At 39.2% G+C, this 144,179-nt stretch overlaps 2 protein-coding genes across 5 annotated transcripts in view; one reads left to right on the top strand and one right to left on the bottom strand.

The window, feature by feature from the left end:
- Positions 1 to 33,969, top strand: part of PLBD1 (phospholipase B domain containing 1) — a 37,373-nt gene extending 3,404 nt beyond the window's left edge. The window contains exons 2-11 of the mRNA XM_027680069.1: positions 2,430 to 2,649; positions 9,370 to 9,453; positions 11,324 to 11,462; positions 17,782 to 17,946; positions 19,104 to 19,248; positions 25,838 to 26,038; positions 26,150 to 26,290; positions 30,199 to 30,384; positions 32,055 to 32,161; positions 33,719 to 33,969. Of these exons, the coding sequence (XP_027535870.1) occupies positions 2,430 to 2,649; positions 9,370 to 9,453; positions 11,324 to 11,462; positions 17,782 to 17,946; positions 19,104 to 19,248; positions 25,838 to 26,038; positions 26,150 to 26,290; positions 30,199 to 30,384; positions 32,055 to 32,161; positions 33,719 to 33,886 (1,556 nt within the window). The 3' untranslated portion in view covers positions 33,887 to 33,969. The remainder of the gene's footprint in view (positions 1 to 2,429; positions 2,650 to 9,369; positions 9,454 to 11,323; positions 11,463 to 17,781; positions 17,947 to 19,103; positions 19,249 to 25,837; positions 26,039 to 26,149; positions 26,291 to 30,198; positions 30,385 to 32,054; positions 32,162 to 33,718) is intronic.
- A 6,326-nt stretch (positions 33,970 to 40,295) lies between these two features.
- ATF7IP (activating transcription factor 7 interacting protein) lies at positions 40,296 to 129,794 on the bottom strand. 4 transcript variants are annotated; one of them, XM_027680067.1, is made up of 15 exons: positions 129,672 to 129,794; positions 90,708 to 91,759; positions 81,363 to 81,452; positions 78,675 to 78,820; positions 77,381 to 77,518; positions 76,256 to 76,321; positions 75,640 to 75,713; positions 75,049 to 75,137; positions 73,097 to 73,735; positions 71,520 to 71,587; positions 56,039 to 56,117; positions 50,277 to 50,453; positions 49,136 to 49,321; positions 45,284 to 45,393; positions 40,296 to 43,853 (listed from the first exon to the last, which is right to left on the bottom strand). In XM_027680067.1, exons 2-15 carry the CDS (start codon positions 91,750 to 91,752, stop codon positions 43,437 to 43,439), a joined length of 3,324 nt encoding a protein of 1,107 aa, XP_027535868.1. In that variant the 5' UTR covers positions 91,753 to 91,759; positions 129,672 to 129,794; the 3' UTR covers positions 40,296 to 43,436. The 4 variants fall into 4 exon arrangements, with proteins under 4 accessions (XP_027535868.1, XP_027535866.1, XP_027535869.1 ...); XM_027680065.1 differs by lacking the exon at positions 129,672 to 129,794 and adding an exon at positions 128,941 to 129,339; XM_027680068.1 differs by lacking the exon at positions 129,672 to 129,794 and adding an exon at positions 114,425 to 114,750.
- Between the last annotated feature and the right edge of the window lie 14,385 nt (positions 129,795 to 144,179).

The following is a 144,179-nucleotide window of genomic DNA, read 5'->3' as shown; positions in this document are numbered from 1 at the left end:
TGGCAAAGGTAGCCCTGCTCGTTTAGATGAACACAACAAAATTGTAACAGACTAGGTGATAGCAAATGCTTTGATTACATTGAGGGGTAAGTGTATTTGAAGTGTACACCAATTTATAAGCTTGTTGTTTTAATTCCAACTGCATCAAGGTGAGATGAGATGATGAGTGACTGAAAAAAAGAGTCAGTAATGGGAAATAGTGTTTTCCAGCATTATCGTTAAACTATGTCTATGACAGCTACCTTGATGCTATTCCTTTAAGGGCCTCTCAAGGTTTGTTGGAAATTATCCTGTAATTTAATGTTTCCCCTTCTCTCCCATCCTCTTTGAGTCCTGGTTTTCTTCAGTTTAAATTTGTCATGTAGTGAATTTGGGGCAGGGCAAACTCCAAGGGTAATTGAAAAGTTTGTTCTGACTTTTGAAAATAGCTCTGCATGTTCATGCTCTGGCAGAGCATAAAACAAAGAAACCCAGCCTGCCGTGTTAGAGTACCTGTGTCAGATAGGTCTGTCTGGCATTGGCATCAACTTTCTTTTACAAAAGAAAGGAACAGCTGTTTTGCTTTAGGCAGAAGAAAGTTTCTCTGACATACCTATTTAGTTTGTGGACACTAATAACAATACCCAGCTGCCCTGGTTCCTGTTGACTTCCTGCCACCTTTCTACAACCTCCTGAAGAGATGGGAAGATGATCATGCTTTGCCTTGCTTTGTTCTTGCTCTTTCTACCCATTCCTCAACACGTTTGTGTACTGGGCACATGGCCTTTCTCTCCTCTGCCCTGTAATGGGCCTCTTGGTTGGAATCAGCCTTCCCATTTGCTGCTGGACAGGCAAGTTGTGTTCTGCACTGACCCCTTGCACCACTTCTTCTCAGGACCTCCCTTTCCCTGACTTTTTTGCTGTGTAAGGTTTAGCCTTGTAAGGTGACCTTCGGCTCTCTCCAGTGATGGACCGTATCAGCCTGTTCTTCTGCTTACAGATTTTTCAGTCTGCGTGATTCCCATGTTTACTCTTAACCTAAAGTAGAAATTACTGCATGTATTACTAGAAGATAGTTAAGGAGACAACAGAAAACTAAGCACCTAGCTGCTTGAAGAGTTACCCAAAGTCTGTCATGTTTCAGTCCTTTAAATAGCCTCAGTACCTGGCAGATGAAAAACATGTTTTTAAACACTGTGTTCCAAGTCCCTGAAATGACTTAATCTCTAAATATTCATGTAACAACTTCTTTTCATAGAATGGGGGAAACTCCAAAGTTTTTTCACTACTAAAATTCTTGTTCTGCTAATGTGTCTTCTGTTCCTATGAGAAGTGTCTCTAGTATATCATGAAGACTGACCTAGTGTGCAGTGGTACAAAGTCTGGCTGGAGACTGGTAACAAGTGGTATATGCCAGTGGTTGATACTGTTCAGCATCTTCCTTAATGACCTCAGCAACGGTGCAGAGTGTACCCTCAGCAAGTTTGCTGATGATACACCAGAGGGCTGTACAGCCATTCAGAGGGACTGTTTCTGAGTTTATCCCTTAAAACTTTTCAAATAATTCTAGGAACTCTGACTCATAATTTTTAAACTCTTTTCACTTAAAATACTGTATTAGTGATTTGATCACTCTTGAATAAAGAGCTGATGTAATAATGTTCCATTTTAGGGAAGATTCAGTTAAAATTGTAGGGTGTGGGGTTTTGGTTTTTTTTTCTGTTTGTTGATTTGGAAAGCAGTGTACCTTTCTCTTTGTTCTTCAGCTCAGCAGGATTAAAACATCAGTATGTGGAACTCTGAGCAGTCTAGTGCCCTTACTTCCTGTTCATTTTACACTTGGGATTGATTCTGTTCCAGATGGGTGATGGGCATTGCGTGTCTTAAAAAGGATTGCATATGTGTGGTGCTTTTGTCTTTAAGCGTGTGATCCACTAAGTCTTAGTGCTTCTGTTATGCCATCTCCAGGATTAGTTGCCCAGAAAGTCAGTTTTGAAAACTTCTGCAATTTTTTGAATCTTTAGGTGGAAAAGAAAGTCAACAGTAGCTTATAATCCTTTGCAGTTCCTAGGGCATGCTGTCTTCTAAAGTTGTTTTCAGTAAGGTTTGTATAGATTGTTTTCTGGACCAGGTAAGGAGATTCTTTTCTGAATTTTATGTCAACACTCAGCTATGCTGGAGCTCTGCACTGAAAGAGTTGTAGATAATGTCCAGAAGAATAATGTGAGAATATTTAGTTGTAAGGTTTTGTAAAGCTCCAGTTGGTTCTCATGCCTTTCTTCAGTACATTAACATTAGTGTTGATCTCCATAGTAGAACTAAACGTGACGGAGAGCTATAAAATTAACTTTTTTAAATTGCCAAAATATTGCCTTGACATTTCAGTATTGGATAGGAAATACCTACTTATATTTGTTTGTTTCCCTTGCCCCCTTTCTTCTCCACCATAGAAATCCGCTATGCAACTGTGTACTGGAATAAAGCTGAAAAAACACTTCAGGTCAGGAATACACTGGACAGGAGTGGAGATGCTTATGGTTTCTACAACAACAGTATACAGACAACAGGTTGGGGCGTCCTGGAGATCAGAGCAGGCTATGGCAGTCAGACCTTAAGCAATGAAGATATCATGTATGCTGCTGGCTTCTTGGAAGGCTATCTCACAGCTCCGTAAGTATCTCAGGAAGCAACTCAGTTTATGACACTTCAAGTGGATTTCTGTACTTGTGAGGTTTTTTTTGTTTGCTTTAATTTCCCTAAATACCCATCCATTTAAACTAACCATACATTTTGCAGTTGTATGCTGTTCTTTTAATTAGTAGTAGGCATGAGGTATAGCTTCTTCATTATGGGATCAAATATGCCTTCTGCTTCTCATTCTCTCTCTCCAACACCTTGGTGAGATAGATGAGTACTGCATCTATGTTACTGACTAATGTAATCACAAAATAGTGTATGTGTAAGGAAGTGCATAAGCCTTGTGTTGTAAATAATTGCAAAAGGGGTAGCAAAAAAAGTAGTTATTTCCCCAGCGTGTAGTTAGGTGACTGACCAACAGCAGATGAGACAGTTGAGAGCAGATCAGTCATGGAGAAATGTTGCTAGCAAGGTCTGCAGGGCTTCCTTAAGGACCTTTTTCCACAAACACTGTCAAGAAACTGCTGGGGAGCAGATACCAAAACTTCACAGCATGGGAAGTTGTTTTGGCCAAACTTAAAAAAAAAATAATATACTGATAAGCCTGAAGGCAGTCTGGTGTATGTCCAGAAGGGTCAGTGTTCTCCTGAAAGCCCTGAGGGACTGAATTTCTCCCACTATGAAAACTGACTGAATTTTGTACTTTTTATGATTCCAGAGCAGGGTTTTTTTTCCAAAGATAAACCAAAATTAAATAAAAAATCCCTCCCAACCCACAATACATAACCCCAAACAACAGCCAACCAAAAAAAATAATCCCCAAACCATACCTTGTTCTTTCCTTGACTCAGTTGGAAGACAGAATGACACTATGAAATACTCACTGGTAGTAGATGACAGTGCTAGGTTGGACTTAATGATCTTAAAGGTCTTTTTCAGCCTAAATGATTCTGTATAGCTGGTGATGTAGCTAAGAACATCACACATGGCTTGTTGTTCAAGCAGCTCCATCTTTTCCTATGACTAAGTTGACAGAGGAAAAGAAAAATTCCAAAATTCTGATGCATGGCTGGGGAATAGTTGGGAGAGGTTTGCGATGGCTGCAGTGACATGAATTTGGCTTTGTCAGCTTTACTTTCAGAACACTGAAATAAATACCCACAGACTGTGTTGAACAGGTCAGCAAGGGAAGGTTGTCTGAATGTTTGTCAGATATGGCTTCTGGATAAGATAATATTAATTTAATCAAGAAGATAATTTAAGATCAGTTAATACTTATGGATAGTTCTCTGATCACATGATAATGTCACTCTAGTAGTCTCTGCTGGCAAGGCAGCTAAGTCCCTGGAAGCATGCTAGGGAAATTTAATAAAGTAATACTTGTCGAAAACAAAACACTTCTGAGAGGAAGAGTAAAGGAATCCTAGAGTTTTGAGCACACAACCTGTACTCCAGGCAGGAAACAAAATTAAATACATGAGAGATCTGAATGTATATTGTTGGATTATTTGGCTTGAGAGGTTCCTGTTTTGTGCTATTCAATCGGTTTACGTAAACTATGTCTGGATCTGGGCGATGCTAGCGTAACATTTAGAATATTGTTAAAATTGGATATTGCTCAACAGATTTTTTCATTAGGGCTTTACGTAGGTGTATTAATCTCTTAAGTGATTAAGCTTAAGCTTTGTCATACTATAGGTAGCTCAGGCCATGCTAAGCCCGATTAGATGTCAGATAGTGTTCTAGTAGCAACAACTCATACCCTGTTGCTCTTCTGCCTCCACAGTAGATTTATGTGTCTTCCTGGCTTTTAAACAAACATAAATATATGCCTGTTCCTTTAAATGTGATTTGAATGTGAAACAGTGTCTGCAGAGGCTTATTTGCTGTCTTAGTCTATGCTGAGTTTTAGAGGAAGGAGATTTTCCCCCTTGGGTTTTTTTTTCCCCATGGGTGTTAAATGAAGATTCACAGAAGTGAAGTTATGCAAATTATTCTGCTCAAGGCTTTCACCTTCTCCAGGTCAGGTGCTTACGGAGGTTGGTTCCTAGCCCTGGCTGTTGTTGCTGTAGGGCTACCAGCACTGGGTGGCCTTTTGTAGAGAAGTGAATATAGCAGAAATAGTAATGAACAGAGATCTTAAAATCTGTGGAAGTGAAGCTGAGGGTTTGTAGCAATGTGGAAAAGTAGGGCTTGAGACTTCGGCTTTTAAACAAAATGGGAAATTCAACTGTTTTAAAGGAGATTAAGTGTGAGAGTGGGTTAAGATGCAAAACCGGAAGTAGCTAAAGCCTTTCTTTTCTGGGGAAACTTTTTGAGAAAATCCACAGAGAAATCCTCTGACAAGTGCAAGACCCGAAAATGCTTACCATCACTAAAATGACTGTCAAATATTATACATACCATTTGAATTTGGGTTTTTTGCTATGTCTTTGCCCCATTGTACGTCTGTAAATGCAGTGGAAGCATATTTCTCGCTGGGGATGATGAACATAAGCTTTTTCTGTCAGGTCATTTAAAGCTATTTTGGATAAAGAAGGTTTTTCTGTAAACTAAGAATACCTTTTGAAAATGCTTCAACTACGGAGCAGAGATGAGTTAGTGATGTACTCTCTTGACCTTTGAGAAGACAGAGAACCTTATTACTTCAGGTAATAAGGCACGACCTTGGTAGATTTTTATTTGGCAAACTGCAACTAATGAATCCTTTTATATGCTGTGTTTGCAATTTCCTGAATCGCAGGAGAAGTGAGAACTCTCTAAGTCTGCAGATGTTAAGATTGCTCTCAGAGCTCCATTTCTCTTTCATCTTGCCTAGAAATTCACAGGATCCTAATTAATATGCAGGCAGAAGTTCTATCTTTGGGACAGTTAAGTCTTCTGAAGTAACACCAGGAAACAGCCTTTCTCAATCTGTAACTCTATTCCCATCAGACTTCTTGGCCCATTCAGCCTCTCTTCAGGGAAACTCTCCAGCACCATCACAACTTCCCTTATGAGAAGATGTCTCTAAACACTCTCATTCCACTTTTGCATGCATTGGTGCCCACAGTAGCTGCACTCAGCTCAACCTTCCTTTTGAAGGACTTGGTAACAACAAGGGAGACTGTAAATAGGTGTTTAGCTTTAGGGAAGGCTCTATTTGCATTGACAGCCACTTAGCTGCTAGAGTGAAGACTCCTGTGTCAAATGCCTGTACAAGCACCTCAGGTGGCTCAGGCACAGCCCTCCAATGTGAAAACATTGGGTATGCTTGGTAATTGAAGAGCCCTTTAGCACATGGCTACCTGTTGTCTTAACTCCAAGGTGTCCAGCTGTCTTGCATCCATATGTGGTAATGACTCACCCTGAAATCCTACTAGGAAGAGCTCTGATGTGATGCATTAATAGGAAGGAAAGGTTGTGAGCTTGATCCCAGGTTGAAGCACAGGTTCCTGCAGAAGCTGTTGGGTGAGCAGGAGCTGCGGCTTGACAGTGCCTGCAATTTGGAGACCTTCAGGAATTCTCAGCTAGCTCAGTTCTCATGTTACACTTAAGGCATGAAGGAGAGTTTTAAGACACAGCTAGGCCTCATCATGTAAGCAAAAGAGTGACCAAGTACCTCTCTTAAAAACATATGCTTTGCCCTTAGTAGGAACCTAAGCAGACTGTAAAACAACCACACTAAAAAAAAAAAAGAATATGCAGAATATGAAGTATGCTACAACTGGTTTATGTCAGATTACTTGGGAAAAATTAATCTCATCTCTAGCTGTATAGGTCTGTTGTAGAAAAAGTGATAGTTCATCTAGTCAGACCAGTTTACCAGTGATGGTAGAAACATAAGCCTTTTCTAGAGCATGCTTCATTTTTCCGGTGTTGGCACCTGATTCAGATAGTAGCTATCTGTTTTGAAAATACATAGTTAGGGATTGGATTAATTGAATCCTAGTGTCTGTAGTGTCTGGGGATCCAGACACTTGTTTTTATCCCCGGTCTCTCACCCCTCTGTAAGGTCCAGTCCTATCATCCAGCCAAAGATACTTGCTCTGGTGTTCTTAGGTATGAATTCTCTTTCTCCATTGCAAGCTGAGAAGTGTTAATGAGGCCTTACTTAGTGGCAGAGCACATCCAAATCTGTGACGTTATTTTAAATAGCTCCAGTGGGGGTCTGCCAGGGGCCTAAGAGCAGTATTTTAAATTTGAAGCGACATTAATTTTACTCTTTTCTGATACAGCTTCAGCTGACCTGAATCCTGTCATCTTCCTCAGTAATTTGAAGAAGCAGGGCTCTGCTTTTCTGTTTTTAGGCTTTGAATTCTTGTCTCAGATTTGTAATTACCTTGCATTTGGCTTTAGATGTAGTTGCAAAGCCTTACCTTACTAAAATGATCCAGTTTACTTCAGAGAATAATACCCTTACAAAACATGCCAGCCATGCACACAGAAGCTCTGTTAAAGCAAAAATATTAAAGAGAGAAACTAGGGGAAAAATTCGTGATAACATTGGTTATTAAAAAACCCCCAGTCAATACCAGGAATTGTCTGTCCCCTATTAAAATATACAAGACTGAAAGCCATTAAAGAAGCTGTTTTCAGTCCCCTGATTCTGAACTAACCCAACCTCTACATCAGTCATTACAGCTTAAAGATACTGCTACTGTAAAATCTGCCTGTGTTGCATAACCTTTGAGTGCAAAATAGAGAGTAGAGCTGATGGTTGAGTCTGGAAGCCTGATCATTTGTCCTGGCCTAGGACAATACTTAGAGCAGTATCCTAGCTGTGTATCCTCCTCAACTGCTTCTAATCACTAAATGACCATCTGCCAGGTGAACCAACTCCTGCTGTTTGCTCCACATTAGTGACATGAGTGCTCTGATTTGTAGCATGGAGTAGGCTAAGCTCTAATTTCCTTCCTAAAATTGCTTGGGATTTTTGTTGGCTGAATTCTCTGTGAATTTGCAGGGGGGGAGAATATTCATCTGTCTCTTCAACTTTCTTATCCTCTTCTAGAAGTAGGTTATGATTATGTCATGTAGTCTTGTGTTATGTGGAAGATAGGAAACTCTAGAACTAAAATTAATGCTGTAGCTGCAGTTTCATGAAAGGTATAATGGTGTAAAGCTGCTGAATGCTCCTCTCTCTTGCCCCAGCACCTCCCTCCACAGATCCCCTCAACTTGTGTCTGCCCTTTCATGCATCAGTTAATCTACTAACACAGTATAGAGCTGTCTTTTTGCACCAGCTCTGTTGCTCATCTGTTGGCATAACAACCTAATTCAAACTACCAGAAAAATAATTCACATTTTTGCTGGGTTAATGTTTTGTCTGAATGTGTGCAAACAATTACATTTGGTAGTCAGAATGGTACCAGAGCTAAGATAAGAAGCAGCAGGGTCATGCAATCAGGTTCATGCAATCATCTGGGAATGGGGCAAAGGAAATAAATAGTGGAGAAGATCAGTGGATGATTCTCTAATCATCAGCAAACCATTCAGTCATCTGTCTGTATTCTCTAATTATCCCCTGAGGGGAAACTGGGAAGAGCTCCTGTCTGCATCCCTCCCAGAGAAAGCTGTTCTCATGATTTTTACTATCGGAATTCTGTCCTGCTGGCATGTGCTTACCTTGAGGCTGGTATCTCTTTCTCAGTGCTGTTTTCTTTCTCTCAGAATTGGTAGGAGATAAATTTACTGATGATTGATGTAGTTCTATCTCTATCAACTCCAGACCTCAGCGAAATAATTCTCTGCTGATTTCACCCTTTTTATTTTTAAATTTAATCAGTGACTGAAGAAAAAGAATTAGTTAAGTTTGACCCAAAATTAAGAAATGTTGAATTTCTGTTTTGGTTTGAATCAATTACATTTCACCTAAAATGGAAGGATGACTTTAATATCTGGATTCCTGAGCATTTTTGGTAGTTGATTTCATCTTGAAGGACCTCAACAAAACAACCAAAAAAGCCCTAACCAACAAAACCTTTCAACTTTTGTTTCTATTAGCTAATGGGGATGAAATGGCTACCCAAATAAAAAAAACATCACAAGAATTTTAATCTCCATAAAGCTGAATCTGTTTAGGGCTGGCATGAGTGGGAGTTTCTGTGGGAACATATAGGATCAACTTATAGTGCTAATAATGCCAAGATTGTGAGTTTGATCCCTTGGGCCCATTCATTTAAGAGTTGGACTTGATCCTTGGACTCAGAATATTCTGTGATTCTATACACACTTTAAAATGGGTATATTTAGCTTAATCAGGAAGGAAGGCACATGGTTAATGGCAAGTAAAACCTGCTAGGTATCATGCTGAAATTATCTCTCCAAATAATGAAATTACTGAATTGGCAAATTATATTATCTTTACTCTTGTGGGTTTTTTGGTTCCAAATAGAATAGCTTTCCAGAAAACTATTTTTGTTGTGCTTTGAATTAATGTGCTAATGCTTTCAAGATGCTTCTGGCCTACAGTATTCCCTGAATGTGCAGTTTTGCTATGAAGTAGTTCAATCTCATTCTTGCTTATTTTTGCATTATGCAGCAGTTCGAGCAGGCATTGACAAGGTCATTTATTTTAAGTTAAATTTCAGCAATCCATTTGTGTTACCTTTGCTGTTTGTCATACACTGGAGTAATTTCTGCGAGTAGGAAAAGCTTACTTTGTGGACTGTGTTGCTTGTCTGTCAATGCTGTCATTGTTGATCAATGGGTTGGTAAATTGAAGGAAGGAAAGATGCAAAAGAATAACTCCTGCTACTCTTATTCTTTCAGGCACATGTATGACCATGCTGCAAATATGTACCCACAGTTAATTAAGAATCCCACCATCCGAAGTGGAGTTCAGAATTTTATGGCGTATGTATTTAGTTACTAAAAGTAAATTATTCAAGACTTGGGGTTGGAGGGTGACAGAATTTTCAAGGTGTTTTTATTCTCTTCCTATTGGGATAAAAAAAAATATATGCTTCCTTTCCTTCTGAATGAATGTCATTATTATTAAAAGAAGTTCTAAGTATACATGAAGAGGGGCATACACTCTTCTTAATGCTGATTCTTTCAAAGAAATGTTTAAAACCATTGCTACAAAAGGGTGTGGATAATGTCAATGAGATCTGAAGGTCATTCTAGTAAAAATCCTTTTCTAAAAACCTGGTATTTTGAATGTTACTGAACAGTGATCTCTTGGCACCTTAATCTTTTTAGCATTGTGTATCCTTTCCTTCCTCTGTTAGGTTAGTCTCTTATTTTACCACTGATGTAAATTCTGTTCTAATCAGAAAAGTCCTGACTCACTTTTCTCTTAAGCTGTATAAATCAAAAGTAATTCTGCTTGAATAATGCAGCTACACTGGTGGGAAACCACAAGTGGGAGAAGAACCAAGCCAGGTACTGGAAAACTTAGCTGTGATTAACAATTATTTTATCTCCTTAGACTTATGTTTTTTTCCATTACAAATACTTCTGTGAAACTGTCAGTTCTGGGGACTATTTTTTTCCATCTTACCCTTGTTTTGTGCTTTCTGCAAGGGGTGATATATCTGACTAATTCTGTTATTGGTGCACATATATAAAGTTGATTGGTTTTAGCTTATCCAAAAGGCAGGCAAAAAAATCTTAGCGCTCCCTTGCTATTATTCTTCAGCACTGCTGTGCTCCTCCTTGTGAGAAAAATCTGACTATGTGTATGGGGTTTTTTTCCCAGAATGACTCAACTTAGCAGTTTTATTCCCTAAAATGCATTGTTGGATGGAGGGGGGCAATACTAGGTGGCCTTGCATTGTTTTTCTATTGCATATATCCTCAAAAAAAGTAAAGCATCACTGCTTTATAGTAATTTTGCAATATGAGTTGCTGCACTGTCTTGGAAGTCTTTAGCCCTGAATACTCTGACCATATCACTGTTTCCTCCAACATACTTCTTGCATCTTGATGCTTCTAGAAAGGTAAGTCTGGTTGGCTTTATCATCCATATACCGCTGGAAGAGTTTGCTTCCTTGACAGGTTTGTTCTCTCTATTTTGCTACTTTACATAGTGCTGGATGGATAGATACAGGAGGATAGAAGAGGCCAGAATCTGGTCCCGATTTCCAAGGGTTCTTTTCTGGCTTCTTGTGCATAGCAAAAGAGGGAACTCTGAGAGATCCTTGTAATATTGGCTGCTCCTGCCCCTAGAGTCTGTTGAGCTTGTGTTGCCTCATGCTCTAAACCTGGGTTATTTGGCTCTTGACTGAATTTGCTTGGCCTCCCACCTTTTACTAAGAGGAGCATAACAGTGGTTCTTAGACAGTGTCTGAGCACCATCAGCAAAGCCTTCATTGCACTTGTAAATAAGGGAGAGAGCTAGGCTCTTCAATTGTCAATCTGTTTCTGTTCTTAAATAGACACTTAAAAGGGAATGGTTCATCTGACCTATCAAATGCTTGTTTCCCTTTACTGACTCTATGGGAACGCTAGACCTCCTATAGGAAAGTCCGCCACAAAGGTGGAGTCCAACTCATTCTTTGATACTAAAGACTGGTAGAAGCATGTGAATGTAGGGTATGTTGCATGTACATTTACACATGGAGGATGTAATGTTTATATCTGCAGGATTTCCAAAGCATGATTTGCCTCAAAACACTAGTAAGGTTGGATCATCTGAGTCATAATATATTTGTCCCTTCCCTGCATTATCAATTACACTCTAAAAACCCAAGAAAACCCCAACCTGTTTGTTCCTCTGCAGGAAGCAAGATCAATGGACAAGACAGCAAATCAGAAATAATAAGGATGACCCATTTTGGAGGCATGCTGGCTATATTATTGCACAGTTGGATGGTCTGTACATGGGAGCCTTCGAGTGGGCTAAACTACATAAACAAACAGTAAGACTATGCATCTCTTTTTCGGTAGCTGGGGATGGGATGTCAGTGGACAAACATGGGAGAAGGGAATCTGCTGTCTAAAAATGAAAAGTAGATACTTAGTGACAAGCACTCATTCTGCATGCCAGTCTACAAAATCTTTAGTGGCTGTTCAATATAGATAATGTGACTGAGCACTTGGGTCACATAACCACAGATCCTTTGCAGTGGACTTGGAACCCTGGACTTATTAGGTTGGGGGTGGCTTTTGTATCCATGTGTGAATGTTGGGAGGACAGACACTTTTAAAGTGCTTGTTGCCGTCAATTTACAGTTGTTATTGAGCAAATGACCCTCTGGGTATATGGAGTACCTACAACAGCATGAATCAGCATGTAGGGAGTATATTAAACCTTTTGTTTGTATTTCCAAACATCAGATTTGAAATTCTAAAAGCCTCTATATTTTTTATGTTGCTAAATGTCGTCTCCTTTTCTGTCTCTTAAGTCTCCAAAACATATGGTTACAAAATACATGGTCAGTGCTGTGACAGGCCGAGTGGGATTGGTTTGGGGGTTTTGTTTAGTGGTGGTTTGTTGTTTGGTTGGTTTTTTTGTTCCCCTTTTTTTTACATTCAATTAAAATTGTTTTCCAGATCATCAGATTGTATGTAATTGCAGAGCTCCTTTAACTCCTGTAGAGCATATGCTGTCCTAAAGTCTAATGTCTAACAGATTTTTCAATGTGAGAGGGAGGACTTGAGTAATTGTAGTTGACCCTTTTTGCCTAGGTTTAACTATACCAAGAATTTTGAGGAGCTGGGAGTCCTGAATTGTAAACAATTGCATTTTAGTAAAGTGTACATCTTTCTTGCATAGAATTTACTCCGGGACTTTTGTGAATGGGGACTCAGCTCAAACTGGAAAAAAAAGGTGTTCACAGCAATGATCCATCCTGAGGGATCTGAGTTTATGGGGGAAAATACTAGAAACCTTGACTTTCTAGGAGAAGAACTCATTAATTCCCTTTCGTAACACCTGTATCTGAAGAGCCCTGCAAGGCTCATCAGTTTTTTTTTTTTTGGCTGCTTCAGAATCCTTTAGATTCAGGTGGGGGGAGGGGAAAGTGCTAGGTTGTGTCTGAGTTATTTCTTTGTAATAGGCATGTCCTACCTCCAAGATGTGTTCCCTGATGCTTGCTTATTTAACTGTGTATTTGATACTAAAAAGCACTGACCTCTGGAGTGTCTGAGTAATTTTATCCTCTTTTTAGAGGCCTTATCAGCATGCCTATATAAAAACAGTGCACTTAGTGAAAGTTCAGATAGTGTTCAGGCTGAAATATTTGTGTGTTCCACTCTTGAACTATATGCAGGGGATATATTTTTTTTTCTTTTACCAAATGTGCCTGCAGCAGTTGATGAGATTTATTTTGACTCTTTTCTATGCCAGTCACAATTTTAGTTTTGGACATTATCACTTACATTGAGATCTATATCTTTTTATTCAAAGCAAAAATGTTCCCTGTGTATGTATTTCTCATCTGAGATGTGCTGCTGTTTCCTCTGTGTGCCAGAGCCAATAAGTTAGCATCAGTCTCTTACCTTTGAGTACATTTTGGACAGCTGCTCTTGCACCTAGGTGCTGGTTTTCCTTGGCATCAAAGTAATACCTGACAGCTCTGCAAAAGTACAAGCAGTTCATTTTGTTGAATACCATGCTACTTTTCAAATAATTTTGGGAGATTAGGCTACACCAGTGCTGTGTGTGTACATATTTACTGCTGTTAGCATCTTCTTCAGGAAAAAGAAGACTGCTTGAAGACTGCTGTTCCAGTCTTACATGGGCAAGGAAAACAGGTGCAGATGCTAAGTTGCTGACCAATATTCTAGCTTCCACACAAACATTTGTCTGAGCATCAACCCAGCTTCTGTAAACTGTTGGCACTTAAAAGCCCTAACTAAACAAACAAACAAAACAAACAAGAAGACCAACAGTATCTTATTTCTTGTGATTAAAGAAGTCTGCCATCCAAAGAGGCTGTTGTCAACTTTCCTTTTCCAGTACATATTATAAGAATGTTTAAAAGGTTCTTTTATTTAAATCCTTTAAATTGTTAGTAAGTAGAATGTTTGGCAAATAAATTCACCTAATAGATGATTTTTTCTTATTCTTAAGAATTGTACTTTGGTTCAATTAATCCAATCGTTTTGATATTTTGTTGGGTGGCAACTGCAGTAACAACTATGAGCTATTTACATTACTCAGTTCTCACCTTAAAAAACCCCAAATTCTACATGCTTTTAAAAGCAAATCTCATTCCCATTGCATGTTTTCCTCAGTGCTTTGAAAGTCTCTTCTTATATCTATCCTTTGGTAGATACTACTTTTGTTTAATTAAAAAAGAATCCTTTCCATGTGTTTATTCTTTTAGGATTATCATCATCAGGAACAAGTTTCTTTTGATATCTAGTAGTGCGGTAGTTTAGATTCATGGTTGTAATGAACATTAGAAATATTCAAAATACCTTGTGTGTGAATTGTGGTGTTTTCCTTTTTTACCCACACCCAAACAAAATGAAAGAACCCACAAAAAACCCAACTAAAACTCAATATGTGACAGTTTGTATTTTGTTGCCAGATGTTCTACCTGCTATTGGGAAAAACTGTGTACTTCTAAATCCAACTAATTGCTCGGTATGTACAGAGGGCTATTGCTCCCATTACCCATGGCCTAAAATAAGAATAAATGCTGTAGAAAAAAGGCTGGGAAGCTTTTTCCCGTGACTCCCAAAATACCAGAGACAGGAGAAAGAGAAGGGGAGGAGGAGATGGATTTCTAAGTTCTTATGTTTCTCCCCTGCCCATGAATGATCATACATGGACAAAGTGCTCTCCTGAACACTGAGAAGTTGGTTGGTTGACAAGGATAGACTAAAAGAGATAAAGGGGATGAAGTAAAGGAACTGTGTTTACAAGGCCTGTGGATTTCAACACTGAGCACAGTTGTATAAAATTGTTTCCTTTTCAGGAGCATAGAAACAAGCTGTTTCAATAGCTAATCTACTTTTAATTCTACACATTTCATGCTTTCAGTTTTCTCATCAGCATTACACATAACCTTTTCAAACTTGTAAGAAGTTGAGTTTTACATTTGGTGTAAATTTGGTGATTAGTTGATGTGCACTTACTGAGGAAGACAATTGAAAGGTCTGACTTTCTGTTGTCTGGTATAATGCATGGTAGTTTGAAAGTATGCCAAATCCACAGTGCTTAAATGAGAGTTGGATTATGTGCACAAGTCACTCTGAAATGTTCAATTTTTCTGCTGTCCCCTAAACTTCAGGTTTACTTCACTTGAATATTGTAGAGCCATTGTGTCTGCCACATATAAGTGAGCCTTACTGCAAAAAGAACATTTGATTTGGACTCTGAACAGTTTGATAGTAGTACTAGTACATAATTTTTTTATTATTATTTATGAAGCAAATGTTTTGTAGCGTACAGTTCTAAACTTTGTTTTGAATTGCGTGAAGTCTGTTTTCCTGCTGGGCTGTTTTAGGTAAGTGCTTCCATTAAGACCTGCAGGAAGAAAATGTATATTGTAAACTTCTGTATTTTGAATTTGATACTTGCAGGTATCATTAAGAGTGATGTCAAAATCTGAATATATTTTCATGTTAAAATGTGACATTATTCTAGCTGGTTTAGCAACATTTTATATCCAGTAAACAAACCCAGCCCTTTTGTTAAGACAATTTCTGAAGGAGGGGCACTCAAAGAACATTACACCTTTTCATCTGCCTAATGCTTTACCAACGCTGTGATTAATCTTGGGCTTGTCTATGCAGGGATATTACTCTTGAATAAGGAGGTGTCAGAGTTTTAAATACTACAATGACTCCAGGACAGCTCTCTATTTGCACTTCTTTATTTTGTATTGAGGGTGCTCATGCTTGGAGAAGTTACTGGAAAATAATGGTTACAGGTGTCTATTTTAATGTCTCATATAGACAAGCCTTTAAGGCTGGTTCTGTCCTGTCTGCCCCTTATATGTTTATTTCTCCCTGCTGCTTATGTAACTGGAACTCAAATTGATTTTTTTTTTTTGTTTGTCTGTTTTGCCATTCAGGACATTACCTAGAGGAGCCACACATTCTAGCAAAGGGACTCTCTCTTGTGGCTGTACCACCTCTCCATGTCAATTTAGCTCATTCATTCCCTGTTCTTCAGGATGTAAACCATGTATACAAGGAGTTTTCCTGATATTGCTGTGTGAGACAGGAGAAGGTGATTACAAAAGATTGTAATATGTCATCTATTATGCACTTGTTATGATGCAAAGGTTTTTAGGTCTAATTATTGCTAATGGACACTGATTAACTCCTCATAGAGAATTCTTCTTATATCCTGGAAATCAGCTGTAATTTTTCCAAAACTGGGGCTCTTGGCCTTAAGGCAGAAGCCTCAGACCACTCCTGACATTCCTAGATTTGGCCTGCATTGCAGATGCCCGTGTCTTCTGTTTCAATGCATTGTTTTACTGAGACTCCAGAGAAGCTCTGTGCTTGTGTGATTTTGCTGAGCATCAGACAGTCTTAGACACAAAGTCTGGTTTATTCAAGGAGAGTGATGAATTCTTGGAAATAAACTGTAACAAAATTTGCTTGCCCCTCAAAAGGGAAATGAAACCAACCCCAGTGGGTGCTTAACAACCTAGATCCTCATTTGCTTCTCTGATATTTTGGCTGGCTTTGGCAGCTGGCAGCCTAATCTCACCCAGTGGAGCCCTAGGAATTTGCATAACCTGTACTTTGTTTGAGCGGGTCCTTCCTCCTGTTTTCTGACTACTTTTCTGTGCTTGTTGCTATGAAAGCATTCTTACTTGGCACTTTTGTTCTAAGTTGAATGGACTTCCTGATAGTTTAAAAAATTTTGACTTGAAGTGACTGTAAGAAAGTGCAGAAATGTGAAACTTAAGACATATACAGGCAATTCTGACTGATGCTGCAGCAGGATCAATGTAGCTACTTGTAGATGTTGCAATGAAGGCAGGTTTTATGAAGGAGAATATGGAGTTGGTAGCAAATGGATGTCAAGTATAATTAAAATGTCTTGGGGCTGGCTGAGCATTCTCATATGTAATCCTGTTTACTCCCTTCCTGGTATTGTACAGTAATGCCTATGTGAATCAGAGATTGGAAAGCAGCTTCTCCTTATTGTGTGGTGGGCTCACAGAGCTTTCAGTGCAGCTGGATGGGGAAAAATTGTGCTGAAACGCTGCCAAGTCTCTCTGTATGGATTCCAATGAGATAAAGTTGTTGGGACTGATTTGTAAATGATTCATACTTCTGAGTTGCTTAAAACTATGTAAAGATGTCTCTTGATGTTGCTTCCTGTTTAGATCCTTACAGCAAAAACATGATGAACTAAAGCAATGTAACATAGATGAAAATTTGCTTTGGATTTCTTCCTCAAACTATAGCTGCTGTTGGGGTCTTCTGCCATTAATGATTTTACTTGTGAGAATGGCGTATTTCTCTCACTTGTCTTGGTAAGCACTGTGGGAAGTTTTAATTCCTTCCCCTGGGATATATGGACTGACATTATTTCTGGTTTTCCTGTTGGTTATTCTGTCTGCCAAAACAGCAGATGAATAACACAGAATTCAGCCCTCTGAATAAAAAGTAAATGGATTTAGTACTGTTTATTTTTTGTGTCCTTGTCTCCCCTTTTTGGGGTTTGTAGAGAGGTCAGCTATGTGGTCTAATAACACTGATTTATATTCCAAGCAATGTGTTTCTTTGCTATATGATTATGTGCCATTCTTAAATAACTATTCACAGCTCTATAGTGATGTGTGTTCTGACTTCTTTTCCTTAAGCTTTGCTTAAACTAAAAGCATGGTGGGAGCAAGAACAGGAAAGATTTAGAAAATGGTATTTGAAGGCTGAGGCTAAACCACTGTTAAGCTCTTTTTTTTAAGGGGCGAACTAAGAGGAGGTTCTGAAGAGCATGTTACATAACCAGCTGTGTGTGGTTAACCCTGTTAACTCTGGCTAGCTCCAACCATAAGGAGTTTTCAAAAGCTCATAGCCTTTTGCGTGACTTTCCTTCTTCAGCTACTTCTGACTTGATTGGTATTGCTAACGGGTCTTGTTTCCCTCATTTGCTTCTTCCTCCTCAGTCCTAAGGATGTCTTAAATTGCAGTGTTTATAAAAATCTGAGAATTCCCAGGAGTGTTTGTTAGTGTAAGAAAAGTTCTAACAAGGGAGACTGTCTTGATGCTTCTCTGTCTCAAGGTGTTTTTTGTGGTCTCTCCTTTTCTCCTTTTCCTCAGCCACTGAGCAACTTTGATGTCCAGTTTCTGAATGCAGTTGGAGACCTGTTGGACCTTATTCCTGCATTATTTGAGTATTCTGCACGGGATGGACAATGCAATGTGGAGCCAGGAGGCCATGGGAGATACCAGTGGGATATGGGGCACTGCTCTGCACTGATCAAGGTGAACACCCAGAACTTTATCTCCAGTGACTGTGTTGATTTGCAGTGTCACGAGTCTACGTTTCTGGAGTCTTTCCTGTTTATGTTGCATGTGCATAAAGCTACTTCTGTTGATGATTAAGGTGTATTTATGCAGTTACAACTTGTGCCTCCATAGGATTTTGAGTCCAGTTTTTTTCACTTGTGTTCAAGGATAGGGAAAAGACCAAACCAAACCGAAACCACAGAGATGGACAGTGAAAAGCTACTAGAATTACTAGGGAATGAGGAACTACCACAAAGAGGAGACTGGAAGACAGTAACTTGTTTCACCTAGCCAAGTGAAGTCTGAAAGAAGGGGTATTGTGAATGACTACAAATACATTGGGCAAAGAAGCAGGGAGAAAGGGAAAAGGATTGCATAAACTAAAGGACAGCGCTAACATAAAAATAAATGTGTGAAAGTGGCTGCTGTTTTCTGTTGATAGAGATACTCTGGAATGGCTTTCCAATGCGAGTAATGATAGAAACCCCCCCACATTTTTAAGATAAGTGTCTGCTACATCATGGTGGCAATTACATTTTTCAGTTAAAATTATCAAGGATTTAATTAGCATATGGAGACTCCATGTATTGCAGAGCAACAATATTCACCTTAAATTGTAAAACATTCATTCAAGCATTTGCCTGCAGCAAGAGGTTTCTGACCTAACAACAAATCTTAGAACCAGGGAAATATTTTGAAAAGACGTATTATAAATATATATATTTACCTTTTCAAATTGAATTTACTTGCATTTGCTTCTGTACTTTAAGGCAAATCAGAGTTATTCTCACAGAAACAGCATGTTTTAAGTTAGCGCTGGATATGCTTGCAAAGATCCAATCTGAATGTGCAAATACAAGTATTCAAAATGAAACTGGGGAAAAAAAACATTCCATGTGATGCAGGTGTCCCAAGTAACTCTAAACTATTTTATTTTGAGAACAACACACAGGCAAGAATTGTTTCTGGGCTTTTCAGAAATTCGTTAACTACACAGTTAAAAGCACAGGAATCTGCTCTTTCTTCAATAATGCAATTAATCTAACTACTTAAAACAAGTTGTTCTCCCAGTTTCTATCAAGTGAAAAAAAGGCAGAATATAGTGGGGTCATCCTTCTGCTTATGTTTTTCAGGTTCTACCTGGATATGAGAATATATATTTTGCCCATTCCAGCTGGTTTACGTATGCGGCCACACTGAGAATATATAAGCACTGGAACTTCAATATAGTTGATCCATACACTAGCACCAGCCGTGTCTCATTCAGCAGTTACCCAGGTAAAGTCAAGAAAACCAAAGCAATGTAGCTATTCAGTATGGCATGGACCACCTTGCTGTCTTGTCTGTGAAAAGAATGATACCTCAACAAGCACTGGCTTCAATCTACCTTAAAACCTCTAGCCACCTAGAGGACAAAATGCCATCTTCAGTTTTCTGGCTTGAATGTGATGTTGTCGTTGGCTTTTGTTGTTGATTAATCACTTGCAGTGCTCTAAATAGTACTAGTTAAATATTTTACCTCTGGCACAAACATGCTGCTTTGGATTCTGCTTGTGTAGTCTGCAGTCATCTCAACTGTTGAACTCCTCACCTTGCCTGTAGCATTCACATGTTTGGTATTAACAGTTTTGAACACTTCTGTTTACCACTGTGACACGACTCGTGCTGTAATGGGATTATTAGCGAGTATCAAACACTAGCTGTTTGAAATTGTATTGCCTTCTTTGATGTTGGGTTAACAAACCTTCAGTTGTTTTGTTGTTGGCTTGGTTTTTTTTTCTTTTCCACCCACATCTTCCTCTTCCAGCTCCTCTAGAAGCTGTTGCAGAGGGCAGTATTTTTTTATGCTTTTTTCATGTGTTACTAATATAGTCACCATAATATTTAAAATCTCCTTTGGTAAGATTAGGCCAAATGTTAGAAATTGCCAGCATTTAATGTTTCAGTGGTAAAATACGTACTCTTGCTAGAATAGCACGAGAAATGTGAACGTGAAAAACCAAAGTGTGTCTATGACTCCCTCTTAGAGTTAGCATTGCTTAAGTTTTTCAAAGTGAAATTTCAAATTAAAAAATACCCAAGCACTCGAGAGTCTTCATAAACCTTTTTAAGTGACATGTGTGCCACAGGAGACTATCTCATTCTGAGGAAATTTTGTTGGTTGATAATTTCAAAACGTTGAAATTACTTTGCCTTACTGCAAAGGGAAGGGTCTTTTGTGGGAGGGACTCCTGAGACTGTGACTGGGAAACTGTTTTGAAAAGCAATTGCGTTCATTTCACATTGAAAACAAGCCTTTTTCTGTGGGTTTCCGACCCTCCTCAGTGACCCTCAGGAATGCAATGTTTTCTGACAACTGAAATTTTTTTTCTTTGAGGAAGTAGTAGAGAGATTCTGGCAAATATCTAAGTGTGCAGCCTTCAAGAGCCTGGGTTATCTCTGATTGCCTTGGAGGAATTTCGCTTGCTCGTTGAAAAACATTTTGTAGAAAGCAAAGGTTTCTGTCTGAGCTTTGTTCATTACCTCAATGTTCATAAAGTTATTCTGGCTCTCAACAGAAGTACTGAGGATAGTACTGTCCCTGAGGAGAATGTGGCTCTCTTCAGCAACTGTTGGGTGCTGCATTGTGCTGCAGATTCAAAACCAGGAATCAGGATCAGCCATGCAGAGCATTTATTATTTTATTGTAGTGGATATCTGTGGTGATGTCTTTGGGTTGCTCCCTCTGTGGATTCTTTGTATAAAGTGAAATACAAATATCCGGTTTTCATGAGACCGAGAAAGCACACTGTATGGGAAAACCATACAAAGCTACTACTTCACTGAAATGATTGAGGTCTGTTCACTAGTGTACAAAATCCCAGTGTGCTTCCCTGAGACTGTTGAGATCTGCAAAGATGGCTTATTTTAAAGCTTGTTTTTGTAGACTCTGGCATAGCGATGTGGAAAGGTGTACTTCTACCAACAAAATTGACTGAGAATGATTGCAAGGTACAGTTCCCATGAAGTTTGAGAGACCTGTGGTATGCCAAGTGTGCTCCCTGGCCGCCTGATTACAGGGTGCTATCACTAGCACTGGACAAGCACGGTCCATTGACTGCAGCAAATTGCATTAGCTATGGGTGTATTCACAGACTTGCAGTTTGCCAGGGGATGAGTAAGCTCTAAAGCACTGGCCTAGTAATGCTCAAGGGACATCACGTAGGAAGGAGGGAACTGCCAAATTCCTCTGCTCCACGTTGAGATGATGTTTTCAGGACATCTGACTGTGGAATCTGCAGGTCCTGGCCATGGTTCAACTTGACAATTGTAACCTCCCTGCATGCAGGTTCCCACTCTTATTCTTTGTCCTTATAGACACTAAGGACCAGTAAGAAAGGCCAACCTAGGAATCTCTCCTGAATAGTAACCTAATCCTAATGAACACAGAAGTATTGAGTTTTGGAAGAAACAGCATTAAAAGACAGATGTCCTTCCTGGCTTCCAGTGACACTTAACTGAGTAATTTAAAGATTCCTGTAATCCAGTAGACTGTATATAGTCAGAGTCTTCTGCTGTCCCAAAGCTGTGTCAGAAAAACTTCAAGGAGTCATTTGGTTTTTAAGAAGGAATGTGCCAAATTCCTGATTTCTCCTGGGGTCATCGAGTAAAATTGTCCATGTTATTTGGCATTTTTTTTACTGAATTTCAAAAGACAGGCTACTAATCTGCAAAACTTAATATTTGTTGTGACTCAGTTTAGCGCTTCTGACACTACTGAGTAACCATGATGTGTGTCAGCATGTGCATTGTACAGCTAGAAGGCCTTGGGCTTCTTTGCTCCTGCTGTGACCAAGCAGGTAGGAGGACAGGCAGGGATTGCAGAGTCTTTCCCAGCTTCCCCAGCAGTTATCCACATTCCTGTCAGGATGTTCAAGTGTCCACTGTTAACTGCTTTCTCCCCTTCAGAGCAGCAGTAGTGCTGTAGAGGCACAGTTGAGTGGAATTTAACGGGAGTTGTAATCTGTTTTTGCAGAATTATTTCTTCACTTGCTGCTCATTTCCACACTAACCCACCCCAATCCTCACTTGAACTCTGCTCATAGTCTTAGCTTCTTCTTCTCTTGAAAGTATCTCTGTGCAGAGCTGCATGTATGACAGTTCTGTGAACCTTTGGAAAGGAGAAATGTTTCTGAGCTGAATGCTTGAGCACGCTTGACTTCAGTGTGTTCTTCAAGCTCTGGACATAAATGCTTCATGTGGCTGGTGAATCTATGCATAGCAGAGAGAACTTAAATTGTACATATTACTGTGGCTCACAAATGTTGAGGGAAGTTGTGCTCATTTGGGGGAGTAAGAAATGTGAGGATAGAGACAAGGTAGGTGCTAAATTTTGCACTACATATCTAGTAAAGATCAGAGAGAAAGCTGCATCTCTCTTCCTTCTGCCCCTCTCCTTTCCTCCCCCGTCACTTCTCTACACTGCCCCATTGAGGCATTCAAAGAAATGAGCCCAATTAACTGATAAAATTTAGAGTTTTCCTTAGATAGCTGGGAGGTTGCAGCTCCCAAAATTGCCATCCGTTTGAATAGAGCTCTTCTTGAACAGTAAGTTTTGAACTCCATTTAAGAAAGGGAATCTACCATTTGGACCCAAGCACTCTTTTTTGGGTAGTGCACTACCTTCTCTGGGCTAAACCACAGTCTTTTAAAGCATGTTACTCTGATTTTATCCATTTAAGCAAATCAATTGAGAAGAACTCTACTGCTACCTTTGCTTCTCTGGTCTGCTGTTGGGATCTTGCTTAGTTGAGGCAGGCTATGACGTGGGAATATGATGGCACAAGTTGTCTTATGAGTGGCTATACATGTGATGCTAAAAGAAGTAGTAGGTGTCCCTTGCTTTGAAGTAATCTGGTGTTAATGCAGGATCAGAAAGTGCAGCATTATCCTTCCTGCCAGCTGAAGCAAGACCTAGGAGGAACAGACCCCGGGAAGGCCAGTAGACATTGTTCTTAGGGGACCTGCTTGCTCATGAGATACCGCCAGACCATTTCTTGCTTCCTTGCTTCCTCCGACATCTGTTTAAAACCTGGACGGAAGCAAAGGATGTGTCTGAACTTAGGAGATGAGAGACCAGAGCTGTGGTACGGAATGTTCTGTTTCTTAGTGCCTGGGAGAGGTCTGCAAGGGAAGGAAGGCAGCTGATGGGTGTTCAGTCTTGAGAAGCAGCTGCAGATGGGATCAGGAAAGATAATCCAGAGAATATCTCTGCTTTTCTGTAGTCTGTTTATAGAGCATTGAGCATCTCAGTTGGGAGCTACTCCCATCCCTGTGAGATAGGCTTTGGCTTCCAGCCTGTAATGCTGGCCCTTTCTGTACTTGAATGAGCACAGTGACCTTCTAAAACACCAAAAAAGCTGATGCTGTCTGTTTCGGAAAGCAACAGCCTACCTCTTTAGGAGTAGTAGCTGCCAGAAATGTGTTACCACCCACATGTTCTTCAATGTGCTGCCTTTCTGGAGAACACTGTCACTCAGACTGCAAAAAATTACTTTGCTTGGCTGATTAATATTGACATGATGAATGAAACTCCAGACTCTGAAACCTTCAGTTTTCCAGTGATTGGAAACTGAATCTAAATGGTTCAGACCCAGAAGATGCAATCAGAAGTGTTTTTGCTTGTTTCTATGTAGGAAGAGTCAGGTTCATCAGAGGGAGGGGTAAAAAAAGAAAATAAATGCTTTGAGTGTTACTGACCAAAATGGGTATGGGTTTACAGAGATGGTTTTACAGAAAAGAAGAGATGAACTGCGCAGAGAGATAACACTTTCAATTACAACAGATTATCGTACATACTTAAAAATAGAAGAATTACACAAGAGGACATCAAATATGTCTATCTCTAGACTTCTCTGCCCAGGTTTTATTTTTGTGAATGTCTTTACTCTGGGTAAATCTGTTGTTGGTGTTTTAGCTTCCTTTGTTTCAAAGGTACCTAAATCAAAATGGTATATGCCATCTTGAAATAATTAGGCTAGCAATGGTGTATCATGGAGGGCATGTTGCGTTATAAAACATTGCAGGATAAAACTTGGTAAATACTAAGGCTCAGAAAGAAATCCCCTTGTTTTCAGCTTAGCTGAGCTTTGCAATTTATTTGAATTACAGAGTTCAACCTTCAGTTAATTCAACATCATTTCTTGTGTTGACACTTGTTTTGAGTCAAGTTTTTCTGTTTTATCTCAGCTGTTTATTGAAAATAAAGGATAAAAACTACATTTATTTTGAAATAGGGCACTTGGCATTATCACCCACATGAGAATTGGTGCTTAGTTCAAACCATAACTGCTTAAGAATTTCATTTCTTGTCTCCATTTGGGCAAGCACTTGACTTTTTATACAACAGTTTATCACTGGATATCCTGTCTTTGTATAAAATAGACTGGCAGATCCAGGTTTAGAGTGTTTCTCTTGTTACTTACTTGACAGAGATCTCTGCTGTTGATGTACATAATTTATTGATATTCTTTTTCTGTCTCCAAGAATAAAATACCAGCTGCTAGGGTGCTCTGCCTGTTCTATACTGACATATTTTTAGAGAACAGGTGACCATGAAGTATATTTTCATGGATCTGTTCTAATTTGAGTACTTCATACTTTAAAGAAATTGTGCTGAAATTGAGGTCTCAAACATTACTTTTGCTCGAATGAAGTCTGTCTTTAGATAAAGTCCAGGAATAGGAGGCAGAATGGAGTTGTCTTTCTTGCTGTCACAGGTTGGTGACCTTTGTTTTCCAGAGAGTATTAATAAAGCTTGCTGTAGAAAATATCATAGTGGAACTCAACTATTATGATGTTGTACAGAATTTTAGCATTTTATACTCTTTGAAGACTGATCCTATTAAAAATTTGTTAACAAGAGTCGAGGTTCTGGATGACTTCCCCATGAGGAGCTCAGTTAACAACTTTTATTCCCCAACCTGGCAGCCATGTATCTGCTGAGTAATCTCAAAGTCAAGTTATTTCTGCTTTACAAGTAGTCACCACGCTATCCAAGGCATTATACAAAGCTGACCTTTGCAGCTCTGAATGGCACCTCCTGGCGTGGGATCTGTAACTGGACCTAGTACTTCTGTTGGCATGTAACCTGGAAGGGAATCCTGCCCAAAGATCCATCACTGTGTTGACTTTGCAGAGCTCGTAGGCCGAAAAAAATCCAGTGACAATACGTCAGAAAGAGGAGTAGGAAGAGCTTTTTCTCATATACAGACTGGGGTTTATGATTTGAGATGCCCATTTCTTGGAGATGCTTTTAAGAATAGTTAAACTGGAACAGATTAAACTAGAAGGAAGATTTTTCTGCTTAGCTTGGTTTAATACAAAAGGGATTAATTTAAAGGGATTAATTCAAATAAATTTAATTTGTTTTTACAGAGTAAAAATGTAAAACTGAAACTGGTTGATGAAAATCTTTGCGGAGTTTGTACTTCGGTTGGGTTTTCACTGTTGAAATTTTTTTTTTAATTAATTTCTTTGTTAGAAACCAACACGCCCTAGGCATTTACAGTATGTAATCCTCAGCATAGAAATAAGACATAGCTTGACATATGGAGAAGCTTCCAAGCTTGGCATGCAAACATGAAGCAAATGCTCTAGACAAAGAATTAGGTGTGTTGAGACCATGACAATTTCTCATTTCAAACTGTGTTGACAGGTGGGCTTAAAGCTCTTTCAGAAGTTACCCCCTCATCTTTAATCTTTGTACTGTTTGATTTCAAACACACATGCATTGACTTTTCATGTCCTCTTGGCTTGTCTCTGTTTTCTTCTATGAGTATATCAAAGGTTCCCAAAGATAAAAAATTTTCTGTTGTTGCTGTTTAAGGCTTTTTGGAGTCCCTGGATGACTTTTACATACTAGGCAGCGGCTTGGTAATGTTGCAGACTACCAACAGTGTGTTCAACCAAACTCTCATTAAGCAAGTGGTGCCTGAATCCCTGTTGGCTTGGCAGAGAGTCCGCATTGCGAACATGATGGCAAATGATGGCAAAACTTGGGCAGAAACCTTCTCCAGGTGCAACTCTGGTAAGTACATTTTTATATGAATCTTGAGGGAAACGAATGTGTTCGCTGTACCTGTTATACCCTTTTCTTTCCCCTGGCAGGACATGTAACTCTCTCTGCTTTCATACCCAGGGACCTACAACAATCAGTACATGGTGCTAGACCTGAAGAAGGTCAAGCTGCAGAGGAGCCTTGATGATGGTGCATTGTACATTGTTGAGCAGATCCCAACCCTTGTGGAGTATTCTGATCAAACAAATGTTCTCCGGAAAGGTAATAGCTCCTATAGTAGTTACTGGCTTAGGAAAACCATCTCTTTGTGTCAACTGATGGAGGATTGTGTTTTGTAACTGGGAAGGGTTTATTGCACACTAGTCCTGAGTTTAAGAAAGTTTTTTGTGTGAACAACCCTCAGAAGGCTTTGTGTGAGCAACCCTCTGTTGCTGGGTCTGTTGCCTTGTATTCATTTATCTGTTACGCTGTGGCAGAAATGGGGTGAGCATCTGTGTTTCTCAGAAGCAGAGGAGGGAAAAATAGACTTTGTCTCCTTTCTTGCTTGCCTCCTTACCTTTTTTCTGGTATTATTTTTCCCTGAGACCCATGAGGAAAAGTATGAGGTCTATTTGAAGCAGTACTAAGTAACTGTTATGCTGTGGGCTACTCAAAATTTTTGAGTGGGTCATCCTGAAAGAAGATGACCTTTTGAATAGGATAGAGTTCTATGTTTATATTCACCTCCTGAACTTTTCTGGAGGTCTGCTTTCTGATAAATATTTGCTCTTTAAAGGATGCTTTAATTCCGTAGCAAGACTAGCAACAACTTGATGGAAAACAAAAATCTAGGTGAAGCAAAACACCCACTGTCTGGTTTAATTCACAAGTGTTTATTAGACACTTTTATCAGCGACCAAAAGCCTGAGCCTTAAGTGCATGTCTGGTGCTCTGTGCTCCCTCCTCTAATCACATGCTGAGGGGGTGAATAGATGAATTGCTTATCCTCAAAATGACTGGAAATGTATTTATTTTAGCAGCTGGGGTTGTTTCCCTTTGACACTTTTTATTTGCGTCTAGTTCCTTGGGAAGTTCTGGCTTATTCTAAGCATTGCCACATTGTCATTATTGTTTTATGTTTCTTATTGATAATCTGGAAAGATCTCATGTCTCTCCCTTGTGCATCTCTGGCTCTTTTGGCTTCCTTTGCCTTGGGCTTCTTGGTGAGCGTGGTGCAGACAAACAAGCTGATAGAGACCCTTTAGCTCTGGCACTTGAAACATTGCAATTACATCACAGTAGTGCTGTACCTGTGCAGAGAGGCCAGGCTTACCAGGTACCCTGAGCTCCTTTTCAGCAATGATTTGAGAGCTGCTGTGTGGCATTCCCTGTAGGACTGAGCCCAACTTCAGGGCTTGGGCACACGGTGACCACTTCTTCCCTCAGAGATCTTGTGGCTGCTCTGTTCTTGAAGGTGTCATTTGAGATTACATATTACTTCACGTTTACAGTGTGTTTTTTCCCGGATATCTAAATGCACCTTGTGTGTATTGGATAACACAGCAGTTGGTCTCTGGGAGTTTAACCATTAAAAGGACAGGGTGGGCTAAGCACTGCCAAAGTGCTGCCTTGGACACCTCAGCTGCTGTAAGCCAACACTGCTCCTGTAAGCAGCAGGAGCTACTCCATGCCATGCAGGACACCAGACAAGTCCTGTCGAGGCCCCAGCCCTGTTCCCAGGTGCTTGGAGCAGCCCAGGTGAAGGAGGTTTACCTTTCTCAAGAGCAATGCTGGTTTAAAGTGGTTATAGAGTGGCTGATCCCGGCACACTCCATCATTGCCTTGTAGCTGGTGTCCAGAGATAATGCCCTTTTGACACTAGCTTGGTCAGAGTGAGTTTGCCACCAGCACTGGCTTTTTAAGTCTCTTTCAAGCATAAACCTAGAAACAACAGGGAATGAGAATTGAAATCTCAGGTGAACAAAGGCTGGTATTGCTGTAGTAAGCCTTGTGCTGAGGAAAAAGGAAGCAGGTTTGAAAATTGAAAGATTATTTTCTTTATGGCTTCTCTCAGCTTGTTTTGTAGGCCAGTGCAGGTGAGTTCTCAAAACCAGGCATTTCTTATGTTGCCCTTTTCAGGCAAAGACGTCCAGGTGCTTTCTGTACGTTGACAAAGAAAAGTCAATCCTTTAGAGGAGGTGGGGGAGGGCAGCACTGTCCTCCAGTGAAGGAATAGGTCACAGGACTGGGCTGCAGTTCATGTTTCTTGATGATGGATGAGTTCATCTCATGAATGAGATACTGATTTCAATATCGAAGGCAACATACCAGAGCAGAACCTGGGATCTCAGTGTCTTCCACCATATGTGCAATATTCTTATTGCTCTACTTCTTGGTGTTGCTGAGACCTTTTGCTCTTAATGGGCAGAGAAGGAAGGCATTTTGATTCAGGGAATTTTTGCTGCCTTCATGCCATCCCTGTCTTCCCCCTTTTAGTCTTACATTCTCTCTGACTTGTTTTTTTTGTCACTGTGCACCCTGCCAGGTTTCACTGGCTTATGGCAGCCTTCGGGTAAAGGCTGGCTTAGGCTGGCTGCTGCATTGGATTTGCAGTCTTGCAAGAGCCTGAGACACAGAAGAGCTCTTGCTGGAGGAGAACTTCAATAGCTTCCTCTGTTTTAGCAATTTTGACAAAACTTTTCCAGGTTCATGTGAGACAATAGCACCTTTTTGAATCACAGCTAAACCCTACTGGTTTGGAAGCTGATGTATCCGTATCCTCTGGCTTGCGTCATTAGAGACTGGCAAGTGTGCTTATTTCTGCAGCACACCTGTATTACAACACAGCCTGTACACAACCTGTTTTCTTCAGGTTGGCTCTAGGTCACATAAGCAGATGCCAGTAGACAGGGTATTCCTGTCTTCCCTATCCTAGGCAGGACCCAAGCTGGTAAGGCCTCCACTCAGGCAGTGTTCTAGTGCTTATGCTGTCTGTGTATCTGTTCTTCAGGAAATTTGGTTTGTATCTGTGTGCATGGCTCCCAGTGAGTTCCAGTTGATTTTCTTGAGCATCTTACAGCCAGACTCCTTGTGTTGTGCTGGGCTAATGTTAATACATGGAGTACTGCATTTACCAGTGCCTAGATGGTAAATCTCTAAGCCAAATCCTGGTGTATGTGATTTGAGAAGGAACAACAGTGCTCTGAAGAGAACCTGCAAGTGTACTGCTCTTGGGACTAGCTCATGTTATATACTCCCTGCTTAAAAACTCCTTGGTGCCTGCCTTTGAAAAAAAAAGTAAAAGAATTAAATGTTAAGGTATAGGTATCTATTCTTATTTATCCCAGGACTTCCTGGACCCAGATTCTGACCTGGATGGTCTCCTGGCTCTTTACAAGCGCTTCTGCTTTCTACAGTAGACTTGCTTCAGGCAGTTTAATGTTGCCTACCTAAAACTCTTCTCTGGAGTTCTGCCTGGCATCCTTTGCTCTTCAGAGTTAACAAAACTGCAGGATTCATACTTGCTTTGGGAAAAGTTAGAGCAGGGCTCTGCTCTGCTAATCAATCACTTCCTAACCCTCAAAGGCAGCTATTGGCAAGTGTGCAGCAATCCTCCCATCTTTCCTCATCACTGTGTACAACTACCACTGCACAAAGCATGCGTGTGCTGGCCTGGCTCCTGTTCACCCCGTGTAGCTCTTGTGGTCTGTGTGTTTGTGCGTGATCCATCCCTGCCATCTCAGCATGGTGTAGTGTTCTGCCCCGGTGAGATAGGAAGGGAGCAAAAAACGGGAGGTTTTTTTCAAGCCTCTCACTGTGAAGTTTGGTGGAGGTAAGTGATCTTGCACTCCTCTGAGGCTGAGCAGAGAAACCTCTGCAGGAGGGCTGTGGCCGTGCTGTGTGTTCACCTCAGGCTCCTGCAAGTCTGATCTCAGCTGTTTTGCAGGATGAGTCCTCAGGGTGGATGTCTGGGGGCGGGTTGCCTGGGTACAGTCTCCAGTGGTGTTATACTGGGAGTCAACCCCGGTCATGCCAGTGTTGCCTTATTGTGTTCAAACCAGTTTGCAGTGTTGTTCCTTGGCATGCTGTTAAGGCAATGCAACATGGAAAATTGTTTATTTTCCTTTCTGACATGAGCAAGAGCATCCAGCTTTTCTAAGTGATTAACAGATTGGGTTTGTCTTTGGCAGGTTACTGGCCTTCATACAATATCCCTTTCCATGAAAAGATTTACAATCTCAGCGGGTATGCGTCTTATGTTGTCAAGTACGGCATGGATTTCTCCTATGAGCTTGCTCCAAGAGCAAAAATCTTCCGTCGAGACCAGGGCAAGGTGACTGACTTGGAAAGCATGAAGTACATCATGAGATACAACAGTAAGACACGTATTTATGTACTGCAGACCTGATCTTAATAAGCACTGTTCCTTTATTTCTTGGATTATAGTGGGAAGCTGCAGCCTCACATACAGATCAGTTATATTACCCTAAATGCAGAGTACAGTCAAAGCAAATAGATAACACAAACTTACTGTTGAGGTAGGAAAGCAGGCTAAAATCAGGAACAAGGGCCCTTAGGCTTGCTGTTTGACTTTTCCAGAGTGCTTCTGACACTCCAAAAGACATTGTGGACTGCTATTACCTAATACATCTACAACCTGTCAATCTTGAGAGCCTTAAACCCTGAGCAACAGTTAGGTGAGATCAGACCAGAGAATGTAGCGTAAAACTTCAGGTCTTTTTTCCGTGTTCAGGCAAATGATCTTTGGCAGGTGTCCTGGTTTCAGCTGCAATAGAGATAATTTTCTTAGTTGTTAGTACAGTGCTGTGTTTTGGATTAAGTATGAGAATAATGTTGATAGTTTAAGCATTACTTAACACACTAATGTTTTAGTTGTTGATAAGTCAAAGACTTTTCATTTTCCCGTGCCAGCGAGCGGTGCACAAGAAGCTGGGAGGGAGCCAGGACATCTGACCCGAAGTGGCCAAAAGGATATTCCATACCATTCCATAGTATAAAATGTCATGCTCAGTGTATGAACTGAGGGGAATTGGCTGGAAAGGGCTGATTGCTGCTCAGCAGGTGGTGAGCAACTGGATTGTGCATCACTTGTTTCTCTTTGGTTTTATTACTTTCTCCCTCCCTCTCTGTCCCTTTTCATTATTATAATTATTGTTTTATTATTGACTTTATTTCAGTTATTAAACTATTTGTATCTCAACTCATGGGTTTTCCTTTTTCTGATTCTCCTTCTGGTCCCATGGAGGGTGTTGGGTGGAAGTGGGAGAGCAGCTGTGTGGTATTTAGTTGCCAGCTGGGATTAAGCCAGAACAGTAGGTAATGGTCTGCTGTTTTTTTTTCCTGACAATGTTCTCTTTAACTGGATTAAAACCAGCTCAATTAACTTCTAGTTTAGCCCATATCAAAGTACAGATAGCTGTAGATGCTATATTTTTATTCCCAATTATAGGGAGCTCGCTGATTACTGGGCTTGAGGTTTGAGAGGCCTCTCCCAGGGTTGGGTGTCGTTGTTACTTTTTGGGCTGTGAGTAGCAGCATGCTCATAGACCTTGAGGTTTGTCCACCTTCCCCTCCTTGTTTGCAGCTACTGCAGTGGGTATTTGAAGGTTTTGCTCCTTACCACTAACTTTAGTCCAGAACAGGAACACAAAGGCTCTCATTTCTTCATTTCCCCACCCACCCACCCACCACTTCCCCTTCTCTTCTGCTTTTCTCTCTTGACAAAGTTTCTATAAGCTTTCATCATGTGGAATTCCATCATGTGTAATTGCAGATATGTGTGGTTAGAGGTTGGCAGTGGTGCCCCTGGGATGCAGAAATAGCTGTATGGCCTTGGATTAGGAGTTTGTCTACTTAATGTCTTGTCTTGAGCACTGACTTCTAGCTGGTACCGGGGGAGGAGCACGAGAGCAGTTCGATAGAGTGCAGCTTTTAGAGGCTCCATTACTTTGCATCGGCTTTTTGTGAGGGGGCTAACTTGTTTTCTTTTCTTCTTTGCTTGCCTCCCCACCACATTTCGCTCCAGACTACCAGCGTGATCCTTATGCTGAACATAATCCTTGCAACACCATTTGCTGCCGGGAAGACTTGAATCCTTCTTTACCAGTGCCTGCAGGCTGCTATGACTCCAAGGTAAATTATCTCAATTTTAACATCAGCTGAATGTTTGCTGCAGCCTGTTCATGCTCCTGTCAGACCTGTAGTAGGTTTCCCTGGACTAGGGCAGGCAGGGCCAGGCATGTCTGCTCCCTCTTTTCATGCTGTCCCAGTGCTTGGGCAGATCCTCAGATGGGAATTCTGTGCAGAGTCCTATTTCCTATCCCTGACATCAGTCCTGGCACAGTGGTAGAGGATAACAGGGGAAGGTGTATGAAACAACTATGTCCATGGGAACCTGTGGTGTTTGGGGGTTAAACCCCAAAGCCTTACAGCAGTAGGAGCCTAAAATAATGCTGAAATGAGTCTTCACCTCACTCAGGGAAGGTGACTACTGTACAGACTCAGCCTCCTGTTCACTGGGACTGCGTGGGTGCCTCTCCAGACCCCAAAGGAATGTGTTTTCAGTCTCAGTTTAGCTTTATCTTTACAACAGGCTTGCTAGTGAGCCACCCTGCTCCGGAGCTCCACCTCTCTGAAAAACTGCTTTCTGAAAAGTTTGGGGAATATGACTTTGCATTTTAAAGGGATGTGGGAAAATCCTTAGACTCACTGTCCTGCAGAAAGCAGCATTTATTTTAGGCAGGTTATGTGGTATTTTCACTGTCAAGGGCAAGGCCTGAGTAAGCAGCTGTCCAGCCCTGGTGTGCTGGGAAGTTGTTCAGTGTTTTATCCTGTGGCATGCAGCCTGCTGTGTTCCTGGATTACGAGTTTGTTTGCTAGGATGGGACCTGTGAAGGCTGTTTTGGTAGTGCCAGTGCTATGTGTCCAACTTGCACAAGCCTGGCCAGCTGTCTGTTGCAGTGGCCAGTGGGAGGCTCCCCAAGCTGGTTAATACAAGAAGAATGCAGAAAATGGCTGTGTAGAGGTGTCTGGTAAGGGAGTGGGTCAGTGAACGCTGGTTGTGGTGCCTTACCCAGCATGGTTAGGCTAGGGGAATGGGCTGGGCTAGGGGTGGACAGGGGGACCTAAGACGGGCATTGAGAGAAGCAGTCCAGAGCAGAGGTGAGACCTGTTTAGTTAGAAACCCTACAGGCAATTTTAGTGTCAGAGTTTGGGAAGATGGAGCAAGCTGGGAACCTCTTAGGAGATAGTGAAGGAACAGGGTGGAGTCTGGGCAGAAATATTAACTCTGTGCTGCCTTTCTCCATTCCTGAATTACCCCAACATGCCCCAGGGAACGGCCCAAGTGTTTAACATGCAGTAGAGCTCAGGTCAGAACAGTGGTCTGCCTGCTGAAGCCTCAGCTCTTTTGGAGACAAACAGATCCAGGGAGGAGTGTCCTGAGGGCAGTGCAGGGGCTGGAGGGCAAGTGTGGGCTTGTGCTTTGCTGCTGCCCTTCAGTGCTGGCTGCTGCTGGTTGAAGATGCCTCTGTGCAGGGGAGAAATGCTGCCTGATCAATGTGCATTTCCCCTGCTCACTTCTTTCACTTCACTGTTACCAAATCTCCCAGAGCTGTTCCTGCTGTCCGGGATGGGGATGTGTCACACACCATGCAGTCCTTTTGCCCTGAATCCTGTCCTTTGTTACAGGTGTCAGATTTCCGCCTGGCATCAGCGTTCACAGCCTCTGCCATCAATGGCCCTCCAGTGCAGGGAGGGCTTCCTGTCTTCACCTGGAGACGGTTTAACCGCACGCGGCACCAGGGCCTGCCGGAATCATACAACTTTGATTTTGTCACCATGAGGCCGATCCTGTAAAACCAGCATCAATATCCTCAAATGGATTTTTTTTAATGAAAATTTTATTTCCTGTGTGTAATAAATCGACCTGGATGTCCACATGCCTGTGCCTTACCTGCTTTCCCCTGTCCTGCCTGCTAGGCACTTGGTACTGACATTGGCTGCTTCAGTGCAGTCCAGTGCATGTTCCTTTCTTCTCAGCTATTTGGACGGCCCTTCCTTTGGCTAGGATTGATGGGAAACAGGTAGCACAGCTTTCTGTTGATCTGAGCCATCATCAGCTGTTCCCAGAGCTGGAGTAAAGAGCAGTGCCACCAGTGAGAGTGATCTGTCTCTAGCAGCAACATGGGACCTGTCTTCAGGGCTGGCCTGAGCCAGGTGGCTGCTGTGGGCTATGGTGGCCTTATATCAGCATTAGTTTGATGTCTGCCTTTTGTCTGAGCAGTGCCTGCAATGTGTGCTGCAAGGTTTTGCTTCCCATCCAGGAATGTCGCTAGTGGAGAGAGTCAAGGCTGTGTTCCCCATGGCAGGTTGGTCTGTTATCTACAGGACGTGGCTTTCAGTGGTGTTGGCAAGGTTTTCTTTGTCTGGCCAAAGCAGCTTGCACTGATCAGTCTGCCAGAGGGGGTGAAGGGCAAGCAGCCTGATGCTTTTGGAAACATGCCCCTGCCCACAGCTGCAGCATAACAGCAGGGACAGAACTGTGGTGCAATGGATCTCCTGCAATGGATTCTTTTTGCAATGGATTGGCCTATGCAGTTGGTGACATCTTTACCTGCTCTCTCAGCTGTGGCAGTGGAATGTGACAGTGAGATGGATGTGAGAGCCAGGGCTGGACGCATTACTCTTAGTTACTTGTGTTTATGCTGAGGAGTCGAGTCACTGGGCTGTTTTGTGCTACATGTTATATGTGTAATTAAGTAAAACAAAATAAACTGCTCTTTCCACATGTCCTTGATGGTCCAAGCTAAACAGTACACAGCACTGCCCTATATTATGAAGGTGAAGAAGGATGAGCAGTGTGAGGTTTTAATCAAGTCCCTGGAGTTTAGCTTGTGTGATGGGGAAGGGAGTGAGTTACTGCAACATGGGTGAGGTTCTACTCTAAATATCCGGTTGTCACAGTAGGGCTGATTTCTGCCAAGGAAAGAGGGAGACCAGAAGTTACAGCAAAGCTATTGTTAAGGATGAAAAATCCATGCAGGGACTGAAATGGTTTGTTTGCTGAGGTAGAAGGAGGTAGATGTGAAAGGCTGGAGAGAGCATCTTTGCATGTGCAGGGTTAGGGGAGCACTGTTTAAAATGACTAACTGCTGAAGTACTCACCACAGAGCTGTTTTTTGCTTTTCAATACAGTCCTTTGTTTGGTAAAATTTACTGAGCCAAATGACTCAGCTCTGGTACCTACACAGATGCAGTGTAGGCATTGGTGTCTGTGCCAGTTGCAGCTGTGCCTGTGCTAGAGGAGGATGAATGTGTGATGTTTGCTTGATGCCCAGGTGCTCTCCACCTGCATATATGGGGAGGAGTCTGCCATGGTCACAGAGTTTTAGACACAGCACCCCCTCCTTACTCCTACCTGAGTCAGTGAAGGTGCCTTGCTTGCCCACAGCTGGGACTGCAGGGACCTTGGCCTCTGTGTGAGCCCTTGCTCCGGGTGCCTCATCCCTGCCCGAACCTCTCTGTGCAGAGACCTCCTTCCTGTGGTGGTGGAGCCACTGGCACAGATTGGATTGAACAGGCTGTAAGAGGCATTAAGGAGCACACTTAAAAGATGGAGTGGAGCTGGGTCATGAAGAGCAGCGCAGGGATCTGAGCTGCCAGCAGGCAGAAGACCAAGAATCAGCTGCTTGTTTGAAACTAGAAGCACAGGGGGGCTGGAGGATGGCTTGACTTCCCTGTCACTCCTAGAAAACGCAGAAACATTGCAGGTTGTATTTACTGCTTTTTCACACAATCTTATATGAAAATGCTAATGGAGGAGTATTGTTGAAGTTGGTTCCCAGGGACCAGGAAGTTGCCAATTGATTTGTGTTGAACAGTGTTCTTGATCCAGGGCACACCTAGATGCTTTCCCCTGCAGGGAGTGGATGTGCCCATGACATGCCAAATATGCACGGAAATGGGAGCTCTGAGTTTCTTCCACCTGGTGTTCTACCCTGAGGCAGGAGCTGCTTTGTGCTCCAACCCAGAGTTGTGGGAAAACAGCTTACTTTTAAGAGTAGTTTTCTATGAGTAGATAGTTACATCAATGGGACCTTATGAGCCTTAGGACTTCATTTCATGTGACTGTGATTATTTTTTTTTGCCTTTGATGATTGTGCTGTTAAAGGCCACTGCATTCCTCTTACTGTGCTTCCTTTGTTGGCAGGGCAGCCCAGGTTGATCTGCCAGCCATGACCACAGCAGCTGGGTCGAGCTCCACTTCCCTGTGCAGCTGCACCAGTGACCAGAGGAGAAGGCTTTGAGTAGGGCTCACGCGGCCCTGCAGGGGCAAGAGGACTGACAGCATAAGTCTCAGGCAGCTGCATAAAGTTTAAATGTCTCTTTGAGTATCTTATTCCCTTCTGCAGATCCCACTTAGAAAAATCTGGAAGTAGGGGGCAACTTCTGCCACAAATCCTCCACTTAGAAGACACCTTTCCCCCTTTTTTTTTTCTAAGTCCTGTAGTTTCTGTCTCCTAATAAACTTCAGGTTTTCAGGCTTGGCTGGAGAGACACTTGGTAGGGAGATGGAATTAGGAGGTCGTTGTGATAAATTTCTCTTGCAATAAGGAAAAGAAACCTGCTGTTCTGTTACTAGGCAATGCCTACAGAGGAAATGACTGCGCCAAGCAGGACCACCAAAATTGCCACATGTAATGCAGGCTTTCACTTCCTTTGCCATTCCCCTTTTCTGAAGTCCAGTAGCAAACTCACCTCTCTTGGTTGTATTGGTCATACCCTACACAGCCTTAGCTGTGACAGGGGCCACAGTGTGTCACAGCACCCTCTGCCCTGCAGCAGGAGACACCTGTGCAAGGTCTAACCAGTGCCTGCCTTAGTTTAACAAGATTACAATTTAGAAATTAAGAAATTTCAGGTGGAAGTGTGGAAAAGGAAAAGAAACAGCTTTTTATTAAAAAATCTGAATAAACAAAAAATGGTGCAATCAAAAACATTCAGAAGAAACAAAACAAAGTCCCAATTCCCCAGGTGGGGGAGGAACAAACCCGCAGCACCCCGGGGAAGGGAGGAAGGCAGGACTGTCCCAGCAGTTCAGCAGCTGCTCGCAGCCATGTGTGCTGGCAGCCAGCACTGAAAAAAAAGTCCTTTTTCCCACAGGCAGTCCGAAGGCAGAATACCTCGCTCTGAGATGGGTTGGTCTCTCTCTCTCTCGGTTGTTCTCTGCAAGGTGTCCCGTGGGGAAAAATATTCCTCTCAGGAAAAGGAGGCGGCCGAAACTGGGCTCCGTGCTCTGTTCGGTCCGAGGACCGAACCCCAACCCCCCCAACCACAGACTCCCAGCCGTCCCCAACCGCGTTTCCCAGAGCGCTCGTCCTCCCCCGCTCCCGCACTGCCCAGCACGTGCGGCTTCGCTCTGTTCCGCCCTCCCCATCCCAGAAGAAACGGATTGGGGGGGCGAGGGGGACGGACATGGGGAAAAAATTACAACTCTTTTCAAACCTATGACACTGCCCAGACCAGGTTCCACAGCACTTCCTGGGAGAAACCAACAGCATTCCTTTGTCAGTGTCCTGGTGCTGTGCTGCTGGGTCAGATTACTTCTCAGCCTGCTCCTGGGTTTTTTTTCAGTTTCCTTAGGAGTGTCGGTGGTGTGCAGAGGTGCACTTTGCTGTTTGTACATTCTGCTCTGAGGCTGTAACACCTTTCCAGACCTGCCAAAGCCACCCTGCAGCTAAACAGTGAGTGCTCTGCATGTTCACTTACTCACTTTGCTTTATTCCAGCACAAACTGCAATTACAGCAGTGCTTGAGCAGAGTGGTTACACTGTATTTGATGCTAAAACTCATGTTCTAAACTATGTGCAGTAGGTATACTCTTAGTCTAAATAGGCAGTTTGAGAAACTCAGGACTTTGAAGTGGGATTGTGCTGAGGCATCACTTCACAGTAGTCCATTATCTTCTGCTCAGTGACTTGAAGCAAATTTTAGTAAGTGCAAGGAAACTAATTATTACCATCACAAATTAACTATATGCTCTTGAAGTACAGGGTCAGCACTAACTCAGGGTAGGCATGTCTGTAACTCCAAGTTCTAAGTACTTTGAGTTCTCTACAATTTGGGGTCCAAGAAGCAGCTTTTCCCAGACTGCCATCTAGTCCAGCAGCTTATTGGTCCCAACTGAGTTGAACAACATGGCGCCATTCCTGGCTTCTACCCTTGAAGCAGTAGAGTGGGGAGCAGAGACTTGATCCCTGCACTGAAACACCCTTTTCATTTACCCCTTATTTCATTACTCTTGACCACAATTAGTTCTGTGCACAACAGCTGCCCCCCGGCTTGACAACCAGGGCCAGTTGAGTGTGCTGGGACCACTGCTGCGGGCTCAAGGCACTAATGCTGAAGGTGCTGTAAAAAACCAAAGTCATATCCAGTACTTTGGTCAAAGCCCCTTGCTAAGAGTGACTATTTTTTCAGAGATCAAACCCGGCACCTTGGAGGAAAATTGTTTTTGAAGTAGCACTAGCAGTTGGGTTTCCATTCCTGTATCTCTCTGGGGCAACTCTGGGGAACAGGTTACTTGATTTTGTCTGTCCAAGCTTTGCAGAAGTGCATGCAAGGTGGCTTTCCAGAAGTTACAGCACTGCTTTTGTTTCTTGCTTCTGTGAGGGCAGCACCATGCAGTTGCTTCCCTGGGAATGACAAAGAGCCAAACTATTGTGGCTCAGTATTACTTACGCAAGGTGGCTTAAGAGGAGCCACCTCTTAAGAGGTGAAGAGGAAGAGCAGGCTTTGGGCTCTTTTTTGAGAGTGTTGTCTCTGGAGGTGTTAGGAACTAAGCACAGATGACTCAAAATGTTAAAAACCCAAAAGTTTATTTCAAAGTATAAATTTCAGGCTTGTCAGACAAAACTCCACTAGAATTAATACAGACACACTAATCTACAGTATGGGGAGAGCTGGCAACTGCTCAGTCTAAATTGGACATTAAATCAGTTTTTTTGTATTTACAAGTCCAGCTGCAAAACAGAACAAGAAATCAGATGTGGAGTTTCCCAACAAAGGATTTTGCATGTTTGACTCCCAATAGTCAATAAATTACTAAAGCTGAAGAGGACTCCCCAAACAGCTACTACCCAGTTATCTTATTTACAGCTACAACTCATTAAGACAGCACTTCAAATATATATATATATATATATGTATATATATATGCATGTGTATATGTATATAAAAGAGAAGAAAACAATACTCGGCCTGCATAATGACAATAAGAAATAAAGATGCATTTTTAACTTAAAAGGAATGAAAAGGAAAAATCATTCTTTTGCTTTCTCCTAGCTATCCTTATTATTTTTCTTCTCCCCTCAGAAGATGTTTTGAAGGGAATACAGACTTGGGTAGCAGGGCTGGCTCAGTGTCATTTGAACTCCTCTCCCTCCAGTGTTTTCATACAATGCCCAGCCCAACCCAAATCAGCAAAATTAAAAAAATATATATTTAATATATCAAGCTTCTATTTAAAATATCTGCATAGATATTTTTGACTAAAGGAAAATACTCAAAAGAGTTTATAAGAAGGCAGAATCACAGCTTGATTTTTTACAGTGTATGCAATACTCATCCTGGGGAATGGCTGTTTAGGGAGCAGCAACAAACGTGACTCATTCTTACATACAATACAGTTTTAAATTTATTGGACATTTAAGACAAACAGCATGAAGGGTGGACTGAAGTGACTGTTTTTGTTACAGTACAAAATGGTGTTCAGATTCTACTACTGGGTCCAATCATGCTCCCAGTGAAGGCACAAGGGGTTTTGCCTTGGTTTTCAAAGGAAGCAGGTTAAGACCCCTTAATTGTACAGGGAAAAACACCATGGGTGTTTCCAGCCTAGTGCTAAAAACCTTGGGAATGAGTGAGTGTCTCAGTGCTTGTGCTCAGTGATCTAACATGGCCAAAGGTAGTACAAATAATTCAAAGGAGCAAAGTCTAAGCCCAACTGGTACTCCTAGGGAAGCTGTTCAGAGCATGAAAATAATTACAGGCAGAAATAATTACAGGCTGAGGGGAACCTACCTCTGCACCCTTGTGCTTTCTGAAGCTGCCATTGCAGGTGCAGTACAGATGCTACACTTGCAGTCTGCCCTCTCCAAGGTTTAGTTTTTTGTATGCAATAAAGCTTTTTTAGACATAGAGCAAAATAAAAGAGGCCAGTGAAGCTGCAACTAGGAGAAATGCAGTGGACAGGAATGGCATTTTGCCATCAGCACTGCATAGCAGGGCTCCTCTACAAGTAGATGGACTAACTCAAATTACATTCAGCCTGGACACTGAGAGGCTGTTGTGACACACAACCCAAACCTAAAAACCACGAGAAAGTAAATAATGATGGAAAACACAGCTGTAGAATCAGTGCTGTGTTTGCTAAAACACAGGAAAGTAAATCCAAGGTAGTACTGCGGAAATGTTGTGTACCCAGAGGCAGCAGCAAAACACACAGTCAGGAACAACTTTATACCAGGCTATTGAAAGTCAGATGGAAAACCTTGCATCAAGTGCAGAGAAGAAACTAAAACCAACTCTTCCACTTAAAAGCCATACAGAGCTTTTTAGCATATTTAAAAGTGGATTATTGGAAGGCTCAAGCAATTGACACTAATGAAGAGACCAGTCTAGAGACACAGTAGTAACAGACCTGTAATGAATGTTCCTGAATATTCTGGTAATACTTTCAAATAAATTCTAATAAATGAAACAAATTATTTCTGATTGTTTGTTGCTAGCAGAAATTTAGTTTCTCAGTAGCTTTATTCTTTCTGGGAGGTAAAGGATAATAAAATAACCAGCCACTCCACCACACGGGGTAAGTGCCATGAGGTAAGGAACTAAGCAATACCCGTGTTCAGTAGCATAAGGGGTCTGTTAAGCCAGAAGCCAGTTTTCACAATCAGTTCAGTGAAGAACTACATCTGGAGTAAATAAAGATGAGTCTTCTTTCTCTAAGGATGTAACCCGCAAAACCTCCAAATAGAATGCCAGACCATCCCTAATAATACCTCACTGAAGGAAAGAAAAAAATTCTAATGCAGGGCCTGCACCCCCTGCCTTTCCCAAACAAGACAAACCTAAAAACAAGATCTAAATGCAAGCACAAACTATAGAAAAGCTCATTTATTGTTTGGGCTGGAATCACAAATAAGTGCATAAATTCCAGGCTGTAGTCTAATTTTAACTTTTAAAACTGTAAAACTTCATTGTGCTGATATGGCCAAGGGCTCTTTGGTACTACCTCAAAGATACATTAAAAAAAAATTGCCCAAGCAGGACTTGACAGCCATCAACTGGAAAGAACTGCTCTAACCTCTACTACAGAACTGGCTTTATAAGAACCCCGCTTTAGACTAAATAGACTAAATGCATTATTAAGCAATTATTCCTTGAAATAGGCAGACAAAAAATTAATTAAACATAGAAAAATTCAAGGCATTTTTGATTATTGGCACCAGAAATACAGGGAGAGCTGTAGTTCAGAGGAAATTGTTCCTACATGAGAGTTGGTGTGAACCTTCTCTGATGATACCTGGATTTAGCCAGAATTTTTGCTTGCCCAAATCAACAGAACCGCTAAATTTAAATGCAAGTTTCCATACCGAGAATAGCTGTTGCTCACTTGACAGAAGTGACAATCCCAGCTACATGAAGGAGTGCAATAAACCAGACAAAAGTCTACCATGTCATTTCTTTCACTGTTAAAAGTTCTCAAAAGGAACATAACTAAAGAACCCATAATCTCATAGTATATTTCACCAGTCCTGGTTTGGGATTTAATTTTTCTGACACTTTTTCAACCTTGCTTTACACTTCAAAATGTTGGTTGTAAGAAAAAGGGCATCGAAATGAAAAAATGTTATATTCTGCAGCTTTGCTATATGATGGATTAAAAAAAAAAGAATCTTTCCCCTCTAAACCCACTGTTTGGTTTTGTTGGGCAGGAATGCAACTGAAAATTGCCAAAATCAAAACCTTACATACGCTTTCTTGTCCAGGTGAGTTACAACTTGGCTCTGCAAACAACAAGTTTAACATGTCAATGACAGCGGGGCAGATGCACCAATTTTCTTTTCTCAGCTCAGAAGCATCATGAAAGCATCTACTAACATTTGCAATTACTCACAAGGTTTAGGCCAGTGTCTAAAATAGTTTCTAAACTGCTTTGGCCGTGTTGGCTTTCTGCAGAGGCAGGCAGGTGCTGAAAGAGAGAAGACAACTGGGAAGCCAACTTCTCTCTCCGTACTCACTGAACATCCAAACTGAGTGCCAACAGACAGAAGCTTTCATAGTGCTGCACCACAGAGGTTTCTTCTTTGGCTGAATTGCAGCATACAGCTTTCCCAAAAGAACAGGGAAAGGCTGTGGTGGAAAATACTGTCTGTATACTGTAATATTCTTGACAGGACAAAAACAACTGCTCAAGAATTAAAGTGAGGAAAGGGCTGAGTGATACTCAGATAGAATGCAGATAAAAACGAGTTCAGCATCAGCAGATGTTACACTTCCCGGTCTTTACAGAAATAATAATTACTGCAGGCCTGGAAAATGAGAAGCGCTAATGAAAGACTAGAAGGATAAAGGGAAAAATAACTCCAAGCAAATAAAAGAACACCACAAGGTATCTGGCTACATTTTATTTTTGAAATTATTCTTTAAGGCACAAAATAAATCTAAAAAATAGGACTGGATGTATGAGGAGAGAGGCAGAGAAACTGTCTGAACTAAAGAGGTATGAATGCAGCTCTACAATTCAGACATGACCTAGGAATGCTCCCAGGGCGAGTGGGGGAGGATGGTGAAAGTAGAGGAGTGTTCTTATTTATAAGAGGTAGGAGGTTGTGGGGTGATTTTTTTTCCCCCACTACCTCCAAATTTACACACATATGGGTTCCTGGCCAGACTAGAAGTTCCCTTCCCTCCCCTCAGAGAGTTCATTCCAGTTTGTAAAGTAAGACCAGACCACTCAATCTTCCAGTACAAATGTGTATGTTTGCTTCAGACGAACTGTAATTTACTATTTTGTTCCCACTCAGAAGCAGAATCCCAGGCATTCAGGATGCCCTTGGATAAAGGGTAGGTAGGTATCTATATGGAACAGCTGTCATGGAAGCGAAAATGAAAGTTTCAAATGGCCCATGACATGAACTATTCAGAAAAAACAGGCTCTCTTGCTGCAGGTGACACTTTATTTTTCTTTTGGTTCTGAATGCATGTAGTGTATCACACAACTGTCTAAAATAATTCTGCAGAGAGTGGATTTAAAAGTTAATTACATGCATGGGATCAACTCCCCCAAAACTGGGGTAATTCTTGGTACCAGGGCAGGTTTAAAGGCTCCAAAGATCTTCGTTTAACTGCTCTGAGAAGAGATCACATCTGTGGACTGGGGGTCACAGAACGGTCCAAAGCGTCCATAGATGTCCTTAGCCCGGACTGCAAAGTAATATTTGCTGCCAGATACGAACTGTGTAAGAGTGCATGCCATAGGGAGAGGAAGGGCCTTCACTTCCCCGATCTTCTTCCACTGGGAGGGCATAGTGGCACTTGGGTCCTCGTGGTAGGCATAGAGATGGTAACTGTCCACATTGGCACAGCTCCGGTCCACCTCCATGACACTCCATGACAGCACAATTCCATTCTGGCTCTGTACCCGTGCCAGCTTCAGCTGTGGCTTTTGAGGCGGAGAAGTGTTGGCAGCTTCAGGGGGCAGACGTGGTGGCTGTGGTGCCTCTGGAAGTGGGGCAGGATGTACAGGGCGTGGTGGCTCCTAAGCAGCATAAGGGCAACAAGGGAAACGTCAGAGTTTAAAGCAGTTGGAAGGAGGCTTTAATTCATCATTCCCCAGGTAAGTGGAAGCTAATGAGCCTGCAATCATCCAGCCATCACAACTGTCAGTCCTGTGTGCAGAGGCAAGGGAGCAGCAGCAAATGTTGAGAAGGGGTGGGACCAAGGATGCCATAAATTCTTAGGTTATTCACATATAAATCCCTAGCTCTACTACTGATCATTGCTGCAGTTATTTCCCTATATCCTCTTTGCTTCCCAGCCAAGAGGGGATGGAGTGAACACTGTGCTCTTTACCACAACTGAGCAGGCAGGTTCACAATGACTTTGAGCCAATCTACATTTGAGCTGCTGTTCCCACATTACCCAAAACACCCCAGGCAGTGCATTAAACTGACAACTCATCATCTTTTCAACAGACAGGTTTTCAGTCACAAACGGAAGAAAGGCTAATGGTGCTACACGGATTTTATCCCTTAAATTCACCACAAAAGCTCCGCCTCAGTTTCCAGAAAATTTTGAAATAAGGGCAAAAATGTTTCTTTCCAATGATATTTCCTTTTTATACTGCAAAACCAGTCCTAGGTCTCTTGTTTATGTTAGTTAAGATGAATTTAGGAACATAAATTTCATACAATGAGTATGAAATTTTGTTATTTTTCAAACCTGGGATCTTTCAGGTTGGAATCTGGGGTAGATTTTGGCATCTTAAGTGTTCTGTGTGATATTGGCTGGATTTAGTCTCATTATTTGTCACTGGAGAATGCATGAAGTTGAATGGTGTCTAGACTGAAAGAATGGTAAGCCACCTTCTTAATAATATATTTACCATTTCAGGACACCATAAGTAATGCAACTGCCCAACAGTGAGTGTGCAGGCAATGTATTTGAAATGAAATGAGTCAGAGAAAATTCTCAAATACTTACAAAAAGGGGTTTGAGTCAATGCAGAAGTAATCACCCCCAACAGTGATTAAAAAAGCCCTCTGAAATATGGGAATTGGCAACCTTGGGGATCTTGTTTGCATGTTGTTCTGTTTCCTCAGTTTTGCAAACAGCTGTACTGAAAAGCTCGTGAGCCAATTCCCAGCCAAACCATGACTAAATGTTTTTAGTAGCAGTTCTTTTGTACCCTTGACTCCACAAGTCCGTGCAGACAATCCATGTACTATTTTTCAATATGCACTACTGGTGATTTGGAGAAGGCCAGGGTAAACTAACATTGCATAGCTTTTACCATTCTGGGCAGAAGTTGCTGTAGGTGATTGGGTGGTGCTGTGCACATGAACTGGCTAAAAAGTGTCTAGAAGGCACATCACTATTCTGCAGTTCACGCTAAGAAGCAATCTGAGAGGTACTAATGCAGAGACAGGCCTGTAAATTGCATTAAGTAATTTCAAAAGCACCACTCACAGCATGCGCTTGCGGCGGTCGATGATGCACTGTCAGCTGAGGTGCTCCAGACCCGAGAGTCAGCCCGTTGTTCACAACGTAGGTTGTCTGAGGCATTCGCACTGCCATACCTGTAAGAATCACAATGAATACTTTTGAGTATTCAATAATTACAATCAGCTAAACAGAATATTGGAAGGCCAACTCCTTGGTTCAGCTGGATGAAACCAAATTTCAGACAGACACACTCTCCTCAAGCTTCCAGCAAACTGATGAAGCACTGCCTAACAATAGTATCACCTCCTATCCCCTGAAGCTGTAAAAGTGAGAAGAGAGCAAGTATTTATGTTTGCAGAGGGGGCAGAATGTCGCTTTAATAATTTGTAGCATGAAAGAAATGGGTGGGGAGGGGGAAATACAGGGAGCTTAAGTATGGAAAGAAAAACATCACTTTGAGATTCAGAAAAGAAAAGATAAATGCTGCTGCAGTAGATTGATATCCACTCAGAAAGCTGTGCTATGGGTGGCACTGAAAACAAAAAAGGTAAGTCACAGTCCAAGCTGCTTGTCCTCCCTCACAGAACAGACACCATTGTTGCAGAGCAATTCAAATTAGTAGTAGAATAGCTAAGGCTTAGTAGGAGAGTAGGCCTAGAAAGCAACACTCCAAAGTAGTAAGTTAGCAACCCTGTTTGTGAGCATGAAATGTACTGAAGAAGTGGAAACAATAATTAAAGGATTTAGTCAAGCATGTATATAATGATTTGTTACCTTGGATGTGGTGAGGGTCTGTTAAACAGTTACTAGGGGTAAGACAGCTTGAGTAGATTTATGATTAGAGTAGCTGATTGTCAACTGTTAGCAATATGAGCTTGTTTGTAACTGAATGAAACTGTTCTGTTGTGGAGACAGCACGTACTATTTCGCCGTGGAAACCACATGTAAACTTGTTTGTGTATAAAAGCTGAACTGAAAATGAAGGTCTTTGGAATCCTGACTTAGGACGCTAGTCCTCAGGTTCCCGGGGCCCCGAATAAAGCACCGCATAAACCGGCACCAAGTTGGTTTGTGTCTTTGTTACGGGCAACACCATGATGGATATTACTCACAGGCATCACCATTTCATTCATTCCCACAGCAAATTGACCTGACTGGCAGAAATAAACTAGGCAGTTTTATAGCCTTGTACATAATATCCAAAACTCTTGCAAGCTACCAAGTTTTCATTCATTTTATACTACATTTAATTCTCTTAAGTAACACTTTATCTATTCACTGTTGGAACATGTATGTTCTGTGAACTCAAAGCTTTTGCTCATTGTTACGGGTTGCCTAGAGTGTCCCTCCATTTCCATCTAGAAATACAAGTTTCAGGGCAATCTTTACCACCCCCTAGTTCCACACCTCTGTGAGATGGAAGCATTCTAATACTCCAGAAGATAAGCTCAGAGAGCAACATATATCAGGAAACCACAGCTATTGAATGGCAATTTCTTCTCTATATAAACACTCACCAAGCTACAATCACAGGGGATGAGTGTCAGAAGTCTACGATCTGCAACTCTGAGGCAGGGAGTTCAGAGTGCTAAACCTTAGCACTTTATAATAATAGCATTTAACACTAGGTAGATGCTTCACATCTTTTTTGTATTGGCACATCTATCTAAGAAGCTGATGAAGCTGTGCAAACTCCTGTAGGATACACAGTCACCTGAGCTGGTTGTTTCTCATCTATGAGAATCCAATCAGGTAGACTGGTTTAGTATGACTGTGGTTCTGTCTCAGGAAATTACAATAATCTGAAGATGGTCAGAAATGCCTTAATAAGATATAAAGTACAAATGTAGCATTATTTCTAGGCATAGTACTCAGTTGAGGCAGAAGGACAAAACTGCAACTTGCAAAACACTTTGGATGGGTTCTCACAGTCAGTCTTTCAAAGACAAGGTGTAGAGACCTTACTCTGGAAGCATCTACTCCTTGCACTAAAGACTGTTGCAGTGATAATATAAACCAGTATACATTTCTGAAAGCTGCATAACAAAGACAGTGAAGAAGGGAGAACGAACCAAAGACTGGAAACTCATGATAGCTAAAAGGAATCAAGAAACATTATTGCTTTTTTTGTTAATAATATGTGAAAACTCTCTACCCAGTATGCAAATATGAAGCCTTGATATAACCCGCCCCCTGCAGATGACACCAAGTTGGGAGGGAGTGTCGACCTGCCGGAAGGCAGGAGGTCTCTGCAGAGGGATCTGGATAGACTGGAGAGATGGGCAAACTCCAATGGAATGAAGTTCAACAAGGCCAAGTGCCGGGTCCTGCACTTTGGCCACAACAACCCCCTGCAGCGCTACAGGCTGGGGACAGAGTGGCTGGAGAGCAGCCAGGCAGAAAGGGACTTGGGGATGCTGATCGACAGGAGGCTGAACATGAGCCAGCAGTGTGCTCAGGTGGCCAAGAAGGCCAATGGCATCCTGGCCTGCATCAGGAACAGTGTGGCCAGCAGGACCAGGGAAGTGATCCTTCCCCTGTACTCTGCATTGGTGAGGCCACACCTTGAGTATTGTGTTCAGCTCTGGGCCCCTCAGTTCAGGAAGGACATTGAGGTGCTGGAGCGGGTCCAGAGAAGAGCAACGAGGCTGGTGAAGGGACTCGAGCACAAGTCCTATGAGGAGAGGCTGAGGGAGCTGGGGTTGTTTAGTCTGGAGAAGAGAAGGCTTAGAGGTGACCTCATCACTCTCTTCAACTACCTGAAGGGAGGTTATAGCCAGGCGGGGGTTGGTCTCTTCTCCCGGGCAACCAACAATAGGACAAGGGGACATGGGCTCAAACTCTGCCAGGGGAGGTTTAGGTTAGATGTTAGGAAGAAATTCTTTACAGAGAGGGTTATCAGGCATTGGAACGGCCTACCCAGAGAGGTGGTGGATTCACCATCCCTGGAGGTTTTTAAAAAGAGATTGGACGTGGCCCTTAGTGCCATGATATAGTAATTGGAGTTGGATCAGGGGTTGGACTTGATGATCTTGGAGGTCTCTTCCAACCCTACCTATTCTATGATTCTATGATTCTATGACCAACACAACACAACAGGCTCTGCTCCTCCAGTGATCCAACAGCAACTCCTGCTGACCGTGGTTAGAATTGTGCCAAAAGGCAAAAAGTACTGAACTGTTTTTGGTCGGATCTCTGGGTGCAGGATTGTTGTTTGGGTTTTTTTTGTTCTTTTGTTGTGCTGCCTATACACATATATCCTTTAATAAAGGGCTGTTATCTTTTCTTTCTCCATATTTCCTCAACTGGAGCCTCTTAATTTCAGATTTACAATTGCTTAGAGGGAGGAGTTTGGTCTTCCTCATAACTCATCCTTCATAGCAAACACTTCAGTCTCATTAAACTGAGACAGCTGGGCACAGGACATAGAGATTTGTAAGGAATTATATTAGGATGTCTGAGAGAAATGTGACTTTTATACAGGAAATCGAATGTGATTTACTACATATAAATATATTTTAATCTTATACCATAATAAAAGAATGGTCTCCATCTTTCCATGGAACGTGGTGCCAATCACATTACCATCTGCTACCTTGTAAAGTACTCTGTATGTCATCCAGAGATGCTTAATTGGCAGAGCTAGTGCCTGAGATAACTTAAATACAGTTTTTCTTTATTTACGTAGCTGCAGGTGGAATTTCTTAGTAGCCTAAGATTTTTCTCAAGTCTGTAAGCTGGAAAAAAACCCTTAACCTCTGTAACTTGGACTAGTATTGTAAAGAGACCAAAGAGCAAACCCAAACCAAAAAACTACATCCCACATCCATGAGGTAGTGTCACAGTAAGAAGTACATGGAAGGAATCATCCCCTACCTCCAGCCTGCGGGTTGACTGGCCTTAAAGCTGGATTTGTCATGACAGTTCCTCTTACAGGATTCTGAGCTGGTGGTGCTGGAATAGTGGTATAGACCACCTGATGGTTCGCAGGGGTTCTTGGTATAGGAAGCTTTGGAGCAGTTTGAGTCACTGGTCGATGAGTTACATTCACTGTTGTCGGAGCTGAAAAAAGACAGACAGACCCTGGAATCGAATTCCATGACATGAAGCTATATGCCTATTCCAGAGTACACATCTCCTCTGGAAAACTGACTCATCTGAGCCATGTAAAATAAAAACTGTCTCTGTGAAATTCTATCTGATTTTGATAATGCAAGAAAAGTGAAAACAGCCTAAACAAACTATTTTCACCTGAAATGTTAATGTCAATATATATACAAATTTCTAACAGAAAAGATAAATATTATACCTCCCCTGCTCCCAAAGGTCCTGAATGTAAGGACAGTGGTGGAGAATCTAAAACCCACCACCAAAGAGCCTGCAGAACAGATCAGTCATAAGACAATTTCAGCACCAACTAATCTTCAACAATCATATACAACAAAATAGAGTAAAATAAGGGGAAAAAAAAGAGGATCTATGTTTCTTTATGTTAGAAAGAAAGGGGAAAAACTTAATCACACTACAGACAAAATAATATTCATCTAGGGATTCTGAACTTCAATGCCAGCCTTGCCACTCACTCTGCCAAAAGGATTAACTGCCAAGTGCACAGGGACAGATGTAGGAGTGATGTTGATAATATTTTTCCCCATTACTTATATAAGGCAGCTATTACAGGTTTTTTCTACTTCACTTTTACAAACAACATGATATTTAATAACTTCCATGACCACACTTAGAAGAATTTCTTCCTCCCCATGGAATTAATTTGATCCTGAATTCTTTCCAAACCAATAATACTATTTTTCCCTTTTACTTCAAAATTTTTTTTGGGGAAAAAAAAAGTTATGGGAAACTCACCAGAATGAAAGATTAAGAAGTGACCGAAACATTCTGAATATTCACTTCTGAATATTCACTTGAAAAGATTAGCACAACGTAGAACACACAAGAGTCAAGCCTAAGAAAAAATCCGACCCTGTATTCACACTATGATGAAGTAAGATGAAGTTACCTGTAGGTAATACATGTATAGCGGTCTGGGAAGGCCCACTGGTCGGCACACCTGTCTGCTGCACAGGGTTTGGCTGCAAAGGTGGCAAATTGGGCTGTAAGGGCCGAGCCAAGGGCTGGGTGGGTATGCTCAGTCCTGTAACTGGTGTCTGGTTCTGCTTCTGCTTCTTGCCATCTGCTTTAAAATAAAATAAAGTTATAGACAATAGCAAACAGAAATTTTCATTTCTGAATCAGAATTTGAAACATCACAGAGTTTTAAAATCTCTTTCCCCTGTCCCCCATTTACAGATTAGTGAGTATACTTCTGAGCATGACATTTCTTTGACTTTCATTCTGCAAACAAATCTGCAGAAAATTCATTCAACTCCCCTCACTTTCATCATTGTAATCTCCCCCCACCTCACTCCATAATGTTCTATCCTATCATCATGAAGTCTGCATATTTCAGTGCAATTTGGAAACCTGAAGGTAATGGAACACTGTGCCAAAGTCTTTAAAAGTTTCTATTAAAAAAAAAAGATATCCTAAACCCTTTAAAAGGCCTTGCCTACCTTTGATACTTATATCTTTTTGTTATTTGCTGACTCTCTCCTTTGTTCAATCTGTTAGTCAGTCCTGTTTTTGTTGCTGTTTTGAATTTTCACGCTATTTGCTTGAAAAGGGGAATCACTTTATTATTTGTAGAAAACTTTATAAAGAAAATTTGTTTTCTCACATTGACATCGTCCTCAACGTGATTTACTGACTTGTGAGAAGTGACAATAGTGTCTGTATCTATAGTTTACTACAGCAACATTTTTTCCTCCTTTAGTTTATTTCTGACAACATAAAATATTCATTAGAGTGCAAGTCCATATCTAATCAAGCCTCTGTGTAAGTTGAATAAAGAAGAACTGAGAAGCTTTTGCCTGGATAGTTCAACTAGATTAGAGTAACAGTGGGCAGAGAAGACACCATCAAGAGCTAAAAAGCACAAGATAAATGAGTAGGTTTTAAGGGCACTCATTCAAAAAAGATTTGCCCTAATTGTACATGCAGCAGCCGCTAATTTAGTAAAAGAGCACGTAATATAAAAATATGTTAATACTCATTTTACTCCGGAGAAAACAATATAGTGAAGAACACCTTTTTGAAACTTGCAATTAAGTATACCAACTAGATTTCAAACATTAAGAACAGGGTTAATGGCAGCATAGCTCAAAATTTTGTGGTTTTTAGTGGTTTGAGACAATTTTGATGGTCTCAGCGAGCTGCCTTTAACACTAGCTACTAACAGCTTGAAGTAGCAGTACCCTTCAGAAACTGCTATAGGATTCTATGAAACGCAATTACAGAATCACAAAATCATCAAGGTTGGAAGAGACTTTCAAGACCATCTAGTCCAACTGTCAACCCAGCACTGCCATAATCACCCCTAAACCATATCCCCAAATTCAAGACCTCAAAAATAAACCAGTATGAATTGTAGACCTTTCTGTAGACTCCAGAGCCAAGTTACTTCACTGAAGCCATGTGATCAAAATACAATTTTCTTTATTTTTTCAAAGTCTATAAAAGGAGCAGTAAAGGGATGCTCATTTTGAAAACGAAAGGTGAGATGTTTCCTGCTCTTTCATCAACTAAGAGGCCTTGTGATTGGTTCAAGCTTCTTTTACTTTCCATGAGTATGAGAAATGTCCCAGTGTTCAACAAATTGCTTGATTCTGAAGAGATTCATACAGAGATGCACACATCTGTTTACTTTAAATATTTACAGACTGATGCACATTTCAACTACCACTGAATAACTCAAGTGACATCGGTGCATTCTTAGTCATGACTTAGAAGATGTGCTTATAATCCAACAAGTAAAATCCCAGACACACTACTGCTGTAAAAATGTAGGTTTTTTTCCTAGGAAAATGTCAGTCTGGACAAATGTGAGAGCTTTTTCAGTTTTACTTTTGTTTTTAATCTCACACAGAGGAAGTTCATTTATCCTTGACAAATCAAGAACCCTGCTGACATTCCAGCTGTTGGAAACTAGGTCAGGATTGCACCAGCCACAGGAAATGATGAAAGATAACCATCTAGACTTCACTAAATAAATGGAAACAAATGGCAAAGGCTATGTAAATAAGAAAAACAGCAAGGAAAACAGGAAGACTTGGTGCATAGTAAGCACAGAACTAAGGTTAAAAGTAATTAGGAAACAGTTCAAATATTAAATGAACACAGCGTCATATTCATAACAAATATGGACCTACAGGAGATGGAAAAATCTGATTTATGGAAATGAGCATAATATGGAAATCATTACTACTGAAGGTGTAAGCAAAACTCCTAATCTAATACACAAAATGGAAAAGGGGTTAATTTCCACACCAGAAACTGGGTCTACAACGCTGCACTTATAGCACGAAGGAGTTTTAAACACTGTACTAATTCATAACTGGCATAGTGGGATTACAGAACAGCAAACATGCCATACCCATGTTCAAGAATAAGAAAATAAAAAACATCCAGGAAACTACAGATTTGTTAATCAGATAAAACACCTTATAAAATAAAATCCTGATACTATGTATTTAATAATTTTTCCTACAAAATAAAGTGGAACATATCTTTCTCAGATCACAAAGTCACTTTAATCTATTGTTTTAATATTCTTATAAAATAATTTGATGCCGTGTGCTATACAAATTTTATAAAAAGGACAGCAAGGTCCAAAATACAAGTATTATAAGATACCTGCAGACAGAAAAGTATCCAGATTACTCTGATGAAAGGCGACAATTGTTCTGAACAGAAATTATTAACATGGTTTCTTGAAGGTTACACAACATTTCCATTAAGAATTTTTGCACACATCAGGTGTTATTAGATATTAGTAGATATTAATATCTATTTAAATACCTTTTACAAGTAACATAATTAGGTTTACTTTATATGTGGGTGACAATGCTTTAAAGAAAATAATCAGGATCTGAGTGTTCCCAAGAACACTATGTAAGTGTTGCTCTTCTACTTGAATTAATATTGAACTAATATTCCTGCAGAAAACACCATAATGCTTTAGGTATTTTCTGTTTTGAGATTGTGTATCAATAAATCTAGAACAACATAAAACTTGCCCCACATTTGCTGTAAACAAAGTGCAGTGGAAAAAACATTTAGCCAAAGGTATACAGATATATATGATTATGCAAAAGCTGTCAGAAGTGTACTCTCCCTCTGTTTAATCTGATTATTATCAGAACACATTCCCAAGAAACTTACTCAAAAATCCTAGTGATCTGTTCTCACTGCATTGTGAAACTCAGGCTTTTACTAGGGTTTTGGTTCCTGTGTTTCTACAGCTTATGTAAAAAATACTGACTCCTCACATAAACTCTAAACATGAACTAATCTGCACAGCTTCAGACTATCAGTAAGAGTCTTGCTTCTGCTTTGCAGTGAAGAGACACACAGGAGCTAACCCAGCCTGGAAGTACCCCACTAACCTTCCTCCTAATGGAAGGACAGTTTTCTAAAATGTGACAACTAAGGGAAAAGAATCTCAGAATATCCCACTGGAGAAATTTTTAAGATATAGGCTCAAGCCCCAACAAAGAAACTGAGGAAGAGTTAAGTTACTACACTGTAATTGAGCTACAACTCTGTAGCACTCCTACCTAGAGAGGCGTCTTATATGCAACCACACTGTTGATCTTTTATGGCAGTTGTGAGGTGAATATCTACTTAATGCAATCAGGGAGAAAAAACTCTCTGGAAAATGTTACTTTTGATAGAAAAAGATTAGCTGAAATACATTACAATACTGTGACACACTACTTTAAAACATACCATAAATCCATTTAGATCTATCTGCTCGGTGTCTTTTATAGAATGTTAAAGCAGGACTGGGAAGGTTAACCTTATCTGACAGGCTTGCACAATCCCAGGGCAACCATCTTTTTTATCTTTTTGAGAACTAACACTCAGAAGAGATGACAGTGGTAAAAACTTGATTGCCTGAGCTATTCTGTCACTCAGCAATTCAAAATCCTGGCTGAAAATGACCTCTGGTGGCCATGTAGTCCAATTTCTTGTGGAAGTTGGACTGTCACCAACACTAATTCAAATGGCTTGCGGTTTTGCCCTGCTGAAACCTAAGAACATTTTGAGAGTGGAGCTTCTACCATCGCTCTGTGCTGCACTACGGTGATTTCTTTTCCCCTCAAGCTCAGCTTGAACCTCCTGAACTTGTAGTTCATGGCTCTGCTGAGAAGTTGTGCTCCATCATCTTTGTAATGATCCTCCAAGTGACTGTAGGCTACTATTACGTTGTCTTTTGCTTTGCTCTTTGCCAAACATGCCATGTCTGTTGATCTCTTCTCACAGGTCATGCACTTCAGGCCTCCACCACCCTGACACCATCTATGAGTCCCTCTCCAGTGCTACCACAACTCTTCTGAGCTCAAGGAAGGGGGAGCCAAAACTGGACACTGTATTTCAGCTGTGGTCCCACCAGTGTCAATGTGGGGGGAGTAATTACTTAAACTGAAATGAGAACACACTATTGGCTCATACTCAATTCAGTGCGCACCACATATTCTCTACTGATAAAAGAACCAGATGGTCAGCTATCTGAATTACATCATGCTTCCCTAATACTTGTATACCACATGCACTCCACTTTTGGTGATAACATCACATGGGAGTGTTCAAGGTCAGGCTGGATGGGGCTCTGAACAACCTGGTCTAGTGGAAGGTGTTCATGCCCATGGCAGGGGGGTTGGAATGAGATGATCTTTAAGGTCCTTTCCAACCCAAACCATTCTATGGCTATGATTTCTTCCTCACTGAAAGAAATGCTACCACATGCCAATATGATTTTCTACATTTGTGTAATACAAATAAAACAATTTAAGCTATTAAGAATGTTTGTGCAGAACCTGAATGCACTAGCTGGAGAAAGAGCTACTGAGGTTGTCCAGAGGAATCAAACTTCTTGGTGGATGGACTTTAGAATGCAGTGCAGGGACATGCATTTAGGGACCACACAGAAAGAAAACTTTATCTCCAATAGCAGAAATATAGTTTTTTTAAATGAAGATGGCAGCACAATACATGGTCTTAAGCACAGGCTCTTATTTTTTCTCTGAAGTACTATAATTCTTCACTAATCCAACACTAGCTATAAATAGATCTGCCTAAATTTACGCAAGACTTATAAAAAAAGAAAGGTATTCTTTTAGAAGATGAAGTGCATCCAAACTGCCAAAGGATATAAGAGCACAACTATATTTACTCTGATCTTGGCATACAGTTCTAAAGCAAACAACAGATTTGCATTTGGTCTTTAAACCCTTGCAACAAAGCGTTTTAGTTAAACAAAAGATTAGAAGCTGTAATAATCTAATGCCTGAATACCAATTGTAGAATTAAATGGTCTTTAATTAATCAGTAAAGAGAAAAAAGAAATACATCTAGAAGAGCTGGCTAAAATATTATCAAGAACTCTAACGCCTCAAATTACTCTCCAAGCCTAACAGATTTAAGAATAGATAGCAACAATACTTAAATTAAGGGAAAGGTAAAAATCTTACAGACTATGAGTAAAATTCCTTTTATTTAACACCTATAAATTTTTTTAATGACAGTTGTATTTAACTGAAACACCAAGGAAAGAATACACTATAAGCAGAAACATAAGTTTATTACTTTCTGTCATTCACGTGATGAAATAATACTTGTAGCTCAATTATCCCTGCAGTTAGCAAAATATCTTCCACCTACCTGGAGAAGAGTTATCATCCTCTTCATCCAGTGTAAGATCAATGACACCTCCTGATTCACTTCCTGTGACCTTCCCGCTCTGAAAGACAAAACTCCTTCATTTTGCAAAAGCAAATCCAGAGAACACAGGTGGAAAAGGGACACAAACTGAACATTCAGAAGGAGAGGTCTCAGAATTTATACTTATTAGAAAGGAACTGATGAAATGAACAGAAGAAGGAAATTTCAGACAAATATCCCAGGACTTGAAGAACAGGTGATAACCAAGTGACTGTACTGCAGTAACAAGTATCAAAGTACTTTTAGCTTTGTAAAGAGTAAAAAACCCTGATGACTGGTAGCATATTGTTTTACAGGTAAATGCTTAACAATTTGCTGTTATAGGGTATACTTCAACTATGACTCTTAACATTTTAATCTAGTTGTAATCTGTGCTCTCCTCTGTAGTAGTATAATCTTTTGACAGAACAGTCACCAGGAGAATATATTACTTATCCTGAGACAGCCTGGCCTATGTGGTTATAAAGACACTGACTTCACACCAAGAAAAGGGGAAAGCTACACTGGAACCTGTATGCTTAAAAATGTATCAAAAGCAATCAGAAAAATGCAACTGTACCCAGTAATTTCATTACTGCATTCTCACTCATTAGCACAAATTTTAGCACTCTATTATTCTACATGTGAATAATTCTTCTACATATGAGTAGAGAGATGTAACCATCCCTTTAGCATAAAAGGATCTTTTAAGCTAAATGTTATAACAAAAAGCCTTAGAGGACCAGCAAACAAGATGTATCTTCTGGATCAACTGCTGTCCCTTGGCTGTTCAAACTGGAGGGAACACCAACATTTTCCTGTAGGTGATAAAAAAAATACAGAGGAGATCCTATATATTTCAGTGTTTTTAAATATACTTTCTAGGAAAAAACCTTGAATGATATTCTAGTTCCTTGCTGCAAAAATTAGTTGTGGTTTCTTTGTTGTTGATTTGTTTTGTGGAAGAGACGGATCATTTATTATTGGATGGAACTGCTACTGATTTATGGATTAGAGTAAATCAAGTTTCTTAGGACAGAAAAAGAGTTATAAAAACACAATAATTATCAAAAATCTCTGAGCAGTTAACATGGAAAAAAAATTAAGACTTATCAGACCCACATGGTCTGTACGAAAGCTGACATGATATACTCTAGGAAGACTAGAGATTTTTCTGCCCAGTCAGATGGGGACAGATGCACAAAGCCTAAGCACTGAGATTGTCTGTTCTGTGACCTTTCATTTGGGTAAAACTAAGCCTTTAAGGAGGTCCAAAAGATGACTCTCGCACAGGCAAGGCTCTGAGAGGCAAAAGAGGTATCATATGACAACTAAATGCAAGCAAAAGCTGTGTATGAATTATCAGTCACTGAATTTGGAGTGCCTGATGTGATTGTTCTCTTCATTTTGCATTATTACGGTCTGATTTCTTCTTGCTTTAAGTTCTGATGCTGCCACTGATGAAATTCTGCAAATAAACTATGATACACAATTTGAGTAAGAAATATCTAACTACTTATGTTCACAGGTGATAGAAGAGATCTCTATAGTGACTCTTACCTTTGCTATACATAAACATATTTCAGAATTATTAACCATGGAATTCTTCTGTTGAGTGGTTTCTATTTAAAATACTTTCTAGCTTCACTTTTCTTAGTATGATGAGCTGATTTACCCACTTGAACCAGAAAAGGCACATTAAAATAATCAATGATAAACTGATTAGCATCAAGTCAAGAGGAATTTCATTCCAACTTGATGATCTTCCCAGTCAACAATGTGTATTTTGAACTATGGCTCTCTCTGCCAGGGGAAAGAAGATTGAAAAATGGAGAGGGAGATTTATAAGGAACTGGAAAAAGAAAAAAGCTAACACCAAAATATTAATTTCTTTCCACTATAAAATACATTAGTCTGAAGTAATTTCCTTTAAATTCTTCCTCTGCAAGGAAATACAAATTCTTAGAAAAATACTCTGTGTGACAGCTAACTGTTTTGAAGCCCTACTTGACTGTGCCAGTCAATAAAGTTCTTAGAGCTTCCAAGTGTCTGGAACGCCAAGATCTTGAGTTAGTTAAACAGGCATGTATTAAATCAGCCAACAAGGTTTCATTCATGCAATTCTCAGGAAGAAAGACCTTCTCTTAGTCAGCCACACTATTGAAGGTTTTCTACTAAATGACCCTGATAGCAATCATCAGGAGCTATCCATCCATAAGCAGTTATATTCTTTCAGCAACCCACAAGAGAAGCTGCAGATCAGTAGGGCAGCCTTTTGAGCTCTGTGGTACATCCCCCAGTCCTGGTTCCAGGGCACACACTCCAGCTACTCCAAGCAGATGCTGTACCCTACACACAGCACTCCATGCAGTCCTGAATTCCCAGCCTCCCCGACCAGATTCCCCCTTTGTTCACCAACCATGCATTTCCCTCAAATGAAATATAGGGGTACAGGAAAATTTTAAGGAAACTTGAAAACCCAAAAATGCCGAACACTGTGTTTCCTGCCTAGGGGAGCACAGTGTAATCCCCACACAAAACAGACTGATAATTATGCCTGCCATAAAGGCATCCACCTACATTCAAAAGGAGGCGAAGCATCCATTTCTAATCCTGTAGTGTTGGCATACAGTTTTCAGATAGCTGTAGGTATCTCAACTCCAAGAATGAAAAGGAAATTCAGAAACAAGTCTTTCAGCTCCTAATTTAGATTTCAGCAGGCATTTGGATAGAAACTGGTAAAGCAGAGAAGCAAAGTCAAAGCGTTCTGGTCTACTATGACTTTTTAGTTATCTCCAAACACAGGAATCCAACAACATTAACCTGCCTCAGCTGATCTCTGCAGAAGAGCAATATGATGAAATCTTAACACCTTTTCATCAGTGCAGTCACACTAATGAAATAATTAAAATCATTTATTGAGAACCCCAAACATATACCTGGTGCTTTAGTTCACATATCTAGCAAGTCTTAATAAGAAGAGATTCAATCATCTTAGCATATCAAATAAACTGAAACAGAAACAAAATAACCACATCAGTATAAAGTGATTTGTATCTATTTAAAATGCCACAGTTACAAAAAACAAATGCAAAACCAAAACCAAAGCAAAGCAACCAAAGCAAACAAAATCACAACCCCTCAAACAACCCTTTGGTCATTTGTCAGAAACAGCTCACCACTCTCCAAACAGACCACAATTCGCATTAAATCTGATTGTTTACAGTAGCATCTTGGTAATTTCTAGTAATCAAGCAGAAAAAAAGTTTACAGTGAGACTGAAAAGAAATGTAAGCTACCAAACTCCGTTCTCCATCTTTCTGAATGGCTCATGTATCTTAATGTATATGCCCTTAAATTCCAAGTAAGTAGAAATCCTCCAAAATACTGCCATACTGTCATTTTGGACCTGTTTTATCCATAGCAGGTGAGCAAAGTTTGTACTGCCTGGAAGTAGCAATATCATAGGCTGAACTATCCAGTTAACCACAACTGTATCTGAGCTGCCGTCATTCAAATTTCTTTCTGCTTTCATACAGCAGCCAGCAGTGTAACAATCTTAACACAAAACAATGCCACAAAAAAAGTGAATTAAAAATGGAATTAAAAATTAAACCTAACAAATCCTACTCTGGAATGTCAGAGTTTTAATTATATATATGTGAAAAAAATATTAGGAAGAAAACAAGAAAAATACAAGTCTTCATATTTTCCTAACTTCCTAATTTTAATATAGTCACATGTTTATTCTTCAGCTAGGTGAACTTAAATTTGCAATTGAGATGTTTTGCATGAAAGCAATGTGTGCTGTAACTGAACATTTCATACTGAAATCTACTGTAGATCCAGTCCAAGAAGATGCATGCAAACTTGAGAGTTGAAAGGCAAAGACATGAGGTGAAGCCGGGGAAGAGGACTGCAAGATATGATTAAGAGCAGAAACAAAGGTGAAAAAAGGAAGTAGGAGGAGGAAAAAAGGTAGCAGGGGAAAAGAAGATAACAGCCAAGCAGCAACTGAGCATGCACCACCACAAATATGGGAGGATGGGGTGAGTGTACTGTAAAGTTACTTTGCTATTCTGTGTTGTGCATCTCCCCTGAACCAGCCCGCCGAGGAGAAGGCCCTTCAATTAACAATCTTGATCTGTTTCGAAAAGTGTGTTCTTTAAAGAAAATCTTGTCAAATTGCAGCCCCTCTGTCACAGCTGCTTCAGTCTGCAAAGTCACGTCCACACCTACTGCCATTACCAATATGTAACTATCTGTTTGCTTGCCAAATGCCCCAGGCAAGCATCTAACTTGGCAAGTGTGAAGGAAAAGTATTTTATCAGCAAGCACATAACTTGTGAAAGCAGCAACTGAAAGACCCTAGAAGAGAGGGTAAAACTGAAAAAGTAAATACTCATCTCTTTCAAATATCTGAGTGAAAGCTGCTAAGACCTGAAACAGACAGATGCCAAGTCATAACCTCTTCTAAACACTTCTTCATCAGTTAAGCTAAAACTGCCTTACAGTGCATATGGAAAACAAAAGAATGAAAAGGAGGTATAAAATGAGTGCAACTTTTCAGATTTCTGCATTTTTTCTCACATAATATTAGAAATTGATATTTCTAGTTGTTCTAACTGCAAAACTTGCTCAAAAGTGATCTATAGTATTGATTCTTCTGAGTAACCGTTTTCAGATTTTCTTTACCATGAAAACTACTAGAAACAGACTTTGTTTTAATTACTCATGTAAAATCTCTATTCCTATTTCAGCAATTACACTTTAATTCAGTTTTCTACAAACGATCAGTAAAAATTACCTATACTCACAATTTCATGCATTTTCTACTGCATACACATAGACCATACATCTGCTTTCTTCCAATCCCAACCACATTCTTTTTAAGAATTAAAGAAAATACTGAGATACAGATGTACCGACAAGTTGAGATATACTTATGGGGAGAAGCAGGAATAATACAGTTTTCCTTGAGAAAGAAAATAATTATATATCGACTTTCTGGGACCAGTGTCATAGGGATATTATAAAAATTTAAAAAAATAACTATAAAAGAAGGGTTCTTAGAGGTAATAAAAATCCTGGAACTTGTAAAAAAATGCATAAATACAGTGAATAGGGCTATCTGAAATCACAAGATTTGCAATAAAACCAATGTAAATATTTTATAATTAATAGCTTTCCTCCTTCTTTTGGAACACTGTCATTATATCCTCTATGTCATTGACTGCCATACCTAATAATTAACCTACACACTATCAAATAGTAAATTAATAAAGGGGAATCAAAAAGGAATCAGCCTCACAATAAAATGAAGGGCTGTCTCTGGTGTTCAAGTGATTCTGAAGCAGTTTCCTCACCTACCTCTAGAAAACTAGGGACACTGAGACAAGCTACTATCATTATATGTTTTTTCCATATGCTGAACCATTTTACTGTTGTAAAATACACTGTAGTGGGAGAAAGAATATCACCATAGCTTTGCTAATCAGCAACTTTTTCAGATCATTACTGCTGCAAATTAGGTTGATTCATCATTTGAATTTTGAAAAGAAAGAGAAAGAAAAAATGCTAGGGGTAGGTGTCTGTGAAAGAGCTATTCCAATTCCACGAAGAAAACAAATGCAATGAAAGAGATGGGATTTAAAGGTCAAAACACATATGGCAGACATAATATTGAGAAAAGAAGGTTATCTCCCACCATAAGTACAACTGTGAAATTTAACATAGAAAGAAGTTACATCATCACAGCATATATATGTCAATGGCAAACTACTGTAGAAAACTTGGAAAGAAATCTCTAAAACTCAAACTGAACAGCTGGGTAACATGCACATGTACTGTACCACATGAAAAACTAAAAGCTACATGTTGGTATTTTGAGGAAAGTTCTGAATGTGCACTTCTCTATTTAAATATGATGTATAACATTTTAAAATTTTGGTATTATATAACGCCACAGTTCAGTTCATCACATAGAGACAACAATGTTATTGATTGTAATGCCACCTGCTTTTCATAAAGGAACATTTTATTATGTAAAAGTTAAAAATTAAGGGGAAAAATGCAACAGTAAAAAAATATATTGCAAACTAAGTAAAGATCAAAATTCTGAAGATTATGTGTGGCACACTGACACGGTGCAAGCAATTTTATTATTAATAGTTTCTACTGTAACAAACTAGAAAAAATGTAGAGGTTGTAAAACAGACAATCCATGAAGCATCACACCACCACAATAATACATGACGCACCAAGGCGTTATATAATAGCAAAATCAATCTTAAATTATGGGGAGTGATGTTAAAAATATGTTTTGGGAATGATGTGTGTGTGGAGAGGGTGGCAATACTGTGTTTGTATGCATAATTATACAACTGATATTTCATTTTTAGTGGTCCATATACAAAACTACAGATTTCAAGCACAGTCTAAGCAGTTGTGGAAATGACCTTCTTTATACATTTTTGAGCCCATTTCAGTCACTGACTGTTCAATGTCAGAGTTATCACTTCTTAACAGTAATTTTTTCCAATGCAATAACTCCCAAAAAAATGAAGTAATTATTTCAGCCTTGCAAAGATGTCATGAAAATCTACTCAACCAGGTACCAAATATATTTGTCATCTCTTACCAAAATAAAAATGAAAATGATAATGCAATGAAGTGAGCAGTTTACCAAGATAATAGTTTACACAAACAAGATTTCACAGGGCTGCAATACATGTCTTGATAGTGTGTGGTTGCATACTTGTATAATACTCAAATACTTTTAACAGACATTTTACATATTGTATTCACAAGATTCCTGCATTCCTCATACCCTTAACTGGTACTGTGCAACACTTTCTATAGAACAAGAACAGTACAAGCATGGAAAAAATGAATAACCAGTCACAGTAACCCCCTAAGTATTATATACCCTCTCATTTCTTTGGTGCGAAGAGCAGAAGTTGCCTCAGCTACCCCTATTAAGAAGAACACAAATAAGAGACTGGTTGCCAGAAAAGCTGGTTTTAGATGCTAGCGATCATAATTCCAACTAAAAGTTATAAAGAAACACTTGACACAATGCTAACAGTACTTTTCTACTGCTGTGATTTGCTTTTTCCTTAATCAAACAGTTAAAAGGGTATATAATAAATACATACATGAGTGCATGTGCACACATGTCTTTACTGGTTCTTACTCTTTGAAGGTGAAACATCTACCTTGTTTCCCCAAAGCCCAGTGACAGTTTCCCACCAGCATTATGTGGGATGGCCATCTTGGATAGTGGAAGACCATCTTATTAAACAGTAAATATATTTGTAATACTTTTTGGATTTGTTTAATGCAGCTTTTAAAAGCTATTATCCATGTCTGAGGTAATGATATAATCAGTTAGATTGTTTTAATATTTTTCTCAATTTTTTGGCCCCAAATAAGCCTACAATACACAAGTATGTTTATTCATTAAAAGCTGCTCTCAATAGCTGGGGGTGGTTTAGGTAACACAGATATGGTTGCAGGGAAAGACGAATCACTTTAAAAGTCACACAAGAATGGATTCACCTTAATTTTCTTCCTTAAAACAGTCATCCAATTCAGCTACGTGACATCCTGGTAACATCTTTATAATTTAGATTTCTAATTAGTCTCAGGCAAAGGTTCCACCTTGCAGATGAGAGCTAGTAGCATTTTAAACAGCATAAACATAACCCCAGGGTCAGAGACAAAAGTCAAGTAGCCCATTTTACATATATACTTATATATTTATTTTCAGTGACAAAACCATGAAATGCAAGGAAACATATTCATCAATAATGCTTCAACAATATAGAATTAATAGCTACTTATAAACTGTAAGCTGACATATCCACTTTTCTCACATTTCTGAAGAGACATTCACAGAGTTTAATACATATTGCAAAGTAAAGGGACAGGAGTTAAAAATGTACTTTATTAACGTTTTACCAGATGAATTTCCAATAGTCAGCAAAATAGCTTAAATCAAACTGTACTTCAACCAAACAAATCAAGGTATGTCAAAACCAATAGGAAATGGATAGCACACTGCAGACTTCAATTTAAAAAACTAATATTAGCTGAAAAGTGAAAAGCGTAGTTTAAATTTAGACTGAAAAAATGGTTTACTCCATAAGAGGATAAGGTGCACCTGGAGTAGGAAACAAGGGAAAAAAAGACTATTCATCTGACCTGGTGCTTTAATAAATATGATGCAATCATTCTTAAAGATTGACTTAGGCCAGCCATTTTTAACACATCCAATACTGTTCAAATTTGTTCACTCTTACTTTATGTTACAATATAACAAAAGCTGCTTTCATAGATTCTCTCAGTATACCATAGCTCTATTTATATATTATATATAATATATATAAATCCTGTATCTATAACTGGGATAAATACTAAAATACTTGAAAAACCATTCTAAAGATTTGCTATTATAATTAAAGATGCCTTTGCCTCTGTAACAATAATATTTACCCCAATACATTAAAAGTGCTTGTCATTTCTTCAGAAATGCAACTCTAGGACCCCAGGCACTGGAATGGCTGTTGGTAAAATGTTTGGGACTGAATAACAATTCTTAAATTTCTGTGTATGCAGGAAAAGGTGAAAATAACAGACTAATACAAACATAGTAAGATGCCCCCTCCCACATCCCTGTGGCCACTCCTCTTGGAGCAAGAAACAGAGGAATGCAGAAAAGGAGAAACAGTCGTACAGCAAAACCATATGTCCAAGCTGCTTACTGGAAACTCTGACTATACTGACCCCTAAACAGCAGTTACTGAGAAACTGTACAGTTCAGGATAACCAAATATATCAGACTAAAACCACAACAAACCCCAAAACACATTCAATTTCAAAGCATCCTTTCAATGCCTTCAAGTATTTGACACTGCACAAAGGAGCTCTTCACCCGGTACAGAAAAGATGCATAGAGCAAAGAAAATTTAACATACTGTCAGATACTGTGCCAAATTCATAAAAACAAAAAGTAATTAGGGTACCCCTTGAAGTAACAGCCGAGATTTTCAAACTTAACAGGAAAACACACAGAAAACAAGTCCTAGATTCACAGCACTAGTACCGAAGCTGAATTATGAAAATGAGATGCAAACCTAAATGTATGGATGTATTATTAAGGTTCCAGTCATTCCCCACTGTTTTCAGAGTCATCTCCATCAAGGGAAATGGAATTTAATCAATAACATAGCTGCCAGTATTTAAAAAATTAGTTCAGTTGATTTAGGCATGATTAAGTGCTGGGGGTTTTTTTTGGCAACTGAAATAGTCTTATTTTAGGGAAAGACCTAATTAGAAAATTCAAGAGTGATAGATGATAAATTTCTTTCAAAGAATATTTGTTATATTCAGATTTTTAAAGTGAATTTTAAATGATGATTAACAATTTTGCACCAACTTTACAGTCAAAGTCTAAATTTAAGTTTAGATAAACAAACTGTACTTAACCTGTTGGTTCACCAACCAGGTTCACTTATAGTGGGAAAATAATAGGAAAAAAGGAAACTGTTATCTTGCTGTTTGAGGTTCTCTGCTGATATTGTGACTGAGGAGTACAATTCATGTCCATTTTGATACCACTCATGATGTTCACAAAGCATAACCTGTACTGCAATGAATAAAACTGACTTGAAACTTGACCCCCTGGTCCCAGTATTACTGTATGCATACCCAAAGCTGACTTTAGAAAAGCAGCAAAACACCCATTCTGTTTGTCTGCTTCAGTTTTTCTAGAAACAAAATACATGTAGGAAAGATTCATTTAACACTTTAGGTGGGAGGGGAAACAGGAGACAGATTTTTCAGTTCTGGAAGGTTAGAAACATGTTCCATTAATAAGAATTAATTCAAATATTAACGGAAAGCTTAGTGAACAATGACCCCAGTTCTTATGAAGCAGTACTTCCAGCTCAAACTGGGAATACTTTTCTCATTAAAAAAACCCCTCTCCCATACAAAAAACCAGAAGCTAGTAATACTGCAGTCAGTAGTTTTGAAGTATCAGGTTCAAACTGAAGGTAGCAAGAGGACACTGTATAGTTGGTGCCAACAGAATTAGAATTTAACAAATGAGAATCCAAAAATACCCAATTATATGCCAACAGAATGGAAGTCAAGTTAGAAGCCAAATGATGATCAAAAAGAATCAAGAGACATGCCAAGATTGGCCAAATATTCTCTTTTTCTATTTCAATCACCGAGTAGATTTGTATTAAAGAACGAAGCCATCAGCAATATGCTGTTACAGTAAGTCACCCAGATACAGTTAGGACCAGAGCAGGGCACGTGCTCAGTATGACCACAGTACACAGCAAGAGGGAACAATAAAGAATAGCCTTCTGGCAACATACTTTACTTGTTTCTGCAGGATAAATGTACAATGCCAGTATGCTGGAAAAAGCAACTACCTGAGAAAAAGACAGGAGTATTTTTTGGGGTGGAAAGTAATACATACCCATCCTGGTGAAAGTTTAGGGTGAATTTCTTCAAACAAGAAATTAAATTTGCCAGTGTGGCTGAATTATGAATTCTATGAATCCCTAAAATTTGGAAATCTATGTTACCCTAAATATATACCTAGATTATATATCTAGAATAAATTCTTGCATATTTTAAGAACTTTTGCCCTTTGTTTTTTCACTTTTTCTTCTAGCCATTAGAAAGGATTACTTCTTTACCATTTTTATTTGATTTATTTTAGGCTTGACAAAATTATAATTCTGGATCCATGCTTTCTTTCCTCTAGTCATTGACGCTGTAAGTTAATGTTGCAACTAAGGAAGTACAGGACTGTGCAGAAATAACTTTTGTATTAACAATTACATCTGATCAATGATCTCAATCATTGTAATAGCAGCAAATAAAAGTGACTGTAAATATAATACACAAGATGACTACACAACTTTTAAAATTTTTTAATCGTTAACATGATCCATCAGAAAATGGAGCATTGTGCTAGTCTTACACTTCAGAAAATTGATGCATTAAGTATGAGTAACCTACCCAAGGCCACAAAGGCAAACATTATCAGCCAAGATAAAAACTCAGAAGTTCAGGCATCAAGCCCTCTGTGCAGACTATAGCAGTGTCTGTGTAGACTATACACTATAATAGAGCAATAAATCTCATTCAATATTTGAAAGCCTATCCCAGCAAGGAAGTTCTCCACAGAATGAAAGAGTTTATCATGGTCAATCTGTCATTTCAGCTGGGATTTTTCTCTTTTTTGTCCATTGCTGAGCAACATAAACACTTCCAGTGAAGTCCTTAGTGTGATAAACCATGTGGTGCACGTGTGTACACACATTTGAAAAGGACAAAGCAATTCTTATTTCATTCAGTTAATATAATGGAAAAGTTTAAACACTACACTGTTTCTTCTTCCAAAGTGGACCTACCATAACTTGTGATCCTACGACCAGTTTTCTGTTTTTATTTACAGGAAGATCTCTTATTTGTTAGAATCTCTGACAAAAATTATTATTCTTATACCCACTATCCTGAGAATTTCTAATCTGTAAAGATCTATGGAAAATTTAATGACAGGATCAATTTACTACTCCGAAGAAGTTAAAACCAAAAATAATATTTGGATAGGGTTCAGTGGGGAAGAACAGGACATACTTCTCGTGAATTGTACTATACTGACAAAGATTATACTGCAAAGATGATGTGAAATGTAATGAAGGGGTGGGTGAGAGGAAATACAAAAAAAACCTTTCACATGCACAAAGACAACACTTGAACTCTAATTACCTGCCATTTAAGCAACAAACCTGTCTTCAGCTCTTTTGAGAATGTTTTCCCCATTTCATGCACAACTGAAGAGATCCTAATTTTAATACCATGCGTATCAAACAGTGCCTTTGGAGAACTGAATAACTGAAATCTTAGGCCAAAATATTAAATAGGAAAAGGAAAGACCAGCAATGCAAATCTGCAGCTCACAGAGAGGAATCAATTTAGAGGAATGGTAAAAAAAAAAAATAAAGGCACAATCCTCTGGTAGGTGTGATAACAATTTGAACAGAGGGCAACAGTGGTCAAGCAATTCCAGGTGTTTTCATGAATATGTATATATTTGTAGTGCATCTGCATCTATTTCATTCAGCTTCTACCTTCTAGGTGCTCTTCAGTAATCAAGTATTTGATTTGTAAGATGCTACATCAGTGCCAGCAGGCACAAAATGGTATGATAAATACACTCTTCACAAAATATAAACCCCACGCTCTTAGCAAAGAAAGCACATCTTCAGCTAAATGGAAATCAATATTTCCCTTTAATATTTTTAAAATAGCTCTGCTCAGCCACCTAAAGAGTCCCAGTTGCCACAAAAAGTCATACAAACTCCAAGCTCTGCTCTGTTTAAGTTTCTGTTCCATAGCTCACATCATGAATGTGAACAGGACACTTCTTGCTTAACTAGATCATAAGAAATTTCTTTAGCAGACCAAGTGAAAAAACAAATCTGATAATTTTTCCATTTCAGCAATTCATTTGAAATCGGTTCCATTACAGAAGCATCAAGTCATTGGTTCTTGTTTTATCACACGCTTTATAAAGACAGGTTTGTTACAACAGCCTTGAAGGGGACCGGCAGTTAGGTTCCCACTGGTCACATTCTTGGGGAGAAACACCTTGGAAGAACTGTGGTTCAACAGGACAGGGCTTTTGCAATTTAGAGCTGGGTGTCCCTCGGGGACTAAAGCCACAGAATTAATTCCAGGTGGCACCACTGATTTCGCAGGGAATAAAATTTTGTTTTGTTCTAGAACAATGTGTTTTACAGAAGAGGTGGAGGCACCAGATAGTGATTCTTTTATCACTTCATTTGGAATCTTGCTATATAGGTATTTGGGGGCATTATTTTCCATTACATCTGACCAGGCCCTGTAGCGAACCTCTGCAGATCCCCAGTAGTGTCTAATAGCAGACTCGGAACGATGGCCTGTCACTGCCATTATTTCTCTAGGCCCCAGTCCTGCTTCACACAGTAGCTGAATGGTGGTAGTTCGGAGAGAATGATTGGTGTACCGCTGAGAGAGCCGGGCTGCCACACTTATCCTGGGCATCATGGTACCCAGGTAGTTCACACCCATTGGTTCTCTTTTGTACCAGACAGGCTGCTCTTGCATTTGCTCTGATGTTAGCTTTAAGGGGTGCAGATAAAAGGCAGGGGGTTCTGGAGGTAGCTTGGACAAATAAAGTTCCAATGAAAAAACAGGACAGTTTGGGTCACCTGGCATATCATACATTTTACCCATTTTATGAGGATCTTCTCCATTTTTTCCTTTGCCAGGATACCTAAACATAGCATATCGACGCCCATTCTTGTCCTTCTCAACAACAAATGCATCCGGAGCCAGATCTCTCAAAATTTCCCTCCCTCTCTTGGCAAAATGCAACTGCAAATCAAACCACACCTTGTTGACGAGTGCCAGTGGACTGTGCAAACCCAGCACACCAGATTGTTTAATCTTACGCAAGTCCTCAGCAGCTATAGGAGGATGGTGGTGAGTCTCATCCTTCCCCTGCATGCGCAGCATCTTCAGCACGCTCACAAACACCATGTTTGCACTAGCAAACTCTTTGTCCTTCATTAAGCAAATCTGACGATTATAAGGTGGCATTTTAAGATGCCGGTTTAAGCCGGCCCGCATTGACTTGTAGCTTGCCACACTGTAGGTATTTCCGTCATGATTTCTTATTGTGTAATAAAACTCTCTTAAGATATCATTAAGTTCACTTACTGGGACCAATTCAAAGCTAGGATCCTTGCCATTTTTGGCCAGCCACTGTTTTAATAGGTTAGCTGCCCAGCCAGTCTGCTTGTGGGTGTTTTTGATGCTCTTAGCATCCTCTTCCTCTTCCTCCAAGCCAAAGAGGACATCCTCAGGGAAGTTAAAATTCGTCTGTGCTGCTTGTACTGCTTCTTTATTTTCTGATGAAGTCTCTTCCTGTTTCAACTGCTTTTCGAAACAATTGATCAAAGTTGTACCATCAGATATGCCACAGGTATACGGCACACAGCGAACTACTTTTTGATCTGAGAGCTGTGAAGCGTGGAGTAATATGTAATATTTTGGATTTTATGTAACAAAAGCAGGTGGCATTAACTGGATTTTTCAAATGATATGGCATGTCAATTCCATATCTCACTACCCAATTAAAATGTATCAGGTCTTTTTTAACCATGGCATTACACATGCTTTAACTGATTGCATGGAAAGCAAACCTAGAACATCCACTACAACAGAAGACTGAAAACTGGAAAACATCCTATGTCTTATTTCCCTCCTCCTTGCTCACCTTCCATTGCTAAATGCCACTATCACACACTATTTGTTTTTCCAAATTTTTTTTCTGGGTTTCAGACTCTTAACTGAAAAAAAATTCCAGAATATGTATCCTATACTGAAAATTAAATCTTAAAATTGTACTTCTGTCATCCATTCTGGTACTGGATTTCCTACATATCAAGTACTGACAAGTGTTTTAATAGCTATAATCCACAGGTATCTTGTGAAGTTCCAAACAACCATTCTCTATGAAATGCCTTAATAAGAAGGTAGAGTGAGGCACAGTTTATACACTAAAGTACTGGCTACCTTTGCCAGACTATTTCTGTGACAGGTGAAAACCAGAATATTGTCCAGTATATTTTCTTCTTGCTTTGAAATACAATTTAGATTTAACTGTACCTTGAAACACTAATGAATTTGTAAATTTTGGCTAGAAGAAATTAATTTTATTCACCTTAATAAAATGACTTCTAACAGCAACGTATAACTATGAGGTGATTTCTGAAATACCTATATACAGAAAGAAAATAATTTATGAATAATTCTAAATAGTTTAATTTCAACCTTTAAATTTCAAAGCAAGTTCAACAAATTTTAGACAAGGAATCCAGAAGTACTACATTTTCTCCTTTATCATGAAGTAGCTATTCCTGAAGAAAGCTTCTTTTCCTTTTTGTTTTCCTATGACATATAGCAATCAAACATTAGAATTCCAATTCTAACTTCTGGATTAGTGCGGAAATGAGAGCACTTTAATAATGTATAAAGTATTTGTAGCTTTAAGTTCAAGCCCTTCAGACAACGATGGGGCAGGTTTTCTTTGTATATTAGCTCTGTTTTATCAGACAAATTTTTAGTGTGCTCCTGATTTACTAACTCATCTACCTACACAAACAACATCAGAAAACTTCTGGAAAGATTATCAGAAGCTCATGCTCCAAATAATACTCTGAATCAGAAGAAGAAAAATACAAACGGACAGAAACTAGAAAGGATGGCAAGAAAGAAATTAAAACTGTTTCATTATAAGCAATAAAGGTAAAGAACTTTTGTCCTGTGGATTGTAACTTTAGAATTTTATATAGAAACAACAGCCTACCTGTGTTGTTCCCTCAGCAGTTCGCTTGTTTGCCGAAGTATCTGTTGGTGGCCTGCTTGTCTGGTTGTCTGGGGGGTCAAGAAATTGTTCATTTGCAGTATTTAATCAGTACTAATTACTGCTATCCACTATACAAATTTGGAGACAATATTCAAAACTGTTTGATACTAAACATTCAGTATGTGGCATATCTAACTTTTAGCCCTTATTTTCAATTATAAATATTCAAGTTTGATTAATGTGTTCCCTTCCTTGTAAATCTGACAGTGTAGTATAAACATTTTATGAGCAATACTCTTGCCTATCTGAGTACAAAGTGTAACTCCAACCTCTCCACCGTCTGTATGCAAATTGACATGATACTAAACTGAAAAAATATTACAATTATTAAATATTTTTGTACCAAAAAAACTGACTGAAAAATGGATGGTTAAACAGACTGCAAATGTATAACTGAGACAATTTGTGCAGGAAGACTGAGTATCTTTACTAGCTCAGCCAAGTATCTAAATGTATCTAAACTTAAGAAGTTGCTTGAACATTTGATGTAAACATTTAAATCCAAATTCTCTCCCTTTTTATTTTAACCAGTGCTGGCCCAAATCAGTGTTTCAATTCTGGTGAGAAAACTATATACACTCAGGCTATGTGAACTGCATAAAATGAGACACATTTTTTGGACACACAGGTCCTTCTTTGTGTCACTGGGTCTCATCTGGCCCTTTTTATGTTGTGTTAAATCATTTTTATTTGCTATAGAGCTAGGAGTCAATATAAAACATAAATGTCCAGCTCCATGGAAGACATATTTTAACACAGGTAACTTCGAGATGGGAAAATTAAAAGAAACTAGTTCTGAAGTCAAGCTCTGCTTGAGTTCATTTTAACATTATATTGTGCCAATGACGAACTTGCTATAACTCCAACTCATAAATCTTGAAAACCTCTCAGAAAAAAGAAATCAAGGTATGTAAAACCAAAAGTGCAGAGAAATATCACGGCATGGACAAAGATTGAAAGAAAGTATTTTAAAACAGTTAATCTAGATACCATTATTTGAACAATTGTTGTGTTCAGAAACTTTATTTTAAATACTATAAGTGTACTTCTTTGGAACTAGGTTAGTATTCAGTTGTAATTTTTTTTCCCATTTTGTTCACTTTCAAGTGTTGTGCAAATTAAGTTCCTGATTATACTTTCCTCTCAGTATGTCTTTGCTTAGAAAGGCAGTCAAATTATTTTGAGAGGCTGTATTAAAACTAAATACCAAGTTGTTAATGGTAGAATAAAGGAGTTTCTGACTTCCTGCTAGGAATTACATAAATCAAGTTTCAAATAAAACAAAGCTTACAAAGCCACACTGCTGACTCCTTCTAAGGAGGGATTATTTTCAACAATGTCTGAAACACATCTACCATACAGATGATTTTAATCTTGAAAATTTCAACAGAAATGCAAACCGGAAGAATCATCTCTCTAAAACACACTAATAAACAAATTTCCACAGAAGTGCAGTTTTGTGTTTCCCTTTGACAACTGTTTTCCTTTCCCAGTGTTTAAATTCAAGCATAACTTACCAATCTTGGGTGCTACAACGGTGGGTGGTTCAGTAGGTGCTGTATTATTAAATGCAGAGACAGGAATCTTCATCTGTAGGGGCGCTCGACTGCTGGTAGCAGTATAAAGTCCTGAAGTACCCACTGCAGGCAAAGAAGTCCTTGTGGTCTGGGCAACAGGATGTGCAGTAGAAACAGCCTGTACTGCCAACGTTGTGCCTATTGACCCAGCATTGGCCGTAGAGTTCCTCTGAATACCAGGACTGGGCACAGGTGGAATGCTATTTGGTTTAGTTGTGTTAGTTGATGCCAAAGACACTGTAGTTTTGGTAAGGCTACCAACTGTAGATGAGTTTTGTACAGATATAAATTCAACATTGCCTGACTGCTGGTTAGAGACCAAAGTCCCTGTGTGGCCTTGCAGAAGTGGAGGCTGGGATGACACTGCAACAGGGACATGCAAGATTACTGGCAAAGACTGCAACGAGACAGCCACTGACTGAGTGCTTCCAGTGGGCACCTGGTTAGTGCCTACAACCGTAGCTGTGTTAGCTGTGGGAAGAACTGCTGTCGTCAAAGAGCTGGTGGAGGTCACTGGAGTTTGAAGCTTAGGATGTCCACTGACAACTGCTGGATAAGGAGCAAGACTGGAAGCTGGCACTACACACAAAAAAATTAATAAAAAAACTAAGTATTAAAATCAAGTGGGAAGTTTCACTGCAAGACAACAAATGGAAATGATTTATCATGAGGGCAGTGAGTTACTGGAACTGGTTGTCCAGAGAAGCTGTGAATGCCCTATCATTTTAAGTGTTCAAAGTCAGGCTGGACAGGGCTTTGAGCAACCTGATCCTGTGAAAGATGTCCTGGCCTGCGGCAGTGGGGTTGGACTAGATGATCTTTAAAGGTCCCTTCCAACCCAAACCATTCTATGAAAGAGGTGGTGTATGATTAACTTTTTTCGCAAATAAAGGCTATAAATACTGTTTTTCTGTTGTACATTCTGATATGCAATGGCCTAGTTAAAAAACAGAGTCAATACTGTACTTCTGCTTAAAAGAAGTGGCAGGAAAAAAAAAGATATATGAGGAATTATGACAAACAGGATGAAGAAAGCTCCAAGATTTAACTGTTGGGAACATATAAAATACAGCATTTTAAACACTCATTACAGAAATGGTAGAGCAACTGGTCCTTCACAAAACACAAGAAAAACTATGTCAGTTATGACTAATTTGCCTTGTATAGGTAGGACCTTGTATCCAGAAGGTTCTGCTGAAACCAAGTATTAATGTGTCAGAGAAAATACTCACTTTTATGCAACAAAATTTCAGGATTAAATCTAAAAATCAGGAGCATAAGCTACTGAAAGCCTATATATGCCTACTATTAGATAATTCTGTGGAAAAGATTCAGCATTCAATATTAAACTATTTTTAAAACCAAGGATGGTGAGACTACAATTAATTACAATGAATGTAATTAATGGTGGGTTTGAGTCTACATTCCCTATAAAATTTTAATCTAGAAATTCCATTTTTCAACATGATTCCTTTAAGAAATGGGGTTTATAACTCCCATTTAGTTTCCCACTCAATTTCTGTAGCCATTAGGTAGAGGGGAGGATATTAGCATCCCACTATGACCAAATACAAAACAGGGTCTGAGCCATCTGTTTCACTTCTTGGCAGCTGAAACTCTGCCAGTTTTGCTGTCATACCTAGCGTGGAGTCTCCTGAAGCATCTAATTTATCCTAATCTAATTTTGGCTGGCCAAATCAACACATTTTTTCACGTACCTGGTAAGCCCAATGCACAAATATAAACCAGGAATATGGTAGAGAGCTAAAAATAATGATTTTTCATGTCAGAAAAAAAAAAATTGTTTTTGCTCTGTTTAGTTAGTTACTTCTTTAATGGAAAGCAATAAAACTTTTAAGAAATGTGTTTACAGTCTATAGGGAGTTTCTTACCTGCACTCACAGGTGCTTGAAAAGTTGCTGGTGTGCTCTCTCCTACATTCCTCTTTGACTCCAGCATCTGCCTCACTGTGCCAGCATTTCTACAGAATGAAGTTTCAAGTAGCATTTCTCAGTAAGTCATGTCAGGTATATTTATGAACAGTACAACGGTGAAAAAATTCCCTTATTTTAGAGCTGTTCTTTCCACTGAGATTTTCTAAACCCATTTTCTAGTCCTCATGCAAATTAACTTTGAATGTTCTCCTACTAAAAAAGTGCAGAATTATTTGTACATTTTCAAGTGCTTTCACCAAGTTTGCCTTCCAGTATGAGAATTTTCTCATTCTTGAAATTAGACTTCTAGTTTTATCCATAATTTTTAACCACTAAAACAACATCCCAATTTACCTAAGAATACATTCAATATTGTCAATTTATGACTTCTGTGAAAGCAAACTGAATTTTACAACTGAAGAGCAATGAAGGAAAATGAAGAACACTTTAATTAAAAAAAACCAAAATACTGGGATTATCCATGACATTAGGTATCTGAAGTATCCTACTGTAAATTTTAACATGGTCACAGCGATGTGGTTTGCTTACCGATATGTCGCATTGTTTGTATTTGCAGTGTCAGCTGCTGCTTTCCCTGGAGATGCAGGTGCATTTGCTGAATTCTACACCAAATGAGAGAGAGTGAAAGAAAAGCCATAACAAAACAACTCTAAGTCAGAATGAAAGCATAAGTTTGCAAACTATTTCATATCCACTCACTTCTATGTAAGAGATTCATTTTCTGAAGCCAACACTGCAGGAGAACTTTACAACCCCCTGAAATCTCCTTGGTCCTACCTGCCTCCCTCTCCTATAACCTCTCTTTCCTTTTGCCCCTCCACCCCAGAAACAAGGTACTGGGATTCACTCTTATTTACACTATACTCTTCATACTAAAGTAAATTAGATTCAATTATATACAGTTTAAGGTGTTTTCACACTAATAATGGCTAAAGAAGCTTCTGTACAAATCAGAATTACAAACAGATGTTAAAAATCTTCTTTCATATCAGTGTCTTTAACCAAACCAGACAAACCTACTTTGTGAATGTCACTGAACAACCAAATCACATCTTTCTGCATATAAATTTTCTTTATTTTTCAACACAAGGTTTAGGCTAATTCAGAAAAAGAAAACCAAACCACAACATTATCTAGTTCTTACTTCCTGTCTCTTCTTCCAGTCCTCCTTGGCTGCTCCAAACCGCTTTGTTAATCTAGCAATTTTAGCCTAAATGGGAAGAAGATGAAAACAAACAAAACCATAAATGTCCTCCCCAAGAACCATTAAAGAAATTATACAAACTAAAAGATATACAACTAACACATCAAGTCGAAGGCTATCTTCGTATGAGGGGAAATTATTCTTCCTTGAAATACAGTACAACTGTATTATTTCAGAGCAGCAGAAAGACACATCTGCATATCACAATCAAGCTACCTTAGAGACAACTTGAATTATTTCCTTCCTATTCACAATTGCACAAACCGAATCCCTCTTTCATATTCACACAAAACTCTACATATATGAAAGCCTTACATGATGTTATTAATTTGACAGTGTAGTTGATGGCTAAAGACACTGGTACACAAGTATATTGTAAGCATCTTAGCACTTAAAAAGTCAACATAAAATGTCTGGGGCAGCAAGAGGAAAGAGCTGTGTGGTAGGAACTGGTCTGGCAAACTCCATACTTCTTTTGATGCTAAAAGTATAACAGCCTTATTGTTTGAAGTTGTTATGACAGAAGCTTTTAACTGTCTTGTCACTTCAAAATTCTTTGATTTTTGTGATGTTCCTCATGTCACCACTATGTATGTATTTTCTATAAAGAATACAAGAAAGCATACTGCATTCACCACTAGCTATTTGTTTCCTTGCTGATTATTTAGTTTCTGGGGAAACAATAGCCAGCAAACTTCTGGCTTCATAGACACATTAGATATTTTCATACCTAGCATTTATTTGAAAAATGTCATCTAACAGAACAGCACCGAATGGAAGAGGAGAATGGAAAAGTGGTTTACTAGCAGCTAATGAATCAGTTTGCCAGAAGGAAGATCTGCTTTGGGGTTGTTTGATGATTAATTGGTTGCATTCCACTTTCTGAGTTGGAAAATACAGTTTTACAACTCAAAAGGAACATTAGTATTTGCTGCTCCCCCACCCTCTTCTCCCCTTGTGGAGCCAAAATAGCTTCCCTGCTAATGACTACAGGAGACTTACTACTAAATACTGAGGAACTTATTTTTGATTTTGACCCCAGTATGCAGCTGAGCACACACTCACCTGTAGTTCAGTAAATGCAGTTTTATGCCTCTTGGTACATTCAGCTTTCTCTATTCGGGTTTTCAAGTCTGCCAGAGTCTTGTCAAATACCACACACTGTAAAGTGCTAAGTTTTTCTTCTAACAGTCTCTGGATAACCTGCAAAATTATTATATAAAAAAATAACAATGCAATTCCAAAATTTGGGAGACCATCTATAAAAATATTCTCAATTCTTAGCAAGTATCCTGCTATAAACAGAACAATGAGAACTGTTGTGCCCTGTCAATCAAATAAATCTATAGTCACCAATACGTGTGTGGTTGCATAGCTAAGAAGTTTCCACATCTACTTTGGCAAATCCAAACGGTCCCTCTTTGCCATTAATTCAAGAAATTAATTTCATTGCTGTATGATAAGTGCATAAAATCTTACTGCATATAAAAATAACCTTAACAACAGAAGATATTTTCTTAAAGTGCAGTGTTTACACAAAGTTTTCTTCTTACTTTTCTGTTCTTGAGAGGGACACTGGCATTCAAAGAACAGAAACTAAAGACATTCAACAAAACCTTATTTCTGAGATGTATTTTCCCCTAGCAAAAATGCAGTGTTGCTTTTCTTGCAGAAGCTAAAAACAGAAAAAGAAAAGACTGATTTCCACAAATTTTGATAAACTTATTACTTTAATTTTTTCTCCCTTCTATACCTTTTGCAGTGCAAAAAAATTGTCTTGGGAAACAAAAATAAATAAGCCACAAACGTGGTTCAGTTTTTGCCATCTTACATTAATGAAGTTACAACACACTAGCTAACTAATGGAAGAATAGTACAATTTTTTTTCTTCAAGATCATAGGTTCCTTACACAGCAATGGTGCAATCAGGCAATTAACAGCTCTACAAAAATCTGCAAAATGCTATGTTAATTGCGCTCTTGTTTGGAGATACTTTCTTTAAAGCTAGGCACACAATAAAGTGCATCACATATAAGCTTCCCATGCTAAAATAACACCTTTACCAAGATTCTCATACTGGAGTCATATGAGACTTAGAGTTTAACTATTTTATACATTTCAAATATAACTCCTGCAGCATAGTTTTCAAATGATATTTGGTCTCTTCTTAAAAGTAAGGCAATGTAGGACTTTATACAAAATAAGCCAACTTTTGTTATTTGAATTATATCCAATGCTCAACCACAAAAAAGAGAAAGTGTTCGGGGGTGCAGGGAATGTGGGAAAGGACAGCTAATTCAAAGCTGGTAACACAAGTGACAGGTGCGCGTACGTTCTTTGCTCTGCACTTCCGTTCTACCTTTTGTAATTTTTGGTCAACATCCTTTCTGGCTGTAATTTTTACTTGGAGTTCTGCTTCATAATCTTCTCCCATGTACCGAGGATGTTTAAAACGAACATCATCCATGTCCTCAGATTTGGAACGCTTTCTCTTTAATGCTTCACCTGGAATAATTAGATACAACTCCTCGTGAGGAACACTTGAAAAAACAGATATCTGCAGAATGCCATGATTACTATGAAGTTTCATTTGTCCTCAATTTAAGCTTTTTCATTCTAAACCAGTAAGAATGCCTTTGGGAAAACAACATGCTTAATGACATCAAAGCAAAAAACCAGTCCCTTCCGTATCTGTACATTACTGCCTTGTTAGTGAGTTCTGCTTTGTGATTCCCCAAATCACTACCACATACGCAAAATGGCTCTAGTATCACCATTCCCCTCTCCAGAACTTCCCTCCAGTTCTTCCTGCTCCTGTCAGCACCATCCTGTAATGAAATACAGCTTCTGAGAAGCAAAACAAAATCCTCTTTTGAAAAGGGAATCATCTTCTCAGGATTCCAGCCAAATTAAACTGCATCTCATTCTAAGTGTGCCAGCAATGAACTGTATTTACCTGCCATGAAGTTTTAACCTGTACCTCCAACATCTGACTCAAAAAACATTCACACTTTTTTCTTACTTCTTGGGTAAGAAGTAAAAATCTAACAAAAGAACAGGCTCAAAACAGAACTATATTATAAAAATAATTTTCATCACAGCAATGAAGCACAAAAGAACCAAAGAGACCTCATTCACTCCTCCAGCTCCAGGCACTGTGTCCAGCAGAAGATTCCTGAGGACAGGACTGACATTTGTTTTCACAGAATCTTCAAGAAGGACAAGGACCCAGGGAATTACAGGATGGTCAGCCTTACCTCAATCACTGACAACATGATGGAACAAGGAATTCTATAAATTATGTCTAAACCCATTCAGGTGGTGGTGATGGGGAATAGTCAGAATGGATTTATCAAGGGGAAATCACGCATTATCAGCTTGTTACCAAAAAAGTTGTATTTTCTTCCAAAAAGGAGTCTATGCAGCAGTGGGGGAAGACGTTGGAAAATTCTTTTAACTTTTGTACTAAAGTGTTTTGATCCCTACATCTGTGACTAATAGTCTTGTGTCAGCTATTGTTTCCTTATTTACCTGTATCAGTGACTAATATGTACTAGCAGATGTCTTATTTTTGAGAACAAGGATTGTGTGTCAGTGCAAAGAAGTACGTTATGACCTGACCCCATATTTAAGATACTCTCAAGGAAAAAAGATTCATTAGAACATATGCAACTATATCCCTGTAAGTCCACAGAACTAATTAGTATATATGCACGTATTCAGGAAATGTAATGAATATGTAATAGAATTGTGATGAATATGTATTAGTGTCATGAACATAACCTAGTCTGTTAGGTTGCTGGGCGTGCATGCTTTATGGAGCTATTCTCATGTGCGCAGTGCGGTGAATAAAGTAACATCGGCTTTCAAACCTAGTAATTGGTTGGATAGTTTATTTCATGGTTTGCAGTGACAAGCCTGATAGAAGGCTATGGTGAGACAACAAGCTTGGTGGATGAGGGGAGAACAATGGATGCTGTTTATCTTGAGTAATGTTTTTGACACCCAAAACATCCTCAGAGACAAATTCATGATGTATGGCCTAGATAATTGGACTGGCACAACTGAGGGGCTCCAAGAGCTGTGATTAGTGGCACATAGTCCAGCTAGAGCTCCTCACTAGTTAAGCACACCAGCAGATGCTACTGGTACCAACACTAACATCTTCATTTATGACCTAGACAATGGGATAACAAGACAATTTGCAAATGATGCAAGACTGGAAGGAGCGATTGGTACACTAAATGGTTATAATGCCATTCAGTCACATTGACAAACTGGAGAAACGGGCAAACAAGAACCTCATGAATTTTAACAAAAGGAAATGCAAAGTACTGCACTTGGGTAGGGATAAACAGATGTACTAGTACAGGCTGGGAACTCACTGGCTGGAAAACAGCTTCGCAGAAAAGGCCTGGCTGCTCTTCATGCACATGAAGTTGAACATGGGCCAGCAATGTGCACTGTTGGCAAAGAAGGCCAACAATATCCTTCGCTGCCTGATGATGAGTATTGCCAGCAGGTTGAGGGAGGTAATTGCTCCCCTCTAATCGGGACATGTGAGACTGAACCTCGACTCTTATGACCAGTTCTGGGCTTCTAAATACAAGAAAGATGCAAGAATACTGGAGAGAGTGCAGTGTAGATTCACCGAGGTGAATCATGAGCTGGAATTGTTTAACTGGAGAAGGCCATTAGGGGAGAGTGAACAAAGACAGAGCAAGTCTCTTAATGAGTACTAGCGACAGGACAAGAGAAATGGATGTAAACTGAAATACAGGAAATTCCACTCAGACATATAAAAACTTTTTTACTGTGAGGGTGGTCAAACACTGGAAGCAGAACACTGGAAGGTTGTGGAATCCCCACCTGGGGAGATACTCAAAACCTCTCTCTAGACATGGTTCTGAGCAAACTGCTCTAGTTGACCTGGTTTTAAATAGGGGCATTGGACTACATAATCACTACAAGTCCTCTCCAACCTCAATGATTCTGTGCTTCTAATACAAACCACCAAGTGAAGCATAATAGTTTTAACATTACGTACTTTTCTCTGTTTGTTTCTCTTCTTCTTTGTGGGCCTCTTCTCTTTCTTTATTCTCCTCGCTCTCCTTTCTTCTCTCCTCCTTCACCTCTTCTATAAACAGAAGAAAGAACTCCATGGGTTACTTAGATGTCCAAAAGTCTCATAATGGTCCTAGTTTGACTAGTGAATTTAGAATACTTATTAAAAACCATGTCAGGGAAGGCAAGAGAAATAAGAATGACAGGAAGGGAATGCAGATATGAAAAAATAAGAGAATACCCTCAAAACAAAAATTTGAACTATCATCTAACACAGTAAGATTCACTTCTGAATCTGCTTAGCAATTAAATCAGAATAACTGAACTATAATAACTATAATAACTGAGGTAACATAATGTTTCAGTTACCTCTGAAACAAAAAGATGTATTTTTAAACTTAGCTAAAGTTCTCAGCAAATTATTTTAGCTTATTTTTCTGCATAGGGAAAAATGTATAAAAATTTCAGTAACAAATTACTAATATGTTTCTCTATTTACAATTGGCAAATTCAACCATAATCTTTATGGTAGAAAAGGCCTAGATTCTTCTTTGGTTAACAAATATGAATTTTCATTTAAAGTTTCTTGCTAATGCAAATCTTGATAATACAATATCAGAATTGAGGACCAGTCATTTAAAATTATACATTTTAGGAAATGCTTAAATAAAGAAAAATCTGAATCCCCAAACACACAGAGGTTAAAATGAAAAATGCTAACGCTTCCTGAAAAACTTTATTATCTGTTCCATTACGTTCCATTATGTGTTTCATATAGGCTGTATTTGCTACCTCCTACACTGGCTAGATACAACTTATAACTATTGCTTTTGAGATTACATTAAAATCTATCCAGAGCAACTCAGCACTGTGTTATGCACAATCTTCTTCTGTACACTTCTTCGACTTCCTGTACTTGTTTTGTCATTACACAGAGTTTACTACCTTTTCTAGGGAAAGTTCTGGCTGCAAAGGTATGCTTGATGCTCTCTTAAGATTAAATTTTACTTCTATTATGAAGAACATTTGAATGATTTAAAATAAGTCACCTAATAAATCAGAAAAAGAAAGGAGTCAGAAAATAAAAATCTGAAATTATGACAATTTTTATTTTGTTAATTCATGCAAGAAATAATATTCAGAACATAAATTCTTCAAAGCAAAGCTGATTTATTTTTAAGGTAATAAAAATGGCTTAGTGCCTATGTCACCTGCTTTTTAAGACTTACAGATAAGATTCATGTATTTAAGTGTTATAAATAAAATAGGACTCATTTACCTAAGAATCTAAAGGAGAGTCATTAAGTTCAAGAGAACATTTCCCACAATTCAGGGATTTTAATATTCAGCTGAAAGACACAAATATTCCATGGAAAGATACACACACCTGGAATGCCTTTTAACATAAGTTACAAGCTTCAAAGTTCAGGTCTTTTTCAGTTCTATGTAAAGGACAAGTAATGTCAGGGAGGAGGAAGTCCTTCCTTTACAAATTTCCATCACTGTGAAGAAATCTAGCTCATTTAACTAAAAGTGGTTTAAACACAATGGTCAGCTAAACCTCTCTAGTTAGGGAGGAGAAAATTTTACAACTGACTATCAGCTTATTTTTCACTGATAATTTGTGATCTTGTTATCCTGATGCTAGACAGGCAGAAGCAATGAATGCAACCCTTTAAAAAACCTGATTATATCATCAAGTTATCAGTGTATTTATCACAATCACAGTTAAGGTCTTAAGTCACACTATTTGCTGTGGATCTCAACACAAAGGTACAAAGGTGTTTTGGGGTTTTTAATTTTTTTTTCAACTGAGTGTTTGTCTGTTACTAAACAACTGAAAATACCTTGTGATAATTTATACAGCTACAAGCATTTAGATCTGCTTAGTGACTGGCTGGTTGACTCTTTGGATGTCAGTTCTGCTAAAATACATATAGAATAAGAATAATCTGTAAGCCTAAGAGCATTTGAACAGTATTTGGTTGTAGCCAGGTGGGGGTTGGTCTCTTCTCCCAGGCAACTATTAGTAAGACAAGAGGGCATGGTCTTAAGCTGTGCCAGGGGAGGTTTAGGTTGGATATTAGGAAGAAATTCTTTACAGAGAGGGTAATCAGGTATTGGAATGGGCTGCCCAGGGAGGTGGTGCATTCTCCACCTGGAGATTTTTAAGATAAGACTGGATATGGTCTAGCAACCACAGTGGTAGTGGATCAAGAGTTGGACTTGATGATCTCGGAGGTCCCTTCCAACCCAACTGATTCCATGATGCTATGATTCTGTGAAAGTTACTCTGGACTGCACAGTCATACTCATTATTTCACAATCTTGTAACTGCAACAGTGTCCTTATAGATTGGCTAGAACTGAGGTGCATAGACGGCAATCACAAGAAGAACAAAAGCGTAGCCTTTCTAAGTAGTGAATCCCTGACCAAACTCTACACCAAAATTATTATAATAACAGAAATACAGATTTTCCCCATAAAGCATGACAGAATTTGACTATTTTTGTTTTGGAAAAAAATCATAGATTTATGTACCTTCAACGGAATCATCATGATTTAGACATGCTGGAGAAATGGGATGACAAACGCTTTACGATACTCAACAAGGACAAACACAGAAGTCCTGCACCTGGGAAGGGAGAACCCCTGCAATGACACAGGCTTGGGCCACACGGCTGGGGAGCAGCTCTCCTTTGAGGGCTCACATAGAGAGCAAGCAAAGCATGAGCCAAAGGTGTGCCCTGGCAGCGGAGGATGTCCAGAACTCCCTGAGCTGGCTTACAGGGACAGAGCCAGTGTGTCATAGCAAGTAGTTATTGCTCTTTATTGGCAGCCTTATGCCATCTGTCAGTAAGGACCAAGGGACTGCTTAGGGGCTGGGGACTTGTAAGAGAGGCTTGTGCAGCATGGAGAAAACAAATCTTAACAGGGACTTAAAAACTGCTTTCAGTGTCTGTTAGGTGGCTTTTAAGAAGATGGAGCCAGGCTTATTTAGAGGTGCATAGCAAAGAATAAGAGACAACACATGTAAGCAGAAATCAGGATTCCAACCAATAAAAGGAAAAATGAAAACATGAAGAAAGCCATGTTGCCCAGAGAGGTCATCCAGTCTTATCAATTGAAGTTTTCAGCACCTAACTAGATAAAGTTCTGAGCTACCTTGTCTATTTCAGAGTTGACCCTACTTCGAAAATGAGACTGGACCTCTTTAGGTCCTCTTGTATATCATAAAATACATAAAAAAAAAAGTTCAAGTGAATCAAATGCAAAGCAAAATACCCTTGTTTTATTTATTAACACATTTTAGTTGGGAAAAAAAAATCCATAAAGGACTGAAAGATTACAACTGAGCAATCCAATATCCATCAATGGGTCCTTCAAAGTCTGTCAGACAGAAGTCTGCCTGATTTCTGGTTTGCAAAATCCAGTGGATCAAAAATGCAGCACTATGTCTTTGTCTGCTGCATTAAAGAAACCTTTTTCTACCGATATATTCAGCTACCATTTGCTGATTTAAAGACCTCCTTAATATTCCTTTAGATGAACAAAATCTATGTTCTTTTAAGGTTTCCAGTATGAAGTTTGTTTCCAAATGCTGAAATACTTTTTGCAGCAACTCTCTGAAAGTCTTCCAATATCCCCTTTTGAAGTAAAAAACAAAAATAGAAATATTATTGCAGAAGAGTGGATTCATTGGTGCTACTTAAGTGGAACTTACTTTCCTATTAGCGAATTCAAGAATTTGGACAGCTAATTCTATCACAACATAGGAACAAAAGTTCATGCTTAGCTGTTTATCTGCCACTAACATGTTCTAAAGTTCTCTTTTCAGGAGACAGGCTGTACTCTTTTAACTGTTAACTGCTGGTTTTTTTCTTAAAAGGTTGTATAGAAAAGCCTAGAATCTAGGTGTCTAGAATGCACTTGAAGTGCTAGAAATTCTGAGAAAGACAGACTTCAGATTTGCTCTGGTGGAGATACTTACTTGGTCCAACTTGACAGTGTACAGATTAGGTAAGAGACAGAACATAGCAACAGCTCCACAAGGCAAAAACAACAGTTCATCCAATCCAGGATCCTACTTCCAACACTTTCATGTCAACAGCAGCTATCAAGTAGGGAGGAGTATAAGGAGGAGAAAAGAACAGTTACATACAGTCCTAGAAAACTTCCTCAGCTTTCTGAAAAATTGCTGGTGAAAGACCTCCAGAGCCTTAGGGTTTCTGTCCTTGATAGCCTTCAAGAAAATTCCTCTTCCACAGAAGACAAATGTAGGTAAACTTCTTCCAGTCACTGAACTCCATATTTCTCCACATGGAAAATCACCTCTTCTTTCATGCCTTGATCCTGCCTCTCACTTTTTTCCTTTCCTCCATTTGATACATGTGGTTCTTACGGAGGAAAAGACAGGAAGTATCTAGACTCCATACCACTTGCTGTTTTCCACATCTTTGTCATATCTCTACTCCAACTTTTTTACAGGCTAAAAGACTCTACCATAAAATACATTTCATCTTTGTCTAAAAGTTCTCTTTCTGATATGATTTGAGTCAGGAAGTGAAGAAGCTGGAGGAGGAAACGACCTGACAATGTATAACAAACAAAGAGGGGATAAAGTACGACTGCACAGACAAAACCTCAAGCCTCACACGGTGCAAGGACACAGGGACAGCTAAAGGCTACACTCAAAATAATAATAAACGGAGATATTAAAAACTGAGGAATAAGAAGCTTGTGACTTCCAACAACAGAATGAAGACTTCCCTTTCTACCTGCAAATCTGAAGTTACTGAATAGGTACAGTGGAATGTTCCACTGATGGAACATTATGAGGAAAATCCTCTATTAACAGAGGCATCAAAGTCAGGTGAATATAGGGAGGTCCACAGGGACATATGAGATGTACCCAACAGCGCTGAGGGAGGTAGGCTGCTGGCACTGTGAGGCCCCTCTCCATCATCTTCATGGCAACCAAGGGAAGCTTGGGCAACCAAGAGAAATGTCACTGCCACATTCAAGACAAGTCAAGGAGGATGGTTCAGAAAAACTATAGGCTGGTTGGCCTCACTTGACATCTTGGAGAGGTTATAAAAAAAGTCCTCAGCAGAAGCCATTACCACGCACACAAAGGAAAGGGGAATATTCAGCTTGGATTTAGCAAGGGCAAACCATGCCTGGCAGATCTGGTAGGTTTTTTACAATGGGCTCAAAGAATTGGCATCAGAGATATATAATCCACGAGGTGGCTTAGCACTAGAGATAGTCTTCAGGGATCTGTACTGGACTGATGCCATGCACTGTATGTACTAATAGTACAGACCTGTGGATAGATCACACTTTGCAAGTTCATAGATACAAACTGGGGGGGAGTGGTAAATATTCTGCAGGGCATAGCTGGTATTCAGAGACAAACTGGCAGGCTGAAAAAGTGGACCAAACACATGTGCAAATGCAGCCCTGCATTTGGGATAGAATAACCCTATGCAATAGGACAGTCTGGGGGTTGACTGGCTAGAACATATCTTTGTAGAATAGGGCCTTGATTCATGGTGGAAAGCAAGCTGAATGTGGAGCATTGTGGACCAGGGCAGAAATTAAAGGGTTAACAAAGCAGTGGACATTGCCAGAACGGAAGAGAACGTGGCAGAAGGTGGGAGGAAGCGTCTACGATGTGCGTGGAGCCAAAGGTTGTGTGACCCAGAGCAAGAACATGACTGAAGAGAAGAAGAAAAAGTGTTGAAAGCTGATAGGTGCAAAGATGGACATTAGTTGTTAATAGGTAGAAATATGCATACTGTAATTTTATAGGGCCAAGTATTGCTTGTTGATAGGTCGAAGATGCTTAGCTCACAGACCAGAAACGAAAGCAGTTCCTCTATAAATAGAGGCTTTAAATAAATAAACAATTCTCTGGTGACCAGCGAGGGTGTCCGTGACACAATTGCTACAGCTGAACACTAGTCAGCAGCGTGGAGTAAGTTCAATAGCATTTCATGCCATATTAACAAGAAATGTGTCCAGCAGAATAAGGGAAGTGATTCTCTTTTGTTGAGCACTCAAGAAACCCTCAGATTGCTCTTCCTCCTCCCATCCAGAGCACTACGTCCAGTTTTTGGAGCCCCAACCCTAAAAAGGCACTGACAAAACCACAGCAAGTCCAGCAGAGGGTCACCAGAAAGGTTAAGGGGAGGAAAAACATGGTATGTGAAGAACTGCTTTGCTCAGCCTCAATGAGTGAACACTAATTGGAGATTGTATCACTGCCTTCCATTACATAAAGGGAGGGCAGAGAGAAGACAGAACCACTACTCTTTGAGGTGCACACTAACAGAACTGGAAGCAGTGGACACAAGCTGGAACACAGAAGATTCCAATTCAGAAAATTTTTCACTGTTAAGATTGGTTAAATATTAGGCCACCCAGGAAGAAGTTATGGTTTATCTACCTGTGGAGAAGCACAAAAGTAAACTGCCAAGGTCCCTGAGCCATGTGACATAACTGGACCTGCTTTGAGTAGGAGATTGAAATAAAGACCATCAGAGGGTTAAATTAAAATTACTCCATGATCTTCCCTGTTGCTTTTTCATGTACCTTTTCCAATTCTGTGCTATCTTCTTTGATATGGGGAATGGGAAGAAGAGAGAATTAACAAAAACATTTAAGACCTCGGTGTCTCATGGTAAAGTTCTCCTCAGCTTCTTAATTTGTTCCCAGCATTCTTTACTTGCTTTCTTCAACTGCTACTCTATCAATATTTCCTCAAAGCTGCCTTCTATAATCCTGGAAAGTTTTTCTTAAATGGTGAGTCAGTTCTACTTTCCTATCAATTTATGAACATTTTTGTACTCATGAGACCCATTTTGTAGATAACCACAATGAGTTTCATTTGCCATGTTTATCCCTCAGTCATTCAGCATTGTAAAAATTCTTCTCCAGTTCTTCACAATATAATCAGCAAACTGTCCCCTCACTACTTACCATTCATTTTAGGCAAATTATTAATTCTGTCACGCAGTGCAGTCTCTGGAACAGATAACTGCAGATTTATTTTTCATTCTTCGACTGATTTTTCCTCCATGAGGACTTTCTATCTTACATGAAGACAATTTAATTTCCAAAAGTTCTTGGTAAGAAATCAATTGTGCTTGGATATCCAAGTGAATTCAAATACATCAATCAGGCCTTCCTTATCATGTGCTTGTTTGCTTATCCAAAGGGCTCCAAGGTTTTCTAACGTATGATCTTTCGTTACAAAAATCTGTGACAACATAGCTATTATATTTACGAATTCCACCTGAGAAAAAGGTTCTCTTAATCTGTCCATGTGAATAAAATCTTGTAGTACCATTCTTCCATTGTTGTTTAGCCATGCTGGTTTTCATTTGGACTTCTTGAAATCTTAACTGAACAGTTTGCTCCTCTGCCTCCAACAGAGCATCTTGGAATGATCTTCATATGGTCTCCACAGTTTCAATTTTCACAGACTCTATCCAGAAGTTATTCTTTATCTTCTAAGATAACTCTACCTGTTTTCTCATGCAATTGTTTCCTGCCCATGCAACCTCTCTACTATTATCTTTGTTATTGCTTCTGGACAGTGACCAATTTTCATTTGATGAACAGTCTCAATTACTGCCATGCAACTGTAAAAGTCAAATTGTTATAGCTAATAAATAAAATAACTAGTCAAGAGAATTTATTTTGTCACTAAAGCTGAAAATCTGCAAAAATATAAATTCAAACTTCTGCAAACAGTAATCTAGTATTTAATATTAACTTCAGCCTTTTTGCTCAGAGCAAACTCTTCTGTGACCACTGTGTTTTTTCGCTGGGTAAGATGGAAAAAGCAACCCTAATGTCTCCAATAACAGAACACTTAAACTGCAGTGAGAACAAGGGGAACCAATTCATTTGTAATATTCACTTTATAAAAGGGACTTGTAACACACTATAATTTTAGACACAAGTACACACATTCTTTTTCCCTGCCTCCTCCACCTCCAATAGTTTCTGGAAGACTTTAACTGCACAACAACTGCACTTTTGCAATCTCAGTGCAATCTCAGTGCAACAATTAATACTTGAATAAGATCCTTAGAAGAAACTATGGAATCTACCTTATCTCTGTTTAACTAGCATAAATTCAAAGGTAAATACCAGAAAAGGAGGAGTCTGAAACATGGCTGAAGAGACATTCTTATCTCCATCTCTCTAGCTGTTTAGAGACTGAAGGCTCAGAATGCCATCTCACATTAGTGAAAGACAGTCTCATCAACAGTGAAACAAGACTTGATAAACTGTGGTTACTAACCTCCTGACTGAAAACCACCTGAATCTTGTTTAAGCTATGGAATTTCTACCCAGTCAAGCATATGTAAAACCACTTGGGTTAGCATGGTAATCATTTCATAAAAAGCTATACAAGGGGGGAGAGGGAGGAGGAAGAGAAAAGAACAACAGCAAAAAAATCCAACCCCAAGATAATTTGAAACAACATCATTCTTAACTGCAGATAGAAGAGCAATGTCAAGTTATCCGTAAATTATTAATCTGTTTTATTTTCAGAAGTGCAATAGTATGACAATGAATGCACAATATAAAAAAAAGAAAAAACAGCTTACAAAACTCTGACAATAACAGACTACAGAGGACATCCATTCAGTTTAACTTAAAAAATCTTCTGCTAACTACATGAAGAGATTAAAGTACCAGCTTCCCACACTTAACATTTAAAAGCATTAATCAGTTGCCACAGTTATCCAAGTTAGATAAACCCCACTATGAGTTAAATGAATAAAAGCCTTGCATTTTTCATTAAACCTTTCCAATACTGTCCTCTAGTGAAAAAAAAAGTTACAACAAATAGGAGTTGTGGCATGCCTGGATTACAAATATGTTTTCCTTCTTACCATTTATTTCCACATTAAAGAAGGCTGAAACCCTTTCTTCCCCTCAAGAGCAGTACATGAATTCATTTCTCTTCTCACAAACCCTTCTGTTCCATCTCTGGCAATTACTCATCCTTCCTCTTTTTCCACCTACCACCTCACCCAAGCTTGCACCTAAATTTGCAAAGAGTATGAAAAAAAACTCCCAAAACCCCAAATCAAAACAAACCAGATCTCTAAGACGACAGTTTTTTGGCGTTACTTTTATTTTTTCCTGGGCCTCAAATGCCACCCTTGAAAACTGTAAGACTACATAACATAACTGGAGGATAACACTGCCTTTTTGATTTAGAAACATGAAACTTGTGTGTCATTCTAAGAAATTAACAAAATCCCAAAGTTGAATAGAAACTACCAATTTACAAAATTCTTACCTGGAAGACTTGACTTGCTTGATACTATCCCTTCAACGCGTTCCTCTTTCTCATCACAGGGATCCTCTTCATCAGACAGTACTAAGAAAGCCTCTTTTGGCAGACTTTCATTGCTTTCCTGCTTGGATGGTGAACCCAAACAGTTGTCTATTTTCTCTTCTAAATCTGGGGCTGTGTCATCCACTGGAAGCAGAGAACTTTTAGAAAAACAGCTCAGATCATCTTCAGCAGGGGCTAGTTTTTCCAAAATTGGAATAATTTCATCTGTTTCCATAGAGTCAGTATTGTCCAAGATACTTTGACTAGGCTCATCTAATGTCTTCGGAACAGTGGTTTCTGAAAGACCTGCACTGCCCTCTTGTTTTTCCTGCTCAGCTTCCATACTGCTAGAGATGGCTGCTTCTCCAACAGCCTCTTCAACAGTAACTACTTCAGTCCTCTTTTCCCCACCAGGTGAACTGGAATTAATGGTTATATTATTTGTTTCTCCCTTTTCTTCAGAAGAGTCAGTAATATCATCGACTGATTTACTTTCACCTTCCAATGGGATATCACTCTTTCTTTGGTCCAAATGATCTTTTGTATTATTTTGTTCATGGAAGTTGTCTTTATTGCTACCAAGCACTCCATTTTCTGCCTCACAAGCTACTGCAGCATCAGTATCTTTATCTTGCTCAGGAGCAGTATTTTCTGGAGACAGCGTTAGAGGTTTGGATTCTATGTCACTGACTATGTTTCCTGCCCTACTTTCAGGGCTTTTGGCCTCACTAATTTCATCAGAGGCTGTTTTTTCTTCTTCAGAGTTAACACACAAGTCAACTATGCCATTAACTTCCTTCTTGTCCTCCATACAGTCTGAATTGCTTAAAGGGGAATTTAAATCAGAATCTCCATTCTCATGTTTTCCATTTAACAGTTTCACTTCAGTTGTCTTCAACAGCTCCTCTTTAACCTTATAGACAGCTTCAAGTTGTTGTCGATCACTTACTCTCATTGTTTTTCGTGCTTTAAAGACTTTTTTCTGAGGTTCATCTGTGCTATCCATCTTGACCCTTAAAAAAAAGGTTCAGAAAGAATTGTGAAGGTAAAAATTTATCATCATTAGCTTAGTACTACTCCTGTAGCATTTAGCACATTTTAAAGTAACCAGTTTAACTGTATCAACAAAAACAAAGAAACAATTGTCAACACAATTAAAATACTACCTGACATCACAAAAAGTGAATACAAGTTTCTATACATGTTGCACAAATACTTGTATGCAAAGATCACAGAAATCCCACATTAAGCAGCAGTAGTCTGACTACACATTTTAGACTAGATGTCTCAGATACTGTACTAAGGCAAGAGTCAGCAACCTTTCTTCTCATAAAAAAGTAAATATAAATATAAACCGATGGACCAAGAATATTTTTATCTTTCTAAAAATATGTAATTTTATGAGTTTCAAATAGAATTAACAACTGGGGTAAATGACAGGATTTTTATATCAAGTTAGTTTAAAAAAAACCTTCATTATATAGAAAGAATTTCTGAACGCTTCATTAAGATACTTTCTTTTGTATAGATAAAACACACCTTCATCTTCCCTATCTATACAATGGTTAACTGAACTTGGGTTTTTAAAGCACTTTCATTCAATTTGCAATAATATTTTACTCAGACTATTTTTGGCCATAAAAACTACAAGTGTTGCAGCACCTTACAGAAAAATTTCCTGTTTCAAGGAAAATGGGTGGTTTTGCCCTCTATACAGTTATATTCACTCCATTCACCCACACAAATATTAAGAAAAACAAAAGCATTTATTAAAAAAATTAAGAAAAATAATGATAGAAAATCTACTTTATCAAATCAATAAATGGAGATAAATTCAGCATTACCTAAGAATTTATAATGATTTTGTTGAAATACAAGAAAATCTTATTTAATTTGTTTTCATTAAACAAAGCAAATCCACAAGGATTTTTAAAATAGTTTTTCCCCACGTGATCTTGCTTTAGGGGCTAGTTTTAAAGAATCATATATGGCAATATTCAGAAGCAGAAAGCAGTTAAGGAAGTTGTTACACACTAAATGTAACTCAACAACTAAGATCGTGATTCAGCTGATGCTAACCAATTTAGCTCTGCTGAAGTTACAAACCATCATAAGTTACTCCTGTCTAGGATACAGCTTTTATTAAGTTTTTCAAAAACATGCAAAAATTAACTTGGGTAACAGTAGTTAAAAGACATCAGAGCAAGCAGAAAAAAAGAAAATCAGGCAGTTATCTCTATATGATTTTTTTTTTGCCCACAAGCACCAGATAGGTAATGTTTATAACACTAATACAGCAAAATTATTAGACAAATGATGCATTTAAAATATTTAGGATGATTCATTTTGCATCATCCCTCAATCCACTTTCATTCACAGATCTGAGAAATTATTTAATAAACTGCATTTTGTCTTTTCAGGTGCAATATAAATGATTTTAAAAATTCTATTGATAAAAGAAAGCAGGACTATTGCGAACATTAGCTCAAATCAATGATGACTTTGTGTAATCACAAGTTCAAGAGCGTTTGGACAACTCTCTCAGGCACATGGAGTGATTCTTGGGGTTGTCCCATGCAGAGCCAGGAGCTGGACTCAATCCTTGCGGGTCCCTTCCAACTCAGGCTATTCTACAATTTTATGAACCAAGTCACAAAATTCAGAAAACAGATTCCACACCCTCTAAGTAACAATTTGGCTCCACTCCATTTTGCATCCAACCTTTCCTTCAAGTTTTATTTAGGCAGTCCAAGAGTGCCCTTTAGCCTTCTATTTAGCGATTAAAGATATCAAGCTCCGTCAGCATCTCATTGTAGGTCACACGCTTAAGCTCCTACCATTTTGGTCTGCTGTATTTTTCCTATTTTACTTGGAACAGTTTGCTTATGAAGAAAATTACTTAACATTTATCCTCAACTGCAATATTCTACATTGTAAGATAAGAATATATATTCTAAGGTACAATATGAATTCAACTACCAAGACAAACTCTAAACCCCACAGTCATGACGTGCCATACTTTACAATCATAAGGCTTCTTTTACGCTTTGTTAACGTGACCTGACAAAACCAGGGACAAAGCAGAAAGCAACTTTTTGCCCTTCCTATTAACGCAACATTGAGCTTCCCTTCCACTTTATTACAGTTATTTTCTGCAAGACAGTCTGGAATTTTTGTATTTGAGTTAGTGATAGTACTTGGACACTCACATTCAGGAACAGATCACAGAATCACAGAATATGCTGAGGTGGAAGGGACCTACAGGGATCGAGTCCAACTCTTAGCCCTGCACAGGACCATCCCCAAGAGTCACACCATGTGCCTGAAAGCATTGTCCAAATGCTTCTTGAACTCTGCCAGGCTTGGTGCTGGGACCACTTCCCTGTTCCAATGCTCAACCGTTCTCTGGGTGAAGAACCTTTTTCTAATCTCCAACCTAAATCTCTTGACAAAATGTTGTATCAGCTCTACTTATAGACTCTCAATAATACCATTAAGATATACATTTTTGCCAGTCTTAACTAGATTTTCTGAACCAGATTGTCTATTACTGCATGGCCACTACTGGGAGCAAAACATAACATCTATAGAAACACTGATCTGAAACATCAGTTTACTTGTTCTCGGAAAACGTTCTCATCACATAGCCATTTTCAGTCAGATGAAATATGAACTCCAGGTGAGCTGTTAATGCCTTTCCAGAGCTGCCTGCATGCTAAATACAGTTTCTTCATGTTTCTTCAGAAAAGAACATATTTAACACAGGAATTCTAGACCTGAAGTTAAAAAACGCATGTAAAAACCTCTAGTATTTCTGAAGTGCGCGTGCAGTTTTTGAAAGCACATCCCTTCTGTCTTCCCAAAAACTCAGCATGTAAGGCACATTTTTTCACATCATTATAAAAGCATACGTCATACTGTCATGTAATAGAATACTGACAATCACACTCATGTTCCATGCATATAACCCCCTACAACCAACACGTATGCTGTTACAGATTTTTATCTTGTAGAGCCAATTTGGAAAAAAAAAATAGAAAATGCCAGGTTTGGCTAGCCTTGAATAATTCCAAGGCTCCTAATAGGTGACCCACGAGTGAGAGTCTACTGTTAGTATAATACGAGAATATAGGGCCTTTGCATCAAAATTACAACAGGCAAATAGTTTGATCTCCCAGACTACAATGCTTTCTTTTACAAGCGTTACAAGAATTTACAAAATATATCACGGTATTCACATTCTTACTTTTCCTATCACCAAAAGATATACTAACAGATTAATATGACATTTACAGACAACTTAAAATCAGATTTATAAGTGCATCACTCTGTAATCAAAAAAATATAACTTAAAAGAAAGTAATATTTTCTGTTCTAATTTCCTTAACTACCTAAGCAGTTTTTCACTCATATTTTAAACATAAGAGTAAATACAGAGAAAATGAAAGACACTTCATTTTAAATTTACCAAGAATAGCAGTCTTAAAAAATCAAACATCAGAATACCTTTATATTGATGCATCCTTACTTTTTTCTTAAAAAAATACTGAAAAAAACAGTTTAAATTTCTAATATGTTCAAAAATTATGTTTATTTTTTATCTTAGGACGTTATTCAAAATCTAGTTAAAAATAAAGCTCTTATACAGTTGTAGAAAGAACCTGCAAGAAAAACAGGCTTCTCAAAATTCCATTGTTAGATGGTTATTTGAGTAACTCATGCATATTTTCAGCTCAATCCCACAATCTTTTGCAACTAAAGAATATTCAATAAAAGCTACTAAAAAATATTCAATAAAAGCTACCCTCAGTGACAAAATTACAAGCACAGATGAGATGAACCAGCGTTCAGTGTTCATCTTCTAACAGCAAAATATCACATAGCACAGCAGACCAGCCTTGAAACGTTTCCAGCCATACCCACAAGGGAGCACAGTGCAGCCAAGGAACAGATCTCATGTGAGAGCTGAGTAAAAGAAACAAATCAATCGGTAACCAGTCCAGATAGGTTTGGTCACACCTGTGTAAGCCAATCAGGCGCCATCTGATAAACACTGCCTTCTAGCCTCTCAAAGGGGCAAGGAGGCAGCCCTTCAGAGAGCAATGCCAGGGCAAAGCTACCTTGCAGAAATAAAACAGTTAAAATTACCAGTGTTCTAATGAATGTATTTTGTTAGTCTCCCTTAATACTTAACATTAACAAACTTAAGCTACTTTCGCTTAAGCACTTCCCTCATCTGATGCTTGGGTGTTTTCTCTTTTTTTACTCATCATGTGACCAAGTCACAAGGAGGAAATGAGTGGCCCAGGCACCAAGTCAATGGAGGAGCATGTTTTATTTCAATTAAAGGCATTTCTACAGAACAGCACAAAATGACTCCTGCATGTAGAGCTACATGTGTAAGGGTTAAAAGCTGTACATAAAGTGGAAGGTTTGGGGCTGATTTTTTTGTTATGATTTTTTAAACTCAATACTCAGTTTTGGTGTATCAACATGCACATATTTTCTATATTTTTTTTGTTTAGATATGAAAATTCCCTTTTTCATTTTAAGCTTGAAAGTCATATACACTTCAGCATGTGAGACACAAACATAGCATTAGGCACCTCCCTCCAATACTTGAAAATTTCTTTCTCATGATGAAATGTGTGCTATATGGCATAAAATGCTACATGGCTGCCAGTGCAGCTAGGAATATGGGGAGGTTTCTTCTCTAAGCCAATTAAAAAGCTTTCCCTCTATTTCCTTATTTTTTAAATTACTATTATTCTGCAGAGAGATCGCAGCTCTAAAGCAACAAAGGAAGGTATTAGATGCTCTGGATCAGCTTATGATCATGTGCTCAGGTAAGCAGCCCATGAGCTGCTCCAAACGTTAAGCCAATCAGCGAGGAGCTGCCTGAATCCTGCCTAGTAACAGGCAGCAGACAAAAGGAAGGTCATGGAAACACGGGGGGTGGGAGAAGCTGCAATCTAAACAATTGCTCACAATGGGGTTTGCATAATATCATGGGTCTAGAACAGCACAGGGCACAGGGTTCCTGGGGGGCTTGCAGAGCTGGCCAAAAGCACCGCAACCATAAAATGTCTGCCAAAGCACAGGAACTACATGGATGAAGGAAAGTTCACTAATCGTGAACATCAGCGCTCAAATGCGCAAATCTACTTAAAATCTACTTAAAATATGGCATAGCCAAATCAAGGAAACTGAGGCAGCAAATGGTCATGAGTATTTTGTTCTAGGTGGAGAGTCCCAGAGAATGAAAGTGGTGAATAGAACCTACCTTTTAAGTTATGGTTCATAAAAAGCAGTTTTCAGTTGAATTCCTCCACACCAATGTTGATATAAGTTTTCAGAAACTTAAAAATTATTTTCAAAGAAAAAAAATACTGTTTGTGGCCTATTCTTACAGAACATGTGCTGAAATAACATGGCAATAATTTGTTCTTCTACCACTAATACAAGTCTACTGATCTGACTGAATGGAAGACAAACCACCAGCCTAATGATTTCCATGTACAACTATGCCTTTGCTTTTAAACGTAATAAAGAAAGTAGAGACCATGATTATCATATGTGCAGATAATATTCCTTCTAGCACACCACAGGTGATTTGAGTTTTCTTCCCTTTTAGGCTACAGTTAGTGCTGGTTGAAAGTGAAAGAAGGATCTAAGAAAAAAATTACGTCACCATCCTGTCCTATTTCACCTAGCTGCACGGGTAGCAAGACAAGGTGAACGGCAATTAAGCAGCCCTCTAGCTAATCTGTCCCCCCTCCAGAGGTGCGGGGCTCGGGCGGTGCGTTCCCCTGCGGCGCAGCCCTGCAGTGCCGCCGCCGCTCCCCAGGGGGCGCCGCCACACCCCGTCGGCCGCGGCACCGCGGGGGACGGCCGCCAGCCCCGCCTCCCATTGGCTGAGCGGAGCCGCCGCGCCGCAGCCAATCAGGCCGGAGCTCCTAAAATTCTACCTAGCAACAAGCCCTCACGCGGCGGACGTCGCGCGCGGGCACGGCCGCGGGGGCGCGCCTTAAGCGAACGGGATTTTCCAAACGGCCTGATGGAAAGTTAAGGGCTTTCCCTGAGACCTGGAGCTGCGCAACAGCGCTGACCCAGGAGTGCGAGGCACACGGGTGCACAGACATAATAAAGAAGAGGTGTTTAATGTGCAGGAGCGTTTTTAGGCAGTTTTAAGATCACCAAATTCTGTGATGTTCGCTGTTGAATCAAAAAAACTGCCGAGATCCAACATGGGTTTAAGTATGGCAGCTGGAAAGCTTTCTTTTCTTCAGATGCCATGCAGCACCTGTGCTTTTCTAGTATCCCAGCAGAAAATTGGTGTTTTGAGACGAGTGCAGTATGACTTTCTGCCATGAAAGCAGAGGCCGTTCTCCCCCACCCTTGCAAACTGCCTTCTGAAGTTCAGCAAAACACTTAAGTCCACGTGTGTATCCACGTATGCCTAAGAAAAACACCCAAATCTATGGGTTAAAGGTTTCTGAAACCAGAGTAAACTCATGGTAGTTTCAAATAGGTTAGTCTTGTGTACTGTATGTAATGGACAACTTCATGAACAAACTTGAACTACGCTCTTGTCACTGTGGCATCACTGTAAATTAAGCAGTTGTCTTGTGTCTCCTCTACCTCAAGAGAATACTACTGCCTTTGACATTGGCTCGTGAACCTGTTTCTCAAACTGAATTATTAACTGTAGAGCTTTTTTCCCCATGAGGCTGCAGTGCCTTGTGGGGAAAACAGATTCCTCTTGGGAGAAAAAAATGACTATCAGGCCCATTTACACAGCTAAGATATTTCATCTGCTGATGGTTTTGCAGAATTGTCCTTATGTGTTCATCAGGTTATGCCGTGATAACTTCTACATGTAAAACACATACTTTGGAACATGGAAGAATGGAAAACAAGTGGAGAGTCTTTCCTAGACAACTTTTACAAGCAACTCAAGTGCCTTAGAAACACCTATTCTTTAGCATGTGGACCTTAAGCTGATTCTTCAAGGAGAGTTTTGTCTTTTTCTGTAAACTAAATGTTAACAGCTATTTAGATTATTAAACTAGTAAAACTGCTTGTCTGGAACTCAGGAACAGGGCTGTGATAATGTGTTCTCTTACTTCCCACAAGTGTTAGAGACTTCAACTTTTTATCAACAAGTCAAAACATTAGCTTTCAATTCAACTGTGAGATCTCCAAACACTAAACAAGTACTGCTGTTTGAAATAGCAGTAACAGCAAAATTCAGCTTTCTTATAGACTGATTTTTTTCAGTACAAGCTTAAACACTAAGTATGTTTCTTTCCATAGAAAAAAAAAGGATTTACTGACTACCTATAAAGTTAATTAGTGCATTTAAGATACATTTGTGGAGTACTATTATACACAGTTTCAACGTTATACTGCAGTTCCAGCTTTGGCACAGGATTAACAGTCACTGTTATTCTTAAATAGGAGTAGGACCTAAAAATTCCATAGAAGTAGACACTAACTGCCAGAATACATCTACAATTAGAAACTTACCCAACTTCTGATATTCCAAACATAAGACCTGAACAAAGTGAATTGTTCATGCACACGAGACCAAAAAATACGAGAAAATCTGTGAAACAAAAATCTCGAAAAAACCAGGGCAAGATGTTCTGTTCATGCTTAGGCTTTTCTAGGCATTATAAAATACAGTATTTTTTACTTTTATAAGGAAATAGTTTATAATTTATAAATTTAAAGTTTATAATTTCAAATGAAAATTTAACAGGCTGCAGCTTTGAGAAGGTATCACTAACGTATACAGACCTGCATCCTTTTGAGGCAGATTTCTTTACAAGTCTTCTGTTAGATAAAATGCAGGATTATTGTAATGAAAAAATTGATGTATTTACCCCAATAGTCCATATTTTCTAGACTAGTTCCTGTATCACACGTACAACTAGCCGTAGCAGTGTAACCTTGGTTTTCCAACACTGGCAGCTTGGTGACATTGCAATTCAGAGGTGAGCTGCCTGATGCTGACAGTGGTCCCCTGAGGTCACTTCTCAAATGTCAGGAGAAACAGAAGTGAGAACTCACAACAAAAAAGGCGATGCTGTATTAAAACGTTACTGTTTGCCATGCATACAAGCGCCTTTTATGAATTTTTTTTTGCACATTACATTTTCTCAGTAACAATATAGAAAGTTTAAAAGGGAACAAAACCAGCAGTTGGGAGTTGGCTGTGGGAAGGGTTATCAGTATTTCCCCCGGGGAAGGCACCGTTCCTCAGGAAAGGCTCTGCACCTGCTGCCTCACCTGCACCAGACCTGCCCCGCACAAGCGCAGCACCCGGGGCCAGAGGGGGCACATCATTTCATAAACTCATCCAACTGAAGCCTGATGGGGACTCTCAGATTTTGGGGGGCAGGGAGGCTATTTGCCCGTTTCCCACATGAAAGGATGAGTTTTCTTTCAGTGGGTGCCTGAGGGAGGCCAGGACACCGCCCCGGCAGCCATCTTGTTTCCACACCAGCTCCCTGCCTGATGGCGGGGACTGCCGGAGATTTGCATACCCGCTCGGGATTGGCTGTGGGAGAGCTGTTTTCCATAAACCAAATCTGCCCGGCAACAGGCTAAAAATAGCCGGGGCTGCTGCCGGGAGCGGGAGCGGCTCCGCCCACACGAGGGGCCAAGACACGCACAGCCTTCCTGTCGTGGCGGTATGGGCGGGCACGGCACACTGCACTTCCTCAGGGAATTTTTTTTTAATGTTTTGGTGGGGTTTTTTAAATGGCAAAAATAATTTCTGAAGTAATTCTCTCTTCAAATCAAAATACGAACTATTATAATTTGCACACTGTCTTTTTTCTCACTTTCATTTCTAAGCAAGCAGGAACAGAAGCCATCTTTCTTACTCTGTTTAATACCCCATGTCAGTTTGGTGAGATGGCAGTGGGGTAATCCACAACATCTGCAACAGATATCACCTAATCCTCACTACATATAGACTGTTATAGAGGCTGCTTCTTGGCTCCCGAGTTACCCTTTGGTACCTCACACCTCACCAGAGACTACCCCCATACAATTCCTCTACTGCAACTAAACACAGTGTGCAGTGTGGGATTTTGAAAGGCGAGCACGATGAACCAAGAAAAAAAATTCAGTAAATACATAAGGCATCTTGAGACTAAAAATTAAATGCAAAATGAGGTAAGTAAAGCACAAAATTTCAAAGTTATTATGTAAATACATGTTCTATGATAACTCCAGCAATGATTTACGTGTACAACATTTTAACATTTAAGCCTACAAAACAGGTATCATTTACAGAAGTTTGATTTTCAGTAGTACTGAACTGACAAAATAAACTATTCTGACTGCAGCAGAAGCAAGTAAAGAGATCCACCCCCAGGTTTCTGTTTCATGGAACTGTGTTAAAGACAGGTGAAAGCCAACACTGTAAGATGAATGGAGCACCCAGTGCACACAGGACATGTACAGCCACCTAAAACAGGTCTTCAGCATCCTGGAAGTGCCATCTGAAGTGCAAACTATATATAAGCACCTCTGATATGAAAAAATGTATTTTCTACAAGGCTGTCAAAACTGACTAAGAAGAGAAGGAAGAAAAGCGGCCAAACAAGATGGTCAGTGACCACTGATGAGACTTGATATCTTTTGAATAACTCAAGAAAAAAGAATCACAAAAATTAACCAAAAATCCTAATGGGAAAATTAAGGTGAAGTAAAACAAATATTTGAATATAATAAAGCTTCAAAATAAAATTAGAAAAAAGTGCTAAACCACCACCAAACAAACCAAAACCCACAAAAGAGTTTCTTCTAAAAGCTAGTTTACCCAAACTTTACTACCTGTACCTAGTGTTAGGACTATTTGTCACACGTATTCTTTATGGAAAGGTAGCTTACTCCATAGATATTGGCTTGCTACCTAACAAATTTTACTGGCAACAGTGCCATGTACCACAAGACATTTATTCATTAATTAGAGCCTAAATATCTTCCAAAAGAAACTAATGTGTGGACTAATGGGAACTGAAAAAAACCCTGCCAACCTAATATTCTATTCATTACTACATAGAAAAAAAGAAAAAAAAATCAAATAGCATGTTTTCAGTGCTGGTAAACCACTGCATTAATATGCTAAGGACCCTAGACAATGAAGGTAATCCATGTTTTTACAATGATAAACAGTCACTCTCTAATAAAATTCCACAGCAATCAATTTCTTACTATATCAAGCATTCAATAATAGAGTAAGATTTATTTACCCTAGTAGAAGGGTACAGTGACAGATCAAATTCTCTTGAGTCAATGGGTGGACAATTATTTTTCTGTATTTGCTGCTAGGCAAAGATTTGTCACATCTCAAACTTGTAAAGACTTGTAAGAAAAATTACTCATAGTGTCACCCAAATTGCAATTGAAACGTTTCATAATCAAACACATAAACAACCATAGCATAGATGATTCTTCAACTTATGATTAGAACAAGCTCTGCAGACACAGATATCCAGACTTAATTCTTTGCTAAGCTGCCTAAGGAACAGGAACCAGAAAGCGCACAAACCCAAGATGATTTCTTTATAGAATTCTAATCATGGAAATAAATGAATAGAAGTAGTAGGAATAAATTTTGAAATTCCGTTACACTAGTTTAAGTGGCAAAGTTTTACTGATCTGCATCAGCAACACCTTAAGCAGCAAAGCACGATATGCCCTGTTAATTTCTGAGGTGCTGACTTACACCTAAGGCTAATGTACTTGTCAACTCATATACTTTGAGAAACAAAAATATTGGAACAAAAGCAAAGGAGAATGACAGTAATGTCCTGAAAGTAATTACTCAGTTGATGGGAAAATCTTTTTGTACTTGGCTCTTTAAAAGAATAAAAAATTTACTCTTCCTATCAATGTTTTTGAATGAACATAATAACAAGGGCTGCATTTGGCAACAGTCCTGTGCCATTTCTTGATATGTAAATATCTTGTATCTGGCATATAATAGAAGCCTAAGCTGAACAAAATATTCTCAGATTTTTTTTACCATGGGGGGGGTAAAGTTTGGCTGTTATCAGTTGGTGGGTAAAGAAGCATAAATAGGAAGAACTTCCATGTCAATACAAGACACATTTTTTTTTTTTTTAAAACAGTGAGACTGATTCTTTGGAACAGCCACACCAAGGATGTGTGAAAATCCCCATCACTGGAGGCTTTCAAGGTACAATTGGACAGGGTGCTAGATAATCTCATCCAGGCTCTTTTTCCCAAGGAAGGTCGGTCCACATGATCTTTTGAGGCCCTTTCCAATCTGGGCTATTCTGCCAACTTAGCTGTACAGCTGATTTAACTACCCGAAGATCAGTATTACCTGTCAGATATTAAAAACCCCTCTAAAATGGGACTTTTGAAGGTGGTCAGATGACTAGTCCACCAGTCTTCTGAAGGACTGTTACATATTCAGCAAGAAAGCAGCAATTGCAGAGTTGAGAAGGTACCTTTCAAGTTAAACAGTCTTCTACCAATAAGCTCAGTCATTAAAAAACAAAAAAATCCCCTCCTCTTTGACTAAGTTATTTGCATAGACACACACAAAAAATATATTTTAGGTACTTTATATATTTTGTATTTATATAGATATATATGGTTGGGGAAAATGTCATCAGCTGGCTTACAATTAGAAAAGCCTAAAATGGTAATTAGGTTATGAACTTAAGGATCTAGTTTTATTTGCATAGGGTTTTACATATAATTGTATATGGAAGCTGAAGGATATATGCAAGCAGTAGAGGATGAGACTGAAATAAGCAGAAGTGAACTTATCTTTAGGCAACTTCCTCCCAGAATAAAAAAATTCATCTTGTTTGCTATCCCTGGTCAGATATGCAAAAAATTGATACAGATGAAATAAGAAATTAAGTTTCAGAAGCAGAATCTAATTCATATAAGACACAGACTTCTATCAGACCTAAGATATGAATTCCAAGCACCTCACTTCCCTTTCTTTGGTCAACCAATAAAATTAGTACTTCACTTGGCATCTTTAATTCATTTTTTGTCTGTTCAATGTTCTGACATGGCAGTAAATACTGCTGATGAAATACAGAGGAATATACTTAAAGAAACTGCAAGGACTATCAAGTTTGACAGGATCTTACAAAAGTATTTTCAATTTTTATTTAGGAATACCCTTCGTAACAATGTAGACAAACAGGATGTAAAATAAACACTACTATAAATGTCTTTGTTTTAAAGGCAAGGTACACTGCAAGGCTTTAAGATCCCATTCTAGAAGGGGAAGGTTACTTTCAGAAGTCCAAACTAGGGGACACTGAGCAACTTTAAAGTGCCCATCAAAAACCTAACACTTTTTTGGGTGAAAACATCAGGATAAACTTGAACTGCAACACATTTTTTGAATCAGGTCCTCATACCTACCAACTTGTTGATTAAAATGAGTACTCTTAAAATTTCCACAAATTTAGACTGTGTTTTCATACATAGGTTTCACCCTTTACATCCCATTTTCCACCTCCAAAATTTCATTTCAGAAGAACGTTCAAAACAGTTCACAACTTGCATAAGTAAGAAGTTAGATTACAGAATACGATGCAACAAGAAAAAATACTGAAAGCAATTTATATTATTCAAATATAATGAAATATTTTTTTCTCCCAGTTCTGTTACTGCACAACTAATCCAGTATAATCCTGTATCAAATTGTGAAGACAAGTCAAGGAACAGGAAAGCTGGAGCTTATTGCTGCTTTACTACAAAACGTAAGACCAAAATATTTAGTAAAAAGTGTTGTTAATCACTAGGAAAACATCAATTTGCAAAATAAGTTTTATTGCCAGGTTTTTGTTTTCCATCCTTGACAAAGGTAGTTTGAAGGTTCACCAGAATGAGGAAGAAATCATTATAAAATTTCATGAGAACTAGGTTCTTTCAATATCCTGCTTCACAGTCTCACTTTACAGCAGCAATGCTGCTGTAAACACTCACTGTATTCATCTGTGGCCACCAGAGACTACCACAGTTGCTAAGCAACATCTCAGTTTCATCTCTATTTTGATATTTGCAATTTTCAGAATATTCATTGGAACCTTACATTCTTTGAATAACCCCATCTCATTCCACTGTTTAAGACACTGATTGCATAACATCAGATACCTAATGAAAAAATTAGCTTTTCACAGTGGTTTTATGAAATGTAATCAACTAGATTTTTCAGGGATCACTGAGTGGTTTTATTGTATATGTAGGAATCTGCCTATACAATTCCATTTAGGTGATTCTCTCCCATTGACTTTTTTCCCACCCCAAGTCTGCACATTGAGCCAAAAATCACAAGGTAGCAAAATATGGGGGGATTAAAAAAAAAAGAAAGACAAAAGAGGGGGAAAGCCTCTTTTTTCCTATGCTTTTCTAAATATCTATGTGTAGATAAAATATCTAAGAATGTTTGCATGCGGCAAGAAACAGTCACCATAGTGCTACAGAAACTCCACTCAGTTTCAGAAATTGTCTTGCCTTTTCTGATTTCTAATTTCTCCACTTAAGAAAGAGCGGGAAATAGAGAATTCCATGGTAAAAACAATATTAAAAAATTCAAACCACAGAGAAGTCAACATATTATCTAGATTTATGGTACTATGGATTAGAATCCTACTCTCACAAATGAGACTGAAGTCTCTCAATGAAAGAGTGTGACACATGAGCCCATACACGTTCACCAATCTTACAAAAAAAATGACTAATATAAAGGACCTTCGGTGACTCTACCAATATACAGACATCAAGCAGCAGATTCCACAGTGGCAGGAAAAGAACACAGATCGCAAAAATCCATGCAGTCAACATATTTCTGTGGATAACATTGCTATGAGATTACTGCTCCTTGAGAGACTGCCCCCAAAAAGACTGTCATCTAATCCACAGAGGGTTTCCTATTGAACAATATCTTACAGGACAGTATCCTATGCCCCACATAGTTACTCTGCACCTTTTGCATACAGTAATAGTATTCAAAAGAAGCAATGAGCTTTCCAGAACTCTGGCAGAATAAGCACCACCACTGCCACCCAGTACCATAGTCAATAGTTCAGTCAGTGTTCATAGAGAGTCCCGTTCCCATAAACTCTCTCCTGTCCTTATTAAGCAGCATGTAAGCATTAAGAAGTACTCCTGGTTGTCTTGTTGTAAGAGTTCTGTTACTTGAACTGTATACTGTGACATTTCCCTTTGGGTTGTGTAAAGACTGAGAAAAAAGAGAGGATGAAATGCTAATAAGTAGGTGTAGGCTCTTATGATGAGAACTGAGAATAGCTATGTTTCTATGAAACACTAAATATGTGGAATCATGCATGCACTTCAGGTAACAGCTCTTCAAATCACAGCCCTAAAATGACCAGAGGAAATAAAAACAAGTGCCTAGTTAACCATTTGAAATAGGAGATGACAAACCTGACTAATATTACATAGATGTGTCAGACATGAAGTAAAAAAAAAAAAGTAATCCAGCTATTGTACTTTCTCATCTAGCAATATGAATCTTAATAAAAAGGAGTCAATTAGGAAGTGTTTTATCACTTTAGCTGTTATGCAACTGCATCTGTTTTTTGTGTTGTGGGATGACCAAATGCTGTATCTGTAGCAAAACTCTAGTACTAGGAGTCTGAAATATTTTCTGTGAATTACACCTTATTGTTAATATTACAAAGGAATGTAGACTTCTGAACCTAAGAAACTGAAATTAAACTGTAATCTGAAGGCATCTCTTCTCCATGACTATGAAAGAATCCATCCTTGTGTTTCCTCAATTTCTTAAGAGTAAGGTCCCTTAAGCAGAAAAAAGTTGTATGCAAAATGTCCTCTTGACCACACTAGACAGCAGGTTCTCTCCGGCTAGATTTCTTAGAGGATATAAATGCAAAATAAAAAGGAAGACTGCAGAGATGTTCCACTAATAAAGACTCCTTTCAGACTAAGAAGCTACAGGCCTCAAAAGGAATCAACTTGCACTTCCAGAAGTATTTCTTACATTTGCTTACTAATTACCCAAATAAGGCTTGCAATTATGCAGGATGCACAAGAAACACTCTAGAAGGCTTCCCTGGCTTTAAACTTCACATCTGGGATGACAGGTTTTAATTTTTTTTTTCCTGATGAATGCTTTTCAAAGAAAGCCATGAGTCCCAGTTTGCAGTCACTCAACACCATCGACTATGCATGGGTGCTGGCAGTGAACGTGTGGACAGAAGTAGTCAGCCAGCAATGTTTTGTTGATGCTGACTGGTGAGATCATACATGTTAGCCTAGTGAGCCAAGGAAACAGATCTAGATACATGATCTGCCTAGGACATGTGCCACCTGCTCAGAAAGACCAGGGTCTAGAGCCACCTCCAAAACCAGTGTTGCATTCCTAAGTGGAAAGGATAGAAGCGAACAAAAGCAAAACACACTTCTTCCAGTAACGAGGTCATTGTATTTTCAAAAATAAAGACAACATTACAAATTCATGAAACATTAACAGTCTGCATAAAACACTGAACTAGCACTCACAGTAGTATACAATATCAAAATTAAAAGCTGCACGTTAACTATTTGTCAATGATTCTGCCAGAACAGCCCATAAAAAGATTTTGAGCCTGGTACTAAAAAACAATGGCCAGGCCATAGTGATACTGCCAGCACTTTCATGAGTGGCTAGTACTTCGTCTGTAAAAGACTTGTCTAAACTGCTCCATGAAAAGCTCAAAGTAGCTCTACAAAAAACATCCTTAATTTTACCATCCTGGGAGGAAGCAGATGATGAAGCAACTATCCAGTAACACCATTGTCACAAACACAGAAGTACATCAAGAATTTGTACAGCTATTTTAGACTGCCTGACTTCCCAAATTCCTTAAAAAAATAATACGAAGAAAAATGCATCTGCAGAGTCACTCAGTGACCACTGACAAGAAACTTCATTTTTCTTGTCTAGAAAGTTTCCCAAACGTCACCCAGAGTTACAGATACCAGAAGCACTTCGGAATGCCTCCATTGACAAAAGGTTTAAAAAACTCAAAGGAAAGCATCTTAAATTTTGATGATTTAAGGTTATCTGTAATAAGCCAACCTCCAGAAAGGTTCTATGCAGAAACCTTTAACATTAAAAGGAATGCTCCTTCACAGGCTGACTTCTGCCTAATGAACCAGCAAGCCAAAATGCTTGCTTGCTTGCTTCCTGGAAAGGACGGACTGCGGTTTCACCTTATGCCAAAAATCAAAGGCTAAATTTCTCTTTGAATGAGTGAAGACATCAATATATATTCTCTCTTCATGTGCTGGCACATAACATAGATGAGCTCTTTCTTGATAATTTTTCAGAACTAACTGCAGACTCTCCTGATTAATCTGTATGTGTGACCACCTTTCCCCAAGTTTGCATTTGTGATCATAAAACGATCTTATTTATATACCCAAAAGTTGATTATGACCAGGTCATATTCATTTGTCACCACAGGACCTTCTTGGGGAAGAACTTCTCTAAATAACAGAACACTGAGGAAAGGGTAGCAGAAGCTACTGAACTGGTTAACCTTCTGAAAAATCCATTTTCTCTGGAAGCTGTTATTAGCTTCTTTAAAATCTTGTACAGTTCCAGAGAAAACTATCTGCACAAGAAAGTACTGATCCTTGAAGGTACATTAAAAAAAGCACCTATTTGTTTTGAGAGAACAACTGTATTTTTTTCAACAATCAACAAATCCTTAGAATTTCCATCTAGCTTTCAAAGTGCACAATTGACAGAGAAGGCTGCTGCTCACAGTGTGATGGCCTTCCCAAATGATGTGGAAGCTCCAGCAGTACCATAGCAATCCCTCAATGTGTGAAAAAAAAAGATCCTATCAGCAGTTTTGAGACTACTACATATGCTGCATCTGAACAGAACAGTTAATTACCACAGCTGCTTGGGAAGAGAAGTATCTTTTTCATTTGACTATAACTAGCATACTGATCACCAAAGTACTTTCAACTTACTCTAGGGAAATGCAGCAGCAAACAGGTACTAATAAGTCAGGGATATATGCTGCTTTCATTAACAGACCTGAGATTTTAATTTGTCTACTTCAAATGGCACGAAGTTAAGCTTTAACATTTTAATTTTGATAGTTCCTATGACTGCTGGATTTTCTGTGCCAAATGAACAGTCTTGGATTTGGTTTTGCAATGCCTCTCCTCCATTATTGAGTTGACCATTAACCTCCTAGCCTGGAGAACACAAATTATTTACAAAATTTGTCTTACATTATCTGTAGCACTTCCTGGAACACATATGCAGTTCTTACACTGGCATGCAAGATTCTCAGTTTATCCTTACCAGTAGAAGAAAGCAGATGCAATTCTAAAGCTTCCTCACTTTGAGAACTAGCTCATCGTGAGACATCAGTTTCATCCTCCCCACTGCTGTCAAATATGCAATAGCTGCCATTACGACAGTCAGCACAAAATCCTGAGCTCCACAGCATGATCAGAATTCTCTTCCCATCACATCTTCTTATAGCTGATTTTGGGGTGAGAAAGCTTAAAATTTTCCCCTTCCTGGCCCCATAATGAAACCAGCTGCATGCACTGGAATTTCCTGATGCTCTACCTTAACTAAAGATGGAAAATTTATAACTGTTTTCAGTAAATAACATATTCACTGTATGCAGCATAGATTAAGTGATCTTTTCTAAGAAAAACTCTAGTTCAGATCTACTTAGAATAGCTAAACTATGTTTCACCCTTCCCTCTATGAGGTCGCTGATGGAGAACACAAGGGACATCTTCCTCTCCCACCCCAGCACACACTTACAGAGCGCAGGCCTGTACCACAACTGATAGCTATGTTTGTGAATGATCTCAATGTCACTGAAGTTCTAAAATAAGGCATTATAAAAGTCACACTTCTCACAGTTTTAAATATTGTTCTCTTTGATTACACCTCCCCCCCCCCAAAGAACCCAACATAACAAACCAACAAAGCAGTTTTCAGTCATTACATAAGGTGAAATTCTAGGGTAAGTCTGACCACAAATAAAGAAAAAAGACCCACAACAAAAGAGAAATACATCTGGACATAAAAACAAGATAAGGTCACTGACTGCACGCCACTAGGATGACTGAATTTTGCTAGGTATTTTACTTTTCTTGACCATAAAGGTTTTCATTCAGCAGTTAACGAGTTTTGCTGCATAGAGACTAAGCCTTGCCCACTGTCCTTTCAAAAGGGAGGGAAGGAAACAACAAAAGTATCCAAAATCTCTGCAACATCTCCAGTGAAAGATACCAAACATCTATAATTAAGGAAGACACCATAAAGCATGAGAACAGAAGGAATTACTTCTAGGCTCATCAGACCATTAAATGTCCTTAGCCATCCATCTGCTGAATCCAGAAAGGCACTTGGCTTTCTGGCTAATTTTGACTCATCATCTAAATATCTTTTCGGGTATGAGCCACAAGATGAGACGGTGCAGACATTATTCTTGAGGAGAAGACCTAGACTACTTTTGTGTGGTCTCTTCACCGAATCAAACAAGTAGGTTGTACCAAACCCTACTAAGTAACTGTATACAATAACTAGAAATTTAGATTACATGGAAGACTTCATGCAAGCATTATCCCATATAACCCAGCTGCTGAGTTGCCATAGTGGGCAAGCCATACATCAACTGTTCCAAATCCCTATGCCATCTAAATCCCATAGGATGGCCATTCTTTTAAACCTGTCTTCAAATCAAAGTTAGATGTCTTTCTGGAAAGAGACAAAACAAAAAGAAGTTCACTGCTTCCTTTACTCACAGCAAAACTAAAAAAAGAAAAAAGCACCATTTTAAAAGATCAGCTGGTCTGCCTCTAACTCTCTACTGCTTTTGTTTTTTCCTCTCTGGATTGGAGCACCTATTTTAGGAGTCGTTTTTGCTTTCTGAAAGATTACATTCAGTGGAATTACTTCTTTATACAATTTATTTTTTTTAAACTTAAGACTGGGCTGTGTAAGTAAAAACATTGCCTGCACATAAAAGGAAATTATTGTTCCACTCTGCCTGGCACCTGTGAAGCTACATCTGAAGTATGGTACATCTACTTTTGGGACTCAATGCTCAAGAGCGATTGATAAGAAGGATCCTTGGAAGATCACCAAGATAGTTGAGGGCTGCAGAACATGAGAGATGAGATGAAATGCGCTGAATTTGTGTAACATGAAGAATAAATAGCTAAGTGAGGAGAACTAATTGTGCTCTACAATAAGCTAACTGGTGTTCATAGAGAAGACAAAGCCAGACTGTTTTCAGAGATGCACAGAACACTGACAAGGAAACAGATAGAGCTTGCAGCCATAGAAATTTCTCACAAATACAGAGAATAATTATTCATTACAAGAGTGGTCAAGCACTGAAACAGCTTGTCCACAGTGGTTGTGGAAGGCTCCTCAGGGAGGTGGTCACAGCACCAGCGTGCCAGAGTTCAAGAAGCATTTGGACAACACGCTCAGGCACATGGTGTGATTTTTGGGGCTGTTCTGTGCAGGGCCAGGAGTTGGACATGATGATTATTGTAGGTCCCCTCCAACTCGGGAAATTCTATGATTCACCCTTGATAAACCCTGAGAGAACCTGGTCTAATTTTGAAGTTAACCTCCTTTGCAGAAGATGTCAGACCAGATGACCTCCAGAGGTCCTTTCCAACCTAAATTATCAGCTTAACTTTTAAATTACAATTTTATTCTTGAGCCAGAGTGATTTTTGTGGTTTTTGACAGGACCCTTCCTATTTTTCAACATTGTAAAAAACCAGTATGGACAATAGGACTGCAACCTGTATTGATCCGTAATTCACATCATCAGCATTTAGTATCATCCATAACCCTGAGTATAACTCAATGAAGAGTATGACTTCCTTAGTCTTTCTCTGTGTTCAACAGATTTTCAGTCCTGCTACATTAACTTTCTATTTTGGGCTTTAGCTGACTATTTTGTCTGTATCATCACCACTTAATTCCAGAGTGAAGTCTCCTGTCAAGCAGGTATGTTCTATGATGGAATGTCTATAAATGTACAACTTCAGATTTTGGTGTGCAATAGTAGACTGTTTGAGTAGGTCCCTCTAAGCAAATGATCCTGATGACTCTGTAAGAGTCAATCTTTCTTCCCTCTGTAAGTTAGCAAAAGTAACTACTTGATAGTACCAATCATAAAGAAACTTTACTTGGAGCATGGATTGCTACCCCCTTCACTTCAAAAGCTTTGAAAGGCTTTAAAATCAATTTAATGTTTTACTGATGCAGGGTTTGGGGTGGGGAAGTTGTCATTTAAGAAAAAGACTACATCAAAGCATAACTGCATTATACATACTGGATATTTACAGCAAGGAACTTCGTTCTAAACCAAATTACATTGGAATATCTTTTTGATAATAGTGTTTTAACAATTAAACCACCTCAGCATTAATTCAAATAATATTCTTTCACATTTGCTGACACACTCTGTTGTTCCTCCATTATTTTTCTTCAGGATTGATGTGAAGCTATATATTACTTAGGTCATTCTGCTTGACCTTTATTTAAATAAGATGCCTCCAAGGTCTTCTGGAATTTCCATTTTAGTTTGAGTTACTGTGAGGGACATCTCAGAAAAGAAGTATCCTCAGCCAACTCTTCTAGAGCTCCTGGATGCAGATTACAAAGACCTGCTTATAGCCTTTGCTAAGAAATATTTACTATGGATTCTTTAATATCTTCCTTGTAACTTCCAGGTTTCAAATAATTAATCACCTATGTAACATTGTAATGTAATCTCATTTTTATTTAAAAATAAAAAAAAATATTTACTGTAATCTTCTGCCTTTTCTCTTTCATTCTGATTCCGTGTTATCATTACCACCTACATCACTGTTAGAATTACTTTTCTACTTTTAACAATCTCACTTTTGTTATCGTTTGCTTTACCAGTCAAGGTTTTCTCTCAGGAACATTTTGTTTATTTTAATCAGCCTTCTACATTTTTCACGCCCCACTCAATGCCATTTCTCCTCTACCATCCTTACACTTACACTTCACAGAAAAGGAGGGAGGGGTCCTGAATTGCTCCTTTAATGCAGCAATGAAAGCAAGACTGGTTCTAACAGAATTTGACATTTATGGACAACTTTTATAATTGTTAACAGTGATTTTTAATGTAATTTATTTGGGGAAATCTATCATATACCTATGTTCGTACTTCTCAGCCATCCCCCCCCCAATTTTTCTACTTTTTGTACTGTGGACATGCATACAAACGAGACTTCTCAGTGACAAGCAAAATTCTGTCCATATCAAATCTGAAGTTACTACTAAAAAGTTATCAAAGGTTTCAAAGTAAATGAGCTAAACTACAAACTATGACTTATTTGGCCCATGTTGTTGGCATGCAGCATTTTTCTCTACCATATCAATGCAGAAGTTAGTTTTACAATTATGTTCCCCCTCCTCAATATCAACCAGTTACAGTTCTCTTTCCTAGTGTATTTACTCAATTGGCCTTAATTCATGCCATTTCAGAATGGCTCCAATACTTTTAGTCCCAATCACTGCATTTTAAGCTCTAATAATCTACCTGCCTACTTTACCCTTCCGCCTTTTTATTCTCTTTTATTAATCTCGTTTTCCTTTAACTGGAACAGGCTGTCTACTTCCAGTTCCACATCCCTTTCTTGAGCTGCTGTCTGCCTTTAAGTGGCCATGTTTTGTTGGCCTGTTCATGCATCTCAAATTATTTCCTTTCTCTAGTTCAGACACCTTCCTTATCCAGTAATTTTCTTTTACCATTTCCCCTTTCCAGAACGCCACCCTTTACCTACCTTGACTTGTAAAACAGAAACAACGCAAATACATTTGTGCAGAACCAGCACATCTGCGCCATGCAGCCATTTCATGCACTACATGCATAACCACGGTAGAGCATATTATGTAATTAGCAATATAGTAATTTTGTTAAAATTTGCTGCTCTAAGGGGGTAGAGCAGATAAATATCTTGATCTATTTCCCTGTTTACAAAAACAACTTTTTAAAATGTACATATATGCACTTGAGAATGTATATTTATTCTAAAAGATGCATGGACAACAGTTCAGTATCCAATACTTTCAACAGCTTTGTAATCTGAAAAAGAAGAGAATTAAAACTACAACCAGGATAATGAAAATCCTTCATAACACCATGAAGCCAAAAAAACACAGCTGGTGGGTTCAACTGTTAATTCTGCACTCTTTTCAGGGCTAAGCTCTCAGTATTGCTAAGCCTCCATGTGCATCAACTGGTGTCACTACAGAGACAGAAATAACACAGTAGCAAAACAGTAGAGGTTTGAACCAAACAAAAGCAGTAATATTATCAACAGACACTACGTACTCAAATTTCTAATATTTTTTTGCGTTTAGTTTTACTAAAGTAAACATTTTGCAGTAAGTTTTTGTTAACATTCCATTAACAAAAACAACCCAAAAATAATTAGTCAGAACAAATGACTTCTGGGCTTCCCAGAAAATGCCATGTATATTTAAATTTAATTCTTGGCATTGTGCCAAAGTGGGGGGGTGGGCATTTAAGTGGAAAAATAATTTCAAAGGCCTCTAAACCATTAATGCAGAAAATGAGTTGCTTCTCTTACCTGGCAAGAAGATGGCACGTGCAAAATGAGCTTCCTCCTCTGAGTAAGCCACTGACATGCAGCTCATTTGCATAAAGTATTATGAACTACAAGTAGATTCCCAGGTCGGCCATCTTGATACTAAGATCTTGTTTTGTTTACATAGCAGCATGAGTATTGTTTTTTAGCCAGCTTGAGCTACGCTAGTATACCTGTCGGCTTGTAGCCTACATCTGCTTGTTAAAGCCTGCTGGAATTCCTACTTCTCCACACAAGTAGCTGAATGTGTCAGGAGTGCCCCTGCAGCTCACTGAGCATGCCACAGCCTCCAAGGAAACTACTGCAACTGCAAGTGCCTCCAGTGTTCTCTTTGTACTGCCTTCTGTGCTGCCAACTATTAGCGCTGCAGCAACTATGTGCAGTGAAGTACCTCCTCCCACATACCACACAGTAGTACCAACAAACATAGATTTATTATAGCCCAGCGCAAGACACCACACTGAAAAAAGAACGCTGAAATTTCCTCAGTATTTTCACTTACTAGCAATCTAATTACATCTAGGTTCCTTTGTACATCTTTTCACATTCATCAGTGCTGCTCTTTCGGTCCGGAAACCAGAGTGCTCCTGCAATCCGTGTGAAGGAGAAGTCCATGACACATGTTAGCTGCTGCCGGCATGGATCCAGACTACAGTTACAGCTAGCTAGCGCCAGTAAAAATTTACATAAAGGGGCCTCATTTCAAGACTATACTGCAGTAGGATACTGCTTAGCAAAGCCTTTCCCTCCCCGTTCGCCCCCTCCCCACCCCCATGAGACTACTATGGGTTCTAGAATATATCCTCTAGTTATTTGCTTAATAATAATCCAGATCTGTGACAAAAGTCAAGTGCTTGTCTTATTGTTCATATAAACGAAAATTGACAACAGCCTCCGCAAAAGAAATTCCACCTTGAAGCCTGTTCCTAGTAGGATACTACACACTGTTCACAGTGATTCTATAGTAATTGAAATAACACCGGAAAAATAGGTATGCATAATGCCTGGAACCAGCTCTCCTTAACCTGGTACTTCTAGTATTTCACAGACTACCACCAACAAATAAATATCAGTTCGAAGTAAAAAAGATCCATTTTTAGCCTTATGCTAAAAATGGTAACATGTCTGGCCATTTCATTTATTGTTTCCACTATGCATTTAATTTTTTATCATTAGGCAGATGAAGGATAAAAAAAAATCTCTCATCCAGAGCTTTATCTTTTCAAGTACCTCTAAGGTATAGTAACAGGTAGAGGCAGAAACTTGGATTTCAGCCTCAATCTGACTTTAAATAGTTAATTTCTTAATTCTTACCTTTAGTCAGTCCAATTACATTAATAAATTAATTATATTTTATAAAGGCTTATTCTGAAAGTCATTGTACTGTTTTCAGGAGAAAAAAAAGAAGCCAGGCTTTAAGTGTGCGTATGTAAAGGATGAAGCATTCGCCAATACCTTTTTGTCCTCATGTGCTGCCTTATAAGAACTCTTAGACCATGAAACAACTCAATACAAATAAATGTACTATTTATTATATTAGCTATAAACACGAATTCATGAAACCCTAAATAAAATCAAGTTTGGCTAGCTACACATATTGCAATGTGCAGCTGTAGTTGCAGCCTAGCACCATTTAGTGGAAAAGCTAAGTGATGGAGACAGCGATGCTTGTCAATTTGAGCGGGGCAAAGGCAGAGCACCTCAGGACCAGGAGAGCCTGCTTTACACCCCAGGCTTCTTCTAGTTCCTGTCATTGTTCCTCTGTAGAATGCCAACAGTGTCAATGCTATATATTGTTAAATTATATATCCCATTTTCTGCTGCAAGCATAATTTGCTGTATGGCTGGTTCTAGATTATTAGAGCATAATACAATTTGCTTATCTGCAATGTAAAAAAGATACTAATTTTGTATCTGAAAGTATTTAGTAATGCGAATTACTCTTCACTGGTTGTTACAATTCATCCTCACTTTGTATCCAAAAACCTAAATTGACATGTAAGGGAGAAATAATTATTTTTCCAAAATGACTGTCACATTAAAACGACAATCACTAACATCTTCTTTTATGTCACATGTATCTTTTGACTTGCTTTACTTTCAAATTGACTTGTGTATGTTAGCACATTTAAATGCTGTGCAGAATATGTCTTTCAGTGATGCTGTTGTCATTTGCAGAATGAATCATCAGATTAACAGCCTCTGAGTTTAAAAATATAGGACACCAATGCTGCTTTATAAAAAGAAAATGAAAAAAACTCCTTGGATTTCCCAAATACAGCCGTGTCCCCACCCTCCCCCTTCCGCCCTCCCCAGCTCTACAGCCTTGTGCACAAATACCAGAATAATAGTATGATTCTCAACACAGTAAAACAGATATTGCAAAATAAGAGCCTTGAAGCATTTTCCGTTCTGGGCTCCAGTCTGCTATGGGAAATCCAAGCCAGAGCTTGCCGGCAGCCCCGCGGGCGAGCTCTCCATCCGCAGTTTGTGGGAAGCACCACCCCGCTTCCAGAACGTTCCTGCAGAGTCACTCCCTCCCCCTCCCTGCGCCTTCCTCCCTCTCGCACTACTGGCTATGACAAAGCTCACTTTCAAACGCAAAACGTTTTCACGGAGAGGAGGAGCAATCGGTTTAGGAGTTAGAAACGCACTGACTCGGTTACACAGGCAGGGCGTGCTGAGCCCCAGAGCAGCGGCAGCCTCTGCCTGCGATGCACAGCGCTAGCAGCCAACCCCGAGTACAAAGACAGGGACCCTCCAGCAGCCTTCAAAAGCAGGGACTTTGGGGGAGGCGGGGGGGAGAGGGAGTGGAGGGGTGATGTTTTATTATTGTTTGTTAGTTCGTTTGGGGTTTTTCCGTTTGTTTGGTTGGGTTTTTTTTGTTTTGGTTTTGTTCGTTTGGGGAGGGGGAGGAGACGGATGTGGTTTGGTTGGTCGATTGGTTTTTATAACCTGAGAGATTAAACTACAGCGTACTCAATCATATTCTCCACTGACTGTCACTACAGAAGAAGCCAAAATGTATGTCTGCCTTTCCCATGTTTCTCATACAGTCACTGGAAACATCTAAGTACTTTTATGACTTTGCCTTCTCAAAGCCAGTTAACAGGGCTCTTCCTCCAACATGCACACAATTTTCTACTCTCGCATCAAAATGACCTTAAAAAGCACATGCGTCAGTCAAAAGTAATAAGGTCAGTTGTGTTCAAAATAGCTGCTATTAACTCTATGGGTTCAATAGGTACTTATCAAAGATAACATCCTCAAATTTTAAATATCAGCTGATTTCAAAATAGGAAAGTAGAGGAGAAAAGTGATAAAAAGTGATTTTCCTAATTCAGACAATTCTAGCTATTAAAGCATTTCATTGACAAAGTTTGTCTAAAATAAAAAGGAAAAAACCCCCCCACAAACCCAACCATGATTTAATCTGTCATTAATACCTTGACCTAAAAAAAGTCAAAACAACAAAAAGCCCCAAAAGAACAGAAAACACCCACCACAAAGCAAATGAAAGGCACAAAACAGAACGAATTATTAAATTATTCATATAACAATCAGCTAACACTTTAGTAATTCCCAGAGTCTTCTCACATTGGTGTTTGAAAGGCATAAAAAATTATGTACGTTTCTAAAGTAGAGAACTGTCGATCAATATATTATCTTAGCCAGTGGGGTTTATTTCAACATATTTTACAGCAGAAGCCCTGTATCAGCAGAATAAACAGGGAAGGCAGGAAAGGGGGGAGGGAGGGCCAACAATAGTTGTATCTGCTTTTCTACTTCAGAAAAGGAGTGAGAAAAAGTGTCTAAAATGGGTAACTTCCAGGCAGTAGCAGAGTCTAATGTTGTACTCCCTTTCTTCTAGAAAGGGCAAATACTCAGTTTGACTCCTTATCAATATTTTGCTCACTTAAGTTTACATTAAGTATTTTGTTATTTACTAAACAAAAACTGAAAAGCTGACAGATCTCAACCTGAAAACCAAGATGATGGAGAAAATAAAAAAAAAATTTGCCTTACTCATTATTCCTTCAAAGACATTACACACTTGAAAAAAACTTACTAAAGTTTATGGCTAAAAATAAAGGTCCAATTCAACTGTATAATAATAGTCATAACATGATTAAGATTCCAAAGAGTTCTTAAACCATTTATTTCTAATGCCTAAAGAACCGACTGAGTCAGCTATTTCAAAGTGATCTACATACATTAAACAGTATTCATTCATTCAGCAGTCCATTCCAGTTCGTTTAGAATCCTGCCTGAAATTGTTTGCTCCCAGAGTTTCTACCAAAACAGAAGATGCAACTGTGCAAATTGAGACAATTTTGAGTTTTAAGAGGAACATAAAAAATAAGCCATATTAGAATGGTTCCAAGCAAGTATGATTTAGCAATTAAAAAAATCCAAATAGTTGGCGCACAAATGAATTCTCTTATAATCAAGTGCAACATGTCCAAAAAAAGAAAAAAATTTAAAAATTCTGTACACTCCAGAATAAACTATTGTTTTTCTCTTGGAAAGTCACACGTATTTGAGACTGCTATCCTATTAGGAAGGGGTTTACTCCTGAAAGCCTATCATTCAAGTTTACCTATCAGCAGTACAAAGCTAAGTGTTCTAGAACATGTAGACATAAGAACACTGAGCACAGTCTGACAGTGCATCTCTCATTAAAAATGTATAGAGATCAATTCAATTGAAATCATTAATTCATTATACATAACTATATCTAATTCAAATTGTGAACATCTAATTTACGTATTTAATAAAAGCTTTTTTTTTAGCATCCACTGAAGTGGCCTGTGCCCATGAACATAAACTGTGGTTTTCATTTTCTTTTTGACTACTAAAACCGAAACTATTAACACCATGGAAGGGAATAGACAAGAGATTATGCTTTCAGCTACTAGTACTACCGTAAAGCAAACATTACAGAGTATTTAGACTTCTGGAAGTCGGAATGTGTTTTATATGCAGAACAGGTTTAAAAACCTACCATACTTTTATGGATTCCAACACCTACTTTAGGAAAGAAAAAAGAAAATCAACCAAAAAAAACCCCAAACCACAGCACCTACCCAGCTCACACAACAAAATGCTACAACTTCCTGCTGGGCCAGTCATTTTGTACAGCACTCCCAAAAATGGAACTATTTTCAAAATGGTCTTTTAAAAAGCAAAGGAAACCAAAACCAAAGGGAAGGGAAAATACTGAGATGAGAGCTTTCCTCTGAACTCTGGCAATCTCTCCATGCCTTTTCTGTAAAATGGGAGTAAGCTTATTCATCTCACAGAAGAAAAACATGGACAACAAAAAGGGCACTAAAACAACTGTAAGAAGGACATGGTCTGAACGTGTAGCATTTTACTCAAATATAATACACAGGAAGAACCACTCTTTACAGTGAATGTCAAAAATATGATACTTTTCATGTTTCCATTTAAGAGAGGATCAACGAAAAGCCCCTAAATCAACAGAACAAACAGCACTGGACAATTTTTATATGGCTGTTTTCTTTAAAAAAACCCAAACAACCAACCAAAAAGCTCAACCTCCAAAAAACCGACAAACCGCCACAAGATGTGTATGGTAAAGTATGTCTTAAACGTAAAACTTCATGTCCTTTAGTGATTACAAAGTAGGAGTTCAGTGATCTCATAAAGAATGAATTGTTTCTGCTTGCTTCAAACAATATGATGTATTAACATCTGGAATTAGTCAACAACAATAACTGAGTAAAAACCACACAAACACAAACTTCAGTAACCATTTATAAGGCTGGGGTCAGGATGACTTGAATCAGAATGTCTTGCAAAAAACCAGAAAGATTATTGTTTGAGGCATAGGAAGAAGGAGATTTCACTATATTATTAATCTGCATTTAGTAGATAAGGTGAATGTATGGCAAAACTTCACATTTCATCAAGATAAATGTATTCAATTACAATTTGTGGTCTGAATTTTCAGACGTTTTAAAGTACCCAAATGTTCCCAGGATCTTAACTATCTTACCCAATCACGAAAAGCCACTATGAACTAAAATCTGCCTTAAATCCACTAAACAAAGTCCCACTAGCAATAAAAGTAGTAAAACTACCTACTTATCTATCCATTTCATCATCACCTGTGACCACACATTCGCATACTTGTTACTTATCTCATAAAGAAAGAAAATTTAATGGTCAATTACTTAGAACGTTAGCTGAAGTCAGCAATCAACCTGAGCTTAAAAATTCTGTATTTTATTGACTTTTTAAATTTCTTTTTATCAAATGCATGTGTCAAATATGGAGCAAACATGTCTCCTGAGAACCTGATGTGCATTGTCTGCCCAGAATACTTGATTTCTTCATAAACAGGGTGTTGCTTTTACTTGTAGATCATTTACGGACATATATATTTCAAAATTAATTTAACTACCTAGTACTTTGTTGTAGATGATACTAAAAGCACCAAATTAATGTGCGAACATTCTGATGAAGGACTAAACTTTTAGATAGACTGACTTTCACATCCTTAGCACAAAATTCAACTTCAGCCAGGAAAATAATATAAGCTACACTCAGATGAGTTTTCCAGCTTTTCTTCTGCTCCTGACATGGTTCTGGAGAACTTTAAGTAACTCCCTATTTAATTGCTCTCAGTTTATGCAGCTTGAGAACCTATAAAGACCTTAACTAGGTTTAAGACACGAACAAGAAAACAAGTGAGTTGTAAGGAAAATGTCTTACTTTGGCTTCTTTTCTGTTGTACCCCTCCCCAATGGAAAAAAACCTGAGCATTGCTTTTCTCCTACCTTCATCTCCCTGGACACTGACACTACCTTTTAATGAGTGTTAAGGATGACAGACAGGTAGGCCACCAAGCAGTACCACACAGAGAAATACACTAACTAGGCCACGTGAAACCACTAGCACTTTGAAACTCAGATTTCAATGGAATTAAACAAAAGAAATTAAACAATGATTTACCGCAAAATTTCAATTTTATAATTTGTAGCAATTCTGAAACATTTTTACTTATTCTTGAGTAGTTCATAACTGCTACATGCAAAACAGTTAGCATGTACGTAATCATTGCTATTCCAATGTATTGGAATATAACTACAGGCTTTGTAGTTATCTGTCACTGCAAAAGTTACATGTTGAGAATATGATAATCAAATGAAAATCTAACCACTTGGTTACAAAAATTTAATGAAATTTGCAAAGAGTTTATTTTACGTTTTATTTAAAAGTCTGAGGCAAGCTTTTGAAAAACGCACAGAATAAAATAAAAGCTCTGCCGACTTGGTAAGAAAGTAAGCCAAAAAGAAATAATTTGATTAGCAAGACATACAGATATGACCTTTGATCTGTCCTGTCCCATGTGATCTGTCCTTTAACTGAGACAAGAAATCTGTGAATTAATTCACTGAGAGAGGGGAGGGAAGGGTATATTATACAGCTTAGAATTAGATAATTTTGCCAAAATTTGAAATTGTTTCTCAGCAAAACAGAGCTGGTGCTCACCTCTAAGGTTTGGAGCACGTGATGCCACCAGCTCTGCTCATTTGCATACAGTCAAGTTAAAGTGCTGCAGTGAAGACACTGTCAGCCATTCTGAAACTGCACTGTCTCAGCTGCACTGAAAATGAGACTAAGATGGCTGCAATGTACACTCAAGATCAGCCACTCAGTGACAACTCAGCAGTGAGTAAAACATTTATAAAGCAAAGCACCTCCCTCTTTACCACACTGCAACAAACTGCACAGGCGGGATGTGTGCGTTTGTGTAGGCAGAGGAATGGTTTCTTTGACAGGCAGGAACTGATTAATGCACAGCTGCAACTACTGCAGCTACTCAGCACCACTGGTAAGGAGACAACTAAACCAAAAACCATCGAGAGGCAGCCCTCCTAGGTCTGTGATCCTGGATTTGCAACACGTACTTCAAATCCCTCCCAACTCCAAGGCAGTTCAGGATCCATGTGACCTATTAACAGTCAAAGTTACAGAACCAGATCATGCATAAAACTGACAAACATTAGGGAATACTTTTCAAGAGCAGGCTCAATTCAGAGTTAAAAAAAGAAAAAAAGTGCTGAAGAAACTGATCTGTACCTTCTTACAGCCCAACCTACTTCGAAATATTCTGTAATGTTAGTTGCCCAATAGAACAGTTTTACTTGAGGAAGAAAAAAGGAAGTTCACTTTATAAAAAACCCCAAGAACATTCCAGAACTTCAATGCCCACAGAAATCAAGTATTAAATTCTTTATTAATGACTCAGCATGTTGTGTAAGTTTTTCAAAGAACAGTCATATCTAGAATCATTTCAGGAATTTTGCTGGAATCTTGTTGCAAAAGAGTAGTTTCTGAGGAGCGGGTTTGAAAACCTATGGGGGTGACAAAGGCGTTGTCAAAACAAATACAATTAAAACGCAAAGATAATTAAACACAAAACAGGTTCTGCTCTAAATCTGTTCATTGACACCAATCATGTGCTCTTGCCCAGAAACTGGATCAGTTCTGGAGGGAGCTCCTCTATATTTGCCTCACTTCTCCTCTACTAAATCCTACTATGTCTACTTTAAAACAAAATAACTGCAAGAGCACTTGGGGCGATTCTGAAGGAAATTAATGCTGAATTATACCTAACCTTCTACCAAAAAATTGTCTTTGTGATCCAAAATTAGCCCAACATGGTAATACGCTCCCTCCCAAAAAACTAGGAGAACATGCCCTCCAACCGATTTTTTTATGAAAATGTTTAAACTTACGTAACTGTGCATGTCTGTTGCCAGCTGTAGCTGGTTATTTCAGGACTGATTAATCATGCCAGCAGTAGTTGTCTGATGCACTCATCAACACCACAGTTAGTATTTCAAACTTAAAAATGGTAAAATACACCATCTGGCTTTTCTTTTTGGCCTTGTATTAGCATGATTTGCAATACAAGAAAGAGCACGTGCCACATACGAGACAGCTACATTGATAATTTTTGTGTCTGATAGTACTGTTGAGTACTTAGTTAGAAAACTAAGTTAAAATACAGTTGATGTTCAAGTGCCCAAAAGACAGATCTCCCAAAAGCCAAGTTTGTGTGCACTGGAGAACAAACTCATTTCAATTAATTTAAAATGACTCATTACACTGAAGCTTTTCTTCACTAAGACCTATTACTAAATCAAAAATCAAGTTTACAACAAATTCAAAAGAAACATTTTCTATTAGGCGGTTATAACCCCATGTTGCTTATTCTGAACCTCATACATACCATAGCTTAAACTTATAGGAATTTACAATAACTTATAACTTTTCAAAATTCAAACTTAATATTCCATGTGTATGACAGATATATACTTTGATTTCCACACTAGCAATGTTTTAAATAGAAGAAAATCCTATGTTTAGTACACCTACAAAATTCCTAGACCAAAAGGTGAATTCTGACCTCCAGTCCTAGAATTTCAGGAATATCACCAAAAACCTAGGGAGGTTATAATCCGGAACCCAAGAGCTGCACTTGTACAACACTGTGTTCTCTATAACATTGAGGCTTGGAGCTCAATCTGTGGAAACTCAATGACATAAATGGGTTTTGAATGGGCAAAACTACTTGGCAAAATATTTCAGAGAACACTTTCACTGAGACAGAGAAAAACAAGAAGTCATGTCACAGTCTACTTGATATAAACATCTTGCCTTGTCAGAAAGCTTCATGAACATGCAGAGGCACATATCTTAGCACAGACACACAGCTGCAGAAAACCTTGAAATCTTACTGAATAGTAAGAAACCATGTGCATTTACTCAGGAGTTCATTTCCATATATTTCCGTTAGCAGACAGAGATGCATTAGCATGTTAAAAATACTAAACCAATTTTAGAATAAAACCTGATGTTTAATTAAACACAAGATTAGGAATGAAATAATTCTTCCAAAAATGCTTTAGTTCAGGAAGTAACAGAGTGAACATATGCTAATGTGGAATTCCTATATTAGTGCAGGACTACAGTTTCTTATTGTTACTTAACTTGGCATCTATATAGGTGGTCAAGAAGTCAAAAACACAAGAAAATCAGGCATTTTAGAAAAATTTGAGGATGGAATTTAAACTTCACGTTATGTTTAGATTTCTCTTAAACACCAATAAAAACTCCCAACAACCTTAATTCTGCCTTCTTTTGATGACATGCCAACACACTGCAGTATCATCTCAACAAGTTCAATTATTCTAGTCATAAGTTAAATTTTAAAACAGGGCTTCCGTTTTTCAAACTTCTCATGAACATCAAACAAGAAACTCTAGAGAATGGTACCCTGTCCTTTCTCTAATTGTTGCCCTATGTAAGTAATGTCACCCTCCGCACGTAGCTCTTAAATATCATTACACAGAGACACAATTCACATTAGGGCTCCTACCCTGAAGAATCTAGGGGAAGCACAAAATTCTGAACTTTCAGACAGGGTTTTATGTCATTTCATATAAAAAGGGCAGGAGAGAAGCAGCCAAAGCATAAATATTTTCCTTTGCTCAAATATGCTTAGAAACCAGTCTGCTACCGATCATCCACAAATTGTTGTGTACAAACCACATCTTATCCACTTTTCTCATTTACCCTCTTCCTTTACTGATCTCTTTTGTGGTGTTGGGTTTTTCGTATGTTAGTTAACATTAAGTGGACAAATCAGTTCATAGACTGATGAAGTTCAGTGAGGAGAGACTATTATTTGAAAGCATCTGAACTGAAGTCTCAAAAGACTATCCACTGAAACTCTCCTTTATCTACACAAGCCAGTAGGCTGACATCAAGAAACATCTCAGCTCTCACTTGCAACTGCAAGAACTTCACAAAAACTACCTAAAGTACTGGTGGGAAAAAAGAGTCCATGATGATCATGAGGCAAGGAATACAAAAGTTCAGAAAGTCAAAAGTCTGCACAACATTTGAGGACTTTTCATAATTCCAAGCCCCTTGACAGTAAGACCAATAAAGGCAATTTTCAATGTACTGACTGAAGTCAGCAATTAGATATGTTTATGTGCCTAAACACATTTTTGAAAGAAGCCATGAATTAGAATGCAATATCTTTTTAAAATTACTTCATGGAAACTGCATTAAGTTGGAGGCAAAGCTAGAAGAAACCTTCTTTCATGCCAGGTTTTGGCCTGTTCGGGGTTTGAGATTTTTTACCATAACATCTCTTTAAACTACTGTGAAATGAAAGATGATGCTTAGGACAGCACAAAATAACAGAGCAAACACGCAACTTATTTTAACAGCTACCTGACATATCCACAGTCATATAATTAAACGTGTATTAAGTACGTGAATTTACTTAAGAGCATTTTCAGAAATTGGATCTAGAAGAGAAAAATATTTTTCCTGTATTACAAAAACCCAAGTTACACATATCAAACTAGCTCTATTAGTTTACCTAAATATTTCAGAAAATACAGTATTGAAAAAAATTTACTAAGACATCAGGTGATTTGATGTTTGTTCATGGAAAAAAATAAGAGCTATTAATTCATAAGTCCAGTTTTTAGTAATTTATAACATGCACAGATCAAAATAAAAGAAAGAGCATAGTTTGCCTTTTATTTTTCCCTTAAGATATTCATAACTCCCAAAGGAACGTAAAGGGCATTTATACAATACACATACATATACACAGTGTTGTGAATTCCTTCACAGTGATATGATGGAAGCTGCCATACAAATGAGGATCAGGCATTTATTTAATACCATATAGTTACTACTACACTTTCAGCTACACCACCAAGGAATCTTTATTTTCAAAAAACAAAAAAACCCATGGGGAGGGGAGGAACAGAACAGGGGGGCAGACTTGCTGTGAAATATACTGGCAGTTTTAAAAAGTATACGACAGTGGTACTAAACAAGATAAGGAGTGAACAATAGAACTAATTAATCCACATTTCCTACAAATTTATAAATGTCGTCTTGCTACTTTTTACTCAGGTTGTCACTGGTGCCTTACCACACTGGGCAACTGAGTGCAGGTACACAGCTAGTCTGAAACTGCCTGCTGATGTGACAGATTCCATACTGCTTTGACAGACAGTACCTATGTCCTGACTGACAGCAAGTTATCCCCCCAAAACAACACTTAACTGCCAAGTTCCCTTACTGGCGACAATGGTAGCCTCTCCTCATCCCAGCTGTTCTCACAAAATTTGCAGGAATTAATTGATACTTACTACTCCTTGTATTTACTGAAAACCAACAAGTCTTTCAAGAATTATCAATGATCACAATACAGGAAAACACCAAATGGAGAGCAAATGGAAAAAAATGCATTCAGCTTGCAAACTATTAAGTAAGAGGAACATACTGGTAAAGTATCTTTTGGCCTTCCTATTTACATTTTATGAATAAACTTGAGATTTTTGGCATAAATATAGTTTCTGACAATTAAGTCCAGATAAACCTAATAAATGATTATACTATTAAAATCATCCAGATGGGGAGAAAAATGATTTTTTTTTTCTTGTTTTGAAAAGAAAATTGAGTATCTGGTTTAGTCCACTACTTTTCACTGAAGAAATATTTCTGGTTTTTAACAGGAAAAAATGCACAAACACAGGGAAAATAATGATTTAGTTACTAAGTAAGAATCAGTTAATAACTGATAACAATAACAGGATTTTCCAATTTTTTTAACATGTAAACCATTTGCACCAGATACTCTGAAATCAGTATTTAAAATTAAGCTATTTTTACCCATAGGTCATTGAGTCTCTTTGCTGGCAAAATCGCCTCCCATGCTGGTAGGAAAGCATTTGCCTGTTGTCTTTCATGTCCCAAATGGAAGCATTAGTAAAAGAGCCTTTACAGAAAAACTAACATACTAGACTTAATGTTTATCTTCTAAATATGTGAAATGAGCACACCAATACAAGCCAAAGCAGGAGGTACCAGGAAATATGACAAAGTATGGCATGCATTTGTATCTATTGCAATCAGCATCTTCTGGAACTTTGTAATGGATAGGAAGTAAGAAGAGTTCTCGCAATGAAAGCATCAAAATGGCAAATTAATGCATATAATAATTACTGTGTCCTTCTATGAATCAATTCTGGTACGACTGTTTTCAAACCTACACAAGATCCAAGACAGTCTTGCTAAATTAATTGATACAGAAAAATACAACACTGTTCCACATTATCACAGGAAACATCAGTTCAGCACTGCTACATTTGGTAGCAAGGTTGCAGCTGATAAAAAGCCTTCTACTTCAAGAAATGTATACAAAGTTTTCTGAACTAAGAACATAATAATAATCTGAAATTCTTAGTACAGTTCCTTTCCAGATTACATGTACATAGGAACTTGACTTGGTACTTCTGCAATATACAAAACAATAATTTTTTTAAAATATATTTTAAAAATACTAAAAAAAGTGAACTGCCATACTTGCAGAATAAATAGTGGGTGTAGTTGCCACGATTTATGAACTGCACAAATCCTCATGCAGTCGTTAGTGAACTGATTTTATGATTGGCCTGACAACAACTGTTAGCCCTGTTTCTTAGATCTGAAACCAAGAAATTACCTACCCAAGATGACATATCAAATGGCACTGTTTTTTGTGTTCGGTTTTTTCCCCCAAGGAACTCTTAATATCTGAAGGAATACTCTCCTTCATACCTTCCCGTAGAACTGCAAAACCCAGTATCCAATAAGAAAAACACACTTACTTCTTACATTGATATTTGAGGTTTGTGTATAGAGTTCATATTTAACTTATTAATTGCAGATTTAAGCAGATGTTAAGTATGTTCTTCATGCTTTCAATTTTAAAAACCTACATATAAAGTAAATATTTGTAACTGTGATAAGTGCAAGTATATCAAACTAGTGTTATCAGTTAATGGCCTAAAATGTGTTTTAACTTGCAAAAGAGACACAAACAGCATGCTTGTAGAATATCCTGATCTTGCAGATGCAAATTCCAGTACATTTATTAATAATACATTGTATGTACTTGTATAATTTGGGATACTGAACAAACATATCTGTTAACATGCTCTCATTAGGTCATCAGATACGTTGTCTAGATGTACAAGTGTCATCTTCCTGTGACTGCATGGAGTCTGCAGTTTTAAGCTCATTGACTGCTCCCTAAAACAGCAGAGTTGTTCATCCCTTGATTTTAAGCAAATGCTTTTCCATCAGCAATTCCAATTTTTCCAACAAGTCTATATGCATTAAGGGTCACAGTGACATCACATTACATAAATTTATTTCAAGATTACTGTTAAGCAACAAAACATCCTAATGTCGGCACTTCCGACATCTGTTAAATATCAGGAGATCCAGTAAAAGAAGGATTCACTTGCTAAAAGAACAAACTGTTCAAGGACAGAGCTACACCTCTAACAGGCCCTGGAATTAAAAGTGCAAAACTCCAAACCATGAAGAGTTTCAGTATTTTAAATGTTTACATTCGAAAAAGATTAGCGGTTCAAATGTACCTTCTTTACACAAACACGCGTCTCAAACTGGTGCTGCCATGTTGTTTGATGTGGGCGGCCATGACACTTTGATGAGCTGCTTGGGCCTTGTTTAGTGGTGACATCACACGAATGAGGCCCAGCTGGGCCTACTGTTTGTTCCCTCATTGAAATGCTCTGGTTTCCAGTGAATGAGTGCGCCCTGTACACTGCAGGCCATCATTGTAGGAATACCACTAACGGTTTCCCCTCATTGCTTCCACAGCCCACGTGCTGCAACACGCCGTGCCTGCCATGCCTGTGCGGGCATTCCCTGGTGGCACACGGGACCACCGAGGTCACGCCACCCCAATTCCAACAGGGAGCGAGGAAAGGCTGTCGAGGCGCCGGGCGCACCCCTGTCCCACCCAAACACGCGCCGCCACCTCGCCTCGCCCGGGGCGCGCGAGGCGGATCGCGCCCAGGCGCGCGCCCAGTACCGTCGGTGACCGGTGCGCGCCCCCGCCGGACCCACCTGTGCTCGCGCCACCGCCGCCGCCGCGCGCGCGAGAGCAGCGGCAACGCACATGCGCGCCGCCGCCGCTGCACTGGAGCCGGGTCACGTGCTCCCATGCAGGCGCGTGTACAGAACTGCAGCCCCACGGCGCATGCGCGCTGCTGCTGCCGCCGCTGCCGCCGCGCCGCGGGGCAGCGAGTGCTGCAGCTGCCCTGCCCTGCCCGGCCCCCGAGCCCTGGGCGCGCCCGCGCAGTACCTGCGCCCTCGCGTCCCGCGGCAGCTCCTGCCCCAGCGCCCAGCGGCCGCCGCTCCCGCCTGCCCGCTGCCGCCGTGGATTCAAACTCGGAACCCGCTCCGGGCGCCAACGCCGCCTCCCGCGTCGCACGCGCTGGGCCGCTATGCAAATGAGCCCCGTGTCCCCTCCCCTCTCCCGACTGGCCCCGCCCCCTCTGTGGGCATAGGGGCCGGCAGTGGGGGGCTGCCTCGGAGCCGGCCAATCACAGCGCCGGCCATCTTGGCGGCATGCAAATGAGCCGCCGAGATATTTAAATAAGGCGGTGGCCCCGCCCCTTGGCGGACGTCGGTGGACTATTAGGCGCAATGAGACGCTGGGGCGCCCTACGGCTGCGGGCGCCAGGGGGCGCTGCGGCAGGCCCGAGGGGCGGTGCCGGGAGCAGCCCGCCCTCCCTTCCTCTCTTCTGCCCTTCCCGCCCTTCCTGCACTTCCGCAGCTTCCCGCCACTGTAGCTGTGCGCTGCGAGGCTCTGCAGCCTCTCTGACACCTTCGAAAGCCCGCCTGAAATCCGCCGGGCTGCATTATCAGCGTCGTGAATTGCTTGCTGCTGGTCCCTTACCACCCTTCTTGTCCCACTTCTGCACTATGGCTGTGCTTGGCCAAAGCACAGATGTTGGGGGTTGTTTTATAACCAGCTTTGGGGTTCAGGAGTGGAGGGAAACCACTCAGCCTGTTGGCTGCACTTTAAATGGATCTGAGGCACATGGGGTTATCCTGGGTGAGTTGCAGGTCAACCTCAAGTGGCCATATCCCACCCAGCTTCAGGGCCTTAGGGGCAGGGGGGTGGGAGGGTGGAAAACCACAGAACCTGCTTTGATCTGAGCCAGAACTTGGTGCTTTTGTACCATAGCCAAAGGCAGGAATGACCATTGCCAGCAGCTGGTCTGTCCTGTGAGGCACGGGTCAGGTCTAGCAGAGAGACCAGATACATGAGAAGGCACAAGAGCATAGAAGGACACATGTAGACTTTCTGCCAGAAATGCTTATGTATCGCCTGCGCTGATCTAGTGTTAGAGTCATGTACCAGTCACCTAATAGCTCGGTAATGAAGAGTCCCATCTTCTTCTTTGTTAAGACAAATAAAGTTCACATTCTTCCCACTGAAGGTGTGAAAAATGGCATCTTGATTAATATTTTTTCAAGAGTAAGCTAAATATGAAAGGAGTTTCTTTCTGCACTGAATGTATCCCTCAAGAGACTGAGGGGCAGTATTTTAGGGTGTTGCCATCCCCAGTGGTTTGCCTGACCTCCCTGCTACATGCTTCCATTGCACAGCCAAGATGGAAGAAGTAAACATATACATGTGCCCATAAATTTGTGCAAACACATCTGCAACAGGTCTTTAAAAAGTGGCACTAGCCTGGAATTTGAGCTGCTGAAATGGGAACGTGCATCTTGCTTAGCTGTCTTTGCTACAGGTATGACGATTTCTAAGATGAAGTGTGGCAGAAACCTGCAACGATAGTGTCTTAAACTTTCACAGTTAGCATTGTCGAGCTACAGTACAATACTGTCTTAGAAAAATGGATACTTGAATTTCAAGTTGAGTCTTCTGAGGTTTTGTGTACAGTCAGAGGACAAGGTATTTCAGAAAGAAAAGGCTAGAACTATCCAGAAGTTCCTAGTCACGCTTGTTGTTTAACTTGAAATTTCACTGCTGGTGTGCACTTTTGTAGAGTCCATGCATATATATCCTTTGGGAGTCAATCAGGAGTGAATGCTTTGTGGCTAAAAAATGCAGGTTTTCAGAAGACTGTGTATTAGTACAGCCTTTGAATAGCAATTGGTGTTATTCCAAACTTACTTTATTATGGATGCTATTGCACAAATATAGTTTTGTTCAATGCAGTACAATTCATACACCTAAAGGGAGAGTTAAGAAGGTTTTATCTACCTAAAAAATACACAGTTTGTTAAGACTGCATTAAGGTATGAATTTGCTGCCAGTAGTATGATTTTTTTTTTCTCACAAATAAATAGAAAATACATGACTATGATTACAGGTGCTAAGGGAATGTAGTAAATGGGGTTACGTCAGGCTAGTGACCAGTCACTAGTGGGGTTCCTCAGGGAACTAAGGGGAGACCTCATTGCAGTCTACAGCTTCCTTGTGGGGGGAAGCAGAGGGGTTTTCAGTTCTCCAATGAACTTAAGGCTTCAAGTCTGCATACAACATTTCATTTTCTTATTTCCAGGTACTGTTATAGGACAGCTCCTAACCTACGAATGACATATCACTAGAAAGCTGATTACACGGTCCTTCTCTCTGTATGTCAAATAGTGTTAGAAGTATGATACTTAACACCATGAATATTTCCCAAATATTAATTCTCCCTCTATGATTTAATAATTGCTAATGGAGACATTGTAGAGTCACAAGAGGGAATAATAAAAGGAAAAAAGGAAAGTGATGCACAAAAGAGGTACAGTTCTCAGTATGAAAATGTACTTTTTATATAAAGACAACTACTGACAAAATCATGAAGCAAGAGGAACAAAAAAGAAAAGTATTTTATTGGTACATTTTATTTTTAAATAATTACTGGAAAATGTGTATTTAAAGAAGTCACCTTGCTAAATGGATGACACTTTGAAGCTACTAAAATTTACATTAATTGTTTTTTGGTAAATCACTAGATAAATAAGTATTTCCTACATATTAATAGCGCAATAGGATGGAATGATTACAATTTCTCTGATTGTAAACAATTTCTACACAGGGCAAAAGAGACACTATAATACCAGAAAGTAATTTCACTAACAGAAATATTTCTGATGAGAAAAAAAAAAATCTCTGACAACATAATCTGTGATTTAGCAGTGTTAGGTTAATGGTTGGACTTGATCTTAGAGACTGTTTCCAACCTTAACATCTCTATAAATCTATGACTTGAGTCTTCAAGAATTTCACTGTGAAGGCTTAAAATGTCACTGATAAAGGAGTTGCATGATAACTTTCTGGTGAATTAAAACTGAAAAATTTTTAAAATCCTTTTTCATACAAGCCTTTTATTTTAATACGATGTAAAGTAGCATTGTTATTACAGTACAAGTTGAGGAATTAGTGCTCAGTTTTAACCTCCACAATACTTCTTAGATGAAGGGTGCTTGGTCTCCAGATTACACAGTTTTATGAACATGTATCTCACTAATTTTTATCTGATATATTTAAGTATTTTTAGAATCTGATAAGGAAACGCAAATAATATTTTATACGCTTCCTTCTTGGGGAATATGTTTTGACCTCTTGGAAGAAATCTGTCTGAACATGTCTGGAATGTAATGAATACGGAAAGTCTTCAGGAAATAAATTATGCAGATCCGAAATACGTGGCTATATTGGATAGCCATGGGGTTTTTGTCTATTCATGTTACTGACTTATTTTAAATAAATTAAAAAAATTGATCTTCTTGAATGTTTAGCAACGGAAATACTTCCTTTAAAAGAAAATTTTCTATGCTGTTAAAAAGGCTTACTCTCAGGGCAAATAATTCTTCTCTCAGTTGCTTTTTCTCAGTTCTAACCTTAGTCTTTTTCAATGTGATACCTGCTTTCGGTCTTTTTAGAAAGTGGAAGAGTCATGTGTTACTGAATTCAAGTGGTAATACAGATTCCAAATTTCTCAATAAATGATATGTATCTGGAGGACACTGCCAGTGAAGAATCAGATGCCGAGTGGTTTAATAACAGCTTAAACAGGTAAAATACTTGGGCTTAGCAACAGTGAACTTTTTCAAGATTATGTTGAGGGAGACTTAACTGAGATTCTTAACTGAGACTTAAGAATATCTCATTATCTCCTCAATTCTGTTTTGAAAGATCTCTCTTTTTTTTCCCTCAAACATAGAATGATCAACCTTCTACAGACTTGCTGGAGACATTGTGAATAAAAAATTGGCTGGCAGAAGAAGTCTGCAATGTAAAAAAAGTGCTTGTTTGGGTTTATTTATTTATAATTGTTGTTTTGTTACTGTTGTATTTCCCACTTGGGTTGAAATGTTTCCACAATGACTTAGAGTAAAAATAAAGGACAACTTAAACCTTACTATATTTTTGCCAAACCTAAAAAAGCAATCATACTTCTAAAACAAACAAACAAAAAATTTGGGTTTTGTCAGTGTTAAGTTGGCCATTTTTTTTGCTAGAAGTCAGTGTCTTGCTTTAAAGCTTATTCCTAATTGAAGGTGTCATCTGCTATTTTTTGCCAGATTTTTTTGCCAGTACTTTCTCATTACTTTTCCTGTAGAGTTTGATTATGTGGTAAACAAAAATGAATATCTCTTGTATAAATATAACTTAGATAATATCCATCAGTTCTTCCAATACTGAGGCAGGTAACTAAACAAAACACAAGATATTTACTGATGCTGATTAAAGTCATCAACAAATGGAGAAGTCAGCACTACCCTTTGACAGTTACCACCGTCTTACTTAATAATGCATTTAATTTCCATGACTTAGCAGAATAATTTTAGATGATTTCTCCAGATGTTGGTGTACCTGGGGAATTGAGAAAGGAGGCTTTATAAGAAAGAAGGAAAGGAAGGAAGGGAGCCACTGATGAGAAAACCTACTCAGAATTTGGCTAGCAGACTAACATGTACACATAGAAGCAGTCTTATCCCTCTACCAGCGTAGCAGAGCCCTCTTACAGAGACATTTCCTATGATACAGGGACCTGAAATCACAGACATTTTTGTCATTAAAATATACATTAATCACACATTCTGCGCAAACTTCATTTACAACATCAACACAAAATTCCCCACATTGTTCTGGTTCCAGCCAAGACAGAATTAACTTTTTTCAGTAGCCAGGAGAGGGCATGGCTAGGACTCAGAGGTTATTCTATACTATCTCATGTCATTGCCAGGGGCAGGGGGAGGGAGGGGAAAGGGTTCCTTTCAGTTGAGGAACTGTGGTGGAGGGAGCCATCCAGTATTGTCTATTATTGCTGGGGTTTTTTTCTGTGTGAACCATTTCTTTATCTTCTGTCATCAGTATTTTTGCTGTTACTGTTAATTTTCTTATCTCATTGCTGTTTCCAGTAAATTGTTCTTATCTCAACACATGATCTCTGCCTTTTGTGCCTCCAGTTCTCCTCTCCAGTGTGCCACAGTGGGAAGGGGAGGGGGGAAATGGGACAGCAAGAGAGAGGGTATGTGGTTTGGAGAGTGTCAGTGAGGGCACTAAATTGGGGAGTACCATTCCTAAACCACAACACACATCAAAATCAAAGTAACACCATCACGGTATTGGCAAAGGTGAACAATATACACACACAATAAATCTCCACCACACACTAGTATCAAAGCTCCCTCAAATTATTTCACTCACTGGCAATGTTCAGTTCAAGTTTTGTGCATTACCTCTCCTAGTTACTGTCATCATCTTTAATTCTTTCAGCCCCATGTTGGACACTAAAACACTAAGACTGTGGTGGCTTAGCCTTGTTTAACAATTAGATGCCCACGCAGCTGCTCTCTCACTTACCCCCCTTCAACAGGATCAGTTGGAAAAACTAGGGTGGACAAGCTTAGGATAGTCAAGATAGACTGTAACATCATTTACCAGTTACTGCCCCTGAGAAAACAGACTTGACTGGGTAAGATTAATTTAAAATAGATTTGCGTAGTGAGAAGTAAAAACAAAAATTAAAACACCACCTTTTCACCTCCTCTGTCTCAAACGTAGAAGAACCCAAATATCTTATTGTGTAGTAAATCATATATTTTTCTTTATTCTTTGCCTTTTGATAAAAGTGCTGAAACATTAGTTCCTTTTAACACAAGCTGCCACAGGTTCTTGTTTTGTTTGTATTATTCTGCTATAATCTTACAAGTTGGAGTTTTAATGTCTTCTTGACATAGCTCATCGTGTAAGTCAAACCCGTAGCAAAACCATCTTTTCAAATGTACCTAATTTGTTTCTAAAGGAAGCAAACAACTTGGAAAAATTTAAATCAAAACATTATCTCATCATATTCAGTTTCTTCATTATGATGGAGTAGGGACATATTTCATGGGAAAAATCTCAATTGGGAACATAGAAGGTTCACTCACAATTTTGGTGACCCAATGGCAAGAACAACAGCAAAACCATCAAGGACCTACATAGCTACCCGCTGGCAAACCTGTAAGCTACAGCACTGGAGCAACAGCAGAAAACCAAGATTGTTTAATATATATCCATCAAAACTGTGAGAACTGGAATTATGTCACAGTAACACTGAAAAAGAGGTGATGCTATTTATCCAGGAAAACCACATACATGTTGCAAAGAGGTCACAGGTTTGTGTTGTTTCAGGTTTTTCAGGTTTCTAGTGCTTTGCAGGGTTCTTTTTTCTCTTTTTAGTGGCCTTGCTCTCTCTAATTTTAACGGAGCTTCTTCAAATTACTCAGAAGTAATGTCCCATTTTCTAGAAGGGTTTTGGTTTTCCCCTATACCATTCTGCTTCTTGCCAAGAATTAGCACCATGGTTTTACTTACTACTTACTTGCTAGTTCAGTGTTAGAATGGAAGGAGTGGTTTCCCAAGAATAGGAAATGGAACGCTTTGGGGAATATATTTCCCCAAGATGATCCTTCTATGATGGACTTTCTCCAGCTGTGCACATGCATGTGCATGCACATGCACAAATGCTCTTCTAATCCCTCAGGCACCTTCAGAGAAAACTACTTCTATCAACATATGGCATACATAGAAGTAAAACAAAACCTGTTTGTCCACCGGCTGAACTGTGGTGAGGCGCATGATGTGCAGTTGTGCAACCCACCTGAATGCCTGGGTTCTGCTTTTAGTGAACAGAAATATTAACCAGATATTCTCGTCATGTTTTTCAGAGTTGTGGAGTAGCCAGTAGTCCCATAACTGTGTAGGCAAAGCAGAGAATGTGGTCTGGGCTTGGGGCCTCCAGCCTATGGATGACGCCCCAGGGACCTGCGGCCATACGGTGTTGCCTGGCAACGGGACTCAGGGCCTGAGGCACCTCCAGAGAGTTTGGAGCACAGTGGGGAGTGGGAGAGTGCCTAGAAAACAGGCTGCAAACAGGGCAAACATCAGGACCAAGGATGGGCTGAGGCAGGAGAGGTGCAGCCAGCGTCTGTAGGAAGATGCTGGGCCTACAGGAGCAGTGTTGGCCTGGTGCCATGGGTCCTGGCTCCAGCTGTCCCTGGGGATGCCTCCACGCATGCACTGCTCATCCTGCCAGTCTGCTGTTTGCCACCCTTGCGAAACCACTGCCAGGGCAAGCCGAGAGCCTGCCGTGATGTGAAAGGGCATTACAGACCATCCCTGCTCCAATTCTGGTTTTCTTGGTGGAGATTGAGATCATAAGGAGCCCACTGAGTGTATCACCCTCAGGCAGTGGAGTTGCTCTCTAAAATCATGACTGTACTTTCCTTTTTTCAGTAGCATTAGTAATGCCAATAGGTGAAGTACAGTTCCATAAAACAGAATGTGTTTACAGAGACTTGCTGAGATCTAGACTTTGCATTCCAACAAAAGAGGTCACAAGTGAGAGAGGTCCAGAGGAAGCTAATGGAAACAACCAGGTGTCTGTATAACGATTGTTAACTGCCTTTGTTTTTCTGTGCTAGATGTTTGGAAAATTCGCAACTGGTTCATGCCGACTGAGTAGAGAGACTCAGACAAAAAGTATAGAATTACAAGGGTAAATATTTATACATGGATGTGATGCGTCTTCGGCCAAACTGGGGCACCCCAAATGCAGTTTTACTCAAGGTTTTCATACCTCTCAAGTGTTCAGCTACAACAGGATTTGGCTAATCACTAACACAACACTACCGATAACCTATCAACCTGCACCTCAGGAAGTCTTCCATCATCCCCATATCACCATTGGCGAATCAGAGCTCAAATCAGTCCAGCAGTTTAATTATCTAGGTAGCCTCATCTCCTCGGACGGTAAGATTGATGGAGAGATAGACAACAGGTTAGCAAAGCCATATAGTACCTTCGGAAAGCTTCATAAAAGTTTGGTGAAATAAACACTTGAAGAAAAGCACAAAGATTAGTGTTTACAGAGCCATTGTGCTGTCTACTCTTCTATGTGGATCCGAATCATGGGTCATCTACTGCCACCACCTGCGACTCCTAGAATGCTTCCATCAACACTGTCTCTGTACAATCCTAAACATCCACTGGTCAGATTATGTGACTAATACATCTGTTCTAGAACAGGCAGCAATTACGAGTATTGAGGCCATGTTGCTGAGAACACAGCTGTGTTGGGCAGGACACGTCTCAAGGATGAAGGACCACTGCCTCCCTAAGATCCTGCTTTATGGTGAACCTGCCACTGGCTGCCGCGAGAGAGGAGCCCCGAAGAGAAGATACAAGGACTCCCTGAAACAACATCTCAGCCTCGGGCATATTGATCAACATAACTGGTCTACTCTGGCCTCCAATCGGGAGGTCTGGAGACACACAATCTATAACGCTGCTGATGCCTTTGAGAAAGCACGCAGGATCACTCTCGAGAAGAAAAGATAATGCAGAAAGAATCGTGTCTTGCAGAATATACCATCTAAGGAGTCTTTCTGCTGTGCCTTTTGCAACCGGACGTGCCTATCTCGTATTGGCCTTTTTAGCCACCAGCGCACTTGTAACAAATGTGGGTAGAGCCCTTCCCAAATCTTCGTTTGCGAAGCCTAGCCATGATGATGAACACAACACTACCCATTACTAATCATAGTAAAACTCTGCAAAGCAACTATATATCTGCAGCATTATGGCTGCTGGTTTATTGAGACAGACATCAGTCTTGCTATAGTTCCTTACAGGTGAGTAGGCTGAGACAGTTCTGTTTGTTCAGCCTGGAGAAGAGAAGACTCCAGGAGGACCATATTGCAACCTTCCAGTACCTAAGGGAGGCCTATAGGAAAGATGGGTACAGACTTTTTAGCAGGGCCTGTTGTTATAGGACAAGAGGTAATGGTTTTAAATGGAAGGAGGGTCAATTTAAATTAGTTATATGGAATCAATTTTCTACAGTGAGGGTGGTGAAACACGGGAACAGGTTGCCCAGAGATGTGGTAGATGCCCCATCCTTGGAAGTGTTCAAGGTCAGGTTGGATTGGGCCGTGAGCAGCCTGATTTAGCTAAAAGTGTCCCTGCTTATTGAGGGGACTAGATGGCCTCTTCAAAAGTCTCTTCCAATGCAAACCATTCTGTGATTCTATGATTACATATTCAAAGATATCTCAAATAAAAATATATCCACTTTTGATCTTCTTGAATTTCATTCTACTCCAGGCATTAAACTTGTGTCTCCTGCATGCACAAAAGAAAGCAATTCTGAGCTTTTGCCGTTACTATCAAACTGTGCAATGGTAAAGAATTTTTTAATTGTTTTCTTAAAATCCCTACATGTCAAGCTGAATTTCTGGTACTAGACCTATTCTACAGGGCTTCTGTTTAGCATTTTAGAATTGCCATTCTAGAGTAAACTTTTCTACTATCTGCGAAGTGGACATGTTAAGGGGCAGCTGATGAGGAGCCATGCTAGGAAGCAAGTATCTTGGTAGAGTCACTGCCATAGTGCTAAAAGCAAATTTGTGAAGTCCTTGATTTAGTGCCCCTTCACCCCAGTTCCTGTGCTGCAAAAAACCATAAACTATCCCAAGTTCTTCAGGCATCTGAATTTTACTGTAAAGTACAAATCACTGTGACTGCAAGTTCTCTTTATGATACATAAGCACACTTTGTAGCATTTCTAAAGTGTAGAATTTTATTCCTGGTTTCTAGTTGATGTAATAAAATTGCCAGCACCCATTGGTCAAATTACGCTCTGCTACATTAGAAAAGAGGATATGCTATTCTTTATGAGATACATGGAAAAGAATAATTGCATCTGTAAAGAAACCTTGCTTTACACTCACCTTGAGTTTAGACTGAAAACATGTTTAATATCAAGCACAGAACAGAAGATTTTTATAGTCAACCTTGCTATTGAAAGCACCATATTTCATATATTCAACTATTGCATATGCCCTCTTCTACTATTTAACAGTGCTAAACAGTTATATATGAAGGTTTCCTCTGCCTCACAGTTTACCATATGTTGATTTGTTAATATATAATTCTGATTTTGTAAATTATGTCATAAGCTTAGGGTAGTGATGTTTACATGGTTATCTGACATTTGCACTAACAATAAAACATTTTAGGAATAAACAGGCTAGGGATCCCTGATTCAGGAAGCTTTAGGCTTACTCAAAAACTTCTTTTCTCATTTTAGATCACCCACAGCTCATGCACTGGTGGTGCAGTGCTGCTGCCTTCTCTCACTCTGGCACCCAAGATTGTGCCCATTGGCTCTGTGTGGCATGTAGTCATCAAATCCATTTTCTTTATACTAGGAACACTACCACTCTGCATAAAATAGTAAATAAATTAATGTTTCACTTCTAAACTATCATGTCTCCAGTGTGCTGTTTTCTCCCACTCCTCATTCTTTCCCAAAAGCATGTTCCCTGTCTGCAGCTTGTGATGTGACTATCAAGGGGAACTTGGCATGGGACAAAATGTGGATCTTCTCCTTTAAACTGTGGGGTTTATTTGCAGGTGGACGTCAGAAGCTGAGATGCCTATGCTTGAGGAAAACAGTCAGCTACTGGGGGTTTCAACTGAAGCTGCCATGCTGTGCACTAAGACAATTAGCAATGATGCTCTACTTCCTGAGCATCCTAAGTTGGGTTGCTCTACTTTACAAGTTAAATGCTATTTTTGCTATTCAGCAGCAAAATAAATAGGTCATTTCTTTGGGACATATAACTAAAGTAACTGCCTTTCTTTCATGTGAAAAGCAACAGTCCTCCCTGTTTATATTAATTGTTTATATTAATATGTTTATATGAATTAATGATTTCATTGTATTTTTGGAAGTGCAAAATTTTGTGGCCAAACACCAGTGTAGAGATCTTCCTTATTTTCTCTTTCAGTTTCAAGATAGAATGTGAGTTGCATGCATCTACAGTAAAGTGACAGATGGAAATAATAAATACTGGAATTATACTGATTAAAAGTAAGATCCAAAGGGAAAAATATCCTATTATAGTGTCTTACAGAGATGTGTTACAACAAATGTTGGCTTTACCGTAAATCCCTTCAGAAAAAATAGTTAGGATTTAATAATTCTCAACTCTGCAATTGAAGAAAATGTCTAATTTTCCATTATTTTTATCTGCCAAGTGTGTTTCATGTATATGAGTTTTTCAGTTGCACGGATTCTTCTTTTTAATTATTTAAAAATAAAACAAACCAAGAAAGGCACTAATTGGGGAATGAAAGAGGAAACTTTCAGAAAGTTATGCAATGGTTGCACTTAAATGTTCTATTTTGAAAGAGTTCAGGCTTGATATTAGGTTAAAATTCATGATACAATGACTGGAATTATACTGAAATTGCAGCATAGTTACACAAGTAATTTTTTATCCTGCAGTTACCAATAATTCACATAACCACAAAGAATAACTAGTGTGAACACAATGTATATCTAAGATACATATACACATACATATGTATGTAGATGAGTTTGTTTATGTGTCTGTCTATACATGTATTATTCTATATATGTAGAATTCAGATGTAAAATACCCCCATGTCTGTTGTGTAGAATGGGAATGAATGGAATACCTGTATAGTTACTTCATATTTGTATTGGCATCAATTAATCATTAAAAAGCATGACCTTGCTATAACCATGTCTCAACTGGACTGAAACTACACTGTAATTAATCACTGTGTGATTATGTTGATATCCCATATGCATAGAACACAAAACATTGTAACTCTCCATTGCACATCATTTTAAAAGTTGACATAGTGACTTTATTTTCAGCTACATGCAATTGTTTATCACGTGTCTGTGTTGACCTGCTGCATTTTAGAAGAAATTTAAGCACTGAATTATTTGAGTGTGATGAAATTGATCCAGACTTGGGTTTGATGCTTTTATAATTCAAAAACAACTAAGATGTAGAATTTTAGGATTGTAATATTAGTTTTCTGTTAAGAAATTTGAGAAGTCATTACAATTTTAAGCTATTAGAAAGACTAGTATATTAAATGTTCCGCATTATTATTGACACGCTTCACATTAGCTTCCACAAGAAATCGTTGAAAATATTTAAGGTTTTACAGTGCAATAAGACTTCCACTATGGAGCATGAGGAATGCTTAAAATCTAAGATGTGAAGGAGAAAAAAGACAAAGGTAGAGCAAAATAGTAGCAGTGATCTTTTTGATTCCATTATTTCTGTCTTGGTTTTTCAGTTTCAGGGGTGTGCCTTTGTCTAATTGCTTTATAGGCCAGAAAATTGTAGGAAAAGGGTTGCAGGAAACACAAAGAGAATGAGAGGTTGGGAAGGACCATTGGACGCAGGAAGTGCAATGTTGATGAAAGAAGGAAGTGAGAGCCGTAAGGGAAGCAGTGCATTAGACAGGGTCACGACATCATCATTGAGCCCACGGAAATTACTTCTGTGTCTGCCAAAACCAAACTCTGGTGGAGTCCTTACAGGAAAATGTTTAGCCTTCCACTTAGCTCATATAAACACTGAGTGGTTGTGGGGAGGAAGATGACTGCATGGAAACCATGTCACTGAATGATGAGGTGTGAAATAATGATTTTTCTCCTACTTGCTGTACTGCTAAACTACAGCTGAGAATAGAATGCAGAGAAAATGGACTTATTTGTCAATGTGTCTGCAATTCTACTTCCGCATATTTGGTATTTGGAGTAGAAATGTGTGATTAAGTAAGTCAAGATACTCCTTTACCATCCCTGTTGTGCAATCCCACTGGTCGCAATAGTTCAGTTTCAACAGAATGTTTCTCTAACTTCCTCTCTTGAGAGGCAAGAAAGCTGATGCAGCCTTGCACACTACATACTCTGTTGCATTGCATTATTGCATCATTGCATCTGTAAGTGTATTCAAATCCCTTCCACAGCTGCATGCCTGCACAGCAGTAGGACAAGGTAGTATTAAATACTTAGAATAAGGCTCTCATTAGTGACTTCTCAAGAAGACTTACTTTGTAAGCTACCAAGCTTAGTCAGTCAATTAACTTCTAAGCCTATGTACTATTGTGCTCACCTTACCTGCATGCAATAAATTCAGGTTAATATACCTATGAAAACATGTACCTTTGAAGTACTTGAACCAAGCAAGGCCTAGAAATATTTATGATCATTTTACCACCATATATATATTCATCCATGAACAGACTTGTTCCTAAGTGGACCTTCAGTAGGTGTCTCACATTCCTGTGGTAATAATTATTGCATGGGTGGGTCTGTTTTATCATGGCATACCTAAATATGTAATGCTATTGGTATGAACATCATAGACAACTGATGAATGTTACAACAAATGCCTAACAATTCTTCTACAGACCAATGATCACAGTGCATAACTTCTAATGTAGGAAAACTCTCATTCTGAATGGGAGCCATGCCTGAAGTGGAATGGTACTGGACAACTGCATAACGTTTCCCTTTCTAAAAGTACTTCAAGGTCGTCTTTAATCAAAGTTATAAAAATGAAAAGCATAGGGAAAAAAAAATCTAGTCTTTTAACTGAAGCAAATGTGTTTTCCTTGGCAGTCTCCTGTATAGGCATGCTGGCGGCTGGAAACTGATTATCTTGAAACCCAACATAAGATCCTTAAATATGAACAGCTCACTTTTATAAATATCCAACATCAAGATGCAGAGAAGAGGGGAAACTGGAATGCAAAGACAAATTGTACCCTGTGTCCTGGTTCCTGCCAGGACAGGGTTAATTTTTTGCAGTCGCTAGGAGGGGGCAGGGCCAGGATCTGGAGGTTATTCTGTATGACCTCATGCCTTTGCCTCGGGCAGGGCAAAGGTACTCTCTTCAGGCGTTCCTTCCTGTTGAGAAAGCGTGGCAGACAGAGCAGTGGGGTAACACTGGTTCTGAGATGCAGGGAGTGGTTTGGGTGTGCTGGTCCTGAGCTGGAGGGAGTGGTCAGGGTGGCCTGGCTGCAGTTGGGTCAAGCTCCACACTCCTTTTGTACACTTTTGTTACTAATATTGTTGCTGTTACTGTTCATTTTCTTATCCCAACCTGTGATCTTTGTTTTTGTGCCTCCAATTCTCCTCACCAATCGACTGCAGCAGGAAGGGGGAGAGGAAAAGGGGGGGGTGGTGAGTGGAGTGTGGTGTGGAGTCTCAGTGGGAACACTAAATTGGGGAGTGCCATTCCCAAACTATGACACCGTGTTAATACTGGGGTATTCTACCAGTTGATCACTGGATATTACATTTGCTTTCTGATCCTTAACAAACAGATGACAAGATATTTTTAATTTTGGGACTACCATACTGTAGACAAGAAAATGTGTAAGTGCTTAGGAGGCAAGGTCTGTTTGAGAACCTAGAAATATAGTGCCTCTATATGTATATGTGCCTGCATCCAAGTC

The sequence above is a fragment of the Neopelma chrysocephalum genome, unplaced genomic scaffold (genome assembly GCF_003984885.1).
Source record: "Neopelma chrysocephalum unplaced genomic scaffold, ASM398488v2 Primary Assembly neopelma1_59, whole genome shotgun sequence".
Taxonomy (NCBI): domain Eukaryota; kingdom Metazoa; phylum Chordata; class Aves; order Passeriformes; family Pipridae; genus Neopelma; species Neopelma chrysocephalum.
This window is presented reverse-complemented; position numbering and strand designations above follow the sequence as displayed.

What these genes read in the sequence shown, in the direction of transcription:
- ATF7IP (XM_027680067.1), bottom strand. Translation starts at nt 91,752, where the DNA reads ATGGATAGCACAGATGAACCTCAGAAAAAAGTCTTTAAAGCACGAAAA. An exon ending in AGTCAACCCGCAGGCTGGAG is followed by an intron (nt 45,394 to 49,135) that starts GTAGGGGATGAT and finishes TGATTCTTACAG; the next exon opens with GTATGGCAGTGCGAATGCCT. An exon ending in GACCGCCGCAAGCGCATGCT is followed by an intron (nt 43,854 to 45,283) that starts GTGAGTGGTGCT and finishes TATGCTGCTTAG; the next exon opens with GAGCCACCACGCCCTGTACA.